Source organism: Equus asinus, chromosome 13 (genome assembly GCF_041296235.1).
Source record: "Equus asinus isolate D_3611 breed Donkey chromosome 13, EquAss-T2T_v2, whole genome shotgun sequence".
In the NCBI taxonomy this organism is placed as follows: domain Eukaryota; kingdom Metazoa; phylum Chordata; class Mammalia; order Perissodactyla; family Equidae; genus Equus; species Equus asinus.
The window spans coordinates 12,157,744-12,268,003 of NC_091802.1; the positions used below are offsets into that span (position 1 = coordinate 12,157,744).

General features: G+C 47.1%; 6 protein-coding genes and 3 long non-coding RNA genes across 29 annotated transcripts; 3 read left to right on the top strand and 6 right to left on the bottom strand.

Moving 5' to 3' along the window:
* Positions 1–25,474: 25,474 nt before the first annotated feature.
* On the bottom strand, positions 25,475–27,723 carry LOC123276036 (uncharacterized). The gene is made up of 3 exons (XR_006512278.2): positions 27,585–27,723; positions 27,112–27,470; positions 25,475–26,286 (listed from the first exon to the last, which is right to left on the bottom strand). It is a non-coding gene; the product is annotated as an uncharacterized lncRNA (long non-coding RNA).
* SLC16A11 (solute carrier family 16 member 11) lies at positions 26,296–28,731 on the top strand. 6 transcript variants are annotated; one of them, XM_014861476.3, is made up of 5 exons: positions 26,297–26,577; positions 26,833–27,040; positions 27,302–27,445; positions 27,605–28,372; positions 28,458–28,731. In XM_014861476.3, exons 1-5 carry the CDS (start codon positions 26,365–26,367, stop codon positions 28,685–28,687), a joined length of 1,563 nt encoding a protein of 520 aa, XP_014716962.3. In that variant the 5' UTR covers positions 26,297–26,364; the 3' UTR covers positions 28,688–28,731. The 6 variants fall into 6 exon arrangements, with proteins under 6 accessions (XP_070338567.1, XP_014716962.3, XP_070338566.1 ...); XM_070482465.1 differs by having other exon boundaries at positions 26,836–27,040; XM_070482467.1 differs by having other exon boundaries at positions 26,401–26,577; positions 26,721–27,040.
* Positions 28,732–29,053: 322 nt separating this feature from the next.
* Positions 29,054–32,958, bottom strand: SLC16A13 (solute carrier family 16 member 13). Of its 2 annotated transcripts, none has more exons than XM_014861477.3 (5): positions 32,574–32,958; positions 32,281–32,479; positions 31,996–32,139; positions 30,605–31,342; positions 29,054–29,908 (listed from the first exon to the last, which is right to left on the bottom strand). In XM_014861477.3, exons 2-5 carry the CDS (start codon positions 32,477–32,479, stop codon positions 29,709–29,711), a joined length of 1,281 nt encoding a protein of 426 aa, XP_014716963.1. In that variant the 5' UTR covers positions 32,574–32,958; the 3' UTR covers positions 29,054–29,708. The 2 variants fall into 2 exon arrangements, with proteins under 2 accessions (XP_014716963.1, XP_044600742.1); XM_044744807.2 differs by having other exon boundaries at positions 29,060–29,908; positions 31,996–32,159.
* Positions 32,959–35,314: 2,356 nt separating this feature from the next.
* On the bottom strand, positions 35,315–41,516 carry BCL6B (BCL6B transcription repressor). Of its 2 annotated transcripts, none has more exons than XM_014861475.3 (9): positions 41,361–41,516; positions 40,614–40,804; positions 40,169–40,390; positions 39,710–40,060; positions 39,291–39,415; positions 38,549–38,713; positions 38,325–38,455; positions 38,070–38,207; positions 35,315–37,668 (listed from the first exon to the last, which is right to left on the bottom strand). In XM_014861475.3, exons 2-9 carry the CDS (start codon positions 40,790–40,792, stop codon positions 37,552–37,554), a joined length of 1,428 nt encoding a protein of 475 aa, XP_014716961.1. In that variant the 5' UTR covers positions 40,793–40,804; positions 41,361–41,516; the 3' UTR covers positions 35,315–37,551. The 2 variants fall into 2 exon arrangements, with proteins under 2 accessions (XP_014716961.1, XP_014716960.1); XM_014861474.3 differs by having other exon boundaries at positions 41,296–41,440.
* Positions 41,517–44,488: 2,972 nt separating this feature from the next.
* On the top strand, positions 44,489–48,758 carry LOC123275926 (uncharacterized). 2 transcript variants are annotated; one of them, XR_011493592.1, is made up of 5 exons: positions 44,489–44,843; positions 45,012–45,163; positions 47,862–48,048; positions 48,213–48,310; positions 48,566–48,758. It is a non-coding gene; the product is annotated as an uncharacterized lncRNA (long non-coding RNA). The 2 variants fall into 2 exon arrangements; XR_011493591.1 differs by lacking the exon at positions 44,489–44,843 and having other exon boundaries at positions 44,864–45,163.
* BACC1 (BPTF associated chromatin complex component 1) lies at positions 47,002–49,939 on the bottom strand. Of its 4 annotated transcripts, none has more exons than XM_014861470.3 (6): positions 49,707–49,936; positions 49,428–49,522; positions 48,704–48,805; positions 47,838–48,028; positions 47,510–47,614; positions 47,002–47,263 (listed from the first exon to the last, which is right to left on the bottom strand). In XM_014861470.3, exons 1-6 carry the CDS (start codon positions 49,725–49,727, stop codon positions 47,259–47,261), a joined length of 519 nt encoding a protein of 172 aa, XP_014716956.1. In that variant the 5' UTR covers positions 49,728–49,936; the 3' UTR covers positions 47,002–47,258. The 4 variants fall into 4 exon arrangements, with proteins under 4 accessions (XP_014716956.1, XP_014716955.1, XP_014716958.1 ...); XM_014861469.3 differs by having other exon boundaries at positions 47,002–47,267; positions 49,707–49,894; XM_014861472.3 differs by lacking the exon at positions 48,704–48,805 and having other exon boundaries at positions 49,707–49,939.
* Positions 49,940–50,053: 114 nt separating this feature from the next.
* On the bottom strand, positions 50,054–52,052 carry RNASEK (ribonuclease K). The gene is made up of 3 exons (XM_014861473.3): positions 51,611–52,052; positions 50,851–50,927; positions 50,054–50,442 (listed from the first exon to the last, which is right to left on the bottom strand). Exons 1-3 carry the CDS (start codon positions 51,686–51,688, stop codon positions 50,301–50,303), a joined length of 297 nt encoding a protein of 98 aa, XP_014716959.1. The 5' UTR covers positions 51,689–52,052; the 3' UTR covers positions 50,054–50,300.
* LOC106844164 (uncharacterized) lies at positions 52,034–88,862 on the top strand. Of its 10 annotated transcripts, XR_011493594.1 has the most exons (6): positions 52,034–52,172; positions 54,087–54,167; positions 58,296–58,366; positions 59,928–60,163; positions 84,896–85,040; positions 86,645–88,862. It is a non-coding gene; the product is annotated as an uncharacterized lncRNA (long non-coding RNA). The 10 variants fall into 10 exon arrangements; XR_011493599.1 differs by lacking the exons at positions 58,296–58,366; positions 59,928–60,163 and adding an exon at positions 54,342–54,439; XR_006512085.2 differs by lacking the exon at positions 59,928–60,163.
* Positions 52,880–65,301, bottom strand: ALOX12 (arachidonate 12-lipoxygenase, 12S type). Its single transcript, XM_014861467.3, has 14 exons — positions 64,982–65,301; positions 64,159–64,360; positions 62,946–63,027; positions 62,716–62,838; positions 62,497–62,600; positions 62,076–62,236; positions 61,055–61,198; positions 60,019–60,228; positions 57,416–57,502; positions 57,026–57,195; positions 56,399–56,520; positions 54,388–54,488; positions 54,100–54,270; positions 52,880–53,977 (listed from the first exon to the last, which is right to left on the bottom strand). The coding sequence occupies exons 1-14, from the start codon at positions 65,114–65,116 to the stop codon at positions 53,798–53,800; spliced, it is 1,992 nt and encodes a 663-aa protein (XP_014716953.3). The 5' UTR covers positions 65,117–65,301; the 3' UTR covers positions 52,880–53,797.
* Positions 88,863–110,260: the final 21,398 nt, after the last annotated feature.

Genomic DNA, 110,260 nt, shown 5'->3' on the forward strand with positions numbered 1-110,260 from the left:
AGGAACCACAAAAGACCCCAAGTAGCCAAAGCAATCTTGAAAAAGAAGAGCAAAGCTGGAAGCATCACACTCTCTGATTTCAAACTATACTACAAAGCTAAAGTAATCAAAACAGTATGGTATTGGCATAAAAGCAGACACATCGATCAATGGGACAGAAGAGAGATCCCAGAAATAAATCCATGCGCATATGGTCAATTAATTTATGACAAAGGAGCTGAGAATATACAGTGGGGAAAGAACAACCTCTTCAGTAAATAGTGTTGGGAGAACTTGACAGCCATATGTAAAAGAACGAAACTGGACCACTATCTAATGCCATACACAAAAATAAACTCAAAATGGGTTAAAGACTTAAATGTAAGACCCGAAACCATAAAACTCCCAGAAGAGAACATAGGGGTAAGCTCCTTAACATCAGTCTTGGTGATGAGTTTTTAGGTTTGACACCAAAAACAAAGGCAACAAAAGCAAAAAATAAGCAAGTGGGACTACACCAAACTAAAGCTTCTGCACAGCAAAGGAGGGCCAGCCCGGGGGCGCAGCGCTTAAGTGTGCACATTCCGCTTTGGTGGCCCGGGGTTTGCTGGTTCAGATCCTGGGTGCGGACCCAGGCATCGCTTATCAAGCCATGCTGTGGCAGGCGTCCCACATATAAAACAGAGGAAGATGGGCACAGACGTTAGCTCAGGGCCAATGTTCGTCAGCTAAAATAGGGGGATTGGCAGCAGATGTTAGCTCAGGGCTAACCTTCCTCAAAAAAAATAAAAAAAGGTGCACAGCAAAGGAAACCATCAACAAAATGAAAAGGCAATCTATGAATGGGAGAAAATATTTGCAAGTCCTGTATTTGATAAGGTGTTACTATCCAAAATATATAAAGAACTCACATAACTCAATAGAAAAAATTCAATTAAAAAATGGGCAGAGGATCTGAATAAGCAGTTTTCCAAAGAGGACATACAAATGGCCAATAAGAACATGAAAAGGTGCTCAGTATCACTAATCATTAGGGAACTGCAAATCAAAACCACAATGAGATATCACCTCACACCTGTTAGAATGGCTATTATCAGACAAGAAATAACAAGTGTTGGTGAGGATGTGGAGAAAAGGGAACACTTATGCACTGTTGGTGGGAATGTAAATTGGTGCAGCCACTCTGGAAAGCAATATAGAGATTCCTCAGAAAATTAAAAATAGAACTACCATATGGCCCAGCAATTCTATTTCTGGGCATATATCTGAAGGAAATAAAATCTCTATCTTGAAGTTATTTCTGCACCCCCATGTTCATAGCAGCATTATGGAATAGCCAAGACATGGAAACAACCTAAGTGTCCATCAATGGATGGACATGATGGATAAAGAAGATGTGGTATATACATATATACAATGGACTATTACTCAGCTGTGAGAAAGAAGGAAATCCTGCCATTGTGACATGGGTGGACCTCAATATCATTATGCTAAGTGAAATAAGTCAGAGAAAGCAAATACTATATGATCTCACTTCCACGTGGAATCTAAAAAACACCTGAACTCATAGATACAGAGAACCCATTGATGGTTGCCAGAGGCAAGGGGTGGTGGGTGGGTGAAGTGGGTGAAGGTGGCCAAAAGGTACACACTTCCAGTTATAAGAGAAATAAGTCCTGGGGATGTGATGTTCAGCATGATGATTATAGTTAACAATACTGTACTCTACATTTGAAAGTTGCTAAAAGAGTAGATCTTAAAAGTTTTCTCATCACAAGGAAAAAATTACAACCATGTAATGATAGATATTAGCTAAACTTATTGTGGTAATAATTTCACAGTACATACGTATGTCAAATCATTATGTTGTACACCTAAAATTAACACAGTGTTAGACGTCAATTACATCTCAATAAAAAATAAAAACCAAAGCTCAAAAAAAAAAAGACTTGGGGAAATGCAGGAATGGTGATTCCTGCCACATCTCCAATTAAGTTGCCTATTTGGCCACTGCAAAATTCAGACAGGTCTTTGAGAATGACTGTGAGCACTATAAAACTTAAGTTGTGACACAATTGTAGATAAGGTCCAAGATGAATTATCATTACTGAAGCAGTTCAGCACATTCACTGGCACCTAATATGCAGTTATACACGGAGGAAATGCTTTCTTTTAAATTTCTATCCACAAAGATAATCAGAAACAATTTGCCTTTATGTGACAAGGACAGCAGTGCACATTCATTGTCTTATCTATGTCAAGACTACTGTTCTGTATTATAACATACGGGCTACGTCAACTCCCCTGTCAACTCTATGCCAACTCTACTGTTCTCCATCACGATACAGTCTGGAGGGCATCTGGGACTTTTGTCAACTTACTGTTGTACAAAATATCATAGTAATATTTTTATGATAATATTATACTAATTTGACCAGATGAGGAGGAAGTAGCAAGCACTTTCGATGTCTTTGCAAGGCACATGCATGCTGGAGGAGTGGGATAACTCTGCTGACACTTCAGTGAGTTGAGGTATGTCAGGCGGCCCTTCAAAAGTTAGAGCCAAGGTGCCACACCTTGCACTGCCTATCAAGAGGAAAGAGGCAAAATGCTTTGAACGTTTCTGAATTTGGGAGAAAATATATAGCACACATGGGTTGTTGCTCTGACCCGTTTACTGAGTAACCTATAAGGCTACCAGTTTTACAATAGGCCCAGGGCAAGAGAAGGCTTTGTGTCAGATCCAGGCTGCAAGGTTAGATTTTCTACTATTTAGGCCTCATAATTGAGCACACCCAATGGTATTGGAAATGTCTAGGGCAAGTAGGGGTACTGTATTGAGCCTCTGACAAATCCCAGCATGAGAATCACAGTGTAGACCCCCAGGAATTTGGAATAAGATTACTCCCTCTTTTGTTGACCACTATTCTCTGTTTGAAAAGCAGTTCCTGGGCTTGTTCCGAGGGCTTGGTAGAGATTCAATATCTAGCTACTAGACTTTAAGTAACTATACAACCCAAAATGCCCATCATGATGTAGATTTTATTTGGTAATCAAAACCATAGAATTTAGACATGGGTTGCAATGAATTGTCAAATAGAAAGGTTTCATACAAGAGGAGTCCAGAGAGCACTATTGCATTGGTAGGTGGCTCATATCCCCGTGGTACCTGTTCCTAGAGCTTTGCTGCTGCTTCTTTAGTTCATACCTAGGATCTCAAGGGAATTCCATATAATCAGTTAACAGAAGAGTAAAACCATAGCCCTGATTTGAAGATGGCTTTTCAAGTTGTGCTAGTAACTATGCACAAGTGTATGCTGCTGTGGTATAGCCTTACTTAGGGGGTGCCCTGAAAGGCAAGGGTGAAGAGAATTCCTGTCAATAGGCAGATCTTTGGGCAGTACATCTGGTTGTCCATTTTAGGTAGAAAGAGATACGGCCTGAGTACGGATCTACACTGATTATAGGTGGTGGTTTAATGAGTTCAATAGCTGGTCAGTGCCTTGAGAAGAATAAGATTGGAAAATTGTTAACAAGTTGTTTCGGGGGAGAGATATGTGGCTGAACATCTCAGAATGGGCATAGAGGGTGAAGATTTTTGTATCCCATGTAAATGCCCACGAAAGGACAGCCACAGAGGAAAAGGCTCTCAGTAATCAGGTGGATAAGATGACCTGTTTTCTGAATGCCAGTCAACTTTATCCAGGCACCCTGGGGCTTACTCAGTTGGCCCATGGAGAAAGTTACCATAGCAGCAGGGACGAAGGCTATGCAGTAGCTCAACAACACAGATGTTCTTTTCCAAGGGTGACATGGCTATTGCTACTGCTGAGTGCCCAACCTGCCCAACACAGAGACCAACACTGAGCCCTGATATGATGTCATTACTCAGGGGGACTACCCATTTACCTTATGGCAGGTTAATTTCATTGGACCCCTTGCAACATGATGGGAGCAGCAATATGGTCCTTGGAGGAATAAGCACATATTCTGAACACGGATGACATCCTTTCCACAATGCTTCTGCCAGCACCTCCATTCATGGACTTAAATTGGACCATATTATCCCTCACGCTATCACCTCCAGCTGAGGAACTCAGTTTATAATGAAGGCAGTGCAGCAGTAGACTGATACTCATGGTATTACCTTGCGTCTAGCACTCAGATGTAGATAACTGGATTGAGTGGGGGGATAGTTTTTCAAAGGTTCAGTTACAGCATCAGTTGGGAGACAATACCTTATGAGGCTTTCCTATAGTATATGGTATATGCCTTACGTGGTATATGACGCCATATCCCTCACAGAGACAGTGTACAAATCTGCGAACCAAGGTACGGAGGGGGGAGTGTGGCCTCACTAACATACCTAATACTCCACTTAATGGAATTTTTCCCTTCCTATCTCACAATCTGGGTCTCAGTGGGTTTGGAGATCTTAGTGCCCAAAGAAAGAATGTTCCCATGAGGAAAGTAGTCATTGTTCCATTAAATTCACACTTAAGAACAACTCCTGTTCGTTTTGGGCTCCTGATGTCACTGAACCAACAGGCAGAGAAAAGAGTTCTTATTCTGATCAAAGGGATTGATCCCAATGAGCAAGGGGAAAATGGGAGGCTGTTACATCATGGGGGCAAGGAGGACTATGTCTGAAACCCAGAGGAGATACTGGAGTGGCTTTAGTATTTCTATGACCTGTAATAATGGTCAGTGGCAACCGAGGCAAGACAGAAACTCTAAGGGCTCACATTGTGCAAGAATGAAAGTTTGGTCAGCCCACCAGGTGAAACACAATCCAATAAACTGAGGTTCTAGCAGAAAATAAACAGATCACGGAAAAGACAATGGAAGAAAGAAGTTCTCTGCACCATTTTATACCTCGTGACCAGCTACTGAAAGACACAGTAGAACTGTATTTCATGTTAATTAATTTCCCCTTTCCCCTGCCAACTTATACGAAATGTGCTCATCAAGGCTAACATTGCATTGACGTTCCAGCTGAAAGTATGACTGAATAATCATCACCCCTTGATGGTACACAAATCATTTGTGTTTAGCCTCTGTCATTAGGGGTGTGAATGTCTTCATCCAAGCGAAGGACAAGAATGAACGCTGAGGGATGAAAGTAGGGGACTGTACTGGTTATTCTTTGAGTCTCCCTCCAGAAACATTCTCCACTCATCTCTGCCCTGTTGTGCTCCAGGAAGCCGATGGCTGTGGACTGCATCATGGTGAATCCTCTGCCATATGACCTCCTTTTTTGATCCTTCCAGCTGGAGGCACTGGTCGGAACTCGGCAGTAAGAGAGAATTGTTGTGGGTTGGTTTTCCTGCTCCCCCCTGGTTGCTATGGCTCTGGTGGAACTGCGCTCCAGTGTTCCTGCCAGGTGGCCCTTGTCCCTGCTCTGAAACTTCTCAGGGCTCTCGTATCATGTTCCTTCCTCTTCTGCTTTCCTCCTAGGGGTGGTAATGGCTCCCCACCACTCCTGAAGGCTTCACTCACCTTTGTTCTCATTCCTGCCCAAACTCTGTAAATGTTCCTTCATTAACCTCTTTTCAGTGAAATCTTTTTGTGTTGCCATCGGCATCTTGCTGGGACTGACAAAGCATTTAGAAGAAATTATGAATGTTTACCAAAAGACACAGAAAAAAAAGAAGAAGTCTCCATTTGGAAGTCAAGAGGCTTCTCAAATTCAACATGTCCAAATCTTATCTCCCACCCCACCCACGGAACCGGCTTCTCTCACAATCTTCCCCATCTTAATTAACTGGAACTCCAGTCTTCTAGTTTCTCAAACGCCAAGCCTGGAATTATCCTTGACTCTCTCGCTCTTTCAAACCCCTCGTCCAACCCATTAGCAAATCCTGAAAGCTCTACCTTTAAAATACATCCAGGATGTGAATGCTTTTCCCCACTCCACTCCTACCACCTTGGTCAAGCCATCATTGCCTATCACCTGGAATACGGCAATGGCCCCACCTGGTCTTCCTGCTGCTGTCCTTGCTGCCCTTCCCCTGACTCAACTCCACAGGCAGAACGATCCTGTTAAAACTTGAGCCTAATCATGTGAGCCTTGATATCCCGGACATCCTGTCAAAACTTCCCAAAGTCTTCCTGTCGGACTGAGAGTAAAGACAAGTCCTTTACAGGAGCCTCTAAGGCCCAGTTACTTCACACTCCTTGGCCCTGCAAACTCATCTGCTGCTCCTTTCCCCGTGCTCACTGCACCCAGCCACACTCACCTCCTCGAGGTCCCTGAACACAACAGTCATCTCTCTGCCTGACGGAGAATAAATAAGGCAATATACAGATGCTAAAATGAGTGGAATAGATCTTTATTTCTGATATAGAGGGAAGTTTATGCTGTATCGTTGATTTTACAGAGGGAAGCTGCAGAAGATGATCCTATTGACACGTAATACATGAGCTACAATGTATTTGCTTTCCTCCACCTCTCCAGACACTAAAGTTCCTTCCCATTGAAAGGCATGTGTGCATGGACCCAGAGCTGCCCTCTTAGGGGGATTTACAGGGCTCATTGGTGGAAGTTAAATCCCTTTTGTGAAGACAGTGTGTGTGCAGAGAGCCCAGGGCAGGGTGTTGGGCAGCACTGGGCATAAGTCCTGGCTCTCCCCCTTATGAGAGTTTGAGCATATCACACAATGAGCCTCAGTCCATCACCCAAACTGCCTCCCAAGGTTCTTGTGGGAATTGAATGGTTAATGTAAGGCAAGTGTCTGACACAATCCCCATCACAGATTTGATGCTCAGTCGAAGTTTGCTCCTGTCCCCATCTCCTCCTGTCCTCTTCCAGGCAGGAAGTCTTATTCTCCAACACCCACTCCCTTCTCCCATTGTCTGAGTCCTTGGTTGACTTTTACTTCTGGATGGAGGAAGGCCAGAGCTGGGAGAGTCTGATGGCTGAGCTGCCTGACGAAGCTGGGTCAGGGGCTCAGATTCTAGGAGGCCAGGTCTGCACTGGGCAAGAGAAGAGAAAAGGATTTCTCTAGAACCAAGTCAAAAATATCTGGAGGCATCAACAGTTCTGGGGAATTCTGAGGCAGGAAGTGAAAAAGGATGTGGCAGAGGAGAAACAACAAACTGCACCCCTGATCCCTCCTGATTGTGCTCCCCCTCCCAAATGGTAAAAACGAGGAAGTCAGGGAGATGGAAAGAAGGGGAAAGGAGAGGAAATATCCTGGAGGAGGGGTGCCAAGTGGTGCTCAGTCCCCACTGCCACCTACGTAGACCCTTTGCCTGTGTTCCAACCCCCTTCTGATTTACTGTCCAAAGTCGGGGGCTAGGAGATCTCAGGGTACAGGATGCTGGGCAGGACAGGAAGAATCACACACACAGACAGGAAGAATCCCACCACCTGTGTGGACTCTCTCAACCTTACGGCTCTCCATGCAGAATGTCCTGACCCTGGTACCTGGGCTGCCTGAGGAGACCAGGAATCACGTTCTCCAACTTCCTGCAGGTAAGTGCATTAGGGAGGCAGAGAGGCTAAGAGGGAAGGTAGAGGAGTGTGACTTTGTGTTTTAGGTGGAAATAAATAGGAGTATAGATCACAGATTGAACCACTAACTGGAGGAGATTGAGTCCATCTCTCCACTGACTTCTAGAATGGGTTAGACCTTCCTGAATCAGCACCATCACTTCTCCAACTCCAGCTTCAGGCTCAGCAGCCTAGCCCCAATTTCAGTCACAACATTGGCTCTAAATTCATCACTAAAGTCAAGCTCAGTCCCAAATGCAGCTCCAGCCTGGCCCCATCTCCAAACTCAGCTCCAAACTCAGTCCCAGACCCAACATGAGCTTTCTGTGCAATTTTAGCCAGACACCCAATTTCACTTTTACCTTTGAACACCAGACCTAATCCTAACCTCATCTTAATTCTAACTTCAACCCCAACCTCATCTCAACCCCAATCCAACCCCCATCCTGATCCCTGTTTCAACCTCAGCTGTGAACCCAGCTCCAGCCCCACTCCTAGTCCCAAGGCCAGGCTCAGTGTCCACCTGACCTCATTTTCTACCTCCACAGTAGCCCTAGACCCACCTGCAGCACTCATCCCAGCCTCTTCCCAAAGGGGCCCCAACGCCTGCCCCAGCCAGCCCCAGCCAGCCCCTTTCTGCTTCCATCTCAGCCCCAACTGCCTCAGAGACCACTGTGGCCCAAGGATGTCAATGAAGTGAAGACCTCAGTGCTCAGACAGTGAGAATGAATAGGGGTTTAGAAAGGTTGGAAGACAAGTGGAGATAGGCCCATCCCCGAAGTTTACAGAGTCTAAGCTACTTCTCCTTGAGGTTACCCCCTTTCGCTCCCCTGCCCTGGCTCAGTCTTGCCCCTCAAGGGGCCTGGTGGCACACGTGAGGACACTCCCAGCGCACAGGCCACCCCCCACTCACCACCTGACTGCTGCCCCACAGGGGCTCAGGGTGCGCATACCAGCAGCGTGGTTGGCCCCAGAGAATGGGCCCAGGAAGCAGATTCACACAGGCCCCTGAAACAAGCTGAAGGCATCTCGGATGAGTGATCAGGCTCCCAGGCATCTGGAGGGTCTTCTAGAAGGGCAGGCTCATCCCCTCGGTCCTTCAGATTTCTTCTTCCATGGGAAGGGATGGAGTTGGAGGAGGGCCGGCAAGGGCCCTCTAACATGTGAAGCCCAAGGGTTCTGACTGCGGGAGTCTGAGGACCATCCTGCTCTCAACACAACGTCTCTCCCTAGGTGCATGAAGGGTTTCTGGTGTTGTGTCTCCACTGGGCTGTATCCCCAGGAGTCCTGGTTTTGCCCATTTCTGTGACTCGGATTGTGCTTGTAGGGGGTCCCCTCTCTGAGGGGGTCAGGGCCTAGCCTCTAGTGGTCCCAGTCTGAAGGGGAGTTGGGGTCTTCTGCAACACAGGGACAGGAAAAGTTGTCCAGGTTCTTTAGGATAGTCTTGGAAGGGAAACCCATTTGATACCCTGCTTTCACTGAAGAGTGTGAACCTGCTGAGGGCCTGGCTGTCCCAAACTCCCTGGGTCCTCCTGCCACTTCCTCCAGCTCTGATGATATGGCCTTACATATTGCCATCACCCCCCACCTGTGTGTCCTTGTGTACATGTGTCCCCAGGGGTATGAGGGGCCTGTGTGGCTGGGGACTTGTGCTGGTCCATGAGAGTTCAGAGGCCTGGGCACCCCTCATCCCACAATCCTCCTTGTGTAGCCTTCCCCCAGCATTACATGCACCAGTCTTGATTCCTGACAGGCCCTGAGGCCCTCTCCTCTTCCCCTGTCTCTCTCATGTCCTGGACCCTCCTTGTCCTGACACCCTCTCTCCTCTTACAGGGCTGCCTCCCCTCTAGCCCTTCCGGCAGCCACTCTGCTCCAGCTCCTGACTCCTCCTGCTCTTCCTGGGCCTCAGCCTCATACTGCTGGTCAGTGTCTGTGTGATCGGATCCCAAAGTGAGGGTCACAGGGTGGGCATGGATGGGGGCAATAGTGAGATACAGTGACAGGGCAGTGATGGTGGAGTCATGAGGTTAATGATGGATGGTTTAGAAGAAAAGTGTTGAGATAAGGAAGAAATCTTGGAAAAGTTTTGGGGCAATGGCAGAGTGCTGGGGACAGTGATGAGGGCAGTTTTGGGTGAGTTGTGTGGTACTTATGGGACAGACATGAGGGCAGTATTTGGCAGTGACAAAGGAGTAGTTGGGCCATCACAAGGGCAGCGATGGGGACAGTGTTCGATCATGATAAAGACCACTGGAGTGTTCTGGACACACTAGGGTCTTGAATCCTGATTCTTTTAGTTACTAGTTGTGTAATGTGGACAAATTATTTCACCTCTCTAAGCCTTCGTTTCATCCTCTGTACCATTAGAACCATAATAGTACCCCCATGTTGGGTCCCTGTGAGGACTAAATGAGACAATGCACGTCAAGTGCCCTCCTCAGCACTGGCACAGAGAGAGGACCTGATTAAGTCTTAGCTCTGATTGTCCCAAACACATTCCCTACCTGCTCAGGTGCCCCACATCAGAGGGACCTGTTGGCCCTGAAGAGTCTTCAGCAATGTCACATCAAGCAACATGGCTGAGGCCCAGGCACTGAATTCCCACGGTGAGCCTGGCTTGGGTGGTGCTGAGCTCTCGGTTTGGGTGAGGTTGGGTTGAGGAGTAGACAGGAACTGACTTTTGGGGACTGAGTTCTCCTGTCTCCCAGGTGGAAGCTTGCAAGGAAAGATAACTGCTCTGAAAACCAAGGTCTGGGGCAATGATCAAGAACTGCAAGAAGGTGAGGGACCTCGCAGGAGTGTGTGTGGCAGTGTCTGGTGGGGACCCCAGGACAAAAGTGGTAGTGGGAGCAGCATGTGAGTTATATGATGAGCCAGATGATGCTGGCAGTAGAGAACGAGCTGGAGAAATAGGATCAGAAACTCAAAGCAGGTCAGAAACCACCCTTGGATACTGTGTGTGGGAGGACATAAGTGCTCCCAGGGCAAGGCAAGGGCGTGGGATGAGGGATATCTGACCTCCCAGGATCCTCACTGACCTCCACTGCCCATCAGTGTGTGTCACAGGATGGATGACTATGTTTCTGCAAGTCCAGCAGCTGTTGAGTGATCTGCACTTCCTACTTGTGGCTGCTCTCAAGAGCCATGGGGAGGGAGGGCTGCTGCTTCCTATCATGTCATCCTCCTCCACAGAGGCACCTCAGCTCTTCCATCCTGCCTCTGTCCATCGGGCTCTGAAAGGACCTGCTGCCCACAAGCTGGGAGGAAACAAAGCCGCTGCTACTGGTTGTCCCACTTTGAGACATCTTGGCTTGAGGCTGAGAATTACTGCCAGCTGAAGAGTGCCCACCTGGTCTCCATAAACTCTGGGGATGAGCAGGTGGGAGCCCCAGTCCAAGAGCACCTGAGTCTAGGGGGATGGGTGGGGTGTAGAGGAGTCAAGACTACCCATAGTGTCCCCAGATATTTGTCCAGAACTTCAAAGGCAGCATATATGCCTGGATGGGCCTCAGTGAACACGAGTGGATGGATCAGACTGTAAGACAAACTTGAAGTGAGTGAGCCCTGTGCTCCTGTGGCTTGCTCTCTCTGCTTAGCTTTGCCCCTCATGGTCTGACATTCAGTTCTTTATCCCAGACCTGAATTCTGCTCCACTGGCCTTTCTAGCCATCTTTGTCATCCTCCTCCTTCCCTTGTTTAAAATCTACTCATCCCCCATCTCAGTTTAAACATCACGTTTTCAGGGTAGGCTGCCCCATCCCCTGTAGAATAAGGAATCCCCCTCTCCCCCAGTTTAAATCCTTCTATGACTCTGTGTTCCTGTAATTACTAGTTCAAATGGCTGTCCCACCTCATGGGCAGAGCCCCAGCAGGGAGGGTGCACACCTGCCCCTCAGTGGTGTAGTCTCAGAAACTGGGACAGGATGGAGGGAAGAGGAAGGAGGTTTCCCAAGGAGTAGACATGATATTTGACAGTCACAGGAATCAGATGTCTAAAATGGAATTTTACTTAGTTCTCTCTAACCAATCCTAGCAATGTGCTGGAGGACACATTCTCGCTAATGACTGAACACCTCCTTGCCAATTCTGAATAACTCAGTCACTCCTGGATTGTCTGTCCGTTTCAGACTTGGTCAATTCTGGATTCTCTCCCTTCCCTCTTCTTCTTCTATTTGTCCCACGGTTGACCTCTCTTGTTGGAGTCGGGCTTTCCATTTCCCTCACAGCCGTCTGCTTCTCCTTCTCCTTCTTCCTCTGTGGAGGCGTACACACTCCTCTCTGTTCTTCAGGCTCCTAACCCACAGGGACTACGCCATATTTTCCCTGCCCTGAATCTCCCTGCTTCTGGGTCTGCTGGCTCACTCTTGGCTTCTGGCACATTCCTCCAAGGAATCTTTGGATAACTCTCTTGATGGAGATTCAGTGTTTGTCTCTGGCTCCCTTTGCCCACACACACCAGCTGCCATTTCTACCTTCTGAGCAGGGCCTGCTGGTGTGAGGGCTTCTCCCTGATGTCTTTGGCCAGCCCTTCATCTGAGAAGCAAAGCTCAGATCCTCTCTGCTCTGTTGAACCCCCAGTACCTGTGACCGTGACCTTATTTGGAAATAGAACGATTACAGACGTTATCAGTTAAGATGAGGTCATATTAGAGTAAGGTGGGCCTTTAATCCAATATGACTGGTGTGTACATTAGGAGAGAAGAGACACAGACACAGAGGAGAAAGCCATGTGACCAGCAAGGCAGAGATTGAAGTGTTGCAACTCCAAGCCAAGAAATGTCAAGGATTGCCTGCAACCACCAGAAGCGAGGAAGACGAAAGGAAGGGCTCTCCCCTGCAGGCTTTAGAGGGAGTGTGGTCCTGCCTACTCCTTGATCTCAGACTTCTAGCCTCCAGAACTGTGAGACAACACATTTCTGTAGTTTTTGTGGTACTCTGTTAAGGCAGTCCTAGGAAATAAAGAAGCAACCCCAAGGGCAGGGAAGTGGCTGAAGCTCTGAGATGGATTGGAAAGGGGAAGTGGAACTCTGAGGGTCTCTGGTCTTCCTTCGCCATCTGCTTTATTCCTCTTTCTCTCTGCAGACCATCATTCTCTGCCTCTTTGGCAAACACTCCCTGTGGGCATTTCCCCTCCTTCCTTTGTTAGATAGCAGGTCCTGGGCAGCAACCGGTCCAGGGTAGATCCTTCCACCCTTCACTACCAAGGGCTGAATTATGATTGGTTTGAGCCTGTTAGGGTACACCCACTCTCTTTTGTAGGTGATTGGTTTAGGGGTAGACATGTGACTCAGTTCTGACCAATGACACTTGAGGATCTGGAAACCTGCTGAAGCTTCTGTAAAAAATTTTCTTCCCTGATGAAAAAATAAAGATGTCTAAGGGAGGAACCCTGCTTGCTACTTCCTGCTTTGGATGTTTCCCTGTTGAGGACATGATGTTTGACGCAGTGGCGGCTGCCTCATGACTGTGAAGGGAAAGCCAAGAGTAACTGGCCTTTTAACCGCCATGGCAGTATAAACCTACTATGACACCTTGGAGGAAGACAGAGAGCTGGGTCCAATACCACCTTCATACTCTGCACATCCCGCTTCTCATCTGGAATGAAAATACACACTCCTCTTAGAGTTAACCTACTTGTAGCTTTGGGAAAAAGAAAGACAAGAACCTGAAGAAAATATATGAATCATTGGCTAGAAAGGAAGATGAATGCCTCTAGCCATGCCCCCAGAATTATTAGGATTTAAAATGTCAGAATGAGTCATAACCGGTCATGTTGTAAAGTGAAAAAGCAACCCCATTGTGTATTATCACGTCGTGCATGATTCCTTCATGGGGGTGGATGGGACAGTCTATTGCCGTTTGATAGAATGGTTTCAGAATGAGAAAAGGAAACCATCAAATAAATCAGGATAAGCAGTGCACAACCCTCCTAACTCCATCAGTTGCCCACAGGTTGATTTGCACTGCCTGAGAATAAGGGCACAGCCACCACCACCTAAAATTAGCCAGTCCAGAAGCTAACACAGAAACTCTCCAGTTTCATAACTTAAGCATGGTGAACTTCAACTAGGAATGGAGTAACTCTGTCTCAGAAGGTCACAAGGAACAGAATGCTTATATAGACTGCCTTTGACATCTGTAAGAAATTGTCTAGATGGCAGTCGCAAAAAACTACAAAAGGTTGTTCCCTTCTGTCAGCAAAACTATTGGTTGAGCTGTACTCTGAATCCTCACTGGGTTCTGTTGATCCAGCAGAAGCACAAGACTGAATGGGAAGTGGACTCGTTTTCATTACACGCCTCTGTCATCTGACCACTCACGTTAATCCTGAGACCTTAGCAGTTCACTGACCACCAATTGGAGCCAATCCTGAGATGGAGGCAGGTTTATGTTTCTCAACATAGGGGATGGAGATTAACCCCCTCTTGCCTTTGCTGTCCTCATTTCACCACTTCTTTTCAGGCTTTTCCTGGATTCTCAGGGTGTGTCGTTTCTTCTTTCTTCTTCTTTTTTTAAGCTTGGCTCGGAGCTAACATCTGTTGCCAATCATCCTCTTTTTTTTTCCCCTCCCCAAAGCCTATATCCTAGTAGGTTATTCTAGTTCCTCTATGTGGGATGCTGCCACAGTAAGGCTTGATGAGTGGTGTGTAGGTCCATGCCCAGGATCCGAACTGGTGATCCAGGGCCACCAAAGCAGAGCCCAGTGAACTTAACCACTCTGCCAAGGGGTTGCCATCGCACTCATTAAAGTCAAAGAGAGGCTTGGTCACACATCCTCTGGCTCGTCCTGCCTGAGAACCATTGCACTTTCCTGCCTGGCCCTGGAAGCTGGTTCTATCAACACTATAGTATCCAAAAGTACATTTCTTAGAACTCCAGTAAAGAGGGCAGTGAATCAACTCCTGATCTTCTGTTTGGAATCTGAGGGGACTCAATCCAGCTGCTCTGCTTCTCTGAGTGGAAGTAGCACCTTGGCCATCTCTGCACCAACGTGCTGAGACGCCACGACCATGCGTAGCCCCACCAGCCACCGTGCAGTGGACCAGCTCAGGTCTCAGCCTCACTATTGTGCCTGAAATGGCAGCAACAGCTGTGACCACCCCCTCACTGGAAATCTCTCTAGTGACTTTGATAGCTTCTTTTTTCTTATTCATATTTTTGAACTCGCTTCTATTTATTTAAACACATTGTATTTATTTTGTATTTTCCCAATAATTCCAACATCTAAACTCCACACAGGTCTAATTCTGCTGTTTTGTTTCTGTGGACTTTCATTCCTGAAGCCCCATTTTCTTTTGTGTTTTGTGATTTTTTTTTGAGATGATGAACTCTTAGTTTTTGGAACTTTGTCTCCCAAAATTCTTTCAGGTCTGGTCGATGGTATATTCCTCCAGAGAAGATTTGTGTTTGCTTCTGCCAGGTGCCTGAGGGCCTTCCCATGTGGGACTGATTTAAAGAAAATGCTCAGCTGGGCATTTCTGGAACCTCAAATGCGGTGTGTATTTGTGCCCTGATCCTGCTTGAGGGCAAGCTTGTGATTATTAAGTTCTATGGGAGTCGTCTTTTCTTCTCAACCCAGAGCCGAGGCCAAGACAGACCAGCTTCCTTCTTGTGTTTTTTGTGGTTCTTCCTGAGGCTGCTGTTATTATCTGACTCCCCACCTCACGTGGGCCAAGGCTTCGTTGCCTGCCACCCACGTGGGCCTTCAGTTTGAAGCTCCCTATTACTCTCCTCAGCTCTTCAGGTTGCTCTCTGCTTTAGCCCTTGCTTACCTCTTCAGCTCTAAGAATCTCCCTTATTTTCCTTCTTGCTAAGCCATTACTTAAAAGGAAATTTTTCTTTTTTAGCCAGCCTGTTTAGGTGTCTTATAGCGAGAGGGTTTCAGGATGTTTAACTGCCCTATTGCTAGAAAAAGAACTTAAAGCTATCATTTTGCATTTATATATTTTGTATCCATCCACCTTGCCAAATTTTCTTATTAATTCTGATAATTTTTATGCTAGAGCCTCTTGAGTCTTTTTAAGTATTCAGTCTTATCAATATGTACTTTGTTTTTTGCACTTGCTAGAACCTCTGGGCATTTTTGAGTAACAGTGACAAGGTATCCCTGCTTACTTTTTTTTATAAATTGAGATATAATTGACACATTAACACTGTATTAGTTTCAGGTGTACATATTGTGAACCGCTTACCACAAGTTTAGTTAACGTCCATCACTACACAGTTACAAATTTTTTTTCTTGTGATGAGAACTATTTTCTTTCATGATGTATTCTCGGGGCCAGTCCTGTGGCCGAGTGGTTGAGTTCGCGCGCTCTGCTGTGTGGCCCAGCGTTTCGCTGGTTCAGATCCTGGGCACGGACATGGCACCACTCATCAGGCTATGCTGAGGTGGCATCCATGCCACAACTAGAAGGACCCACAACTATGTACATACAACTACAACTACGTACACACAACTAAAATGTACAATTATGTACTGGGGGGGATTTGGGGAGAAAAAGCAGGAAAAAAAAGATTGGCAACAGTTGTTAGCTCAGGTGCCAATCTTTAAAAAAAAAAGATGTATTCTCTTAGCAAGTTTCAAATATACAATACAGTATTGTTAATTATAGTCACCATGCTGAACATTACATCCCCAGGACTTATTTATCTTTTACTTGGAAGTTTGTACCTTGTGACCACCTTCACCCATTTTAATCCCCCGCTATCTGCTGCCTCTAATAATCACCATCTTATTTATGAGTTTGGTTTTTTTTAGATTCCACATATAAGTGAAATCATACAGTATTTGTCTTTTTCTGCTTGGTTACTCTTTTTAATGAAATAGATTTAATGATTTTCTGTTTAGAATATTTGGCTTTTTTGAGAAATCACGTTTATTAAGAAGTTTTCTTATATTCCTATTTTACTTAGAATTTTTTAAAATTAGAAAACAGCTGCTGAAGCTCACCCAATGCCTCCTCAGAATTTACTGGTGTGATGCTGTGTCAGTTTTTAACCATGCTAGGCCTATTCATGCTGAAGCTGAGGCTACTGGGGATGTGGTTTTCAGACTGGGTTCAAATGATAAAGGGCCTTCTGCTCCCGTCTAAGGAGTCTGGGCTTTGTCCTGAGGGCAGTGGAGAGCCTTTGTGGGTAGATGAGATTTGAATTTTGAAAAAAAATCACTGTGCTGCAGTGCAGTAAATTAATTGCTGGGGCCAACTGGAGGGAGGGAGACCAATTAGGACATGGGTGCTGTCATCTAGCCTGGGGGAGGAGAGACATGCATTTATTTATTGCTGCTATATTGGTGTCCATTTCACACCAAACAACACGTCAGGTTCTTTACAAATAGTGTAGGTGTTTCGTCCTGCTCCTTGTGTGCATATGTGGTGAAGGAGAGAAGAGTTTGTGGTAAAAATCAGAGGGAACAAATCACATTAATGGTAACTAACAAATGAAAAGACACCAGAGTCCCAGAAATGGACCCTTCCAGAGTAATCTTTGGTTTTCTAACCTCCTCAAATCCCTTCGGGCACGAAGGGGAAGTTTGTAGATGGTTTAGCCAACACTCTTGGTTTCGTACCCAACATTGATTCTAACTTTTTCCTCCTTCCTAATTGACCCTGAGTGGTGTTTAGGAATCCACCCTACGCCATATGGTCATGTGTTTCAGGCGTGTCTGGCTCCAGCCCATTCCCAAAGGTAGTCAATCATGGTGGTCCCATCCCCCTTGTCAGTGGCTGGTTTAATCATGGACATAGGATACAATTCCGGCCACGGATGAAGGGCTGTCTTCTGGGGGTTGTAGGAAAAGATTTCCTTACTGCTAAGGGGGACACACTGAAAGAGATGTGCTCGTTGTCCTCTGCACATTGTATGCCCGGATGCCATATCTGAATCTGCTGCAGCAATGTTGCAACCTAAAGAGGAAAAAGCTAAAACACTGAAGGCAACAGACTGAAAATATGGGGAGAGCCTGATTCCTTGATGATATTGTTGAGCCATGATTAGCTGGCCTTGGGTACTCCTAACTCTAGTTTTATTGATAGATGAAATAATATATGTTCTTACTGTTTAAGCCAAGTTGAGTTGGGTTCTTTTGTTTCTTATGGCCAGAAACATCATAACTAATAGAGATGGTTTGTACTGCCAATGAACACATTGCTTATGCTCTCCTGAAGGGCTCACGACTCACAGCCAACACGATCTTCCCTTGCTTCTGGGACTGATATTACTGGGAACTGCCATTCACTGAGGTTTCTGGGCACTCCCACTTCTCATCACCATCCCCAATACAGGATGGCATTATAGGAAGTTGGACCCGTAATTGGAGATAAAGACAAAAGTGAAAGTGAGAGAGACCATCAGAGACTGGAGGGGTAACCTGTAGAGTCAAGGAAGTGTACATGTTGCGTAGGGTAGGGGTGGTCAGCAGAGACAAAGGCTGCCCAAGAGTCCGGCAGGTCAGTGCCAAAATGGATGATTAGATTGAGGAGGAGTTAGGAAGACAGCTTCCTTAATAAAACCAAACTGGAAATTCCAGGGGTTAGCCCAGGTAGGAGAAGCACGAAAACTGGGCAGCAACTCTCTGTCTGAGCTTTTGCTTCTCCTCGGGGTCCTTTTTGCTCTGTCTCCATCCTGAAGGCCCAAGTGTATATGGTTTCTCTCACGGCTGTGGCCTAAGGCTGCACACAACCCTCACCTTAGGTTCATGAGCCCAGGTGAACTGGGGATGGAACTTCCTTAAAGATGTAAGCCAACACTCAGTGATCAAAATCTCTCCTACATTTATTTATCTATTTAGGCGAACGAACACTTAAATAGTGCTTACTTCTTTCTAGGAATTGTTCTAAACACTTTACAAATATTAACTTATTCCTCGCGACACCACCTAAGAAGTTGTGCTAATAGTAACAAGGTGCTATTATCATCATCTTTTTTTCCTCAGAAGTAGGTGCTATTTTATCACCATCTGTTTTATGGATGAGGGAACCATTGCACAGGTAGGCTAAATGATTTGTTCTAGGTCACATAGCTGCTAAGTGGCAAAGCCAGAATTCAAATCCAGGCGGTCTGGTTCCACAGTCTGTGTTCCTATCATCATGCTGTATTATCTCTCAATATTGAATGTATTAAAATACGCTCATATTCCACACTAAATATAATGTTTGCTGTTCAGATTTTTGAGAAGATATTTTTTTAGAATTATTTGTCTATGAGGAACTAATTGAATCTACGATTAGCTCTGATTTCTCAGCAATCATCGTGAATATTTAGGAAATTCTCAGAAGTGAGGAAAATTAATGTACAAATTGTTTTCCAATGTAATGAAATTTTAGGAATATGAAATTTAACCAAGAAGTTGATTGACTAATATTATGTTTTGCAGATATTTATTTACACATTCATTATTTTAGATTTTTAGTTTTCTTTTTGTATTTTGGAGGCAATAAACTTTTTCAGGTCTGTAACATTTCTGTAAGCACTTGGAAAGCTTTTAGCCCTACGCCCTGCATACTCAGGGGATAAATCAACTCTCCTCAAGGACAACTGAGAAATAACCGAGAAACCACAAGCAACCTAAGAACAGCCTGGCTTTGTGTATCACGGAGCTCGGGCTCCAATTTGACCTGACCCTGCTGCTTACTGCTCTCAGCTCTCATTGGCCACTGTCATGAAACACCTGCACTTGAGCCTTTGGCACCAACTCCACCTCCCAGATCCCTGGGTCCAGGATGGGTAAGCTCACAACCCATAAATCAGGATGTGCCTCCTAGGCAGCTGATCGACTAGATGCCCAAGGCCTTGCCCTCACCTCTCTGTAGGCCTACCCAGATGTGACCTCCCTCCAGGCCAGGCCCTACCACCACACCCTTCAAGTTGGGCAGGAGGTATCAGACTCACACATGTGCTCTAAACTGGATCAGTCCCACTGCAAGAGACTTCTGGTTGTGAATCGAGAAAGAGAGAGATGAGGGCTGGCTCCGTGGCTGAGTGGTTAAGTTCCTGTGCTCTGCTTCAGTGGCCCAGGGTTTCACAGGTTTGGATCCTGGGTGCAGACCTAGCACTGCACATCAAGCCATGCTGAGGAGGTGTCCCACATGCCACAACTGGAAGGATCCACAGCTAAAATATACAGCTATGTACTGGGCGGGGAGGCCTTTGGGGAGAAGAAGAAGGGAAAAAAAAAAAAAAAAAAAAAGAAAGAGAGAGATGACCAGAGCTTGAGACAGAGGTAGATAAAGCTGGGTGAAGCTATTTGTCTGAATGGGATGGAGAAGGAACCTTAGGAAGAGAGCTGCCCAGGACATGAAACGCTTTGAAAGTAGGGGAGAGGCAGGAGAAGGCTTCGCCGAGGAAATGACATTGAAGTACTGGTACGGGCAAAGGAGATCTGTGGCAGACAAGAGGAGCTCTGTTCAGAAGTGAGGGCAATGAAAGGGAAAAGACCCACCCTGTGCGCGGATAACAAGAGGTTTGCGTGGTGTCGGGGCAGCCAGTGGCAGCCAATCACAGCCTCTTCAGTTCACAGACCCCCCTGGGCTTTGAGACTTTCCCCGGGCTGGGTCAGTCCCCACTCCACTCCTCCCAGTATCCACACAGGGATTTCTTCCTTGGGGAAATAGAACAGGCCCTGAAAACTCTGCCTGACACACGTTAGATCTCCAGAACGTCTAATTTACATCCCTATGGCTGTGGGAACACTGTTATCTGACTCTCTGTTCCTCCCACCACGGCTTCTGGTCCTGGTTGACATTTTTCAGCTGGGAAGCAGATTCCAGCCAGGTAGGGCTACTGCAGCCCTAGGGCAGGTCTGGGGGTTGTCAACCGAGTCCTCTAAGAGGCTAGGTCCTGTAAGTCAGATGTGATGTCCCAGCTTGGGGCTGGGAAGGCAGACAATGGGCCCAGAAAATTCAGAGGGAGCTAAAAGGTTGGTTACTGCAGAAGGGAAATGATCACCCTTGGCCCCTTCTGGTGTGTGTGACTCCCCCTATCAAATCAAGACACGAGGAGCACAGGGAACTGGACTAGAGATTGGACGGGAGTAAAGATGAAGGGGTGACTACCTCTGGCCAGAAAACGGGAAGAAATGAAATGGAAGGGAACCTACATTTGTAGAGTGCCTACCGTGTGCCTGGAGTTGTGCTGGTCCTTTCTAAGCCTCATTTCACTGAAGTCTCACCAACAATCCTTTGAAGTATTACCACCTTTTAATAGATGCCTAGCAAGCTTTGGAGTTGGGACTCAAGAACTATGCTTTTAGCAATTTGCCAGGCCTGAGTTGCTATTGCAGGATGCATGCACATGGCTGCCTCAATTAGAATCCCATTCTCATCCTGATAACCTGTTTTCAGTGGAAGTTTTGGGGTGCCTTGTGTCTGAACCTCCTCCTTTATTTGAGAAATTTCCATCATCATCATCATCTCACTTTATTGAGATATGATCGACACGTCCCTCATTATTTTTGATGGGAAGCAGAACCCATTTACCCGTAGACACTGAAAATACCAAGTGCTCACTTTCCTTGTGTCCCTTCTGCTAGCGTGAGAGCACATGACCAAGGTTTATGTGGTCAGGTGCACCGACCCTGGGCTGGAATTTGGAGTGAGTGGTGAATGAAGCAGAGAAGGTTTCTGAGCAGCAGCTGTGGGTTTGAGGCCCCGTGGCCACAGAGGGGCAGCAGCGACATCTAGTGTCCAATGGTGACAGCACTGGCCTTGGGAACCCATTTAGGCCTGTGGTAGTTTGTCTTCCTGCCAAACCTAGTTCTGTAGCCTTCCTGGTAATTCTAAGAGCTACCCTGTGTCCTGTAATCAATATTTTTCTACTTAAGTAAGTCAGAGTGAGCGCATGTGGCTTACAACTAAGAACTTTGACAAAGATGTTGGCCAAAGTCCCAGAACCAGACAATGCCAGAAAATACACCTTTGGATAATTAGACACACAGACCAGGCTGAAAGACTCTAGCTGGGTGCATCCCCCACCATCCTGGAGCCTGGGCTGTCAAGGGAGATCCAAGAGCCAGAGGCTTCAGACCTTTAGCATGTAAGCGGGTAGGGACGTGGTGGGTGGTGACAGAGAGAAGGGATGAGGACTGGATTGGAAGAGGCACCGGAGACAGACCTGGTAGAGGGAGTAAGCAAGGAGTAATGTTGGGTAGGACTCCCATCCCACTCCCCCCATCCCAGGTCTTGGCTCCAAGCTAGCTCCAGCCTCAGCTCTGTTTCATGTGTGTGTCAACATTTACTGTAGTGGAGCCATTTTAAAATGGAGTCAGGGCTGCCTTTCCAGAGAGACTGCCTTGCTGGCTTGAACCTTGGACTGGGCCACACCTTTGGACTGGACCACAATGGCAATTTTTTTGCCAGCAATTGTTTGAGAAGTCAGCAAGAGAATGTACATCCTGATCACAAAGACTGAGGATTGTGGACTTTCTGAAGACAGAATCAATAGTCCATCAATATTTAGCCAAAACTAACTCTCTGCCTCCAACTGCAATTAAAATTCTCTGTAATACAACCTCCCTTCTTTGCCTTTACAGACCCCTGACTTTTACACCCTAGCAGAACACTATTTGCAATTCTTGAGACCCCAAATAAACTTTTTGCTTGTTTTGTAGTTTATGCCTCTGATTCATTGACATGTGCCAATTTCGGCCCCACCACCAGCCTCCCCCAGCCCCAGACTCAGCAAACTCCTTACCCAGTTCCAGTCCTAACGCAAGGTTCAGGGAACCCAGTGCAGTTCTCTATTCATGTGTGGTCATCCAGGCAGACTTGTTCCCTGCACACAATGAGCCCCACTGTCCTGAGTGGGTGCCTTTACCCTCCTGCTTCATTACCTACCCCATTTCAGAGCATCTCAACAATGTGCTTCCCTGGCCCTGGGCTGGGGCTTTGAGGTCTATGCTGACTTTCCACGGCCTGGTCTCTGGGTGAGCTGGGGAAGGAGAGGATTCTAGGAGGTGACGGTGAGAGGCAACTCTTTTAGGTACTTAGAAGCCCAAGATCATCTGGGCCAAATAGCAGAAAGCCTCCTATTTTTGTGTACCTCAAATAGAGCTCAATATACCACTCAATATACCACCCAATATACCTTAAATACCCACTCCTATGGGTAACACCATCCACCCTGGCCTGTCCTCTTCCATCCTATCCACCTTCTGCAGAGGGAGCCCCTGAGGGGTGTACCCACGGAATGACTCAGCTCAGGGCTTCCTCGAGGTTGCGGACGCCTGAAGCCCCAAGCGCCTCCTGCAGGGGCTCCCATGAGAAAGTGCCAGAGCACCTTTAAAGTTCACAAACACACACACACACTCCCAGATCCCGTGGTTTCCAAAGAAAATTATGTAAAGACTATGACCCTCTCTTTTGATCTCCCTAAAGACCTGACCTGGCTCAGCATCTGCTTCTGGGGCTTTCTCCAGGTGGGCAGGCATTACCAGTTTGGTCAATGGTCACTAATGAGTGACCCCTTCTTGTGGTAGTGCCACATCCCATGGAGCACCGGCCCCGAGTCCACTCATGCAATGAGTCCCTTGTTCAGTGTTTCTCTCACTCAGTCACTCATCATTTACCTCTGGGGCCTTTGGGTGTCAAAGATCCAGAGATCAATAATGCAAAGTCCCACCTCCAGGGCAACGTGGGGGTGAGGGGCAGGAGAAAAACGGATGATTTCACTGCAGGCTGAGAAGTACTCTGATGGGGGTTAAGTAGGCCGAATGGGGGCGTCTAATGCAGATTAGGAGTGGGTGTGGCCGAGACCACTTCCCAGAGGAGACCTTGCTGCCTCATCAGTGGAGACTTAAGGAGAAAAACTTCAATAATTTACCTGGTCATTTAAAGCATTACTTTCCTATGAAAATATGCATCAAAGATTATGAAGTAGAATGAAGTAGGATGGATGAAAATTCCACATGAATTTTCAACGTAAAACAAGCTATTTCAAAGAAATTTCCCACATGCAAAAGGTCTACAACCCCAGACTCTCCTGACCCCTCCAACTGTGGTATGAACCTTCTCTCCTCTGTGATCAGCTTCCAATATTAGTGAATAGTAGTGAATGCTATGTTAGTGGAAATTTTTGAGAAGCGTCAGTCTCTGAGAAAACATCTAAATTCCTTAGCCTGGCCTTCAAGACCTTTCATGATGGAACCATCCGCCCTAGAAGCTTTGTCCTACATTCTCGTACACACTCTCTGTTCTCCACCCAGCTATTTACAGCTCCCCCAAACAATAAACAATGTGCTAAGCTGGTTCTTGTCTTTGTGATTTTTCACCAACTGCTCTCTTTGCCTGGAATGCCCCTACCCATGCGTCCACCTGGCAAACTCCTACTCATCCTTCATGACCCAGCTCAAAGGGTTCTTCTTCTGTGAAGCCTTCCTAGCAGGCCCAAGCAAACAAGTCAGTTCCTCCCATGTACCAGTCTATGATATGTGTGTCCCTCTCTTTGTGTTGAGATATCTTTATTTCACTTTTTCTCTAATTTGATGGTGGGGCTTGGAGGGGAAAGATTGTATCATTTATATTTGCATCTCTAGCCCTAAGCACAGCATCTGGCATGGTAGGTGTCTACAAATATTGTGTCTAAAGCAAATGAACAAAACTTATTTTGACTGCTTTCTTCTTTTTTGTTTTTAGAGTCAAGATAGGGAGACCAGCATTTTCTCATAGACTTTGGAAAACGCTAAGAAAACCACTCACCACACACACACACAAATCCCATTTAACCTCTTTTTGTAGCCATTCACATCTTATAACTTGTGAGGTTCTACTGAGAACTCACCAGACCATTGTGGTTCTTTGACCTTGAGGCATTAGTAGACAGAGCCATGGGGGCAGGGGCAGCAGTGCTGTGGGGTCTAGCCAGGTCCCTCTGAGTCACAGCAATAGCAGCAATGGCAGCTGATACATATCATGGTCCAGGCACTGTTGTAAATCCCTTACTCACATACGTATACACAATGACTCTTAATCCTCATAATAACCCTATGGGGTAGCTACTACTATTACCCCCATTTTAGAGATGAGGAAACTGAGGCACAAACAGGTTGAATAACTTTCTCACAATAATACAGCTAAGAAATGGCAGAGATGGGATTCAAACCCAGGAAGTCTGGCTTGAGAATTTATTCTCCCAACCTCAATACTATATTAGCTCCATGAGCAAAAGATGTATAGTGATGGTAATTTGGGCTAAGAATATAGGGAACATGAGGTAGAAAAGGAATGTGCCCTTTCACAGCCAATCACCCCAGTCTCAGGCTCTGGGATGCCCTCTGCGTTCATAAGTATCCTGTAAAGGTATTCACTCTGTACAGCTCCCAGACCCAGAAGGCACAGTCTCCTCATTGCCCTGCATTTTTACTTCACCACAGAGGGGGAGTGATTTGTTTCAGTTGGCTTCGTTGAGCAGAGTCCTCACCAGCCATCTCAGGAAGTGGGCTCCCTGCCATCCTGGGTGGCTGAGGATCTGCTGGCTCCACCTCCCAGGAGCCTTTCACAACAGCACCACAGGCTAGGAAACCGGTGAGACCACTTTCCTAGCGTGTGTGCAGGACCATAAACCTTCATGGATTCCTATACCCCGTCCAGGACATTTCAAGCGGAGGGCATGACATATGCGAAAGTTCAGGAGTGAGAAAAAGCAGGTGGGATGCTAATGGCTGATGGAAGGATGCACAAGAGAGGGGAAGGAGATGGAATGGAAAGGTAGTCTGGCTCTACTTTTGCTTGTGAAAGGCCTTAAACCCAAAATAGAGAAATTTGATTTTTTTCCCTATAGGCTGTGGAGAGCCATTGAAGGTCATGCTCTGTGTGTTAGGTTTACAGTTTCACTACTCAAGAAGCTGTTTCTCTTTATTTGCAGCTACTTTCTCAACAATTAGGAAACACTGCCATCACGTGGCTGTCGTGTGATGCATAGCCCAAACTGTAAATTGACCAATTTTCTCTAATACCGTTTAATATGTAGTTAAACCAAAGAACACACCTCTTGGTTCAAACAGCTGAAGTGAAGCAATGGTAACTTTAATCCTAATTAAAAAGGATACTTTTTATAAAGTTTTTCAGGAAATAACTGCCTGGGTTCAATTCTTGGATTTCTTACTTTGTTTTCAAAATTCTAATCTAAATCTTTAGTGAATTCTGATCAGAAGGATCCTTTCTATTCCCAGTAACCCCTATCTTAGAATCATAAACTCTCTGGCCCTGCACAGATTCCACCATCTCCAGGTCAGTTTGGCACCAAACTGTCTCCAGACCATTTCCCACAACCGTGGCAAATTCTGTTTCAGTCCTAGGTCTGCTGTCCTTGTATAGTCGAGCAGTTGGACAGACTCAAATTCAAACATTTTCACCATTTTTAACCTGGGGGATTTTGGGCAAGTCACTAAACCTCTCTAAGCTTCAGTCACTTCATCTGTAAAATGGGGATGACACTTCCACAGGGTTACTGTGAGGATGAAAAGATGACACGTGTAGCCTACCTGGCATATTGCAGATTCTCATATAATAACGGAGTCCTCTTCCTTCCCCTCCGTGCTTGAGGGCCCACTGCTGAGCACCGAACAAGCACTCAGTGGAGGTCTGTGATTTGATATCTGAGATTTACCTGGTCCTCCAGCATCGTTCCCTGAGAACAAAACTACTCATCCCTTCAGGCTTTGGGGGGACCACTATTTCCGTGCGTTGCTTACAGACCTTGGGCTTCCTGGGGATTGCAAACCACTCGTCTCTTCCGTGCGCAGCAGGCGGCAGGTGCGTGGACTTGAGCAGGGTGGGCGGGGCGGCATTCATTCCTCTCCACTCCCTTCCCGGGGACTGTGGGCGTGGGTGTGGATAATTCAATCCCCGTGGGATCTGGCGTCTGGCCTCACCCGCAGCTCGGCGGATTGGTTGATGGTTTCAGCTCGCCCCCGCCCTCCTTCCCTCCGCGTCCCAGGTGGCTCAGGCCCCCTGTGGTGCTCTCTGTTTACGGAGAGAGCCCGTCCAAGTTGGGCTCCATCTCTGCAATCGCTCCCCTCTGAGAACCCGCCCGCCCGGGGAGTGGGGAGAAAACCAGGCCGTGCCTTTCCTCGTCATTCCCCTTCCCCCACCGCTCGGAGAGGTCGGGTAAGGGGGAAGAGGTGTGTGTGGGAGGGGGAGTCCAGACCTGCGGGATTCGGCTGTCACTCCCTCCCGGTACCTTGCGCGAACCCAGGAGTCCTCTCCCTAGGCCTAGCTCCCGCTCCCTCCTCCCTTCCTATCTTGCTCAGGGTGACGTGCCCATCCTGGGCAAGCAGCCAGAAGCTGGATCTCAGGGATGCCAGATCCCTAGAGGAGGCACAGACGTGGAGACTTCACTCATAGGTGTTCCTCCTCCCCCAGAAGGCGATGACCCCCAAGCCGGCCGGACCCCCGGACGGGGGCTGGGGCTGGGTGGTGGCGGCCGCAGCCTTCGCGGTGAATGGGCTCTCCTACGGGCTGTTACGCTCCCTGGGTCTTGCCCTCCCTGACCTCGCGGAGCACTTTGACCGAAGCGCTCAGGACACAGCGTGGGTCAGCGCCCTGGCCCTGGCCGTCCAGCAGGCAGCCAGTGAGGGGGGCCCCGAGGTGGGAGGCGGGAACTGGGGTGGAGGGGCCGTGGTGTAGTGGTGGAGGACCTACCTGATTACCAGACAACCTGAGAAACGGAGACCGGTGGAACCACGTTGTAGTGAAGGGTGGGATTTGAGGTCAAAGGGTGGAGAGCTATTGGGCTGGGGGGAGCTTAGGCCAGACAAACAGCCAATGAGAAGTGTTGGAGCGAGTTTGGGGGTCCAGGGGCGTGTCTTCCGTTGATTCCGCCCCCTTCTAGGCCCAGTGGGCAGCGCCCTGAGTACCCGCTGGGGGGCGCGCCCGGTGGTCATGGTTGGGGGCGTCCTCACCTCGCTTGGCTTCGTCTTCTCGGCTTTCGCCCGCAGTCTGCTGCACCTCTACCTCGGCCTGGGCGTCCTCGCTGGTGAGGGGAGAGGGGTACTGGGGTCCTTAAGATGGTAGAGATAGGAGCTTGTCGGGGGCTGGAGACCAACGGGATGGGGCCCTCCTGCGAAGCGCAGGGCTGGGATTGCCGGGGTAGGCATCCTGGTGCCTGTCCTCACCGCGTGCTCTCCATTCGCAGGTTTCGGCTGGGCCCTGGTGTTCGCCCCTGCCCTCGGCACTCTCTCGCGTTACTTCTCCCGCCGTCGAGTCTTGGCCGTGGGGCTGGCACTCACGGGCAACGGGGCCTCCTCGCTGCTCCTGGCGCCCACCTTGCAGTTCCTCCTTGATACTTTCGGCTGGCGGGGCGCCCTGCTCCTCCTTGGCGCCATTACCCTTCACCTTACCCCCTGTGGCGCCCTGCTGCGCCCCCTCACGCTCCCTGGCGACGCCCCGGCCCCACCGCGCGGGCCCCTAGCTGCCCTCGGCCTGGGTCTCTTCACACGCCGGGCCTTCTCAGTTTTCGCTCTGGGCACGGCCCTGGTGGGGGGCGGCTATTTCGTCCCCTACGTGCACTTGGCCCCTCACGCTTTAGACCGGGGCCTGGGGGGGTATGGGGCAGCGCTGGTGGTGGCGGTGGCCGCGGTGGGGGACGCGGGCGCCCGGCTGGTCTGCGGGTGGCTGGCGGACCAGGGCTGGGTGCCCCTCTCGCGGCTGCTGGCGGTGTTCGGGGCTCTAACCGGGCTGGGGCTGCTGGCCGTGGGACTGGTGCCCGCGGTGCGGAGCGAGGAGGGCTGGGGGGGCCCCCTGCTGGCCGCGGCTGGGGCCTACGGGCTGAGCGCCGGAAGTTACGCCCCGCTGGTTTTCGGCGTGCTCCCAGGGCTGGTGGGCGTCGGCGGTGTCGTACAAGCCACCGGGCTGATGATGATGCTGATGAGCCTCGGGGGGCTTCTGGGCCCTCCGCTGTCAGGTAAGGGCTTGAGTCAGCCGGTGCGTTCGCAACCATCCTCTGCCCCGGGAGTCCAAGCCTTCTGAATTCCTTTCCCCTTCCTCAGGCTTCCTAAGGGATGAGACCGGAGACTTCACCGCCTCCTTCCTCGTGTGCGGCTCTTTCATCCTCTCTGGCAGCTTTATTTACATGGGGCTGCCCGCAGCGCTGCCCTCCTGCCGTTCAGCCTCACATCCAGCCACCTTTCCCCCTGAGAGGGGGGAGCTGCTCCCTGCTCCTCAGGTTGCTCTGCTTTCGCCAGGAGGCCCTCACTCCTCCCTGGATACCGCTTGTTGACCATGTTGTTTGAGCCCCTCCCCCAATAAAGAATTTCTATCCGGTTTTCCTGCAAGCTCCAATTGTGAGCCAATTTAGGACGCTGAAAACACTCTACTTAAGATACCCAAAAGGGCTAGTTGAAAGGAACAGGATCCCACTAAGCCCCGGGGGAGGGGAAAGGTATCTGTCTGTCCAGCCAGTCCATTTCTCTTTGCCCAAGTTGTTATTATACAGGGAATCTTTGAGAAGTTGTCTGCCTGTCAGCTTCAGTTTGTCGGGGAGGGAGACTCATGGGTGCTTTCGCCCCGTCCCCATCCCAGATAACTCTTTTCTGCATTGCAGTATCCTTCTACTGGCCTGAGGGGAATAAAAGAATCCTAGACCCAGACTTCAGCTCTCTCAGCTTTAGTGCTCCTCCCAAATCCCCCCCACTCCCGTGTCCCCACCATTCTTTTAATTTCTTTTCTAAGTCACAGGGGATAGTGGGAAAGAGGGAGGTCAGAAGGCAGGTGGGAGGAACTGTGGTCCAGAGAGCAGAGTCCAAGGTCAAAATGCTCTGGGTCACGAGAACCCCTGGACCACCCCCCTCCCCAGCCGTGACCCCATTCAGCCAACCCAAGCATATGGCCCCCAGCTCTTTTTGAGGTTTTGATTACTATCTAGTTTTCTTAGTCAGTTTTATCTCAAACGGGCATCTCTCTTTCCCAAACATCTGTCTTCAGAGAAGAAACTTGGTAGGCAACATTAGAGATCACATGTAAAACACGATAAGTCTCTTGGCCTTTGATTTTCACAGTTGTTTCACAGCTCAGTGGAGCAGGCTAAAATCCTGGATCCCTCAGAAAAGGTTCTGGGAGCAAAGAAGAGATGAGAGTCCTCAACATAATACAAAGAGTTGGCACACACATTGCAGGAGCCCCAGGCGTGCTCTGGGGGGAGGCAGATCAAGATGTTTAAGGCACTGTGGTTCTGTGCATGCCAAGGAGACCTGGAGCTGCCAACCTCTGGCTTTCTGGGTCTGACAGTGCCCTTTTGGAGTTCAGTCCTCTCCCAGCCCCTCCTTGGGCAGGGTGACTTTGGTATCCAGTGCCTCTGTTACAAGGTCCTGGGGTTTTAAGGTAGGAGCTGAGAAGCAGAAGAAGTGGGGCAGAGTGATGAGAACTCCACTCCCTGCCAGAAGGAAGACCCCGGCCACCACAAAAGAAGCTGTGTAGTTGCCTGTCACATCCCGGAGGTAGCCTAGGTCCAAGAGAGAAAAGGAATACACATGGGTGATCTGCTTCCTGGGACTGATGGCTCAGACATATTTTTGGGTAGAGGGAAGAAAATAATCCTTAACTCATCATCTTGGGAGAGTTAGAACTCCCAAGGTAGGACTGGATGAGCTTGAGAACTCCAGTTTCCCAAGGGGTTTCAAGAGGTAATCTTGACCACTGTCCTGCCTTCAGAAAGGACCTCCAAACCAGCCAGTGGGGAGTTGGGGATCCAGATCGAGTCAGGCACATTTGTGCCTTTCTTTCTGGCAACTGTGGCCCTCCCTTCTACACCTCCAGTTAATAGTTAAGAGGACAGTGTTAAGGATCTGAAAGTTCTGTCATCTGGAGCCTAGGGAACTTTGACCAGACGGCTCAGATACCTGGGCTAGGGCCCAGTGGGCCAAGGGAACAGGCAGACACTAGCGTGCTATGTCTGGCCAGGTCCAGCCAGGTCCTCTGAAAACCCAAGCTGTAGGTACTCTGTCAAGGGCTCCTCCTAGTCTTTGCACAGCCCCAATTTCTTTGCCCCATGGACCCACTTCAGGGCTGCTATGATTGGCCATGTAGGCCATGTACTGTACCAGTTGGCAATATTCACATACACTATAATGTGGATAGTCCCCTCCCCAAATGTATGACATGGCAGCCCTGGCCCACCCGGAAACCCCATTCCGCTTACCTGACAGAGGAGCCCCCAACAGCCCTCCAATGCTCTCTACCATCTGCAACAGTCCCAGGCCACAGTATATCCTTCCAGTCCCCACCAGTTCAGGCAGCACGGAGAAGGCCACTGGAGTCAGGGCCCCTGATGTGAAGCCATAGGCCACGGTCAGAGCCACTAAGGCTGTGGGAGCCTGAGCCACGGGGAACAGGGCCAGTGACACCCCAGTCAGGGTGGTCCAGAGCATCAGGAGTCGTGCCACAGGCCCTGGGACTGCATCCCCTAGCCACCCAGAGGCCACACGCCCCACGAGGTCAGAAATAGCAGCCACTGAGAGTAGGAAGGCAGCAGGCAATGGGTCCCAATTTAGATCCTGGAGATGGGCCACCAGGTGCACATAGGGAATGAAGAAGCCAGTGTTGATCAGGGTGAGGGCAACAGTGTAACGGAGGAAGGGGCCATGATGGAGAAGGGAGGCAAGCTGGGCCCCAGGGCCACCCACGGCAGGGTCTTCAGTCAGGAAGAGTGGGCGGAGGAGAGCACCACAGGCCACCAAGTGGAGGGAGAGGGCAGACACCAGCAGTAGGGCTCCCCGCCATGCATAGTGGCTGAGCAGCCATTGGAAGAGTGGGGCAAAGGCAAAGGAGGACAGGCCCACACCCGTCAGTGCCAGCCCTGTGGCCAGGGATCGCCGGCGAGAGAAGTAACGGGACAGGCAGGCCAGGGTCGGAGTGAAGGTCAAGGCCCAGCCAGAGCCTGTCAAAAAGGGAGAAATGGGGGTTGGGGGACTCTTACGGAGCTCAGGGCACCCAGTAATCCCAAGACTGCCCAACAGCGGAATACAGCACAGGCCTGGGTTATAATCTTCTTGGATACTTTCTAGCTATGTGACCTTGTGTATTTTACTTAATCTCCCAGCCTCAATCTCCTCATCTGCAAAACGGGGGTAGTATACCTTATGGGACTGTGGAGGCTTAGAGATAGTGTTTGTAAAGTAAACAGCACAGATCTTTGGAGTTGGCCCTGGGCTCTACCATTTCTGATTGTGTGAGCTTCATTTACCAAGTTGCATAAGCTTCTAAAGCCTTCTTCACCTGTAAATAGGATAATGCCATGTATTTCATTGCCACAGTAATGGCACAACTTTACAGGAATTCTTCCTTTTAGATTCCAGTCACACGGGGCCTGGGCTTGTATATTCTGGATTCATCATCTTTGAATTTCCTAACATCCCCACCATGTTTATCACTTAGTCACCCTTCTTAAGACCTCCCCTCTGGGCACAGGTGCCACCCAAAACTCTCTCTCAGCTTCTCCATAAGCCTTTTGGAAGGAGCAGGAAGAAGGAGGAAGTCTAGAGGCCAAAGACTCACGCATTTGACTCTTCCTGCCTGTGCCCAGGGTCTCACCTGAGAGCAGCCCAATACTCAGGTAGAGGTGGGTCAAGGAGGTAGCAAAGGAGGCGAGCAGCATGCCCAACGCAGCCAAGATGCCCCCAGCCATCACCACCGGCCTGGGCCCGAACTTCGTGCTCAGGGCACTGCCCACGGGGCCTGGGGAAGAGGATGGGGTTCTGCAAGATCTCAGGTGTCCCTCTCCAGCATCCCCCCAACCCCAGCTTCCCCTTTGCTGTCCCCACATCCCCTCTCCCCTTCTGAGGGTCGCAGGACGCCGGACCAAGGGGCAGGACTCACTCCCAAACTGCTGCACCGCGATTCCTATGGAGGCGATCCAGGAGACGCGTGCTGCCTGCTCCTCAAACGCCGCCACAAACTCCACGAAGAAGACACCGAAGGAGCGGAGCACCCCGAACACCAGCGCCGACTGGAAGAACGCTGAGAGCACCACCATCCATCCCCAGCCTCCGTCGGGGGGCTCGGACCTACGCGCCATCTGGGAGGTAACAGAGCTGCCGCCACTAAGAGCCCCTGCGAGAGCGGGGCTCAGGACGCTCCACCTCTGCCCACCCCTGCCACCCCCTGCCTACCCAGCCGGATGGCTCCGGGCTGCGCGGAGGCAAGGGTGGTAGCGAGGAAGGTACCGACGAGGCTTGAAAGCTGCAGAGAGGCTGCGTGAGGCGCCCGCGCCTTTCCCCTAGTTGGGGGATATGGGTCGGGAGAGCAGGCCGGCGCTGGCCCAGGCGATCAGCACCCGGGGGCGTGCCTCCGCTGGCTGCGAGTCGAGAGTCCAAGCCTGGGCCGCACGGATCCGGACAGGGGCCTACGTTCGGTTTAGGAGGCGGGGGGCGGCACTGCCTTTGGCCCCCCCGCCCCTCCAGGGGCGCGCCAGTCTCTGCGTGGATTATCTATTTTATCATTGAAGAGTCAGCACCTGGCTAGCCTGGCCAACATCCCTGACGGCAGTTCTCCAATGAGGAGCGGGACTCCTGAGCAGGGGGAGGAGCCAGAAGGGCAGGGCGGGGCTTAGAGCGTCGTTCAGGATAGGGGCGCATGCGTAAGGAGGGGATATTAGGAGGCCGACTACAGGGGACCCACGTGATGCAGGGACCTGCTGGGGCGGCTTCCGTCTTCTGTCCACCTAGCGAGTCCAGATTTCAGCACCCAACCTTCACGTAAGGAGCCTATGGGGGTTGGTGGTAGGTAAACTGCTTCAGGAAAACACTTGCTTAATGAGGGGCCCAGGAGTTGCGGGGCCAGGTGGGGGCGAGCCGAGGGGTTATGAGATGAGACTCAAACAAAATACCTGGCCAAGCGCCTGAGGCCACTGGAATGTAGATTCCTGGATGCCTGAGGAGTTCAGAGGCCAAGGAAAGAGACAAGGGGAATGGGTTGTTGGACTTCTGGCATTCATTTCTGTAATGGATACTCGTTCCTATCGCTTCTGTTCCCACTAACAGGAAACCTACAGGTCACAAAGACCAAAAATAACTGGAGAGAGGAAGGGCGGCTCTGAACTCACTTGGCGCCAGCACCACCACCTACCGCTTCTTCAGTGGGGATGGAAACTTTTCCTTTGCCCTCCAGTAACAACCACTTCCAAACCGCATTTTTTGATCTAATGATGGGATAGACTAAAGAGATAAGCCATGACCACCGGAGCAATCAGCCTCTCCTACCCAACCAGTACCCAGTCCCTCCACCTATATAGCGCTAATGGCTTGTTTATTATATAATGGCCTGTTTCTTCATTATAATTCAAGCTTTCCAGAACCCTGACCTTGAAACTTGGGCTCGAGGGTTTATACCCAGACAAGTGGGGGGTTGGGGGCGGGGTAGCAGGGGAGGGAGCTGTGTTGTTTTATTTTATTTTATTTATTTTATTTTTTTAAAGACTCTTGACTTTTTTATTTATTTTTAAATTTTTTTTTGAGGAAGACTGGCCCTGAGCTAACATCCATGCCCATCTTCCTCTACTTTATATGTAGGACGCCTACCACAGCATGGCTTTTACCAAGCGGTGCCATGTCTGCACCCAGGCTCCAAACCGGCGAACCCCAGGCCACTGAGAAGCAGAACGTGCGAACTTAACCGCTGTGCCACCCAGCCGGCCCCATGTGTAATTTTAAAAAGACTTTTGAGTCTCATAATTTTATATGTGGGAAATAAAAATAATCATCCCCCCAATATTTTTTTTTTTGTAAGTGGAGTCAAAACTTTGGCAGGTGGGGAATATGCCAAAGATGTGGAAATTGGTGTGGCTATATAACCTAGTAATTAAGAGCGCAGTCTTTAGAATCAAATCATAGTTCCAATCTTGGCTTCATCACTTATTCACTTGGCCAAGATCCTGAACCTCTCAGCTGGCTTCCCCATCTATAAGTTGGGGATAATAATGGTACCCACTCTTTAGGGTCCTCAGGGGGTTGAATTTGAAAATCTGTAGACTAAAACGATTAGGGCCTGACATGTAGCAGGAGATGAGTAATCTTAGCTGGACTCTTTTTTCAGCGAGGGGTAAGCTGTAATACGAGGGGAAGGAAGGTTTTAATTTAGTTTTTGGTTTCATGTTTTTCCTTTTAAAAATCTAATCCGGGTCATGGGTTTTAAAAGATTGAGAAACACAACCACAAACTGTAAATGTTGGAAGGACCTGCAGAGGTCACGTTAATGGACTTATTTCACAAATGGGGAATTTAAGTCCAAAAGGGAAGTAACTTACAAGAATTAGTGACCTTCTACCCTCTGCCCATGGGGCAGAACAGAACTGTGCACCCAAGACACACACAGGACAGGGGAAAGGGAGGGAGAGAAGCATGCACTGGGCACCGGATAGATTCCAAGACACCATTGCTGGGGGAGGGGTGGAGTTGGCATGTTGGCATTAACTACATGGCCTTCTCACTGCCACCTCCAGCCTCTCTTGTCCTTATGGGACCCAAGTCCTATCTATTTTCCTTGGTAGTGGTGGTGGTGGTGGTAGGAGGTGTATCAACATTAAGATCCCCAGCACAGATGCATCCCCCAGCCTCATGGTATTATTAGTGGTTTCCTGGTTTCTCCCTGCCACCTCCACACCTCAGGCAGGAAGTGACTTCAGAGCAGCAGGATGCAGGTGGCTCCGGAGAAACTTTATGAAGTCACTGGTTCCTACACAATGAGCCGGAAGGCAAAGGCAGGGAAAGGGAGAACAAGGGCCATCTAAAATGTCTGGTGAGACGGGACAGTGGAATGGGCACAGAATCCAAGATAGTATCCAGGAGGGAGGACCCTCTTTCCCCAGCGTCACCCAGCCCCCAGATCTCCCCAAGCAAGAGCCCAGGACACAGCAGACAGCACAAAGAGGCTTCTTTATTCCAAGAATCTGGTCTTGCAGGATCTGACATCTCCACCCCTAGGCACTCTCCACCTGCCCATCCAATCTGCTAAATAAAAATCATGGTTCCTTCTCATATCTCTCCTCTGCTTTTCCTCCTTCAATTCTGCAGTGGGGAATAAGAGGGAAAGAGGGAGAAGAGTAGCCTTCTCACCAGTCCCCAGGTGATAGCCACTAGCACTGACCTCTGTTGAGGAAGCTCCACCCCACATATTCAAAGTGCTTCTTACCTTCCACCCCATGCACCACAATCAAACCGGCCCCAGGACAGTGGGGGCAGCACTGTAAATCAAGGCTTCAGAATACTGCGTAACATTCCAAACATTCCACCCAGTTAAGAGGCAACCTTATTCCTAACTTTCTACCTACTTGGCCTACACTGGAGACTGTGCCCTTCAACCAACCTCTTAATCCTACCTGGATACCTGGTCAACTAGAAGGTCCCTCAGTCAATCAATCTTGTAAATCTTCTAAATCTCTAATCCCAACAGTAATCCCAATCATAATCTCAAACTACAGCAAATCCAGAATGGAACTCAGCCCCCTTTTTTCTCCCTGGGGAAGGTTCTAGTGCATTCACTGGTTCCAGAGAGGAATGCAGAGATGGGAAGACCAGGTCACAGACCCAGCTTTTCTAAGGTAAGAAAGTTACAAAGCACCTGTGACTTCTAGAGGCAAAGAAGTTTCTGGAATCTGGACACTTGCCAGAAGATGTCCAAAAACCCGCTAAAGGAAGAGGGGGTTCATCTCAGGTAAAGAGAACCTCAAGGAACATTTAAACCCAGATACCTCTGCAGTAAAGGACAGGTCAGGGCCGGCCTCGTGGCACAGCGGTTAAGTGCGCACATTCTGCTCTCAGCAGCGCAGGGTTCGCCGGTTTGGATCCCGGGTGTGGACATGGCACCGCTTGGCATGCCAAGCTGTGGTAGGCGTCCCACATATAAAGTAGAGGAAGATGGGCATGAATGTTAGCTCAGGGCCAGTCTTCCTCAGCAAAAAGAGGAGGACTAGCAGTAGTTAGCTCAGGGCTAATCTTCCTCAAAAAAAAAAAAAAAGATCATGACTCTTTACCGTTTAGTCAAGATGAAGCGTTTCGTAATTCTCCCCTAGATCATAACATTCTTAGAGACTGAGCAGAATCAGAAAAGGTTGCATCATCTTAGCATTCCTGTTAAGGAATTTCAGATCTCTCCCCCATAGAGGGATCAACTCAGTGCTAAGAACAGGCCCTAGTGGGAGGATTATGGGTGGGCTCTATCACGACAGACACAGTGGAGCCAAACTGAGGTGACCAGACTAATGGGGTAGTTAGGGGCATAAGAGAGCCACTTCATTCATCCTCCCAGTTCCAACACTGACAAAGCCCCCACACCCACAGCCTCCAGGAGGCATTTGTTACCTCCCTTTCAGGCTTACTATAAAGGTTCCTATAATCCTGGAAGAACAAAGAAAAGTCTATATTCCAGTTCTAGCCTGCTAGAGAACCTACAACATCCAGAATACCAGAGAGGGTTCCTGACCCAATTCCACAAGCCCACATGTTCCCAGAGCTGCCCTAGAACAAATAAAAGTTCCAGACCTAGAATTGGAGGGGCAGGACACAGAGAACCCCTTTGTCCATTTTAAACAAACCAACAAGCAAATAGGAGAAAGAACAATTCTAAAGATAAAAGTTATGACAATAATAATATAAAACACTCAAGCCAAAGGAGACAGCCAAGTGCTAATCTCTGCCAGCAGAGTTGTGACCTTACATTCTGTGTTTCAGGTCACTTTCGATCACACTTATGGAAGAGGGAAGTGGGAAATGCAATAGAATGAAGGCCCTGGTGCCACTCAAAGGCCTCAATAAATTATATTTACAGATAAACTAAACGGGATGGGGGCTGCGGGTGGAGGACTGGTTCCCTTAAGGAAACCAGGCTTCCAGTCCTTCCCCTCCCCCAGCTCCTAGCTTGCTGTCTCCTCAGAAACAATTTCGATTGTGGGGAAGAGGTTTTGACCAGCAAAACAGAGGCAGATCAAGCTAGGATCTGCCACCCCTGCTCTCCCCAGTGAGAAATTAAGGCGGTGGCAGTTTCTGATACAGGAGGGGCCTTGCCCACCCCAAACCCAAGGCTGACAGGGAAGCCAGGCGCGAGCCTGCAGCTTCTGGGCTTCTAGGAAGCAGTGGGGTCTGGGCCAGGGCTCGGCTAGGGACCCCCCAGAATGTGGTAGTGCACTTTGGTGTTGGTAGCAGCTCCGTGTTTCTGGCGCAGGTGTAGCCGTAGTTGACTCTTGTGCCGGAAATGCAGGCCGCAGGGGTCGCACTGTGGGAGAACAGCTGCGTCAGGTTCCTCCCCATCCACAACCACCTTTTAGGTGTTGAGCGAGGGAGAATTGTCCAGCTCTCCGCCGAACAGAAGCTCTTTAGTCCTCAGATCCTCCCAAATCCTCAAGGGTCGACCAAGGAGATAGGCTCCGCCCTCTTCGGCAAAGGTTTTTCCGTCTGTTAGCCCCTCTCCAGGAGGACAGTGCCCAGAGCAGGAGCCTAACTTCTATACCTGCCCATCCTAGTACCGGCCCCGCCCCTTATTCACACGGGCTCTTCCGGGCCACCGCCCACTTCGAAGAGATCTAGGGACCACCAGGCCAGCTCCTCTCAGAGCCCCGCCCCTAATGAACGCGAGGTAATTCTAAAGATTTGGGCCAGGCCAGGTCGGGTACTCACGTGGTAAGGCTTCTCTCCCGTGTGGATGCGAACGTGGCTCTTGAGGGTCTGTAAGTGGCGGAAGCGAGTCCCGCAGGTGGGGCAAGGATAGGGCTTCTCCCCGGTGTGGATCAGCACGTGCGCGCGCAGATGCGCTACCTGGGAGGCGAGGGGACCTCAGACCGCGCCTCTGGGAGAGACACAACCCTCTCCACACGGCCCGCCCCGCCCTCTCGCAAGTTCGCCCTTGAGCCGGCTCTGAGACTGGCTCCGTACCTGTACAAAGCGCGAGCCGCACGTCTCACACTTATAGGGCTTCTCTCCCGAATGGATGCGACTGTGCGTTTTCAGGTTAGCCGGCCGGTTAAAGCGGGCTCCGCAGATGGAGCAGTGGTAGGGCTTTTCCCCTGGAGGTAGGGAGGAAGGGAGATCAGGGACTCTATCCTAGGACACCTGTGGGCATGAAGTCCAGGGCCCTCTCCTCCCTGCTCCTCCCCTACCTGTGTGCACCGTGCGGTGACTGGCCAGGTTGCCCTTGTAGCGGAAGGCAGACCGGCACAGCTGACACTTGTAGGGCTTGTCCTGATCCCCAGGAGCCAAGGGGTCCAGCCCAGATGAGCACCCAGCCACAGCCTCGCAGTTCTGGCAGCTGAAAAATTCACTTCCTGGGAAGCAGAGTAGGTAATGACAACAATACCAGTGAATCCTCAGACCACACAGTAGTAGGTTTTCTTTTTCCCAGTTCACTATTAAGGCTTCTGGGGCTAATTTAACTTGCTCAAGTTCACATGGTTAATAAGAAGACAAGCCAAGCTCTGACTCCATGTCTGTCTGACTCCAGAGAATTCTGCTAATCTCTTCAGTAGTGGTAGCGGTAGGTGGAGGCCCCTACTACTGGGGGGAAGTTTCTGCTTCTCTCTCCTCTCTTGCACCACTCTGGATGACAGCTTGCCAGAGAGGCCCTGCCAAGCCCTGGGCCTACCACTCAGCCCTGGATGGGAATAGGCCAGAAGTTCCCAAACTTTGTTGCTCACTGGAAGCTTTTTTTTAAAAAAAATACTGATGCCTGGCTTTCACTTCCAGACATTCTGATCTATGGGGTGTGACCTGGGCAACAGGATTTTTAAAAGCTCCCTTGGTGATTTCTAATTTGTAGTAATTGGAATAGGCCTTTCGGCCTAAACTGGCCTTGAGCAGCCACAGGAGAAAAGCCAAGAAGGAGGTAGAAGGAGAGGCTCCTACCTGGTGGTGGACGAGCCTGCCCAGAGGGTGATCCAGTGGTCTCTGGGGCCCGGGGTGCAAGGAGATGGGAGGTATTGATTGGAGCCCCACATTTGAACTGTAGAGTGGCAGCAGTTGGAGAGAGCCTAGGCAGGTGGCAAAGCCCAGAGAGAAGGGTTAGGACAGATTATATGGAGGGGTTCTTGGATCCAAAGGCCCACCCTCTGGAGATGAGCCAGTATTGACCAATGAGCCATAGCCAATTGTGTTGCCAAAGCCCCACCCCACTGAGTAAGCCTGGCCTCTAGCCAACTCCCTAAGGTGGGCTAGTGTCTCAAAACCCACCCCCTCACTCCCTGCTCCTGACCACCCAGGCCCAATGGCTCTGCCTCCCAGGTGAAGTTAGTCTCTACAAATTCTTGGGGTTCCAGTTTCTGTACCTGCTCTGGGGACCAGGAATGGGTCCTTCTTCACTGCTGCTGCTGCTGCTGGAAGCCTCATCTCCACTGGGGAGCCCAGCCTGGGGGCAAAGTTGACCAGAACTCTTCTCCCCTGCCAGGCTCCCTGCTTGGGAGGTCTGAGAGTTTAGCACGATGAACTTGTACTTTTTCCAATTGCAGGCCTTGGGGTCTGGGCTGCCTGGACTCGGGGGGCCTTGACTGCAGCTGCGAGACTCAGTAGGTGGGTCTGGGTGCCCTTCAGAGCGCCTGGGACTGCCTGGTGGAGGGACCGTTGGGGGCGTAGGAGGTTCTGCCTCCATGGGCCGCAGGGAGATGCCCAGAGGTTCATAGCTGGGAAAAGTGTGATGGACATTAGTGCTATTCCTAATCTTGGCTTCTGCCCTTGACACCTGGGATGCCACCTCACCCACAGAGAACACCAAGCTGGGGCTCCCTCACCTGGCCTGGATGAAGCGGTGGCATGCCTGGACCACGTGTTCCATCTGCAAGTAGGTGGCGGCCGCAAGGACGGCTGGTGCCGTGGCTGGAGAGAGGCGTAGGCGCGAAGTGTACATGAAGTCCAGAAGAGGAGCGAAGCCTCCGGCTTCGGGGCCCCCCGGCAGGGAGAGCACGTCCACTCCCACTCCTGCACGGCCTCGGAAAATTGAATAGAAGAAGCCACTGGAGAGAGGGCAGACACGTCACGTTAGGGGCTAGGGAATCAAGGGAGACAGGCACCACAGTAGGAAGCCCCGCCTCCTCCCCACTATCACCCCGCCCCCAATTCGGGGACGCTCCGCCTCCTGCTTCTGTAAGGCTTGGCTTCGGATTCCCTCCCAAAGACCTTATGGCTCCGCCCCTGTCCCATTCGGTCCCACCCCACCCCACGAACCACCCCTCGAACCTGCAGGCGATGAGAACAGCCTTGTGAGCTCGAAGGGGTTGCCCGCCAACCAGCAGCGTGACGTCAGTGAGGATCCCGCGCAGGCGCAGCTCATTCAGGTTGCCCAGCACGTCGGAGGAGTGGCGAGTGAACTCGCGGACGTAGCCCAGCGCTCCCTCCGCGGTAGCGGTGGAACCCATAGCGACGCAGGCCTGCGGGTGCCAAGGCAAGGGCTCGGGGATCTAGGCAGTCCTCAGACGCCTTCCCTCCCGCAGTTTGCCTCTTCCTCCTAAGGTGCAGCTAGAGCCAAGCCCCCGGCCGCGACTCACGCAGCCTCACTTAATTCATCTCATTCCTTCTGCCCTCAGCCGCACCAGCGCTCGCTTTCCTCCTCTAGATTGCACAGCTCTCGGAGCGCACTGAAGGTTCCCAGACCGCAGCGTCGATGGCTAGCGTGGGGAATCCGGCCCGCAACGCCCCTTAGTTCGACTCCTAGTGCCCTTTCAGCACCCCTACTCCCTTCTGATTCACAGCGCGCCTGAGTCTCAGGTGTCCGACTCTGCCTAGAGACCCCAAACGACCTGCAGTCCATACCCCTCCAAATCCCAATCAAAGCTCCCTTCCTCGAACCACAGAATTCTACTGGTACCATCTAGTCCCCGACCCCTGGTTTAGCCCAGTTTCTGGGCCTCAATCTTCCTACCATCAACAAGCCCCAAACCTCTTCGGGGACCCAGGAGTCCGGCTCCCTCAGTCTCTCGTTCTTACCCCCGTCCTGCAGGGGCTGCGGCTTGTCTTCTCAAGGGGGGCGGGGTCTCTCTTCCCTCTTGGCTTCAGCCCCTTTATCTGGCCGGGATGTCGGGGGCGGGGGATGGAGGTGGGGTGAACGCCTGGGTCTGTATCCTTCCTTCCTCCCTCGCTCTCCAGATGGCAAGCCCAGGGCGGGGTCTCCGGCTCGAGGGCGGGACCTCAGAAACGCTGGGTGGTCGTAACGTAAGGGGTTTGGAGACACTGAAAATGGAACCGAGGATGGGACATTGGAATTGGGGACGAGGTTGGGGATATCGAGATCGGAAATGTGGGTAACCTGGGTCGTCGGAGGGCCTGGGACAGCGAAAATGGGTGTGTTGGCTTTTGGAAGGGGGTGTCAAGAGCCTGTTATAGGAGAGTGAATACAGCAAAACTCCTCTTTCCAATGTACGGTATTAAGAGAGATAAAGGGGAGCCCAACGAGGAACCAGGTTTGGGGAGGCAATAGTGGGTTCCCATGGGGTCTCAGATAGCGGGAGGGTGTGGTGTGAATGACAGGCTCCTCTAGTAGGGCCTACAAAAAGGGGGGCTCTGACCGGGCGGGGTAGAGAGGAGGCGGATATGATTTCTAGTTCGTTTCCTTCCATTGTCCTGCGACCGGACGGCTCCGCCAGCTGCTTCCCCTCGAGGAGGTGGGGAAAGCCCCTGGTGGGGGCCGAGAGACGCTCAGGAGACCTAGGCGTCCAGACTCCGGCTCCCAACTCTCTTCTGAATCCTTTTAGGGATCCAGAGAGACAGACTCCCGCCCAAAGCCCTCTTGCCCTCCCCCAATCCCAGCTCACTAGGCTTCGGGCACCCGCCCGTCGGCTACGCTTGGAGGCTGGCGGGACGCCGGGGTCCAGCGCGGCAAGTAGGCAAAGCTCGGCAATGTTTGGCTCCTTCCACGAGGGGGCGGACGAGCACTAGCCTCGCCTCGCCCCGTCGTCTCCACCCGGCTGGGGGGTCCTCTTAGACGGGGGCGCAGGATCGATTCGGTGTGGGCGGCTGAAACTTTCGTCCTCCCCTTTGCGCTGGTTTATTTTATCCCTCTGTCTCCTAAGAGGGGACTAGGGTTGGTCGGAGGGAGGGAGAGTTAGGCGACAGAGGGGACTTTCCTCCGAGGCTGGGGTTCCTACCTGGGGTGAGAAATCCGCGGGCTTTGGGAGCAAGGGAAATGGGTGGAACAAGGAGTGGGGTCTGAGCCCTGGGAGCACAGAGCTTTCTTTTCTAATTAAGATAGACATTACTATCTGTCTTTAGAGTGAATTTGTAGTGAACATTAATACGAAAGGTGGGTGGGGTGCATAGAGAGAAGGGAAAACGGGGAGGGTCTCAGGGTAAAAGAAGGGAGAGAGCGCAGGAGGGGCGTGATAACCCTAATTTTAAGTCCCTGATCTGGAAGAGAGGCACGGGTCACACCCTCATATTTCGTTTGCGGAGACGTTGGGGGTCGGGAGGGACAAGGTTCATTTGGAGAAGGGGGGCCAGAGCTGAGTCCAGCTGCAAAGCAGGACTTGCATTTGGGCTCAGGAGAATTTATAGTTGCCAGTAATGACTGACCATTGTCCATGGACCTGCATATGCAGGCCTGGGGCCCTCCCTTTCAGATTTGAGGGTGTCTTTATTTGAGGGGCACTAAAGAACTGCTGAGAAAGTGGGATTTTGGGACCACTGAAGATTCAGGATGGTGAGATGGCTTTTGCATGTGAAGGTTACTTTGGCCTCTGCCCCGTTGGGAGGTGGGAGTAAGACTAGGGGCTCCCTTTGGTATCAGGATGGAGTTGATTTTCTGTTATCTGGTCAACTGTGGGGGTGCATGTTTATTATGGGGTCTTGAGTTAGTTTGATTGTTCTGAGTACTGGGGGCTGCATTCAGGCATGAGGGGCAATAGTAAGTTTGAGGCATGGAGCTGATTTTGAAGCTACATTAGTTCAGGGGATTCTGATACCTACAATTTGAAGACTGTCATCTTGGAATATCAGGAGAACCTGCTAGGTGTTCTTCGGGAGGTGGGCGAGGGTTGTGTTTGGGGGATTCATAGTCATTGGTGTATACGGACAATCTGATTTCAAGTAAAGTAGTCATGCTGATTTTGGGGTGCAGTCTGTTTTGGGGTGTCATATAAGTTTCAAGGCTCAAATTAGACTTGTGGGACATGAAATTCAATTTGGAGTTTTTTATTAGCTTGAGGTGAACCCATAATAGGAACCTGGGAGCAAATTTGAAGGCCTTCTGTGATTGTGGGTCCTTGAGGGGGAGCAAAGCTTTATATTTGAATGTTGTGGAAACTTACTTTGAGGGGGGATATGCTTGTGTATGTGTAGATAGGCAAGAAGCTTTTTCCAGGGGGAGAAACGAGGTAGGGCCCAGGAGACTAAAGTTTTGGGGTATCTTTATTTTGGGGTGTTTTGTCACTCTTTGGGTGCATTTGGTGAAGCTGAGGGATGGATCATAATATGAGATTGATTTGGGGGTTCACTTCATTTGGAGCACGAAGCTGGTTTGGGAGTCCTTTGCTTATAGTTCCCTTTCACCCTGGATTCTAGAAATCTCTTTCTTTAGTGAACCCCCAAATATGCCCAGGATTTGAAGGCAGCGATTTGGAAAGGGAGTGTATCTCCTCTGATTTTTGTGTGGCCTGGATAGATCTGAGGGAGAAGAGGTGGTTTCAGACTCTGAACCCCAGTTCCTTAAGGGAACACACCTCGATTTGGGGAAGGTCGGGGAAAATGGGGTGTCTTGTGGTAAAGTGGACACCCCTGACTAGGGCAGTATTGTTGGAACTGTGGCAAGGAGAGGCGGCAGTGGGGTACAAGGAGGTGATTCTTATACCCTGATTTCCTAGGATAAGAGCCCCAAACAGAAAGCAGACAGAGGACTGGGAGTGTGGGTGAGATGGGGGGGAGGGGTTCCCCACGGCAGCAGGGGCTAGGGGGTAAGCCAGGCCAGCTGTGCACGCCTGGGTCCCTGCTCTCTTCGGCTCTCCTCCCCTCTCTCCCTCCCACCGCCCACCCCCCCAACCCAAGGAAAAAAAACTGCCTGTGCAACAGCAATGGCAGATTCCAATCCTCCAGGCTTTCCTAAACCACCACCGAGACCAGCCAGGGGGGAGGGGAAGGGAGGATCGGGCTTTCCTGCTTCCCTAAGACTGGGGCTATGAGCTTGACCTCCTGGCCCCTAGCCCTTCAAGGAGTGCCCCCCGGTCTGGAAGCCAGGTGTCCTGGACCCTAGCCCCCGAGCGGGGGGGCCTGGAGAGACGGGGAGGAGGAAGGAGGGAGTGACTTCCAAAATTGGCATCGGGACAGAGCAGGGCTGGCGGGAGGCAGGTGAAAGACGGAATTTTCCTGAAAAAACGGGGGTATCTGAGGACCCCAAATTTGGGGAGCTAGTCCAGGACCGTCCTGCCAACATCCCAGATTTTTTTGGGATTTTTTGGAGCCCCCGGGACCCCTCTAGATGGGGTGAGGAATGTAGTGTTGGGGGAATCTGACTGGGGCATTGCAGCTGCCTCTCCCGCCGAGTTGGAGACGGATGGGCTGGGACGGGTTTGGGGGGGGGGTGTCCCCAATTCTGACTGGGAGTGGAGGAGCCCCCTCCTGAGCTCTCTTGTGGGGGTCCCCCCTCCCTAGAGCACTCCCCACTCCCTGAGCCAGCGAGAGGAAGGAGGCCAGCGATGCGACTGGGGCGGCTCCTTTCTCCTGCACCCCAAATGTGAGGGATGCACCCCAAATTTTGCTCCCTTCAAAATAGGGGACCAGGATCTCAGGGGAGAGTAGCTGAGGTAAGTGGGGAGGAAAGTGTCCCCTGTTTTCAGGAGAGACGTGGCGGTTGGGGGGGAGGTTTGGAGGTGCGTGCTGGGGTGGGGTTGGGCTTTGTCAGTCTTGAAACTGGGGGGATGATTGGAGAGTCTCTCTCTTATGCCCCTAAACTGCAGTCCCCCAGATGGAAACCAAAGACTGAGACCAGAGGGCCCCCAACATCCCCAGCCGTTAGTATAGTGTTTGATTTCTGTTTCACCCCCACAAAGGCTTTGCCGAGGATGCGAGCTGGGGGCAGCTGTTCAGTTTGGGGGCTATGGAGGGTGGAGTGAGGATCAGGAGGCCTTGGCAGAATTTGATGTAGGACAGATAGGGGTCTCGAGGAAGGGGGTCTGACATTCCCTGGGGCCTAAAAAGACTGCTTACACCACCATCTTAGATCTTTTTGATTGCTAAGAGTTTTGGGGGGTGTGTCGGAAGGGGGGGTGGTATGGGAGGTAGGAGGATAACTTTTTGGTTTTAGAGGATATTATTTTGATTTGCGGAAGGGATTTTGGCCCTTAGATTTTGATTTCTGGGGGGCGCTTTTAAAAAATCAAGTCCTGGACAGGAGCTGAGGGAAGGCCTAGGGTGGGGGTGGGGAGAGGCATGTTTGTCTCAGCTTAAACGTGGCTTTCTGGGGTGGGCCCGCCTTCCTGGGCCTGGTGGATGGGCTGATGGGGGTTGTTGCGGTGGGTGGGACTTGGGTGCTGGGGGGCCGCGGGAAGTGGGAACAGCGCTGGGGGTTGAATACCTGGCCCCCAGGTCCAGATGGCCCTCTTTCTGGGCCCTGCTGCTCCACTTTCCCCCTGGCCTCCATTTCCTGCCTTTGGCCTCCATTTTGTGGCAGGCCCAGGGCCCAGGGCGACTTCCGGCCCCCCTCTCCCAACCATGTTCCGGCCCCACCACCTCTGGACTGCCAACTCCCAACCCTGCTGTCCTTGGCCTTCTGTCTCTCCTTGCTTTCTCTTGGGTTCTGACCCAGGGAGGGGAGGAACAGACACAGGAAGCCTTGGGTCCCTGCCCTTGCTGAGTCGGGAGGCAGTTCCTTGGTCCCCCACAGTCATTCCCTATTTCTCCGCCTCTGACCCCACCCTAGGGATCCCCTGAGCTGAGTTCCTACAGAGGGAAGATGGTTCCAGTCTTATTACACTTCGAGCTCAGCCCTTAGGCCTCTCTCTCTCCAGCTGCCTCCTCAGCTCCTAGCCCTGGTTTCCTATTTTCCCCAACCCTTCTTGGGGCCATGTTTGTCTTTTAAGCCTTCTCTCTCCCCGCTCTTGGTGATGGGGGTCTTCACAGCACGGTCTTGTGCTCCCTTCCTCTCAACCCACCCCAGTCCTGCTCCCGCCCCAGCAGCACACTGTGGTTTGTACGGCACTGTGGCCACGTCCAAACCACACTGTGGTGTTAGAGCGAGGGTGGGGGAGGCACCGCTGAGGCTTGGCCCGGGGAGGCCACCCTGGAGAAGCGACACAAAAAACATCTGGGGCCTTCTTGTGAAGTGGGGGGGATGAGGGAGGTATGAAAGCACTGGAAACAGCCCCTCTAAAATCCCCAGGGTAGTCTCAGGAATACTGACTGCCAGAGACCTTGGGAGTAAGTTCTGCCTCCAGAGAGCAAAGTGGAGTCTTTGTTGCCCACACCCAGCTCCCCTGGCTCTAGCAGCACAGAAATATTGGCACTGGGAAGAGAGTCTGCCAATATTGGCTGTGCTGCTGCAGGCAGGGTGGTGAGAGCTGCCAGGAGGGGCTGAGCCCCTTGGGGCTAATGAGAGAGGGAACCGCCCCGTGCACTCCAATAAGTTAAGCGGAAGGCACCAAGCTGAGAGGGAAATCTTTATTGTTTTCTGTATAAAAGTGTCCATCGGATGGAGGTCAAAGGGGTTAGGACAGATGCTTATACAGGAACAGTAAGGTGGGCAGCCACAGCAGCCTTTCGACCCTCTCTCATGCAGGCCTTGCTCAGAGTCCCAGGTGATCCACAGGTCCAGGGTGAACAGTGAGAGGGGTGAGAGGTGGAAGTCTCAGCGAGAGAGCAGAGGAGGATCAGCAGAGGTCATGAGAAGGCCAGAATCCAGGGTCAGACTGTCTGGAACAGGAAGTAAAATGGGCCGAGATGGAGCGACCCCCAGTACGCGTCCAAGACAACTCCCACCTCCCCAAAGCACCCGGCTCCTTATTGACCCAATCCCCTGCACTGCGTATGGGAACCTTCTCTTCCAAAGCCCCCATACAAGGAGGGGAGCTCCGGCTGAGACCCTCCCCTAGCGGCCAAGTGAGCACTTCCTCCCCCCCACCCTTCAGCTGGTGTGGGAGGAGGACAACTCCTACCCTGGTCGAAGTTGAGTTTCTTGGCTGGAGGAGTTTCTCCTAGCCCTTCAATATCCACCAGGTCACTGTTGGCGTCGGAGTCATTCAGAGCACTGAGTGTCACATCTGGAAGGAGGGCATACGCTAGGTTCTAGGTACCCTGACTGCCTGCCCCTACTCCGGCTTTCCAAAGCTTGGAGCTCTCCCTCCCTCCCCCATTCGAGACAGTCTCTGGGAACATTCACTGGAAGAGGAAGAGAGATTTGTCCTCCTTTGACACAAGCCCAATTCTCTCACTGCACCTCAGATGGAAGCTTTAACCCCTAGGCAGCAACTTCACAGCCCTCACCAGCCTTCTGTTTCTTTATGGGAGGACCCCCGGCCTCAGGGACACTGGAGCTGCTTGGTGGAGGGGCAGCTGGAGGAGGCGACAAGACACCAGATGCCACCTTCTTGGGCCCTTTCTTGGGTGACTCAGCTGGAAGGGGGATGCCAGAGTCTTCATATACCTTGCGCTTCACGGTGGCCTTTATCTGAGCCCTGAAGAGAAGAGAGAGCAGGTTAGGAAGGGAGTCATCAGAGAGGCTTCGGGAAGAAGGGAGGGGAGGGCAGGGGTAATGGGCTACCCTGAAGGAATACTGAGGAACCCTTTCATAAGAATCCAGGTTAGGGCCCCAACTCTTTGGCAGGGTTCTCATTTTCCTGAAGCTTTGCACTCACTTAGGGCAGATGGAGTGTGAAGAGTCCCTGAACTGAGGAGTAGAAAAGGCCCATCTCCTAATTCTCTTCTGGGAGAGATGTATGGATGTGCAATGCTACCAGGTAAGCCTTGGTGATCTACAGGTAGATTAAGACTTATTAGTAGATCCTGATCGATCAACTAATTCAGAATCACAATATCCCTGGAAACACTGCAGTAGAGTCTCAAAAGATCTGTATAAATAACCAGGGAACTCCCATTACCAAATTCAATTATTGGGTATCTCAGGCACCCTAAAATCAAATTCTTGGAAGGTCCTATTACCATAGCATTTTAGTAACTTCTGGCGAATTGTGACAATTCTTTTATTCTTTCAGTGCTGAAGGGGATGCTAACAAAACTTGCAACAAAGTAGGAAAGATGTTGAGCTGGGAGTTCTGACGAAGATGGAACAACGGGTACGCAGGAAGGAAGCTGCCCACCCTCCCTTTCTCTGCCAGCGAACCCTCCCTCACACTGTCCGTTCCTTGATGATACAGCTGATGTGATTAAGATCGTCCCCAAATCGCTTCACAGCAGCCCTCAGCATCTCTATCTCCGTCTCGGTCCATTTGGCACTGTCAGAATGGGAGAGGGGAATAGCGAAAGTGGGAGGAAGAGGGGTGTGGAGCCAGCCCACAGGCATGCATTCCACAGCAGCCAGCCTCCTCCCCCAATCCCTGGGACCCCTTCCATGGATCGATAAAGAGGTCCTCCTTAAAAAAAAAAAAAAAGCTCTTAAGGCCCTGTAGGAACCCCAAGGACCCCCAACCACATGATATCGCAACAATATTCCCACCTTAGGGAATAACCTCTCCCCCATCAACGTGAAACAGCTGCTGTAAACAGCCCACTGAAAGCAATTCAACAAGCCAGGGGTCTTAACAAACAGAACCACTGAGTACATTCGGCAGCAGTCTGAGGAAATTTCACATAATTTGGGCTGGGTGTGTCGTGGCGGTGGTCTATAGTCTGCTGGTTCGCAGCAGAGTAGAGCTGTGAAACGAGTCCGGGTTATGAGCCTCAGTCTGTGGTTTTATCTGCCATTCATTCATTCATTCAACAATCATTTATTAACACCTACTCTGCGCTGTGCCAGGCACAAAGGGAAACTAATGTCTGTCCCTGCCCTAGAGAGTGTCTGTGGTCGAGTCCAAGCGTCCGCTTTCCGCGTCCACGTCCCAGCCCGGGCTCACGTACCCTGCGGGGGAAGAGTCGGCCACGGGATGCAGCTGCATCGTCAGCTCCCCGAGCTTCGTGAAAGCGGCGCCCGCCGCGGAGAAGATCTCCCCGACCTGGGGGCGGGGCAGCATTACGGGGGGCCGGCGCACACCCCCGCGCCGGCCCGCCCGGAGCCCCTAGCCCCACCCCAGCTCGGCTCCCGCCCGCCCCCCGCCCCAGGCGGAAGAGCCGGGAGCCAACTGGGGGGCCCGCCCCGCCGTGGCCGCCAGGGAGCGCTGTCCGCGAGGGAGGTCGAACCTTTGTGGACGCTGACGTCATGGCTCCGCGCGCCTCCTCACGGAGACGCTGCCGCTGCCGCCACCACGGAGCTGGGACCACGGAGAGCCGGGCGACCGCACCGCTCCGGCCCCCGCGCAGGAAGTCCCGCCCATTCCTGCAGCTGATTGGCTCCAGCGCGGCCGCTCACCGCCTCTCCAGCTGCAGCTACTCCGGCCGCCTGGCGCGCCGAAGGAAGGAGAGTGGAAGAGGCCGCCTCACTTCCGGCCCTGCTTCACTCCACTTCCGTCGAGGGGTCGGGGCTCCCCATCTGGAGGCCCATTTGCAGCCCAGCTGCCCGCCCCCCAACCCAAACACAGACACAAGGCTTAAGAGTGCAGTTTCTCTTTATTGTGGTACGGGACAAGGCGACGGGGCCGGAGGGACAGGCAACGGCCAGCCCCAGCCTCCCTCCAGTGGGGCCGGGCGTCAGAGATTGGAGAAAAAGGAATTCAGCCTCTCGCCAGGGAAGCCCCGTCCCGCAGACGGCGCCAGAATGGGGTGGGGGGTGGGAACGGCTGCGGGGGGGAGTCTTTAAATAGAGGGGGGACTGGAGCGGGGAAACGCGACAGTGCTCTAGCGCACCATGTATTCCTTGCGCTTATTGAGCCGAACTTGGCAGAAAGAGAAGCCTCCGAGGAGGAGGTAAAGGCCCGCGGCGATGAAACAGTTGTAGCTGACTTGCTCGTACAGGCTGTATATGTTCTGGGGGCCATGCCTAGGGGTGGGGATTAGGCAGAGAAGTGTCAGAAACAGTAACAGCCAACACTTACTATGTGCCAGGTACCGATCTCAGCACTTTTATGTGTACTGTCTTTATTCAATCTTCTTCATAACAATATGGGGTGAGTTCTCTTATAGCATCTACTTTGTAGAGGTGGACGAGGCGCAGAGAAGTCAAGTAAAATACCTAAAGAAGCCACATCTAAAGTGGTGGGTTTAGGATGGCCGCTGAGGTCTGACTCCCGAGACCGCTCCTAACTGTACGCTAGAGAGCAGCTCTCCGCACCCTAGCCTCCGTGTCCCAAGCATCCAGCCTCCTGCAATTCCCCGCCCCAAATTCTGACCACAGGCTCAGCCACCTCCCACCTGCACCCAGCCCCGCCTCTCCGACCACACTACTTACTCAAAATCTTTCTCGGTGAAGGGAACGTCCTCTATTAGTACAGCGGAATGGACTTTGAAAAAGATTCCGAGCATTATCTGAAAAAAGGAAATTGGGTGGGTTGTTGAACTCAGGCACCTAACCTGGTCACTCCCTAAAGTCCTCCCACTTTTAATGTTGCCACAACACCTGGGTTTGGGTATCACCAGAATGAGCTGGGATTAGGGGTGGTTGTGCTAGATTCGGACTCGGTCACCCGGAATAGAGCGTGAGGTGGTGACAGAGAGACCACTTGGCTGGGGCAAGGGCAGAAATAGTGAGCAACCCAGATTATCCTCCTCTCCAGAGGCGTCATTATCACGGGACAGGGCGGAAGGGGTCAGGGGCAATCGGCACTTCATATTTCTTCCTGGAGTGGGGAAGGTAGAATCCTGGGGAAACACGGCCCCAGCTACCCATTTTTGGGAACAAGCGCTCCCTTTCCCCACTGCCCTCCATTCAGCTCAAGCATCTATCAAGAGCCCAGCTTTTCATCTTCCCTTGAGGGATCTCCAAATTTACCAGCCCCGGCTCCCATTCCAAGCTCCAGCTATCCCCGCCCCCTACCCCACTCCAGTTCCCCATTTCTCAATCTCAGTTCTCTCTTGTTCTTTAGCGGCTAATCAACCACCCTCTCCAGCCTGCCTGCAGCTTTCTAAGGCCTGGAGTCTTCTAGCTTTCCAGCCCTCCAACACCGGGGTCCCTCAGGCCCTCTCCGGTCCTTGTCGGGCAGTCCCCTCACCAACATGATCACTCCCCAGGCGCTGAGGACGATGCCGCAAGCAGCCAGCTTGGGCCCACAGCACAGAAGCGACGCCATGAAGAAGGGAGTCGGGGATCGCCTAGATGTGTGCCGAGGGGAAAGGCGATGAGAGGAAGCCCAGAGGCGCCCGGCGAAAGCGAGCTGGGCTGGGGGGCTCGCACCGCGGAGAACTGAGGGTCAGGAGGGCGGCCGAGGGGGCGTGGCCTCTGGGCGCCACTATCGCGCCGGGGGCCGCCAGGCGGAGAAGGCTGAGCGCCTCTGGCTCCTCTTGGGACTTCGGCGAGAAGTGGCAGTGTCTGCAGTCCGAAGCAGCCCCTCCGGAATTCCTTATTGACCTATGTAGCTGAGGTGCGAGTATTGCAGGAGCAAAGGCCTCCGGTTTCTTGGCTCCCCTCTCTCCAGGTTGGAATGGAAGGAGCCTGCATACCACGTGACCAAGTTTGGCAAGTCACGTGATGAGGCACCGGCCGTAACTACGCCTCGGAAGTCTAGCTGTGGCGGAGCTCCTGCTCACCTGGGCGGCGGGCTCTTAGGAGCAGAGGTTTGGAACTGTCTGATTTTTCTCTTAGATACCTTAGTTTCGGGTGCTATCCTGTGGTGAGAAAATGGTGAATGAGGCCTAGAGGCACACACCGAGAGAGAAAGGTGCTATCTCCTTGCTACTCATCCCTACCTTATAAAGTAGATGTTCCGACGCAGTACAAGGAGACAGGAGCCCCTTCCCGAGGCCAAGCGTGCTGTTGTGGCTGGAACGCTTTAAAATTGCTGAGGGTTCTTGGCATTGGAAATACGTAAGTAAAGTTTTGTTACAAAGCATGGAATACTGGATGCCAGATCCAGGTAAAATATGGGCATTAGGAAAAGTACAGGGAAAGCAGACTTAATAATGAGCGAGTCGTGAAGGTGAGTGATCCTGCTACATGTACTGGAGAAAGAAATAAGTACACAAAAATGTCACTTTGCTTCCCTACGGTAAACTAAGGAAACTGACGATAGGTTATTTGAATAAGAAAGGGTACAAGACTTTAACAATATGAATAGATCATCCTTTCCAAAGTAAAGGTTGTATACTTCAGCGGCGAGAGACAGATTTGTAATAATTATCCAGGGAAATAGGGGTGTTTGAAGAACACAATTTTGCACTGGGCTTGTTGTACCCATTCTAGTGAGGACAGAGATCACAGCATAATTGAGAGGGGTCATTTCTATCCCAAGGCCCCAAAACCAAACACTGTCAGCAGTTAGCGTAAATTTGTGGTATTCTTCCATTTATTTTGTGCATGTTGTTCTTAAAAGGGTTGTGGAAGAGACCTTGGAACCTGGGAAAGAGACCCCAGGGTACTAAAGGGGCTGGGAAAGTGGCTTTGAGACATCAGTTTCATGTCTCTCTTGTTTGAGACTGTCTGGGGAAAGAAGACATTTTGGGGTGAAGGTTTTTATTCTGCCCTAGGAGCGCCATTCTTATTCAACGACTTTTGGGGTAGGTGTTTAAATAGGAGGAATAGAGGTGGAGGGAAAGTTGCCAAAGGACAGAGTCAGGAATGTTTAAGTTGGCCACCAAGTATGAAGTCTAGCTCCCGGGAAAGGAGAATTAGTTGAGGAAGTTGATTTTTCCAAGAAATCTTCCCTGCCCTCCCTCAGAGCTTTCTTTGGATGTTTTGCAAGTAGAGTCAGTGAGTCGGGCTAGTAGAGGGGACCCATGTGCAGGTACTGCCTCAGATGGCCAAATCCAGCCCACGGCCTGTGCATGTCCCTCTAGCAAAGCGCTGGTGTTTTTGCATTTTTAAATGGTTGACTAAACCAAAAGAAGAAGATTTGGTGACGCATGAAGTCCCTGTTTCACTGTCTGTAAGGAGTTTTATTCGAACATAGTCACTTTCTTCTACATATTGTTTGTGGCTGCTTTTGTGCTACGGTGGGAGCGCTGAGTACCCGTAGTTGTGATAGAGACTGTGTGGCCTACAAAGCCTAAAATATTTTTTATCTGGTCCTTTACAGAAAAGGTTTGCTGTACCCCTTGGGCTAGTGGGATACGGATGTAGGGGATTTAGTTGGGGGAGGAGATAGAGCCTTAGCAGCAGAGACTTAGGAAACCATGAAATTCAAGATGGAAATGTCAGTCCTGGAGCTGAGCTGAAAGCCTTCCAGGTGGGGGTAGCTTAGAGCTCAGATAGTGACACTGTTCTCTATGTGGCTGGGCTTCAGATATTCATAGGGCAGGTCAAGTTGCTCATTCCGGACTGTAATCTCCTTTTCCAAGTTTTCCAGATCTGTTTGGAATTGGTTTAGTACAGCCTTGGCCTTGGGACTTGAGAAATACTTTTCTTTGTGATGCCCCAGAGGCACCTAAGAAAGAACAAAGGATCGGTCAGTTTCTAGTCCAAAGGCAGAAGCCCCAAGAGCCTAACCCCTCACTCTGATGTCTCCCTTCCAACTGTCACTTCCCTTTCCCCAGAGCCCTCTCTTACCATGTCTGGCTGTCGGCGACCCAGATGCCAGGTGATGGTCATCTGAAGACAGGCCTGTCGGACGTCAGGTAGTGAGCCCATCACTGTGGCCATTGTCACATCTTCCTTGGTGGTGGGTGGGGGCATCCGCATTGTGCATGGGGCGTTAGGGACCCAGGCATACCAGTCCAGCTGGGGGAAGAAACTAGCCCTAGGATCCTGCTACTTAGCGTTTGAACCGCCTCTCTCTCGGGCATCCCAAGGTCCAGACACTTGCCTTCAGGGACCTGGGCTTTCAGCTATTCATACCTGGCCCTGGTTGATGGCCGCGTGCTGGCCAGTGCACGTGAAGACACACATGGTAAGGAAATGGCAGAGTTGATTCTGGGACTGGAAGGAGACAGGGAAACCTGGGCAGGAAAGGAACAAGATTTAGAGGTTACAGCATGAGAGGAGAGAGATAAAGGCTGATGTCTTGGGATATCTATATTTTGGAATTGAGGGGTGTTCGTTCATTTACTCATATATTTAAATATGTTTGTATCAGACATGGGTTTCAACTCAGGCTCAAGCAATATAGTTTGGTCACTTTAGGCCAATCACTTAATCTCTCTGAACCTCAATTTCTTCACCTGTAAAATGTAGATGATACCTGCCTTATAAATGAGATAATCTATTGAAATCACCTGGTATGTAACAAGAGCTCAATAAATAATAATTATTGTTATTATGGAAGTGTCAGGGACTGAAGAGGTCTGAGTGATCAAATATCCTCTGCCTCAATAAGTGGTTAAGGATTTAGGCATGCTTCCTCCTATGCCTAGATGGGGAATTAGAAGTGTCTGAGTAATAAGGTGAGGAATAAGAGAAGTCATGGATTTATAGTGTAACAGCCAAGAGAGGCTTTCCATGAAGCTTGTCTCGGGCCACTCTACAGTGGAGGTGGGGGCCCAGAGACCCCATAATCCTATAGTGAAGTAGAACAAATATATTCACCTCCTTTTTATAGATTAAAAGAAAAATCAAAGACCAGAGAGATTAAACTGTGTGTCAGGATTGAGTAGTTGGGAAAATGCAGAGGCTGACCTTGAACTCAGATTCCTGACTGCTAATCTGAGGCTGTTTTTAATTTTAGCACATTTCCTCTTAAAAAGTCTGTTGGGGAAATTAGGCAAAGGTGAGCTTTGAGAACTGAGGGAGAGTGAAGAGAATGAGAGGTGGTTAGTGGAGGTTAATATTAACATGTGAATGTTAATTTTTATTTTCCAAATGTAGATAGTTGTTGGGAAAAAGATGGCTAGGGAGAGGAAGAAGGGTCTTTTGGGGGCATATGGAGCATAAGGAGCAGTCCTGAGAAGTACTAGAGAAAGTTTGATTCTGGAAGGGTAGGGATGGTGCGGCCACAGATTCCCTGGGGAGGGGCTCCCTCCAGAGTGCAGGAGTTGGTTTACTGCTCACTGCATCCCCAGGGCCTGACCATAAGGGCTCTCTATCCTCCCCAGGCTTCCTCTACAAATGTTTGTAGTTGCCCCACAGAGGCAGAGATGGTGTGAAGTGTGAGGGGCAGGCACTGAAGGTTGATATGAAGCAGTCCAGGCTGGCCCATGTGTGTTAGAGAGGGGAGGATGAACCTGGGAAGAGCTCAAGGAAAGCTGTTTCTTCCCCAGAGGTTAAAATGCAGTGGGGGGAGCTAGAGGTAGTGGCTAGATCCTAGCAGGGGTGGGGGGAGGCTGGATTGGCTAAAGAAACATGTACCCCAACGGGCAGGGCACTGAGTCTGGGTTTGAGCCAAAGCATGGAGAGTATTGGATTTGTACCTAGAATGACCTTGCGCTGTGGATGTGTGCAGTATGCCTGGACTATCTGTGTGTGCTGGATGGTAGCAGGCAGGAGGAGAAGGAAGGGAAAGCAGAGTGGGTCATCATGGGCTTTGATGGAAAAATCTTCCCATTTATATCCTCAGGTAGGAAAATAGACAACCATAAAGAGAATGTGAACCCCAACAGGGCCTGGGCAGATCTCTCACTGTCTGTGGTTCTGGCCTGACTGGGTTCCGTGCTGTAGCAGGTGTGGGGCATCTGTGACTTGGGATAGGGGGTAGTAGTAGAGGTTGATGGTCAGGGTCTCTGAGGAAGACAATTCTTGGGTATGTAGAATTGTCCTGGGTCTTAGGAGGTGGGAAGGGGATTCAGATGCTTCATGTATGGCTGGAGAGGGGGTTGTGATGAGGGGTCGGGGTCCTGAACCCAGAAGGGCAGGGCTGAGAAGGGGCTCTGGGCAGAGTCTCTGAGGAGCTCCTGTCTCTGGGGAGGGGTTTTACCTCGGTCCTGGGCCTGGCAGAGCCCCACCTCAGTGATCTCCCGACACCAGGCCTGCAGCTCAGGGTCCCCTCTCACGGTGTCATCCCTGTGGTAGAAGAGGTGGACGATCCCCTCCACGTACCTGCCCAGAGGAGAAGGGAGGGGAGCTCCTTGAGGGGGGAAGGCTCCAGCCTCCTTCCTCTAACTTTCCTGTGGTCTCTGTCCAACTGACTCTCACTGTGTCTGAGGATAGATTCTTCAAGACATGCCTTTTGGGACTTTCCCTGGCTCTTTCTACACACTAGTGTGGAAAGGAATGAAATGTGGGTCCTTAGTTCTGGGAATTCCCTATATGTGGTTGCTGGCCATTCTTCCAGACAAGAACCCTGATTTGTCCAGATCCCTCAGTCTCCCCCTCCACAGCTTTCCCGACCGAGGCTCTCTACTCCTATTCCACATTCCTCCTGTTCAGACCTCCCCACTGACTCCTCACACTCCCTCATCTCCCCAGGATTGCGTCCTCTCCTCCTCCTGTCTGGACCTTCCTGTTTTCATGTGTTTCTTTTGCCTCATGCTGACCTCAGGTCAGAGCCCCACTCTCCCTCTCCCCGACGCCCCTCCATTTCTCAGCTCCCACTCTCACCCACCGGGCAATGATCTCCCAGAGCCGCAAAGCATCGTGGGCATAGAGAGCACTTGGGATTCCCAGCAGACCTCGGTCAGCCAGATCGTCAGGAGGACAGAGGGAACAGTAGGTCAGCTGGGCCATGGCCTGACGGACCAGCTGCACATGGCCCCCTCCACCTGTGCTCACTGCCTGGGACAAGAGAGATGAGAGGCTTTGAGGGAGAAGAGAGAGCAGAGTATATGAGGGGTCAGATGTGGGGTTTTCACATTTAAAGACATGGGTCTAAAGGGACAGGCTTATGGTTTGAAGGGTCAGGACATTCGCACAGGTTGGTCTGGGATCTTGAAAGTGACAGGAAGTCATAGAGAGTTGGATGATTAGGCAGCCCCACGCCCCAGTCTCTCCTTACCTTATCAAATATACCACCTTCTGAGATGAGCTGGGTCCTTGCCCGGGTGTTGATTTCCATGGTGTAGCGGATGTGTGGGATCAGGAGCTGTGATGGAGATTGGAAGGGGGCAGTTTATGGAGGACATGCTTAGGTCCTTCCTTGTATGGAGTGGCACCCAGCATGGTGGTCTTCTCTCCTCTTTATGCTTTCCTCTCTGCTCCCGCCTTGACAGGCTGGTCTCCTCCTGCTTCTATGGTCACTCCCTCTCATGCTCTTTAATCTGTGCTTCAGGCCTGGAGCTAGACTGAGCTCGGTTTCAATCTATACTTCACTACTCACTTTGATACTCATCCAAGGTAATGGACCCTCTATATGTTAATCTGTCACATCTCCCATCCAGCACCTCATCTGTCAATAGAGAGTGATAATAGGGTCTCTTATCTCAGAAGGCTGTGGTGATGCTTATGTGAGTGATGTATGAAGAGTGTTTAGTACACACAGAAGCTGTTATCATTTATCTTTATTATTTCCACCTTGAGTGTAGGTGTCCTTTAAGAATCAGCCCCTTTTGATTTTCTTTTATGCTTCTGTCATTTACATCCTCATAGCTTAAATTAGCCCCTGTATTCATTATCAAAGCCATACCTCCATCCTCTGGTTGCTTCACTGTTGGGTTTTTGTCAGAGTTAGTCACAATTAGAGGAGCCATACTGAGCTACCTGCTTAAGCAGCAGAGGGGCTCTTGTCAAATCTGCGTCTTCCCCCAATTGGGCTTAGGCCCTCTCTATTTTTAATAGCTTTTTTAAAAATAGCTGTTCCTTAGCTATTAAAAAAGGCCATCTGATCCTCACATGCATTTCTTTTTATCTCAGACTATTTTGTCTTCATTTTTACCCAGTTTATATGCAGGTCTCATGCAGTGTTGCTCTTTATCTGAACTGGTGATGCTGGACACAGGGAACAACCCAGGTAATACCTCTGGTGTCAAGATGTCAAAGCAGCTCAAATTGGTCTGACATTTCTCAGAAAGTTCATGAAAGATGCTGAGTGTCATAGAAAGCCCCAAGTCCGCACGAGGAGAGAAGATACCTGAGGACAAACAACTCCTAGTAATAGTTATAATAATTGCAAGAACTAATTTTTTCGTAGCTTTTAGCCTGTGTCACACTGTTGTGTTATGTTGTTTTATCCTCATCAACCCCACGATGGAGCTCCTGTCATCCCCATTTAGAGATGAGGACACTGAGCATGCATCTGGTAAGTACTGAGGCCAGGATTGAGGATTCTGACCCCGGCAATCTGAATCTGGAGCCTGAACACGTAGCCTCGGTGCCATTTGTAGGCTCAGCCTTCCTGTGTGTCCTGATAACAACTCAGCTGTTTGCCAGGGGATGAAGTTGTTATGGTGAGTGGAGATAGAGGGCTGAACTAGTAAAGTGTGAGTAGAGGCTTAACCTGTTCAAGGTGAGCAGAAGATGGTGATGCAGGAGCACCGTGAGATCAGTAAAATCCAAGATTCTGTTAATCACACTGGTCTCCATCTTACCTGTGTTACCCTGGACTCAAAAGCCCACAGCTACTATTGGCCAGGCTTGGGGGGTTGGAGTAGAGATCCCCAGTGGAAACACAGTTCAGCTGTTCTCCTTACCAGCTACTCACTTGCGTATCTTGTCAGCATTTCAAACTCCACGTACTTAAACCTAAGTACCTTATCTTTGCTTCCAAACTGGCTTCTTCTGACTTTGCTGTTTCTGACAATTGCTCTGGTTCATTAGCTTGTATCAGTTTTGTCCCTTTTCTCCCATGTTCCCTATATCTAAGGTTTCATCAGGATTCTGAGAACATTTTTAAGCAAGCACAAGCCATGTTGCTGCATTCTGCCTAGCAATAGATTCTGAACTCACTTTTTAATAAAATTACAGTATTTCTAGGTTGGTACAACCCACCCACCCCGTAGGGCTCTTAGGTGTTGCAGAACCTTAGACCTCTGACCTTCCTCTTCCAGTCTTATACTCAGGCATGCTGCAGCTACTGTTTCCTCCCCTCACCAAGTCTGTGATTGTTTTCCTTTTCATTCCCGTCACCACCTTGCCAATCCATGTCCTTCTCCACCTCTCTCCTGGGCAGGTATAGGTAGCCTGCTGGGGTGCTCTCCTTGCCTACTTAGCAGACTCCTCAGTTAGGGTAGAACATTCTCCATCAATACTGTAGGGTTTATGGGCTGTCTCTTGTAATTTCAAATTCTAGTTCCAGACATTGTTCTCTGGTTGGTTCTTATGCACATCACTTGTCTGCCTGGCTCAATAGTAAGTCCCCTAAGGCAAGCATGGGGCTTTTGTTTTACTAACCATATTCCACCTATATACTCCAGGCCCATTGCTAGATTGTCAGATCTCTGAGAATTTCAGAGGGCTACCTTAATAATATGTCCTGAAGAAATGTTAAGTGACTCAACTTAATTAAAATGTCTCAAGATATTGATACAGTCTTCCTTCTTTTCTCCTCACTTTCTTTCACAAATTGCAATAAGTATTTTTTGCTGCCGCAGCATCATTTGATAGTGGGCAGTTTCCTCTCTCTGGCATCTGAGTGGGATGCGACAGGGAGGGTAGAGGATGTACCTTGAAGACAGGGTGTAGCCCTGGGAGGCACCTCATGGTGGCGACAGCGATGACCTCAGCCACCAGATGAGTGTTCAGCAAATGATATTGGAGCTGGTGCAGTTGGAAATCTGAATTTCGGACCCAGGACTTTGCCAGGAGCCAGGCAAGTGGAGGATCTGAGGGCAGGAACAGTGGTGGGGTTGGGGAGCTGGGGTTGGGTGGCTGGATCTGGGAAAAATAAATTAAGCATTTATTGAACTTCCAATTTATGTATGACATTATGGTCAGCATCCTTGGGGAAACAGAGATGAGTAAGATGATTTCCAGGAAGTTATAACCTAGGAGGAGGAATGAGGACCCTTCCACCCTGCCTCTCACTAGCTGTGGTGCCATGCGAGTGCCATGATGGTCGGGTTGAATGCAGGAGAGTCAGAAGCAGGGAGTCCAATAAGAGGATCCTAACAGTGGTTTGGGAGAAAAGTGATGGGGTCGAGTTAGGGTAGGTAGGGAAGGGAAAGGGGAAGCCAGATGTGTGAGATAATTGACAGTACTTGTTAACTGACTGTTGAGAACTGCGAGAGAAAAGATATTCAAGAGACGGTGGGTATTTAGAGTCAGAGACTACTGGGAGATTAAATAGTGATTCTCAAAGTGTGTTCCCAAAGTAGCAGCATCAGCATCACTTTAGAACTTGTTAGAAATGCAAATTCTCAGTCCCACCCCAGACCTACTGAATCAGAAAGTCTGATGGTGGGACCCAGCAACCTGTGTTTTAATAAGCCCTTCGGGTGATTCTGATGCACACTAAAGTTTGAGAACCACTGGGTACAGGATGAGAACTCCAAAAGGTCATTATGACTCTTGAACAAGTACTTCCAGTTGGGTGAGTCAGAGGAGACCAGACTGCAAGCAAGCAAAGAGTGACATGAGGACAGGTCTCACTGCATTGAGGATGGAGTTTGGGAGCCAGGATCCAGGGGGCTAGGTCCCTGGGGAGCAGAGGTTGGGGTGAACAGACAGCACCGTTGGTAGGGGAATGCCCAGGGTGCCTCACCTGGATGACCATGGGTAGCAGCTTCCCATTGGGTTCCATCTTTAGCATGATAAGGGGTGCAGCCAGGTACTGCTTCTCTCCTCGGATCACGTTGGCTGGAATCCCATCCAGAAGGATGAAGTCGGCCTCAAACAGGGAACTGTTCTGGGGAAAGGAGGAACATATCCATCATTAGAGTTCAGAGTCTACCTGCAGAGGGCCAGGGCAAAGAGGGAAGACATTTAAAGACATTTATGTAGTTTCTTGCCATCATCTCGTATCAGTACCAGAATCCTTCTGGCATCTGGTCCCATTTCTGTCATTTTAAACAAGTGAAGTAACAGCCTAGTGAGGGTACATATCTTGTACAGGGATGTGGTAGCAGATCTGGATTTAGAACCAGGCCTGCTCAGGCCAGTTTGCATTACAGGCATTGTAAACTGTCGTGTCAAGACATCCAGGCCCCTTCCCCATCATCCCTCAGTGGTCTGCTCCCTGTGTTTGGCTCCTACCAGCTCATCGAATGCTCTTTCACTCCCTGTCCAAATCTCACCTCTGCCAAGTACTCCACAGAGGCTCTCCTAACTACCACTGCCACTGAATCCAGCACACATATGCACGTGGACATGCTCATATCCCACCTTGCTTGTCCTCCTCATATCCAGCTCATCTCTTCCAAACCCAGATTTCCTCCTCCAGGAAACCTCCCTAATTCTCCCCACCTCGCAGCACATTGTCCACTTTTCTCCCTGCCCGTAAACACTGGTGTCAGGAGCACTGACAGGGACTATCATTATCCCTACTAACATCTCTGGCCCCATCTGTGCCCTGGGAATCCATCCTTTTTCCCTCTCCGTGCTGGGAGCTCCTTGTAGTTTTCCCTACATACTTCATCATCTCTAGATTTTTCTACACAGGACTCTGCACAAGGGACAGTGGGTTACCGCAGCCTCCCTTCCCTGACTCATCTTTGGTAATCCCCTTTCACCACTTCTTCTCCCCACACTGCCAAGAGAGAAGGATGGAGGGTGGGAGGATGTACCTCAAGTTCTTTCTCCAACTGGGCCCGAAGCTCCTCCATCCCCGTGGGCAGCACTAGCCGGGAGGGCAGAGAGGTGGAGCGTCTCAACAGCATGGGATTGGCACCGTTGAGGAACTGGTAACCAAAAAACTCATCATCCTGCCAGCGCTGGTGAACCTTCTCTGTGGGGTTGGGGTGGAGTGTAGGAGGAGAATATTTAGCACAGCCCAGATGTCCCTCTCCTTCAGGCCCTACCCCAGTGATTCAGGCATATGACCACCCTGTATCTAGTCCCTGGCTTTTCATTCTTGAGGCCTCTGTGAGATGATCAGGCACTATAAGGTCTCATCTGGCAAGGAGGAATGGGGAACTGTGGAGTGTGAAGTTCAGGGCATCGAAAGGGGTCATCAAGGGGTTATAGAGACCTTGGGGAACCACTGACCAGCCAGGGCGCTCTTCTGGCCCCAGAAGATCTGATCAAAATCTTCTAGGTGGTCCCAGGAGCTGAGGAAGGTATAAACGCGTTTGAGGACCATCTCCAGAGCCCTAGGACAGGAATTGAGGCATGAACCTGTTTGCTCATCCCTCAGGCCCTCACCATTTACCACCATTCTTGGATCTCCCAGGCCTGTTCCACTCTGAGCTCCAGGCATTTTCTCACCCTGCCTTCATTGTCCATTCAAAGTCCCGTCTCTTCTCCTCGTGGAATCTCATATTTGGAGGTAGATCATCCTTAGTCCCTGCAGCTATTGTCAGGGGCAACCCTTCCTTCCAGGTGGCCCAGCTAGGAGATGGGGACAAGGCTTCAGGGAAGGTGTCCAGGTCAATGATTGGGAGGCAGGGCCAGGGAAGGGGAGGGACCTTTGGGGGGGCCCACGAGTTGGTGGTCACCGGTATATCTGTTGTCTTTCCTTCAGTTCCTTCTCTCGATGTTTCTGGAACATGTCCAATGCATTGTCTCCTGCCAGGCGGGCTGGGGAGACATTAAGACAATTGGCCACACAGTTTTGTGTGGTCCTGTGCTCTCCCTGCTTGTCCCCATCTTCCTTTTTGTAGTCATAGTCCATGTGTTCACTCATGCTCTGTTGCTTTTATCTCTGGCTGTCCCTCACTTGATCCCCCAGACACATTTATCCCATCTTTGCCAACTTTCCACTCCTGGTTTCACTTATCTCAGCCCTCATCCCTTACTTTGAGACAAAAATCTCAGGTTTGCCACCCTTTCTTGTCCTTTAACTCATCTTTCCCTACCTGATCCTATTTCATCAATATTTACGGTTGGATAAATCACTCTAATTAAGGTGATAAAATCTTAGTCACCCATATGCCCACACCTGTTTTCTATTATATATTGCTTTGGTTAATTTCACGTCTTGAACCTCACTGGCCACACCTTCAGCTGTCCTCAAAAACCATTGAGGAACAACTGTTTGCTTTCTTTGCCTGACTTCATCTTTCCTAGACTTACCATCACAGTCTGTATTTTTGTTCCTGCTCTTATCTGTATTTTTACTTACCTGTCTCGAAGTCATATATTTTATATTTCCATCCTTATTGTCCTTGCCCTCGTTTGTCTTTGTATTCATCTCTCATTTCCCACAGTAACAAATTCTGTATTGCCGTCCTCATTCATTGCCACCCCCTGCCAGGAGCTCCCTGTCTCTCACAGTGATCTTCCTTGTTCTTCTAACTTTTCAGCTCTCCAAGGTTATATCATTTGCTTCCCTTAGCTGTCTCCTCTCAGGGGTCACTGGCCATCTCATGTGCCATGTGCTACCCTGCCCTGCCCTAACTTGTTCCCCATCACATAGCGGTCTCCTTCCCACTTTTACTTTGCTCTTCAGTTTTCCATCATTGCTGCAACTCCCATTCCCTGTCCTCCCCTTCTTGGAAGAGGAAACCTTCAGATCGCTTCTCTGTGTCCGCCTATTCTACGTCCAACTTCAGGACTTTATACATTTTTTGTTCCGTTTCAAGCATCTTGTGTTTTCCACCCTTAACCTGCTGAGCACCCACTTTTTCTAGTCTCTTCCGACCTTCATCAGTGCCCCCTCTCCCAGTGGTTCCCGAGGCCCTGCCCCAGTTCCCCGCCGCTGCCCCTCACCGGTGCCCTCGGGCAGGCTCAGCACGCCCTCGCCCTGCACCCAGCGGTAACACGGGAAGGCGGCCTCCGCGCAGGCTCCAGGGCCCTGCACCGTGATGCGGTCGCAGAACCACGCGTCGTCCACCAGGGAGTGGTGTTTGCGCAGCTTCACGAAGTGCAGTGGCCCCAAGTCCTCGGAAACGTCTCGATCAAACTCTTCCTCCTGCGGAGGCCAGAACCCGGCGAGACTTAGTAGCAGGGACCCGGGAGAGGCCGTTTCGTCCGGGTTGGGAGTTGGGGGTCAGAGGTGGGGCGGGGACGAGAAGAGGCGAGGATCTTTGTGAAGCCTGGGTTGACAAGGCCTCCAAAGATAGCATTCCCTCGTTCCCTCCTCGCGACACCTGCGGGCTGAGTCTCAGACGCCCGGTCGCAGGGAGGACGAGGGAGCGCGGGGCGTGGCCCGCAGTGTCTGAATTGATGACTGAGCATCAGCACCCGCATCGGTCCCTTCGCTGAGCTCTCACCCCGCCCACGCTCTCCCCAGGAGCTTCAGGTTTGACCCCTCATCCTATATTGAGCCTATGGTGCCACTGGCTCTGGGGTCTTTTGGGGAAGGAGTTGGAGGCTGCGAGGACCTGAGTCGGGAAGAGAGAAGGGGGTTGAGCCCAGCCTGGCCCTGGCTCTTGACCCTTTTCGCACTCCTGGCGCGGGAGTCCCCACTCCCTGGGCGTCTCAGCCGGCGCGGTGGCGCTGTCGCTCGCCCCCAGCCTCCCGATTCCGAGCCGCCCTCCCGCCGCGAGCCGAGCCCGGGCCAGGGTTAGGGTCCCCGCTCCCGCCCGCTGACCTGGCCCCGCGCCGGCTGCAGCTGCAGCTCCAGCTCCGCCTCCCCGCGCGCCCCGACCAGCCACAGCTGCACGCGGTTGTGCGACCCGGAGAAGAGCGAGGCCCCGGTGGCCACGCGGATGCGGTAGCGGCCCATGGCGGCCCCCAGTAGCTTAGTTGAAGGGGAGCCGCGTCTTGCGCGCTTCTCGGGACCGCCCAGGGCCGCCGGCGGGTGTCGAGGTGCCTTAGGGCCAGTTCCCGGCCTTTAAAGATGGGTCTGCGTCCCCGCCCTCTTCACAGCTTTCAGGCGCTCCCTCCCAAGTCCCCGCCCCAGACTAGTCCGAACCTGCGAGCCGCAGAGCAGGCTGTGGGCAAGGGCCGTGCCTCCCCGTCGGAGCGTAGCTGCGGGAAGATTAAAGGGGCCCTGGCCTGGGCGAGGAGGAAAGGATGGATGCGCTGGACTTCTCTGGATCTCCGGGGTAGGCGGGGGCCCAGGTGCCTCGGGGTTGGAGGAAGCAAGGGTGAGGGCATTTCCTGAGGTCTTCAGGCCTTTGGGAGAGCTAGGAGGAAGAAGAGGTGAGTCGGTCTTCCCAGCCGAGGAAGAGTGTCCGCTTTGCTGGGCTGGGACCTGGGGAAGGCGGGCCTGGGAGGCTGCGCTGGGCTCCCGTGGATGTCCTGCTGCTAGATCCGCTATGGCCCTTAAGTCCTTCAGTTCCTGATTTCTACGAATTTGAGCCCAGTTCTTCAGTAAATGACCAGGAGTTCCCCAGACTGCAGAGAACCTGGAAGGGTAACAACTCAAAGACTCTCTCTGAACCTGGTTTCACACATCCAGGCATTAGGACCCTAGGTACCTCAGAAACCCAGAGAGGCCTAAATGAGGCAGGGCAGTGAAACCTCCTTTTTCCAACCTTCATAGTGGGTGCAGAAAATGTCAGAGGCCCAGGTGTTAGTGTGCAGTGTGGAGTCACATAGGGACCCAGCATACATGGGCAATTCCCATGAACTTTGTCCTTTCCAGGTGAATGCAGCTCCTGCCTTTTCACTATGTTCCAGATTAATTTTTATTTGGTCTCATCTCACTGACCCTGGTACCTACTTCCCCTACCAGAATTCTGTTTTCTCCTAAAAAATTATATGTAAACATCTTTTATTAGGCATGAAGTTCTGCTTCTTTCATCTCTCTTGTCCTTATCCCACTCTCCCTCCCCCTCACCCCAAGCTATTTCCTTCAAGGCCCTCAGGGCAGGAAACCAGGGAACATCTGTCTGGCCAGTGCTGGTGAGGGACTTTGTAAACTTTACAAGGATGATTCAGGGCCCAGGCTTTGTCACCCACCCAGGAATCAGATGAAGCCTCCTGCAGGTCCCTGTCTGGATCTCCGTGGTCCAGATCATTATAAGCCTTTGGTTCACACTGCCTGTGTCTGGTGGCCTGGGTTGGGGCAGGGCAAGGTAAATCTGCTTTGTTGAGCCAGACCCTCAAAAATGGCCTGGCGTGTTGGTTATTGGTGGGGATAAAAGGGATTCTAGACCTGCCTTCCAGCTTCCAAACCTCGCAAAAGTGTCTGATCCTTACTGGGTGCCGTTCCCCTTCTTATTTCATAGACCCACTCCTACCCACATCCTCTGTGCTCAGGACTGGTGTCTGCCGTTTGCCAGCCCCCTGTTCCTCCAGTTTAGGGGGTCACCCTATTCTGTAATATCCAAATAAAATGGCTCACAGTGCCCTCCTGTGTCGTAGCTGAATCTGGCCTTTTCCATGCATGCCCTTCAAGGATCACTTTTTTTTTTTTCTTCCAAAGGTCACTTTTGCGTAGAAAAGAAAGTTTGTTTCATACCTACTTCCAAAATCAGTCCATCCTTGAGCCTGCTTCTCTGCTGTTTTGTGACACCTTCTCTGTCCACTCTAGGTACTTCAAGGTCACACGGCAGAGGGGGGGAATGAATAATTAAGAACAACAATCCAAGTTACTGCACATGCTAAATGAATTAATATGTTTAAAACACTTAGAACAATGCCAGTATGCATTAGCTGCTATTATTCTGTTATTTACAGACTGGAAACAATTTCCAATTGAATATCAGCATCCCTCCTCCTGGAGATTCCTCTGCCTTTCTCCAGCACATACTGTTTTTCCATGTCCCTCCAAAGCCCCCAGCCTCTCACTAGGGGTCTTACTCCTTAAGACCCTTCCTTCCACATTTTTTTTTCTTTCTCCTTTTTAAACACGTGCATTATGTTGGGGGAATGTAATTAAAAACAAAATTTCCCAACCCAGAAAACCCTCTCTACAAAGGTAGTAGAGAAAGAAAACAGTTTTGTTATTGAGTAAGCATTAAACCAGAATGTGACATACCTCACAGGCAGTCCACTGAGAGACCATGAAGACAAAGACAGAAAGAAATCTTACTCTCTTATATAGCCAAGCAGATACAACCCATGACACACATGTTCTCAAGGTACACAATAACTAGGCCTCAAGTAAGAGGCTTGACGGCACCATTCGTCACCCATAGTGCATCCTAACTTTACCTGGTAATTGGTGACCGTCTCTGTTATTAATAAGCTTAATCATAGGAAAAACAAAGTTCTCGAATCTTTATGATGGGAGGTAGTTTTGCAACTTGGAGCAGGGAGCCCCCCTAAGGCTCCTACCCTCCCACAGAAACAGGGAGAGAGGGGTGCTATCTCCCTTGATGTTGGCATTTCAAAGAGGTGGCTCCCAGGTCATTGGGAAAGACATTCCTGGATCATAAAGCTGGCAAGATGCTTGTTGAGCTGCTAAAAAGATTTACACACATTTCAAAGAGACAGAGAAAGAACAATGATAAGTTTTCTAGAATAAATGCTCTAAGGAAAGTGAGGGAGAGAGAAATCTCTTATTTTCAACATAAAGAATTAAGGCTCTTATTTTAACGTTTTTATTTGTCCTGACAATTACCATTTTGTTCTTATGTATGCCACAGGAGGGACCGAGGGCTTCGTTTTGCCTGGGCCCTTTGCAGTAGGAAGCCCACATTTGCCACATGTGCATGCCAAAGCTAAACTCTCCTCTTCTTCCAGACTCCCAGGGCCCTGTTCTCTGTGCCGGGAGCTGACTCCCACATTCCCATTACCTCTCTTTGCAGAACAATTTAACTTCTTGATCAAAGCTTCTCTCACCAGATTATTCTCCCCCTGGGGGTGTTGGTGAGGGGGATGGACCTTAAATTTCATAGCCAAAAAGGCTTGTTAAAGTGTTCTTCTAAACATAAGAATAACCTTTTCTCCTATGCCAAGGTGGCTCAAAGCGCAGTTGGTGTAGGGAATAACTCTGGTCCTTGCTGCACAAGTGTTTGGAGCCCATAGTTGGCACGGGGCTATATAAATTTGTGTTTGTTCTTTGAAGACAAATTGGACATACAAATGTGGCATTATAAACTATGTAAATATAGGGTCTGATTTCAGGGTAGATGTTGTATCATCTGTTTTTCCAATTAGTAATTTCAGTACCCACCCACCCCTATTTGCAGGAAGTCCAGCACTTCCCTCTCTGAGTGCTCTCATTTGCTTCTGTCCTTGTTCAGTGGTGTAACCCAGGGAAACATTGTCCTGCAGAGTCTAATGGGTCATTTCTAGGGCTGCAGGGATCCCTGCATAGGCCGCAACAATGACAAACACTTGGGCTTCCCAACTCTTAGTGCACACAAGCTCGGGCAAGGTCCTCAAGTGTGACTGTGGTGCTAGGGGCCTGTGCCAGGGCTGTGTCCAGCCTCAGCCTCTTAAACCTTTAGGCCTTGGTGTTGACCAGAACACTTTCCTCAGAGAGGGTTCTGTTTTGGGCCCCTTAGTGTTCTTTCCTGCCGGTGGATCTCTAGTAGAACCTTCTCAATCTTTCAGAGAGGACTTAATTAACATTGAACAGTGTCAAAAAAAATTCGTGTCTGAATCTTTTTTCTTCCAGGTGGTGTCTTGGGCCCTTTAGACAAATTTACCTCCTCGTCGTCCACCAACTCTGCATACCAAACGAGTATTGGGCTGGCAGTGGGAAAGGGGAGGGTGTGACAGGGAAGAGAGAGCCTTTGTGGGACCTCAAAAGGATGCTGGAGAGGTGACATTCAAGGCTCAGGGAAGAGTCAGACTTTGCTCCCAGGGAGCTATGTGTCCATTCAGAGAGAAAAAAACTGGCAGATGCTTGTCCCTTTGCTGCCCGTGCTCCTCTTCCTCCCATCTCTGCTGTTCCCATCCTAGCAGGTATGCCCAAGTCAAGCCCGAAGAGACTGCTCAGCTTTCTGTAGAATCATGGAAGCATCTACAATCATGAATACACTCCTAGGAGTGGTTGGTTTTGGTTGTTTAAAAAATCTGTGCTGCACTATATACATTTGCAGCTTGCTTTTCTCACTTAAGAAATGTATCTCATGGACATCTCTGTAATTCAATGGTTATACAGTAGTGCCCCCTTATCCGCGGTTTCGCTTTCGTGGTTTCAGTTACCTGCGGTCAACCATGGTCCGAAAATATTAAATGGAAAATTCCAAAAATAAACAATTTATAATTTTTAAATTGCGTGCCAGTGTGAGTAGTGTGATGAAATCCTGCTTTGTCCTGCCCAGGACGTGAATCATGCTTCTGTCTGGTGTATCCACGCTGTACACACTACCGGCCTGTTAATCACTTAGTAGCGTCTCAGTATCAGATGGACTGTCGCGGTATCACCTCAGTTATCAGATGGACTGTCGACGTATTGCAGTGCTTGTGTTCAAGTCACCCTTATTTTACTGAATAATGGCCCCAAAGTGCAAGAGTGTTGCTGCTGGCAATTCGGATATACCAAAGAGAAGCGATAAAGTGCTGCTTTAAGTGAAAAGGTGAAAGTTCTTGACTTAGTAAGGAAAGAAAAAAAATCGTATGCTACAGTAACTTTTGTTACAGTCTATTGTTATAAATGTTCTATTTTATTGTTAGATGTTGTTAATCACTGACTATGCCTAATTTATAAATTAAATTTTATCATAGGTCTGTATGTACAGGAAAAAATAGTACATGTAGGTTTTAGTACTATCCGTGGTTTCTGACATCCACTGGGGGCATTGGAAAGTATCTCCCGCAGGTAAAGGGGGACTGCTGTACCTCTGGTTCATTCTGTTCAGCAGCTGCATGCTGCCCCACAGTGCATTCAGCCTTTCCTCTGTTGATGAGCATTCAGCAGTTTCCAGTTTTTGGACATATGATGAGTGCTACAAAGGCATGTTTGTACTTATATCCTTATGCGCTTGGTGGTTTTATTTCTATGGGTTAGAGTCCAAGAAAAGGGTGGAAGGATAAAAGACCCTCCGAATAAAAAAAAAAACCCAAACAAGCAAATAAAACACCAGCAATCAACAAAGCTGAGTGTCTTTACTTGTCAGACAGAGGACTACACCAGACACGCCATTGACTGAGTTGTTCAGAGCGGGGGATAAGTCAGGGATTTTTAACTCCTAGAAAGGGGGTGTTCACGATGTTTATGCTAATTAAAGGTTGAAAGCTTGTTCCCTGGAGAGGTTGGATTGAGTCCACACAGTTGGTTGAAACAAGACCCATTGTTCTTTAGTTAGAGTCGTCTTAGGTCCACTAAGGATTGGGCATACCAGTGTTACTCGGTATTCATGGTCATTTAGAATCTTCAGCTGGTTAGAAACATAGCATTCAGGTCTTATCTCCTGAGCAAGTGCTGCCAGAAGCTCTTTTACATGGGATTGCTGTGTGAAGGGGAATGTGTGTGAGGGGACATGCAGATCGTTTGTGATATTATGGAGAACAGGTTCAGAGAGATGGAGGCAGCATGCAGATCAGAGTGTAGCATGCCTTTCAAGAATTAAGGCCTTGAAGGGAACAGAGAGAGAGGCATAGCTGGAGATGGGTGACCGGTAGAGCCAGTGAGAGTGAGAGGTTAAGATGCAAGAGAACAAGGGTAAGTGATGAGGGGAAGACCCTAAGGGAGGAGATAAAATCCAAAAACCAGTGGCGGAACTGGCCTTGGATCACGCATTCTCAAAGGGGGCAGGGCAACAACATCTTAGATATTACAATGGTTTGTGGCCCTCCAAAGGGCCACGTACATAAACAGATATATAAGGTATTAACGTTTCATGAGATAAAGGCAGAAAGCAATTAGGACAAAAAAATGTCTTAAAGCCTTTGTTAAGGGAACAATAGTGGAAAAAGGAATAGAAACATGGCTCAGGGGTGAGATTTCCCTGGCTGTACTCCCTGCTTGTTTGCTGACATAAGGCAAATAAAATGTTGGATTCATCCAAAACATTAAGGGGTAGAACAGGGATCCTGAGGCTCTGTCTGGCTGAGGATGATGTGAGCCCCTTCCTTTTTCTTATCTCTCCAGCATCAGTGGTGGAGCAGGTATGGACACTAGGCCCCATTTGTACATGTTATCGGTTTGCGTTTTAAGCCAGCATGGTGTCAAGACAAGCCTCCTAGACCCCATTTCCATGAGATTGGCATCTCTAAACTGCTTGGATTTACTTGTTCTGAAACTGGCTCTTCTTGACCTTTCTGCAAAGAGGTTTAGAGGTTAATCCTGGTCCCTCTGTCCAGCCCCCACTGCTAGTCTCTATCCCTCAGGGACCCAGCATCTAACTCCTGGCCTCCTCTCTCTTCAGGACTGAACTGTGAGGCCAGACTCACGGCATCTTGGGATTCTTTTTTCTTTTCGAGAAGCAAAGGTTAAAGGACAATGAGGGTCTACCAGAGGGTACGGGGGATGTGAAAATTCCACTCCTTCTCTGGGATCCCTGCCAGCACCTCCTAACCATCCCAGACTCTGTTCATCTTTCTCTTTGTTCTAATGTTTACCTTGTAAACCTACATTATTCAAATTTCTTGATCACACAGGTTTCTTTTTTTTTTCTCCCCAAACCCCAGTACATAGTTGTATATCCTGGTTGTAGGTTGTTCTAGTTCTCCTATGTGAGACGCTGCCACAGCATGGCTTGATGAGTGGTGCGTAGGTCTGTGCCCAGGATCCAAACCAACGAACCCAAGGCCACTGAAGCCGAGCACGCGAACTTAACCACTACACCACTGAGCTGGCTCCCTCACACAGGTTTCTAGATAATTTTCATCTTGCCTACTGCTGATGATCTCTTTGCTCTACTCTGTGCTGAACCATCTTTAAAAACTATCATTGAGCCAAAGCTGTACCATGTAACAGATTTGTACTGATGGTTTGAAAGGGTAATAGCCAGGGCAGGGGCTAGGGTGAAAGTGAGGCACTTACCTTGGGTACAATATTAAGGCCCCCCCCCCCAAAAACCCAGTAATCAAGATAAGTACTTTTAAAATAATATTTTAATGCCATATCTTAAAAAATCAACATTAAGGCAAAAAATCCATGATGAACAGAATATCTAAATTTTGAATAAATACAGGATCAATGGTAGGACTTAATATTAGCCATCTATGTTCTTAACATTTTTTGCAATTGTTCCTGCCACCAGAAATTCCTCTCTGGCTGACCTGACCCTCAGTACCCCCATATCCAACCCATGGGTGCCTTGTTGTGGAATTGTCTTACTTATCTTCTTTCTCTTATTCTCAGGCCCTTTCACCTCCTCTCTCCACTTCCACCCTCTCTCCAGCAATGGCATACTTGAGGAAAGTCAGTATTCTTATCTTACTATGTAAAACAACTTATCTCTCATAGTCTCATCTCCTTTCCAAACACTGCTCTTCCTCCTGGCTTTCCAAGACCAAAATGGCTCTTCAAGGGCCAACCCTGGTGGCTTAGTGGTTAAGTTCCGTGTGCTCTGCTTTGGTAGCCAGGTTCAGTTCCTAGGCATGGACCTACACCACTCACCTGTCAGCAGCAATGCTGTGGTGGTGGCTCACATACAAAAAGAGGAAGATTGGCAACAGATGTTAGCTCAGGGTAAATCTTCCTGAGCAAAACAAAACAAAACAAAAACAAAATGGCTCTTCTAGGTGTTTTGTAAATAATAGGCCATCCACTACTTAGCAACATAAAGAAATGATTTTCCAAGATCAGATTCTCAGGCATCACTGTCTTTTCGAGTATCTGTAAATTGAAGAAAGCAGAGCTTGACTGTCTTAAGATTCATACACTGCCATCCCCATCCCCAAAGAACACTTGGCTACAATCAGGTGTGTGTGTGTGTGTGTGTGTGTTTGATGAAAGTAAGAAAATGAATGTATCTAATTTAATCCTATGGGCATTAAGCACAAAGAGGGGAAGAGATTTCTTCAAAGTCACACAACTAACAAGTAGGTGGAATAGCCCAGAAAGTGTCATGGAATTGATTCATATTCTTATCACCCATTCTCTCTTTGACACTTCAGTGTCACCTTCTGCCCTGATCACTATAATGAATCCACTCTCAGAGCTTATTTATGATCTCTTCATTCTTAAATCCCTAGGTGATCATTGTTGTAAAAGTCTCTGCTGCTTTGACTAGGACCGTCCCTAGGATGTACAGGGTCTCAAGCAAATAATTTTTTCCAGGCCCCGTAACTCTAGAAGCAGTTTGATTAACAATGTATTACAGAATTCATGGGCCATATGAGGGATGGTGATTTATCAATGAATATGTAGAATAATGGTTAGTGGTGCGGTACTTACATATTTATTGTGCATCCAGTGCACAGGGAGCCTGGCATGGGCTTTTGCTCCATTAGTTTTCTGAGAAGGAATGCTTAAAAGGTACGTTTTGAGATCTTGCATATTTGAAAATGTCTTTATTCAACTCACACTTGCTTTATAATTTGCCTAGGAATAAATCCTAGGAATAAATTCCCTCAGAATTTTGAAGGTACCTTTGTTAGTGAAAGTATAGGCTAAGTTCCGTATCAAAGAAACCCCAACATACAGTGATTAAACATCTGATTAATTTAGTTCCTATATTGCCTCTTCTAATTTTCAGCTCTTTTTCACTGCTTTCTTGGAGATTTCCTCAACTTCATCGCCACCTCTTTTATTGAATTTAATTTTTTCTGCTATTGAATCTTCTCTGTCTTGTTCTTTGTTTCTTTTAGAAAGCTTGCTCTTGTTTCAAGGATGCAAAATCTTCTCTAATATTTCTGAACATGATAATTACAGTTAAAAAAACACTTCTATTCTTACACTGTTCTGTTTTCTTGAATCATTTTCTCTTTTTAAATGTCTGGTTATCTTGGCTTTCTCTTCATATTTAAGAGTGAGTCACTAAAAAAGGTGATTGTGCCCGTTGGTGAGGCTTTTCAAAGGAAGGGGCAGAAGTCTAGCCCTTGGGTATGGGACCCTCAGTTCCTTTACCTCAGTTCAGTACGTTTAGGTGTGTCCTGTTGTGATGCTTGGTTTCTCCAGAGACAAGAGTCCAGTTTCCTGTTCAGAATGTGTAAGCCTCAGCATTCTTGGTGGCATTTGGAGAAAGAGGACTAGGCGCTCACTGTTTAGCATATTGGCTTTCACTTAGAGTTTTTTGTTTTCAGTAGGACACATCCACCTGATATCCCAAATCCAGAGTCCCCTTGCTCTATCAGAGGATAAAATTTTAGTCTTCTACTGGGGAGGAGAGAGAATTGCCTGAGTGGGTTGATAAAGGAATATGGGGGCCTTATGCTTGCTTCTCATACAGATTTTCAATCAGTTCTACTGTGTTCAGTCTCATCTGCACCCTTGTTTTCAGGAATCATTCGTACTCCAGTTCCTGAGCCTTTCTGGGCATCTGTGCTGATTGGCCCACCCACACCCTGTAGGCAATTGACTTTTAACTTTCTCTGGTCTGCTGAATTAATTACCACTTGTCCATCTGCTTTCAGCTTCCAAAATATAGATGTCGTCTCTTATCTACTCTTGTATCATCTCCAATTCTCTTTATAATTATGCTTTTAAAAAAATCCCTTAATGCTCATACACTGCTAGTGGGAATGCAAACTGGTGCAGCCACTATGGAGAACAGTATGGAGATTTCTCAAAAAATTAAAAATAGAAATACCATATGATCCAGCCATCCCGTTACTGGATATTTATCCAAAGAACTTGAAATCAATGATCCAAAGAGATTTATGCACCTCTATGTTCATTGCAGCACAATTCACAATAGCTAGGATGTGGAAACAACCCAAGTGCCCTTCTACAGATGAATGGATAAAGAAGATGTGGTGTATATATATACAATGGAATGCTACTCAGCCATAAAAAAGGGCAAAATTGTCCCATTTGCAACAACATGGATGGACCTGGAGGGTGTGATGTTAAGCGAAATAAGCCAGAGAGAGAAAGACAAATACTGCATGATTTCACTCCTATGTGGAGGATAACAAATGCATGCATAAAGAGAACAGGTTAGTGGTTACCAGAGGGGGAGGGGGTTGTGGGTGGGTGAAAGGGATAAAGGCGCACATATGTATGGTGATGGATAAAAATTAGACTACTGGGGGTGAGCACAATGAAGTATATTCAGGAATTGATAAACAATAATGTACACCTGAAATTACACAATGTTATAGACCATTACAATCCCAATAAAATTACTTAAAAAAAATCCCTTAACTGGCATTTAAGTGGAGAGGAATGAAAGCAAAGAAGGGCAGAGGTTCAGTTCTTCATGATTAATTGCAAGAACAGTTTTTCTTTAAATAGTAGCCACTCGTCCATTTTTTTCTAGTCTCTCCTTCTTGAACTTTTAGATGGATGTTAGAACTTCTGCATTTATTCTTGATGATCCTCAGCGTTTCTTCCTCACTTTACAAAGCCTTGTTTCTGTGTTTTGTACTTTGAGAGAATTTCTTGCCTGAGTCTTCCAACTCACAAATTCACTCTTTCGCTGTGTCCACCCTGCCATTGAGTTTTAATCTCAACAATTATAGTTTTTTATTTCCTAGTTCTTTAATTGCTTCATTTAATAACTTCCAGTTCCTGTTTTATAATTGCATTACCCATCCTTATCTCTTTGAAGATATTAATTGTACTTATTGTAAAGTCCTGTTTCTGATGTCTTATTAATTCTGTTTCATTGTATTTAAGTTCTTGCAGTTTTTTGAGTTTGTCTCTCTCCTTTGATGTCAGAGACTTTGCAACTGTCTGGGAATTCTTTTTTTGTACTCTTCTCTTCATAGTTAAAGTGTTTACTAGACTGTCTACCATCTTGGCTTTCACAGCCCAACTGGGGAGGGAGCTGGCGTTACTGTCAGGGTCGCCCTCTGTATTTGTCGTCATTGAAAGTTGGAAGTGGATGGGATGTGCTGCTGACACGTGAGGTACATGGGAAGTTGGAGTACAGAATGTGACTGCTCCTTATTCCCTGTGGATGGCTTCCACGTGGCTACCACACCTCAGGGCGTTGGTCTTGGTTCCTCCTGAGAAATGTTCTAGGCTATCTTCCTGCTGATGTTCTAGGCTATAGTTTTCCCTGTCAGTCTAATCTAGTATGATTTCTTTTAGCAAGTTCTCTCCTTCTATTCCCCCAAGCATTCACTTTCTAATTTTGGAGCATAGTTATTAATTTATTTATAATATATTTCTTATGGTTTCTGTAGAGTCTGGTAGAGGAGGGCAGACTCCAGTATCTATCTGTCCACCATCTTGTAATCAGTAATGGGGATTTATTCTATACCAAATCTCCTTGTAATGGTGACTGAAAAGCTATTTTAAAACAGTCTTGTGATTCTCAAACTATGAGTCAAAGAAGCAAAAGTAGTTTAACCAAGATGTCCTGCCTCACCAGTTTGTTACAGAATTAGGCTACGCTCCTTTCAACATTCAGATTAAACTATTCTTTACCTCCACCCCGCCCGATAGGATGTGTTCTTTTTCCTTCTCCAGGATCCTTCTTCCGTGATGATAGTTAACAGTTCTATAGTACTTACTTTGGGCCAGACATTCTTCTATTAACTTGTAATAACTCCAGACTTCTCAGGGAAGCTTATTAAGTTTAACGGTTTAGTACTTGTTATTATTATCTTGAGCAGAACAAAATCTTCTCAGTGTGCCAGAGATTCTTAGTTTTTTGGTTTGCTTTTTTTTCCACTGTTGTTGCTTTCATTTGAATATAGATTGCTGGTGAATCTCAGGTTGCCTAATGATTTTGCTCCTTGTCAACTGATAATGATCCATTGTATGCTGGTCAGTGAGAGTAGCACATCCTCTTGGACAGTGATTGGTTAAGAAGTGGACACGTGGCCTAGGATGGGCTAATCAGAGCCAAAAACACTTATTTCTGGGGCTTCGATGGAAATACAGAGAATGAAGTCTGTGTTTTCACTGTGGCTGCCAAGCTTGTAGACTGTAGGCCTGTTGACTCCAGTGGCGTCCACTTGGAGAAAACCTATCAGAGAATAAAGCCAACATAGAAGAAAGCAAAGCTGGGTCATGGAGTGGGGGAGAGAGACTGAGTCCTGATGATGTTGTTTGAACCCCTAGAACCAGCCACATCTGAGGTCAGACTACTCCTGACTTTTTTAAATTACAGGAACCAATAAATGTCTTTTCTTTTTTAAAAGCTGCTTTGAATTGACTTTCTATTACATATGAACAAAGAATCCTGAATAATGCAAGGGGCAAGGCAGTGGCACAGTCTCTAGGCTGGAGCCCCTGGACACCTGTGGTCTGGGCCCAAGAGATAGTGACTTAAAACAATGTGTCAACCTGTGAGCGGCCTTCGCCCCTGGCAGCCCAGGATCTATGGAGGTGAGTTTGGATGTGGAATGAATTTCTCGCTGTCTTCCTAGGGTCCTTTTCCAGATGGTACTCTTCTCTTAATTGCTGGGACCTTCTCCTCTCAGAGGTTGGAGCGTGGCATCTCCTGGCTTTTTTCATATTTCAGCAACCTCTCTGAGTGACTCAGCCGGTTTAAAGGACAACTGATATGGGTGTGGGGGGACTGTTGGCCCAGTGATTGGCCTTATATGTTCACTTGGACGTACTATTTAATATTTCTTTTTTTTTCCTTATATGGTTGGAAGTAGAAATCCTGTTTTTTGTGGGAGAATTGTTTTTTGGGGGTTGAGTTTTGTCTTGGTGTCTGCCTACTAAGCTTAGGAGGGCTGGCAAGACAGTTCCGTCTACCGGTTCTCCTGGGGGAGGTACTTTAAAGTAAGTCACCTTGAATTGGCCTCTCCTATTCAATTTGTGTTTCTTCACAAATAATATTCCAAATCTTTCCATCGCTAGATGGAGAGTACCTGTCCACTGGCCAACTGGTTTATGTTAATTTTATAGTAAGATTTGTTATCTTTCCCTTAGTTCTTGGCATCTGGAAGTGTTTTTGTGAGCAGTGGCAATAGTTAACCAAATACGTGTTGGGGGGTATATTTTGGGTGCAGTTTTCTAAATCTCCCTTCCACAAATCTACTGTAAAGCATTAATCTGTGAGAAATTGTGGTCTCCACCTAACGTCGAAAAGTGGCATGTAAAGCCAGTGACATCATCAAGGTATCACTAATCATGTTGCAGAAAGGTCACCACTCTTGCTCAGGCCTCAGTGTCACCAACATTAAAAAAAAAATTCAGTGATTTATTTTACAAAGGAGTGTTTCTTTTTCTTTAAATAAACTTTTAATTTTAGAATAGTTGTGGATTTACAGGAAAATTGCAGAGATAGTACAGAGCATTTGTCACCAAAATTTTGAAATTTGTTTGGGAATTTTGGGGTTGGAGGTTCCCTCTGAGGTTATTTGGTGGTGACCCTGTACTTTTGTCTACTGGCTAAGTAAATATCTCAGGCAGTAGCTGGATCTCAGTCTCTCCCGTGAATCTGAGTGAATCATCTCAAGAAACCCTTATATTGAAGAATCAGTTCCTTCTCGTTATATCTGTGCAACCATTGTCACTTTCTAGTTTCTGGTGGGATATGCTTCTGCACGGTCAGTGAAGTAATTGATCAAATAGGCCTTTAAGTTTCCACCTGTCAGTCTTTGAGGATAATAAGAGGATATACAATTTATGAATATTATTTCGGAGGGCATATACAGGCAAAATGTCAACGTTAGCAAGGCTTTTGTGTACATATTGTGTATTATAATTGGATTTGACTTTCTCAGCCACCTTATACTCATATGGCTAACTATCCCATATATATAAATAAATAAATAAATAAATAAATAAATAAATATATATTTTTTTTTGGTGAGGAAGATTGGCCCTGAGCTAACATCTGTTGCCAGTCTTCCTCTTTTTGCTTGAGGAAGATTGTCGCCAAGCTAACATCTATGCCAAGCTCCCTCTATTTTGTAGGTGAGATGCTGCCACAGCATGGCTTGATGAGCAGTGTGTAGGTCTGCACCCAGGATCCAAACCTGTGAACCCCAGGCTGCCAAAGCAGAGCATGTGAACTTAACCACTACACCACTGGGCCAGCCCCTATGCCATATTTTATACCAAAAATGTACAATTAAGTATTTTGCTGCGTATTAAAATATTTTTTATTTTCTTATTCATAAAATTATATGTTTGATTATCTTTTTTGTTGTGAAGTGATTTTAAATCAACCTTAGTGAGGTATAGTTTATATACAATAAAATGCATTCATTTTAAATGTGCATCCCCATGAGTTTTGATAGATTTATACATCTTTATATCTATAACCACATAAATATATGGAACATTTTCATACCTAAAAAATGTTCCTTTGTGCCCCATATGAGTCAGCTTCCCTAGCCCTAGGCAACCACTGGTTTGCTTTCTGTCACCACAGATTAGAGTCATCTTTTCTAGAGTTATATGTAAATAGAATCATACATGATATACTCTCTTGTATCTGGCCTCATCCACTCTGCATAATGTCTTTGTGATTTGTCTACTTTATTATGGGTATCAGTAGTTATTCCTTTTCATTTTGAAATATGTATAGATTCACAGGAAATTGCAAAAGATAGGACAAAAAGCTCCCATGTACATCTTTTTTTTTTTTTTTTTTTTAAAGATTTTATTTTTTCCTTTTTCTCCCCAAAACCCCCCAGTACATAGTTGTGTATTCTTCGTTGTGGGTTCCTCTAGTTGTGGCATGTGGGACGCTGCCTCAGCGTGGTCTGACGAGCAGTGCCATGTCCGCGCCCAGGATTCGAACCGACGAAACACTGGGCCGCCTGCAGCGGAGCGCGCGAACTTAACCACTCGGCCACGGGGCCAGCCCCTCCCATGTACATCTTAATGTTAACTACAGTGCAATAGCAAAACCAGGGAATTGACGCTGGTACGATGGGTGTGTATAGTTCTATGCCATTTTATTACGTGTAGATTTGTGTAACCACCATTGCAAGTGAGATGGGAAACTGTTCCCTTCCCACAAGATCTCCCTGGCTTCACACTCTCCCTGCCCCCCCCACTATCCCTAACTCGTGACAACCACTAATCTGTCCTCCATCTCTATAATTTTGTCTTTTCTAGAGTGTTAGAGAAATGAAATCGTACGGTATGTGACCTTTTGAGATTGGCTTTGTTTCCCTCAGCATAGTGCTCTTGCATGTAGTTGGGGCATGTTTTTTAATCCACTCTGCCGATCCACTTGGCCTCCTCTGACTCTGGTGAGGACGGAGAGTACTGCTGGGTGGGGATAGGATCTAGGACCCCCTGGTAGTCTCCCCTGACATTTTGGAAGGGAGGCCTCATCAACCGCAAGTGGGGATGAGAGTCCCAGATCTCCATGCAGTCTTCTCTGATACTACCCCGGCAAGAGCATGTTAGAGGTGCCTTGTTACAGCCAGGCAAGAGAGGAGTCTGGGTTCCCCCTTCAGCATTTGCTGATGGGGGTGGTGATAGGCTGTGGGTCTTTCTGTGCTGTTTGGCTGGGACAAAGTGATGATGTCTAAAAGTTTTCTGTCTTGCTAGTTTGCCCCTTTCCTCTTCCTTTGGCCAGAGAAATTTCTTGGGGATTCTTTTGATTGCGCCCATTGGTGTTCCCAGATTGGCAGCTTCTCCAGCATCCAGACCTGGAGATAGATGAGGCAAAAAGAAAACCCAGGGAACTCACTGCCGTGTCATTCCTGAGGTCCCAAGGTTCCTAGCTGGTCTCTCTTCTTATCTCTACGTTTTAGAGTCTTCTTATGTTTGTTTTATAGATAATGTCCACAGTTTTTAGCTGTACTTAGTGGGAAGTATAGGGGAAAGTGTATCTAGTTCATCTTCAGTTCATTCCTTTTTTTTTGATTAGTAATACTCTGCTTAGTAATATTCCACTGCACAAACCACAAATTGTTTATCGAGTTACCTGTGGAGGCACAATTGGATTGTTTCCAGTTTTTGGCTTTGTGAATAATGCTGCTTTGAACACGATTTACTACTTCTATGAACATCAGGTCTTTGTGTCGACATATGTTTTCATTTCTCTTGGATAAACACCTGGGAGTAGAACTGCTGAGTCATATGCTAATTATACGTTTGACTTTATAAGAAACTGTCAGACTTTTCCAAAGTAGTTGTCCCATTTTACTTTCCCACTAGCAATGTTCCAGTTCCTCTCCGTCCTCACCAATATTTGGTATTGGCAATCTTTTAAGTTTTATTCATTCCAGTTTTAATTTGCATTTCCCTGGTGACCGATGATGTTGAACGTCTTTTCATGTGCTTGTGTGCCATTAATTTATCGTCTTTGGTAATGTGTCTGTCAAAATATTTGCCTATTTTGTTTTATTGGGTTGTTTGTCTTCTTATTATGGAGTTGTAAAAGTCTTTTTATATTCTGGATACAATTCTTTTATTAGATATATGTTCTCCCAGTCTGTGGCTTGACTTTTCATTTTCTTAACAGTGTCTTTTGAAGAGAACAAGTTTTTAATTTTGATGAAGTCTCGTTTACCAATTTTTCTCTTTTGTAGTTGATATTTTTTTGTCCTAAGAAAACTTTACACAAACCAAAGTAAAAAAAATTTTCCTATGTTTTTGTCTAAAAGTATTATAGTTTCAACTCTTGTATTGGGGCTTATAATTTATTTTGAGTTATTTTTGTATATGATATGAGGTAAGGGTTGAGACCCATTCTTTTCCATATGGATATCCAATTATTCCAGCACCTTTTGTTGAAAAGGCTGGTTTTTGTTGAAAAGACTATCCTATATTACCTTGGAACCTTTGTTGATGATCAGTTGACTATGTATGTGTGGCTCTATTTCTGGACTGTAGTCCATTTATTTATATGTCTATCCTTATGCCAGTATCACACTGCTAATAATATATATTACTATTTCATATATTAATATGTAATAATAGAGTAGGCTAGCATTATGTTTAGCTAGTTCTGCAGTAAGTCTTGAAAGTGAGTTAGTATGAGGCCTCCAACTTTGTTCTTATTTATCCAGACTGTTTGGATGTTCTAGATCCTTTGCTTTTCTCTTTAAATTTGGGACTCAGCCTGTCCATTTCTACAAAATAGCTGTCTGGTATTTTTGTTGGTATTGAATTAATCTATAGATCGATTTAGGGAGAATTGACATTTTAACTATACTGAATCTTCTGATCTATGAACATGGTATAGTTCTTCATTTATTTAGGTGTTCTTTGATGTTTCTCACAGTTTTGTAGATTTAAATTTTCAGTTTTGGTCATTTCTTGTAATTTTGAGACCAGTTTTCCCACCTTCCCTCCTGACTCCCTCTATTCCTCTTTATCTCGCCCTTCCTTCCTCCCGACTCTTTCTTCCCTTTGTTTATTTATTCATCCATTTCTTCCTTTTAGTCCGTCATTCTCTTTTCCTTTTTAAAGTCAGTCATATAGTACATATCTTGAATCCTGTGGTCATTCCATGAATTTATTAAAATTTAAAATGTGTTCTGTAGATAAATACATTTGGGAACCTTTGAATAGAGTTAGCCAGAGGTTGCAGCCAAGCACACAGCGCTCCTCTGTGAAGAGGTGGTCTAAAATAGACATTAAGAGCACAGGCTGTGGAGCTAGACCACTGTGTTTGCAATCCTGGCTCCACCATTACTAGATGTGTGACCTTGGGAAAAATTCTTTCATCTCCTTGGTGCTGCAGTTTCTTCATTTGTAAAAATTGCAAAAATAATAGTATCTGCACTATGATTTTTTTGAGGATTAAAGATCAATATGTGTGAAGTGATTAGAACAGCGACTAGTAAGCACTGGATTCGTGTCTGATGCTACTATTATTTTGACCCATTGTCTACTGAGAGAAGCAGCCCTGTAGTGACAATAATAATAAAATGCATAAGAATTCTAACTGAGCCCTAGGAACACAGAGATTGGAAGGGTCAGGGAAGTCTTCAATGGGGAATTGATATTTGGACTTACTCTTGAATAATGAACATAACTCAATAAATATATAAGGAGAAAGGAGCATCCTGGGCAGAGGGAAGTCCAAGTACAAAGGCAGAGAAGTCTGATACATCAAAGTGCTTGTGGTGAACAGTAAGTAGTTTGTGGGGCTGGAGTGTAGAATTCATGGAAGAAGACAGTGGGAGGGTGCAGTTGGAAAGGGAGGCAGGGGCCAGATTACCATGGGCTCATATGTATAGTGAAAGCCATAGAAGAAAATGCAAAAGTTGTGTTGAGCCTGCTCATTGAACTTTGGGAGGAGATGGTCCCAGTGAAGACAATGAGTTGGTTCTTTTCTGTCTGAGTGGAACTTTAGACATGGGTTCATCAATAAGCAGTAGCAGAACTATATACCAGAGAATTTAGGAGTGATAGAAGAGCTGAGAGGTAGAGGCATCAGTAAAGATATGTATGGTAGCACTTTGTGGGACAGACAATAACAGGAGTAACTTAATGTGGAATGAGCCTTGTCTTCATTCATTCAACTAATATTTGCTAAGTATCTACTTGTGTCACATACTCCATTGCTTGTAGATGTTGAGGACACAGCAGTGAGCAAAGAGACAAAATTTCACTCTTATTCTGTTATCTACTATATATTTACTATATTATATGTATTTTTTATGGAATATTTTAAAGCAAATCTCAGACATATCATTTTACCTTTAAATATTTTAGTATGTATCTCTTACTGATAAGGACTTCAAAAAACATAACCACCATATTTTTATCACCATGTCATTTATCATACCATGCTGTATAATAGCATCATATCATTTAATAGTCAGTACACATTCATATTTTCCCCAGTGTCTTAAAAATGTGCTTTTTAAAGTTGATTTCTTTGAACCCAGATTCACGCAAGGGCTGCACATTGTATTTGGTTGACTTGTCTCTTCCGTTAATCTCTAACAGCTCTCCATACTCCCTTTTGCAACCTTTCATGCCACTTAAAATTTTCTTATTTTTAAGTTATCATACAGTAAAATTGACTCTTTTGAGTACAATTCTATAAATTTTAACACATGTATAGGTCCATGTAACTACGACCATAATCAGGATATAGAACAATTCCTTCACCCCCCGAAATTCCCTGGTGCTATCCCTTTTAAGTCACACCTTTTATGCTATGAAAATTGAGTCATTTATTCTGTAGAATTTCCCACAGTCTGGATGTGGCTGATGGCATTCTTACAATGTGGTTTAGCGTGTTTCTCTTTCCTCTATTTTCTGTACACTGGCAGGCAGATCTAGAGGTTTGATTAGATTCAGGTCTAATTTTCTTTTGGCAAGAATACTTACAGGTGGTGCTGTGATTTTCCTATTGCATCATATTTGGAGGAACATAATATCTGGTTGAATTGCTTTTAGTGATTCTGAGATTCATCATTGGGTTTACTTGTTATCAGCTTGACCCATCCATTACAGAGCACCCCATTGACCATTCACCTAATGGCTGTTACCTGATCTGTTATTTCATTAGGGATTACAAAATGGTGATTTTCTGAATCTGTTATATCTTTTACATTTATTAACTGTAATTCTTCTATTCCAGTCTACATTTAACAGAAGAAAGGGATTCATCAGGAAGAAAGTGTGCAGTAATTTCTTTGAGGAATTGGTGACCCAAGATAGCCAGGTTAGGTAGTACTGAGAGAACCATTTATAAAGATTTACGGTGCTTTCCAGAAGGAGAGACCAGCCTCTTCTTCCCAGCTGGATGCTGGTTGAGCAGCAGAAGCAAACCTGCCCTGAGCTGTTGACTGAGTATGAAGAAAGTATGGTGAAAGACTTCTTGGGACAACTGGAGCTACACCATCTGGAGATCGGGGAGGTACACAGAGAGGGGCCTGCTCTTTCACCTCTCATCCTTTCTCTCATCTTGGGGGAAAAACAAGGAAGAAAATATTTAAAGACACTGACCACTCCCTCCATTTTCCCATTTGTAGGGTTTTTGAGTCTCAGTCAGGCCTGAGCTGGGGGAAAAGGAATAAGCTTTGAATTGGATGAGAAATGCAGATTTGATAATAGATTAGACTAGACCTTTTACTATCCGAAATTATCATTATTCTAACAGGCAAAATGACACAAAAAGCTAAAGGATCTTAAATGCTAATTGTGCAAATCTGTTGAGTTTGTGAAAATTCATTGAACTGTATACACAGGATACTTTTCTATATGTATCTTATATTTCAATAAAAATTAAAAGAAAGCTACAGATTGTAATACAATGCAGAGTACAGAAGGGAGATCACACAGCAGGTTTGAGGATGGTGGAGAGTTAAAAACAAAGAGATTTTCTATTGTGCCCCACTGAGTCCTGCCAGTTTATACCAGTGACCCTCTACTGTATCCACAGTCTGATGTAGCCAGGGAAGCACCAGGTATGTGTGCCTTGCTGGGACATTTTATCGTGCAGTTAATGGAAAGGGTTTCAAGCTGGGGAATGACATTTTGGAATATTCACTGTAGTCGATGTGTCAGTAGATGGGAGACCAGTGGAGTTAGGCAGGGTGGTCAAGAGGCTGTAGTGGAAGTTCAGGCTGGAATAAAAGTGCTCCATGGGGATGGGATTAGGATCACATTTACACCTCCAGCCTGTACCTCTCCTCTGAGGATCTCTGTACACAACCGCCTCTCTGTATCAACTTTTAGATATTAAAAGACACCTCAGTCTCAACACGTTCAACTTGAACTCGTGATCTTCCTCCCAAGACCTGCTTCTATTCCAGTGTTCCCAATCTCTGTGAATCAATGCCACCATATATCTAGTTATGCAAGCCAGAATCTAGAAGTCACTCTTACCTCCTCCTCCACTTTGCCAAGCCCTGCTGATCTTATCTCTTAAACGTCTCTTAAATCCTTTAGTTTCTCTACATCTCCGTGATCTTTACCCCTGTCGACGCTGTCTTGGCAATTGCACTAGGATCCTAACTGGTCCACCTTTGCCCTCTCTGACCTGGATCCAATTCATTTATCATGCTAAAGCTGATTGATCTGAATTATTCACGATTCTCCTGGCTGGATCCATTCTCAAGAAGGTTTTTCCCATATGGTAGCCTCCAGTGCCTCCAGGCTTACACGCTGCTAGATGAGTGACCCCACTGTCAACATAGAGATGGTATTTGAAGGCATTGGAATAGATGAGCTTCGCCAGGGCTGGTTATGTGAAGAGAAGACGACAACAGATAGAATTCTAGGGGCATTGGGCTGCACCTGGTTGCTAGGTTACAGAAACAGCCAGGATGCTTGTTGCTCCTAGGACCCAATCCAGCTTCATCTGCCCAAAAGGGAATGTCTAGAATATTTGGCCAAATCATGAAGTCTGCCCCTTCCCACTTTTTTTTTTTTCCTTCTCTAAGTTTTATTTCTGTGAGGCTTAGGGGTTCTGAGTCACCCAAAGGAATCACTTATCTATTGCTTTCTTCTCATCCCCAGGTTTCTCAAAATTTCCTCTCCTTCCTGGGTGTGGTTGATTGCTCTGGAGATAAGCACCTGACTGAGGCTGGACCAGTCATTGCCAGGAATTTGGAAGTAAAGCTAAGAGACTTCAGCTCAGACTGATAAGATAGATAAAGAGGACTTCCTGTGTTCCCCAAAGTGCTCTAGTCCCGAGTTCTAGCCTTTTCCGAGCCTGTTTCTGAGGCCCAGCCATATCTCTGTCCTTGGGTTCTGTGAGAAACCCCAGGTTTCTTACAATAGGATTTCCCCTACAAATTTGAAATGGCTTATGTGGGTTTCTGTTACTGGGACTCAAAATAATCCTACCCGATGACTCTCAGAGAGCACTGTTTAAATTCTTTTTTATGAGCCTAAAGACTGCCTGACATTAGTCATGACATTGGGTTTTTTCCCTCCTGGAGAAAAAGATGGAGATAACACTGTATATATTAAACAAATTACCACAAAATTCTTTCTTGCAAGATAAATGCTGTAAAAGATAAATGTTGCCATACAGGAAGAACTTCAGGGTGTGCAGAATTCTTACTTGAACGCTTTCTTTGACTATAAATCCTATTCAGCTCTACCTACTTACACTTTATTGTTGCTATTCAAGAATAAGAGGGAGTGCCCTTGAACCTGCCCTCAGTTTCTCTAATGAGAGAACAGAGTTGTGAACAGAAGATGTTCACACATGCAGTGAGGTGGCCTTCACCGCTGTCTGTCATTTCTGTCCCTTTGAAGGATTTGCATGCTTGTTCCTCCTGAGCCCAAGGGCAGTCTTCAAGAAAGTGGAGCATCAAAAATTCTTGAAGAGTTGAAAAAAGAAATTTATCTTAGCAGTGGGGGGTTAAGATGTGTGAGAATAACTTCACCTCACCTTTAAAGGGGTCATTTTTACTGTATGTAACAAAAGTCTTAATATCCCACACAACTTTTGACTCAGAAGTTCCAATTCTAGGAATTTATTTTCAGGAAACATTTGTGGTTATGCACAAAAATTTAGCTATGGGGCTGTTTATTTCAGTGTTATTTATCATATTGGAAAATTAATAGCAATTTGTCCACTAATATGAGCTTGATAAAATAAACTATAATATTTGACATAAAATAATGTTGAAGAACAATTTTAATAAAATGAAAATATGATAATGATATATTAAGTGTAAAACAGGTCAAAACAGTATGTTATCAATCTTTTGTATTATAAGGGATTCTTTCTGTTGCAAGTGACAAAAACTCAAAGTGGCTTAAGAGAAAGAAAAGGGATGTATTGATTCATAATACTGGAAAGTCAGGGAGCATAATGCTGTTGGGCAAGTTGGATCCAGGTGCTCAAGGATCATCATTAGTAATCTGTTTCCTTCTCTTAGCTCAGCTTTATTTTATGTTGATTTTGCTTTCACATATAGACTCTCCACCAGTGTTGTTAAGCAGGGTGTGGATATTGTTCGAATATCTCTTAGTTCTGATTTAGCTTGATGATAAAGGGGAGAGAATATTAGAGAGAAAAAGACTTTGATTTGTACCTGTCCTTTTTTGTTCTGAAATTTAGCTCCCACTCAGGGAGAGAGATTTTCTTGTTTTAGGAAAAGTCCTAAAAGAAATTGGGGTTGGGATTGGTTGTGGAACTCCTTCTGCTGGGGGCTTGCTGGGGCCGAGAAGATAGTATCAGAAGGGTGGGGGGAGCGCTGAGAGATTTTACCCCGCCACGGTCCCCGCTCTGTGTTTTTGCTGTGGGAGACAGTTGAGTTCCCTTTCGTTGGAGCCCACAGTTGCTGGGAAGTACAGTCAGGAGAAGCCCGATTCCTCTTCAGTTTTACTCCTCATTTATTTCTTAACATTCTTGTCCTGTGTATCAGATGTTGGGGTCTTATGATTATGCTCTGGGGTGGTTTTAGAATGTGTCCCCAGGTGCTGGCCCTGTGGCAGAGTGGTTAAGTTCACGTTGTCCACTTCACCGGCCCAGGGTTTTGCGGGTTCGGATCCTGGATGTGGACATGGCACCCGCTCATCAGGCCATGCTGAGGCGGCGTCCCACATAGCACAACCAGAAGGACTTACAACTAGAATATACAGCTATGTACTGGGGGGCTTTGGGGAGAAGAAAAAAAAAAGAAGATTGGCAACAGATGTTAGCTCAGGTGTCTATCTTTAAAAAAAAATAAATAAAGGCAAAAGTCTTGTGTTTGTGAGGGGATGGGGAGGTAGAATTAAAAAAAAATAAAAAGAATGTGTCCACAAATTCTTTGACCCCCTGTCCATTGAAAGGTGGGGTCTGTGTCCTCCCCTTGCCCCGAACCTGGGCCGGTTTTTAACTCACTTGTAACCAATAGAGTGTGATGCAAGTGGTGTGTGAATTCTGAGGCCAGGTCAGGAAAGATGCTGCAGTTTCCACCTTGTTTCCTGAACACCCTTTTTGGAGCCCTGAGCTACAAGGTAAGAAGTCTGAGCCCAGGCCGTGGGGAGAGGCCGTATGGCCAATGGCTCCAGCAGAGGTCTCAGCAGACAGCCAGTGGCAAAGTCAGACATGGAAGTGAAGGCACCTCCATGTGAGTCCAGCCTCTAGCAGTTGGGTCTTCCAGCCGAGGAGCCTTCCCGGCTGAGGCCCCAGAGGTCATGGAGCAGAGACAGGTCTTTTCTGCTGTGCTCCCATCTGAATTCCTGACCCCCAGAATCTGTGAGCAAGGTAAAATGATTGTTTTAAGCCTTTACGTTTGGGTTAACTTGTTATGCAGCAATAGTATTCAGAACACACTCCCAACTTAGCCTCCTGACCCCTCTGTACAACTAAACAGGAGGGCAGTACTTGAGAACTCACGGTCTCTGTAGGCCAGCTGGCTCCCAAGAAGAAAATAATGGAGGAGCTGAGTCAAGCATTCCCATTTTATTCTTCCCATAATTACCCATGAGATATGTCATTCCATTGCCCCTGAGACTGAAACCTTACATGAGTTAAGGTTCCTCTTTATCAAAGAAACATCAGGAAGGGGGAACAAGTGTTCATCTCTGTCAACAAGGTATTTTAAAGAGTTTCTTCTGCATCTCCCCTCTCCAAATTAGTTGAGTTTATTCTTTTAATTCTTTTTGTTATAGTGTAATAATATAAATTATAGTAAAGTTAAATAAAAGAATAGTTATGATAAATTTTAATAAATTTATATGTTATATAATTATGTAATAAAAAGTTGTAATAAAGTTATAATACAATATAATAAAAGAATAAAAATGCTTTTATTTGTGTTATTTTGTTCTGTCTCTTTTCTTTTTTTGGTGAGGAAGATTGTCCCTGAGCTTACATCTGTGCTGATCTTCCTCTATTTTGTATGTGGGATGCCACCACAGCATGGCTCAATGAGCAGTGTGTAGCTCCATGCCCAGGATTCAAATCAGTGAACCCTGGACCACTGAAGCGGAGCATGTGAACTTAACTGCTACGCCACTGGGTAGCCCCTGTTCTCTCTCATTTTAGAGGTTCTCTTCAAATGTTTTGTGTCCCTTGGCTATCTCTTCGCACAAACGTGAGGCATTACAAAGCTGACTGGAAGCTCCAAGTACGAGTATGTGGGCAGGGTTTGTGGCTGTGCAGGCCTCACACAGGGAAACTGGGAGGTGAATGTGCTCTGTCATTAGGTGTACCTCCAAATGTTAGTTAGAACAAGGAGGCCTTTTCTCTGGAGTGGTTTAACTCTGCAGAAAAGAATTGCCTGGGCTCCTGCTTTGGTAGTATGAGCTGCTCGCAAATCTAAGAGCAGGTTGAAGAAGGACTGAGGTCCTCATCATTCAGTGTTAAGTTTCACTTAATCTCCCTGTTTTCAGTACCATACCTCACCCCACTCCCTCTACCCTACCTGTTCTCCCCAGGTCCAAAGCACCTCATTGCTTCAAAGGATAAACCTCCTGTGTCTCGCTGTGTGGAAGGGTGCTAGCCTGCATATGTGGGTACGAGAGGATGTAGTGGTCTGATCCCTCAGTGACACACTTTTAAGCACCCCCTCCTTTTAGCCTCATGTCTCACCCACAGCTTCTGTGGTGCCTTGACTCTCAGGGCTGAGCCTTTCCAGGTTCTGTGGGGTTTAATTCCTCACTTCCCATTTGGTACCCCTCTTCAGGGTTAGGAAGATTAAATTGCCCAAAGTTACACATCTAATCGTGGAACTCAGGTCTGCCCATCTTGAAACCTCTGTATTTCCTTCTTTCCTTTTTTTCTTTTTTAAAGATCGGCACCTGACCTAACAACTGTTGCCAATCTTTTTTTTTCCTGCTTTTTCTCGCCAACACCCCCCCACTCCCTACATAGTTGTGTATTTTAGTTGTGGGTCCTTCTAGCTGTGGCATGTGGGACGCCGCCTCAGCGTGGCCTGATGAGCGGTGCCATGTCTGTGCTCAGGATCCAAACCGGTGAAACACTGGGCCGCCCAAGTGGAGCGCACGAACTTAACCACTCAGCCACAGGGCTGGCCCCCCCAACCTCTGTATTTCTTAATTTATTTTATAAAGCTAGACTAAAGCCTGATAAACCTGAGAAAATAGAGTAGCAGAAGAATCAATTTCAGAATATAGATGCAGGATTCCTAAATATGTTAACAAACTGAATCCAGCACAATATTGAAAAATCTATACGTGAGAGACAACTTGATGTAGAGTTGCAAAATGAAATAAGATACCACTTTTGTTCGTATGTGATTAACTTGGCAGAGATTGTTTTTTGCTGAGGAAGATTAGCCCTGAGCTAACATCTGTTGCCAATCTATCTCTTTTTTTTGCTTGAGGAAGATTAGCCCTGAGCTAACATCTGTGCCAGTCTTCCTCTATTTTGTACATGGGACATCACTGCAGCACGGCTGATGAGTGGTGTAGGTCCGCACCTGGGATCCAAACCCACAAACCCAGGAGGCTGAAGCAGAGCGCACCGAACTTAATGACTATGCCACAGAGCTGATCCCTGGCAGAGATTTTAAGAAAGATACCACCCATTTCAGGCAATGGATGGAGGAAATAGGCATTCTCATGTTTTTGGTGTGAGAATAACTTCACCTCACCTTTAAAGGGGTCATTTTTACTGTATGTAACAAAAGTCTTAATATCCCACACAACTTTTGACTCAGAAGTTCCAATTCTAGGAATTTATTTTCAGGAAACATTTGTGGTTATGCACAAAAATTTAGCTATGGGGCTGTTTATTTCAGTGTTATTTATCATATTGGAAAATTAATAGCAATTTGTCCACTAATATGAGCTTGATAAAATAAACTATAATATTTGACATAAAATAATGTTGAAGAACAATTTTAATAAAATGAAAATATGATAATGATATATTAAGTGTAAAACAGGTCAAAACAGTATGTTATCAATCTTTTGTATTATAAGGGATTCTTTCTGTTGCAAGTGACAAAAACTCAAAGTGGCTTAAGAGAAAGAAAAGGGATGTATTGATTCATAATACTGGAAAGTCAGGGAGCATAATGCTGTTGGGCAAGTTGGATCCAGGTGCTCAAGGATCATCATTAGTAATCTGTTTCCTTCTCTTAGCTCAGCTTTATTTTATGTTGATTTTGCTTTCACATATAGACTCTCCACCAGTGTTGTTAAGCAGGGTATATTAGTCAGGGTTCTCTAGAGAAACAGAGTCAAGGAGACCCAGGAACGCAGGTGGTGTAGTTCAAAGGCCTGAGAGCCAGAGAGCCAATGGTGTAGATTCTAGTCCTAATCTGAAGGCCTGAGAATCAGGAGCTCCAAGGGCAGAAGATTGGTGTCCCAACTCATTCAGCCCAAGAACAAATTCAACTGTCCTCCACCTTTTTTTTTTTTTTTTTAAGATTGGCACCTGAGCTAACATTTGTTGCCTATCTTCTTTTTTCTCTTGTTCTTCTTCTCCCCAAAGCCTCCTAGTACATAGTTGTATATCCTAGTTGTGAGTGCCTCTGGTTGTGCTATGTGGGACACCACCTCAGCATGGCCTGATGATCAGTGCTAGGTCTGTGCCCAGGGTCTGAACCAGTGAAACTCTGGGCCGCCGAAGCGGAGCGCACAAACTGAATCACTCGGCCATGGGGCCGGCCCCTGTCCTCCACCTTTTTGTTCTGTTCGGGGGCCCTCAATGGATTGGATGATGCCCACCGACATTGGGGAGGACCATCTGCTTTTCTCAGTCCCTTAATTCAAATGCTAATCTCTGTTGGAAACACCATCACAGACATACCCACAAATAATGCTTAACCAGCTATTTGGGCATCCTGTGGCCAAGTCAAGTTGACACAAAAAATTTGCCATCATAAGTCCACCCCTTGTCAACTTGGCACCCATACACATCTCCTTAGACCATTACTGATCTCCAAGTAAAGACAATAACAAGGTCAAAATTCCACCTAACGCGATACAGTTGTCCTGCATACAACTGAAAACATACAAACTCATTCCCCAGAAGAGTTCCCCAGAAGGATGTTTACTCTTCTCCTTGATATCCTGTAACTTAAATACTATGATGTAAAATTAACAATACTTAAATACTATGATATGAAGTCAATATATCTTATGTTACATGATAAGGGAATAAGGGAGGAAAGAAAACAAAAATAGATAGTACACACATACTCAAATATATTCATAACAAAATGAGGAAAGAATTATACTTAGGACAGTCACAGTCCTCATTTCTCTAACTGGTTATGTGGCTGGTGTTTTTAATTAACTTTCACTACCCATTCTTTATTCCCTTTGCCTTCAGCAAGTGCCTCAATTGGTCGTTGTTCTTTACCTGGTGGGGTGACCAAACCTTCATTCCTGAAGGGTCTAGGCCATTAGTAGTCCTGTGCGGATTAGATTGTTGTAATTTTCCATTGACCTTAATCACAGGGCTTGGTAATACTAAGAGATACACTAAGGGATCTCCTCTATTGCAGCCATACTCTTCCCTACCTCCATTGTGGAGTAATAGTCCAGTTTCTCCTCTAGTCAGGATCAGTCACCCCAGCCAGCACAGTAACTCTCTTCTTTGCCTGTTGATTCAGAGGCATGAGGAGCCCAAAGTGGCTGGGTGGTAGTCTTCACCTCCAGTTCAATGGAATCATTGTATCTCCTGGTGGCAAGCATTCTTCCCTCTAGAGCTAAGACCTCTGGGTCAGCCAAAAGTAAGCAGTAAGCAAAAATTTTGCTAGTAGGTCACTAGGGGTAATAGTGATGGTGCCACTCCCATTTCCACCCCTGATTCCTGGAGCTGTGAATCCTGGCTATTGGAGAAACAGCTGATTGGATGCTGATAAATATTGGATGCTGATTCAGAGCATTCAAAGCCTTCTGGAGAATCTTGTCTAGCCCTGCAAGTTATTGCCATCTAGCTGGTGCTGCCCCTTCCATGATGGAAGTTGTCCAATGTGATCAGCATGTCACCAGGTAGCTGGCAGATCACCTTGGAGGATGGTGCTATATCCAGGGCTCAGTGTTGGTCTCTGCTACTGGAAGATTGGGCACTCAGCAGTGGCCATAGTCAGGTTGGCCTTGGTGAGTGGAAGTCCATGTTGCTATGCCCGTGCTTAACCTCCATCCCTGCCACCATGGTCACTTTGTTCATGAGCCTGTTGGGCTGTGGAAAGAGGCTGACTGGTATCCACAGAATGGGTCATCCTAGTCACTTGATTATTAAAATACCCCTCTGCTGAGGTCCCCCTTTGGTGAACATTCATATGGGACACACATATCTTCATGTTTTTTGCCCATTCAGGGAGGTCTATCCATGTAGCTCTTTGCCAAGTTTCCTTATCCCCAATTTTCCAGTCATGTTTCTTCCAAGTCCCTAACCATCCAGCCAAATCATTGGACACATAAATCGGTATATAATTACATGTCTGGCCATTTCTCCTTCTAAGCAAAGTGAACAACCAGGTACACATTTGAAGTTCTGCCCACTGTGAGGATTTCTCTTCACTACTGCCCTTCAGGGATGTCCCAGAAAGGGCCTGTAGTGCTGCAGCTGTCCACTATTGAGTAGTGCCTGCATGTTGTACAGAACCATCTATAAATCAGACCTGAGTCTTCTCTTCCTCTGTCAACTGATCATAGGGGACTCCCCAGGAGGCCATAGGAACAGGCTGGGAGAGAGAAGGCCGTGTAGCAAGAGTGGGATCATATTTGGGCCACTTGTTCATGTAATTTACTTGTGCTTTCAGGGTGTGCTCAGGCCTGATCATATACATTACTACTTCCATTTGATGATGGAGTGGTGCTGTGCATGCCCAACTTTATGGCGTGGTGGGTCACACAATACCCAGCTCATGATGGGCAGCTCAGCTCACACGGTAACTTGAGGGTCCATGGTCAAGCATTAAGTTTCTACTAAGGTCCAGCAGCAGGCCAAGAGCTGTTTCACAAAAGGAGAGTAGTTATCTGCAAGGGATGGCAGGGCTTTGCTCCAAAACCCTGTGGGCCTACACCACGGTTCACCTATAGGGGCCAAACAAATGCTACAAACAGCATCCCTATCTGCCACTGACACTTTGAGCACCACTGGAGCACTAGGTCATATGGCCCAACTGGCAGAACAGCTTACACAGCAGTCTGGACCTGTTGCAGAGTTCTCCTATTCTGGCCCCAGTTGAAACTAGCAACTTTTTGAGTCACTTGTTAAATGGGTCAGAGTAACACACCTAAATGAGGAATTAGTTGACTCCAAAATCCAAAGAGGCCCACTAGGCATTGTGCTTCGTTTTTGGTTGTCAGGAGGGGCCAGATGCAACAGCTTATGAAGGAGATATTCCTTACCTTAGAAGGAATATCTTGACATGCCCTATATCACTGGACCCCTAGAAATTTCATTGAGTTGGAAGGTCCCCGAATTTTTGTTGGATTTATTTCCCACCTTTTGGCATGAAAACGTCTTACCAATAAGTTTAGAGAAGTTGCTACTTCAGCATAATGTCATCTGTGTAATGGACCAGTGTGTTACCTTGTGGAAGGGAAAGGCAATCAAGATTCCTGTGCTCAATAGCTGCATACCAGGTGCCAGGAGGATGTGTTACTTTGCTCAGGGAATGAAACTGCATCTGGTACAGCAGCTACAATTGGAATCACCACTTGGTTAAGCTGATGGTAATTCACTGTCATTCTCTGAGACCCATCTGTCTTCTGCACAGGCCAGATAAGCAAGCTGAATGGGGATGTGGTAGGAATCAACACTCCTTGCATTCTTGATGTCCTTGATCGTGGCACTAATCTCTAATCCCTCCAGGAATGCAGTATTGCTTTTGGTTTACTATTTCCCAGGTAGAGGCAGCTCTAGTGGCTTCCACTTGGCCTTTCCCACCACAATAGCCCTCACGCCACAGGTCAGGAAACCAGTGTGGAGACCCTGCCAGCTGCTGAGTATATCTATCCCAATTATGCATTCTGGAACTGGGGAAATAACCACAAGATGGGTTTGGGGACCCACTGGGCCCTTTAAGACAGAGCTGAGCTCAAACTCCATTGATCTCCTGACTTTATATTAGCCTCTACTCTGACTGGTGGGCCACAGTGACATTTTGGGTCTCCTGGAATTAGTGTCAGTTCAGAGCCAGTGTCCAGTATTCCCTGAGAGGTATGATTATTTCCTTTTCCCCAGTGCATAGTTACTCTGCTAGAAGGCTATAGGTCCCTTTGGGGAAGGCTAGGAGAAAGATTAACAGTATAAATTTTTGCTAGTGTATCAGGGCCCCTCCCCAAGGGGACCTGGCCTCCTCTTCATTCAAGGAGTCCTGGGTCTGTAAACTGGCTCAAATATGGGAATTGACTGAGGGACAATGACTCTCTGTGTTTATTATTCCAGTTAGACTTTTGTGCACTTGACCTAGAACTTTAATGCTTATATAAATCAAGTAAGAATTTAATAGGCTTCCTATCTATTTCACTTCTAGAACATCATGATCAACTAGCCAAAACCATAGGTCTGTGAGAGTCAGACTATACTGATTACTGCGTTGACTCTGCTTTCCATTACAACCTCCATGTCCACCTTGCCTTTGGCAGTTGAATGCTGCTACTTGGCCTCTTCCACCCTGGGATCCAATTACTCCCATTGCATTTAGGTTTCCTGATTCAGTGGCTGCAGTTCCTATTGTAAAGGAACTGGCCTACAGAGCAGGGCAATCACAGAGCTCTTCCAGGATGCCATACTCTCCTCACAAATTTATTTCTCACAGTAGTGGTGAAAGGTATGTCTTCTGGATGTTACCAAGGTGGGTGACAAATCCACTCTAACATTCCAATCTCCCTAAGCCTTTGAATCCTTTTCTCTACATCAAACCAAGTCATGTCTGGCATTTCCAGTTTGCTCACTATGGACCACCTTTTGGTCCATGTTTCAGCCAGCCAACCAACCAAATTGTTAGAGCCCTTCCTAACTCCCCGAGCTGCAATATTAAATGTAGGTCTCCACTTAGTGAGCCCATTATCAATAAATGTGGCCTGATCCAACTTTATATTTCTTCCACTATTATCTCACACCCTTAGTGTCCATTCCTACACATGTGCCCTGGATTTCTGTCTACATAAACCGGAAAACTCAAGCAGTTCTTTTGGAGTTTAGCACACCCCCTTAGGGGCCACACTTTACCTCACCTTTAGGGGTCTGCTGGGACTTGAGTCTAGTTATAGATCTAGAAGCAAAGAAGGGTCCTGAGGAGAATCAGCATTATCTTGCATGGCAACCGCATAACAGTTTCCTCGGGCAATGAAGGGTTAATCCCCTTAAATGGAGGTGGAAAGGCTGGTAGTGCTGGGGTGGAGGACTGCTACCACTGCACGTGGGGAGACCTCTTCCCCTGGCAAAGAAGACTCATCAGAATTTAGAGTCTCAGTGTCTCCACCTTCATCAGGGTCTTCCCACATGTCTCCATCCCAACAGGATCCTAATTAATGTCCTCACTTTAATGGTAGACACTTTGCAAGGTTGGGAGTTCAACTTGGATTGTAATTCAGCCACCTGCAGGACAAGATTCTGTGTTTGCTTTTAAGGACTCTCAGCCCTGTGGCTACAGGAGATAAGGGTCTCCTTCAGGGCACACATAGAAGCCTTCAGGTCATTTATACAGCATTTGAGTTGGGAATTCAAACAAAACTGGGGCCAACTCACTGTAACTATACTTAGTTGTTTGGTTGCAAAAGTAGTTAGATAATGCATGCCTAAAACCCACCCTATAGATTACATCTCTAAGCCTTGGGTCACCATGGTAATGAGTGGAGTGCTTGCATTTTTCAGGAACTGAGAGGCGACCCCTTGTCCAGTTCAGGCCAGTTGAGACCACCAACCCATCAACTGCGCCTGCGCAAATGCTCAAGTGAGACAAGCAACCTTTTTGACGTCAAGGAGCTCAAAACTCCACCCTTGGATCATGGTAACATTTTGTGAACATGTGTCCTATGAAGAGTCTTGAAACTTGACTACACTTGCGCAGATCATCAATTACCTCACTTCTCCTTACCTCCAGTCATCTATTCCCACACTTCAGCCCCGCCCCCTTATCCCATAAATATCTCTGAGTCTGCATTTTCTTTCAAGGTGGCAGATCTGAGATTGATTCTCCCACCTCCTTGCTTGGCTGCCTTGTGATTAAATCCTTTCTCTTTGCAAATGTGTGGTCTTAGTGATTGGCGTAATCTTGCAGCAGGCAAAACGAACCTATTCGGTAACAAAATCCCTGAGCTTATCATTTTCTTTTACCAGTTTGTCCAGTGACATTAGAAACAATCAGCCAACCTTATTATATTTGTTAGTTTTCCAAAAAGTATCACATGCATAGTCACCCAGCTCCTTGTTTTTATAAGTGATTGATTAGGAGTATCCAGTGCAGATGTTTTGTATGTCTCTATTGCCAGATCATGCCATGGACTATTAGTGCTCTCTTTACTACTGGAAATAGAATCACTAACATCTTTAAATCTAATCAGGTTAGAAAGCCAATTCCAAAAACCCGGAAAAAACTCAGAAAACTCATCCTTATATTCTGTTCCTCTAGAACCATTCCTGGTACCAAAATATGTATTAGTCAGTGTTCTCCATAGAAACAGATCCAATAGGTATTGGCGCATGTGACTGCGGAGGCTAGGTAGTGCCACAATCTGCCATCTGCAAGCTGGAGACCCAAGAAAGCTGATGATGTAGTTCAAGGGCCTGAGAGCCAGAGAGCTGACGGTATAGATTTCAGTTTGAGTCTGAAGGCTTGAGAACCAGGAGTGCTGAGGGCAGAAGATTGATGTCCCAGCTTAAGTAGCCAGGCAGAGAGTGAATTCAACTGTCCTCCACCTTTTTGTTCTATCTGGGCCCTCAACGGATTGGGTGAGACCCACTCAAATTGGGGAGAGCCATCTCCTTTACTCATTCCACTAATTCAAATGTTAATCTCTTCTGGAAACACCTTCTCACACACACCAAGAAATAATATTTAACCAGCTATCTGGGCATCCTATGGCCCAGTCAAGTTGACACATAAAATTAACCATCACAGAGGTTTACTAGCAGCTCTGGGATTATGTTTTACCAATTTAATAACCTAACAGAAAAAGTCTTTCCTTCCAAACCATTCTAGCAAAAATCATAGTGGCAAATATCTTTGGCCAAGCCTAAGTCATGTATTCTTCTCTCCAGCTGAGAGGAAGACTGTAATAATGAACTATGTAATAGTGATGATAGCTGAAATTTATTGAGCACTAATTAAGTTTGAGATTATGAATCTGAGTTTGAGTTCTATGATTAGATGTGTAAGCTTGGGCAATTTAATCTCCCCAAGCCTGAAAAGGACACGTAATCAGTGTCCTCTCTATTATTTAATTTAATCCTCTTGACAACCCCAATAAAATAGATTCTATCATCATCTTCATTTTCAATAGATGAAGAAAGCAAGGCTGAGGCAGGTTAGGTATATTATACATGACAAAAGAATTAGCAAATGGTGAGTCTATTCATATGGATTGAGAATGTGTGAAGAGCCAGTTCCCCAAAGAAGAATCAGATGCTGCTGCTTCTGACATTGAAGATAGACCCCCAAACAGAAACAAAACAAACAATCCCACAGAATACAAAGGATATAAAAACTTTAAAAATCTATCATTAATATACTCATAAAAGCAAGAGAATATATTGCACTCATATTATAAGAACAGGATGATAAAAGTATTAAGAGAATAAAAAAGAGCCCTTGAAAGTAAAAGCAGGATAGTAGACCTGAAAAACATAATAGAAGGGTTGGAAGATAAACTTGAGGAAATCCTTGAAGAAGATGAACAGTTGGAAACTGGAGGAGAAAAAATAAGATTAGAGAATAACCCTGGGAGGTTCAATATCTGAGTAATAGGAGTTCTGGAAAGAGAGGACAGAGAACATTTAGAGAGGCAGTCATAAATAAACAACACAGAAAAACTTACTAGAAGTGAAGGACATGAGTCTCCAGATTGAAAGGGTCCTTCAAGTGCCCAGAAAAACAGAATGAAAAGAAACCCACCAAGACACATCATCGGGAAATTTCAGAACACCAGGGCAAGGTGATCCTAAAATCTTTGAGAGAGAAAAACAGAGTGAGAGCGAGTGAGTGAGTGAGAGAGATTGAGCATACGCACACACAAAGATCACATACAAAAGATCAGGAGTCAGATCTGGCTTGGCATTTTTCAACAAACAACACTGGAAGCCAGAAGACAACAGAGCAATGCCTTCAAAATTCTGAAGAAGCATGATTTCTGACCTAGAATCCTGCACCCAGCTAAATTATCAATCAAATATAAGAGGAAATAAAGACATTCTCATACAGGCAAGATTTCAAAGCATTTACCTCCCATGCATCCTTTCTCAAGAAGCTACTGGAGGCTGTGTTTCTTGAACAAGAAAATAAACCAAGAGGGAGGAAGGCAGGTCTGGCCCAGTAGTGCAGCGGTTAAGTTTGCACGTTCTGCTTCAGCGGCCCGGGGTTTGCTGGTTCAGATCCTGGGCGTGGACCTATGCACCGCTTGTCAAGCCAGGCTGTGGTAGGCGTCCCACATATAAAGTAGAGGAAGATGGGCATGGATGTTAGCTCAAGACCAGTCTTCCTCAGCGAAAAAGAGGAGGATTGGTGGCAGATGTTACCTCAGGGCTAAACTTCCTCAAAAAAAAAGGAAAGAGGAAGGCATGGTATATAACAAATAGAAATCTGACAAAGGAGAGAAATGAAGGGAATCGTCAGGGTGAGGGTGATGGGAGATTCCAGGATGACAACCGTGCACTAGATGCAGAAGGAAACAAGTTCAGATTGAAGCAGTGTGACTCCAGAGAGACACTGAGGGCTGCCACCACCACTACCCCCACTACCAAGCTAAGTTTTAAATCAAGGACAAAATACCCAAGAGTCGGGCCCAAGTTTTCTCTGTACTTATCTTATTTTGACTACGTCCTGACAAAGTTCCTGCTCACTCCTGCGTGCCCTGCTGCCTGATCTGCTGTGGATATCATCTAGAGATGTTCTGCTTTGGTCTCTCCTGGGAGTTGGAGGGGAAGTCATGGTAAACAGAAAATACAGAACAGCCTCTGACCATTTCCTGGACAAACATCTGAAACCTGGCCCATGCTACGGAGCTGCCTCATGTCTCAACTGTGCTTAGCCCAATGCCCAGTGTTACTCATCATCTTACTCAATGATTTTCCCATAAAAGCCTCTTGTAAATGCTCAGGGAAGCTGAAGCCAGACAACGACCCAGAGACTGTTCAGCTTATCCTCTCCCCTTGAGCCTTCCTCCAACAGTGGCAGCATCACCCTCTCCTTACCCTCCTTGATTGGCACTTGCTGCTCACATTTTCAAAGATGAGTAATGTTTAGGGATGCGTAGGTGGGAAACTAAAAAGGAAAAATGGGAATGATCAACATGAAAGTCGTCACAGTTACCACTGGAGGTAGAAAAGAGACTACGATTAAGGAGGAGTGAACAGAGGCTTTGAAAGGACTGGCTCTGTTTTACATCTCAAACTGGGTGGATGATTGTTTACCATATTATATTTAAACTGTGCAAACAATTTTATTCCCCCTTCTATTTGTATGATGCATTTCACAACAAACCATTTAAAAAATCGATGCTGTTACTCAATAAAAAGGGAAATGAATGGGGACAAGCAGAAATAAGAGATGTTCGTCCAGAATTTTTGGAAAATGAAAACACCTACAAAGAGAAAAGACAGGAAGGGACATTTGCGTGTGGCTCTTTTTGTTGCAAGGGATGGAGACCTGCTAAATTTAACTGAAGAAAGGAGTAGGGGTTGTTTTGAGCCTACATATGGAATGAACCGGAACAAGAAAACGCAGGTAGTTTTTCACTCTCCCTACAGGCATCTCTGGGTGTCTGTCTGGTCTGTTCCCTATTGGCTATATGATAAACCTCAACAAAATTCATTGCCTTAAAACAACAATCACCATTTATTTATTGGCTCATGATGCTGTAATTTGCGAAAGGATTGGTATGAATAGCTCATCTCTGCTCCATGAAGTGTTGCCTGGGCCAGCTTGACTGGGGCTGAAGGATGCGGATGTGAGCCACTCACATGTGTGGCTCCCCAGCTAAAGTGTCTAGAACAGCTGGGGGCTGGCTGGGCCAATCTCTCCAGCAGGCCTTCTTTACATGGTGGCTCAGGGTTCCAAGAGAAGTCGAGAAGAAGCTGTCAGGCCCCTCAAGCATTAGGTCCAGAATTGGCAGCGTGTCACTTCTGCTGCATTTTGTTGGTCAAAGCAAGTCCACATCATGGGGAGGAGAAATAGACTTCCCTTCTTGTTGGGAGTGGTGGCATTTGCTTACAGAGATGGGAAGAATACTTAGTGGCTATTTTTGCAAACAATTTGCCATAACTTTTCTCCTACCACACAATTTTGGTTTGCATATAATTTTAGCTTGCTATTGCCTTAACTCCCTCATGTTTTTCTGTCACCTCCAAATTTACTGCCAACTAGCAAATTCTTCTTGTTTTTGGGTTCAAATTCCTGAGAACTGGTTGGTTCAGTTCATATTTTTACCTCATGCCAGTGATCAAAGGTCAGAGCCCAGCCTATTTTTTTTCTCAAGTTTTTAGTTTGAAAAACATTAAGTCATCGGAATAGTTGCAAGAATAATACACTCAGAGCCTATAGACCCTTCACTTAGATTCACCAATTTTAACATTTGCCACATTTGTTTGGTCACACCTTCTCTCTCCATTTATATATGTATGGAGCTGGTTGGAGACATCATGACATTTTACCTTTAATGCTTTAGCATCCATCTCCTGAGAACAAGCACATTCTCTTTCATAACCACAATCAAATGATCACACTCAAGAAACTTAACAATTATATACAGCTATATGTACTACCCATATTCATATTTCCACAATTGCCCAGTAGTGTCCTTCACATGTGATTTTTTTGATCCAGTGTTCAAACTATGATCACACATAGAAATTAGTTGCCATGTTTCCCTAATGTACTTTAATTTAGATAAGTTCCCTGGCTGTTTTTTATCTTCTATGACACTGACTTTTTGAGAGTCTAGCCCAGTTGTTTTGCACAATATCTTTCAATTTGGATTTGCCTGATTATTTCCTCATGATTAGATTCAGCTGAGACCTTTTCGGTAGGAATACTACATAGGTGATGTGTGCCTAGCCAGTTGGTTCGCTGCTCTTACTCCTCCCTTTTCCCTATCCCCTCCCCCATCATTTCCCAGGCTCCTTAGCCCAGAGGCTCCGGGTGGGTTTGGCCAAGGGAAGGTAACGGTGAATGACTGGAGAGCAGAAGCGAAAAGGCGAGGATATTTCTCTCTTCCTGTTAGGTCCTTGACTGTGGCTGCTTCTCTTGTGTGAAGTCTCCTGTCGCCCCCAAGCAGACCCTCTGCCTATGGTCCCAGCTCTCTGGAATCCCCCTTCTGGGTTCTGGCTCCTTCTGGCAGGCCCCAACTTCTGTGCTCGGATCAAACCTCCCTCTCCTGTTGTCGCTTCAGCTGGCGGGTAGCAGTTGCTTCTGGCTGTCGCTGACTTCTCAGTTACCTCACCATCCTGTGTTTGGCCTCTCAGCTTTTCCATTTCCTGTGTAACCATTTCCTTTATTTGGTTTGAAAAACCCAGGGTGGTGTCTGTTTTCCTGACTAAACCCTGACTAATATAGTTGCAGTGCTCATCCTTGGTCTAATCCGAGTGACTTGTGGAATGGGGTTACATGGTATAAACTAAGGCCAGATTAGCAGCAGGGGCTGGAACAGGGGAAATTCCCCTGGAAGGAGGCGTGACCACTGTAGCCCTCCTCCCTGTTACACAGAAAGGAAGTGTACAAAAGTTTACATTTCTGGGTCATAGAATTTTGGGTGATATTTATATTATTTTTTATTCTTTTTTGTTTGTCAAAATTACCTATATTTTCTACAGTGGGCATGGATTGTTTGGGCATGAAGAAAAAATTGCCAGTATGCCATGTTTAGTAAACAAATGAAAGAGAATGGTGAACATGTTGTACACAATAAGATATATTAGAGAACATGGAAGTGGCTAACCCCTAGAAAAGTGCTCTGGCCCCCAAATCTTGTTTTCAGCTTTATTGAGGTATGATTGACAAATAAAATTGTGATATATTTAAAGTGTACACCTTGATGATTTGATGTACATATACACTGTGAAAGGATTCCCACAATTGAGTTAATTAACACACTCATCACCTCACATATTTACCTTTTTTTTTTTTTGGTGTAAACACTTGAGTTTTACTCTCTTAGCAAATTTCCATTGCACGATGCAGTATTGTCAACTATGGTCACCATGTTATACATTAGATCTTCAGACTGTTTCCGTCTATGACTGAAAGCGTGTGCCCTTTACCAGCCTCTCCCCATGTGTCCCAACCCCCAACCCCGGCTACCACCACATTCTAGTCTCTGTTTCTATGAATTCAACTTTTAAAAAAATTTTTTAGATTCCACATACAAGTGCTACCATGCAGTATTTGTCTTTGTCTGGTTCCCCAAATGTTTTAAAATAAAAAAAAAAGAGTCATTCAATGTAATATAAGAAGATATTAGAGAGTAACAAGAGATTTCTCTTGTAAGATTTATATAAAATGCTTATACTTTTTTGTATGTCTGATATAGTTTATAATATAATTTAATAATTTAATAAATCTGGTGCTGTAACCATAAAAAGGGGAAATGGCTTAGTTGTTGAGGTTTTCACGTCATCACTCAAGCCCACAAATGGGCCAGTCTCCAGTGATCAGAAGAAAACCACGCTGGTTCATATGGATGTGTTTACATTTAACAAGTGACTTGTGTGATTGTTTATAAAAATCGGAAGCATTTTTCAGTGTTTAATTACTTAAATAATCTTGGAATTCTTGGGAAATTTATTAACTGAGAGAACGAAGGATTTAAACAGGTTTTAAAATAGCTGGGGCTTAGGTTAGAATTCTGAGAAAATGAGTTAAAAAAGGCTAAAGAAATAGTAGTGGAAAGATTAAATAGGATGCAAGGTTAAAATAAGACTGCAACAAGGAGGACAGACAGGAATCACTGGAGATAAAAGGAACTATTGGCAACGAGAAGACCAAAAAAAAAATTATAGGGTTAACCATATTGTGCTGGATTTGAATAATTAACAAGCTGTTTTCCTGGAAGAGCTTAATGCAGCAATGTGCATCACAAGTGAGAACACAGCAAAACCTGCTTCCACTCTACATGTAATCCAATGCAGTCTCGGGCGAAGAATTTTAAGCGTCAAAGAAGACATTTTCCTAGATGTTTAACTGTTTGAATGGCTATCAGTGAGTCATAGCAACACACTTTTGACTTCAACCTGCTCCTACCTGCCAAAACCTGTATGCAGTCAGGGTCTAATCACAGCTCTCTCAAGAGTTTATTCACTGGACAAAGTGCTGTAGGTGAGAAGAATAAGATTGTTAATTCTGTCTGAAATGAAGCATAGGAATAAATAAATGAGTTGACATTTTATATGAATTATTGTGACCTCTTGGTATTGCATATTTTAATGTTGCTATCTTTTATGAACATAGAAGAAAGTGTCAAGTCAGAGTTAGACCTGTTTGTCTTTACCACCCACGCTGAGAAAAGAATTTACGTTGAAGAAGCAACTCTGCCTCTGAGAATCTTTTCCTTTAGGATTTTCCACGGACAACCCGCACAGGCTGCGAAACTTCGAAAGGTGCTGATATGGATCTAGGGAGAGTTCTCTTGATTAATTATTCCATTAATTATTCTTTCATCTTGAGTGAATGTTTCATTAGGGCCATATTTACTAATTGAAAGAGCCTTCTGGAAGTTGCTCAGCTGCCATGACATTCTCCTGAAACATCAGGAAATTTGAGCAAACAGGTCTAGGAGGAGAAAACTCAGGCCTGTGATGCCTTCTTGGTGTGCCTAACACTCCCTGAATAATAAAAAGAACCTAGATTGCATGTTTAACAACTCATCTTTATTAACTATGTGACTCAGGCTTTTTCTTTTAAGTAATTCCCCTCTCTGTTTGCAGAAATTCTAGGTCATGATTATCTTTCACATTTCCAGAGACACTGTAAAGTAACCGTCATTAGATTTTTAGTTGTAAGTAATACATAAAATAGTTTTTGCAACATTCAGAGCATGGTAACTGGTGTTCCTGGAAATATCTAGGACAACTGTCATTTCTGGAAATATCTAAGGGCTTAAGGTATCGAACAGGCATCAGAACAGAAAATATATCTGAACTAAGGTCAGTGGATGGTTGGCATTCTTTTGAAAGCTATTGACTTGCAGTTGTGTCAAAAATACAACAGCCATTCATGCCCATGACCTGCTTGAAAGTAATCACACACATGGTCAATACCCTAAACTACTTTTACATTTAGTGCATTTTGATTATGTTAATTACATAAAAGTCAAAATTATTTTTAGAGCAAGGCTGCTCCCCCAGCAGTGAAACATCACCAGGTCCCCTCATTGCTGTGCGTTTCAGTCACTTTCAATTGTCCCCAGAAGGTGCATCTCTTAAAGAACCTATTTTTTTTCACGCTCACTCAGTTGAACTTCCTCTCCTGATTTATCCAAACCGGGAACATAATTCATCTTCATTTTAAGAAGTACATGGTTCACAACTTAGGTTTCCTTCCGTTCTTTCTGAAGACAAAACAAATATTGTTTAGTTGTGTTTCTAAGAATTAAGATCACAAATGCTATCACTGATATTACGTAACTGTTTAACAAAGAACACCCTGATTCCAAGGGGTTTTTTTGTTTTTTGTTTTTTTTAATTTTTAAAGATTGGCACCTGAGCTAACATCTGCTGCAAATCATTTTTTTCTTCTTCTTCTTCTCCCCAAAGCCCCCAGAAGCTGAATATTCCAGTTGTAGGTGGTTCTGGTTGTGGTGTGTAGGATGCCGCCTCAGCACGGCCTGATGAGCGCTGCCATGTCCGCGCCCAGGATCCAAACCAGCGAAACCCTGCGGCACTGAAGTGGAGCGCGCACACTCAACCACTGGGCCACAGCCGGCTCCTCCAAGTTTTTTTAAAAAAAGAAAATTGTTCATATTCAGAGTATACATTTTTTAAATTAACATATTTTATTTTTTTTAGAGCAGTTTTACGTTTACAGAAAAATTGAGCAGAAATTCTTAAGAACTCACGAAGTTCCAGGGCTTATCACAGTCCTTGGGCTCCTGTTCCAGTGAGCTTGTGGTAATATAACCAGTAAGCCAATAGCCTATAACCAAGTGCAGATTAGCACCCCTCAAAAGTCCGTAAGTGATATATTTTGCTTTAAACCACAAGGCTGTAAATTACAGGTTTTATATACCTGTATCTTTTACCTTGCCATTTCCATACCATAGTTGCTGTTATCCTCAATCCACTATCTCTAAAAATGTCCACATTACCTTTGGTATTGTTAAAGCAAGATCTAGGAACTGCCGCACGCCAAGCTCACCACCATTTCTCCTAAGAACAGCGGGTTATGCAAACTGCAGTGACGTGATCGGTGCCCTTTGAAATCAGCAGGATCATAGCCCCTTTGGTTTCATTGATGAGCTGCTGAGTGGCTTGGCAGCCATCCCCAGGGTCTGACTAGAGGATTTTACCCTTTTCAAATTCAGAGCAGAATTTCCTTTACTACTGTTTCCCTGAAATGGTTTGTGAGCATCTCTCAGTTCGTCACTTTCAGGAAGGTTTCTGAGGTAGTCCCCAGTCTTTTCTGTGCTATTTCTGGTTTCAGAAGCCTGGTCTTGGGGTGACTCACGGAGGTGTGCTGACCCAAGAGACTTACTTTGCGGCCCAGGAGGCTGTGGTGTAAGCACGTTGGGCCTGACAGAAAAAATGTTGGACTGTTGGTTTTCAAGCCCGTGTTCTTGTGAAATTTTCCCTTAGAATGGGGACGTGAAACTCAGATTCTACAGCAAAGATTCTTAACCTTGGGTCCACACACCCTCTGGTTCATGGTTGAGCTTTAGTGGGTCTGTGAATCCCTTGAAATGGCATACAAATTTCCCTCAAATATGATTTTCTGGAGAACGAGTGCTTAACTTTCATCAGGTTCTTCAGGAACTGGTGGTCCCCAAAAGCCTAAGAGCTACTGGTCTGTCCTGTTACCTTAATCTGACTTGCTAGTCACAGTTCCTTGTTTGTGTTTCTAAGCAGTAGAGCGTGAACTGGTGTCACCAAGCCCTCGAGGTCCCTGGCTCTGTGTGTCCCTCTTGTTCTTTTTGGTTGTATTCTTCTGGTTGGACATCCAGTTTCTGGGTACTCTTAAATATTTCTTGGGAGTTTTAAGTTATTCGATGATTTAACTTATGCTGGCGGTTATCTTTAAATATGTCATGATTTTTTCTTTTCTTAAACTTTTTTAGTGTGGACTGTATAAAACATAGAAAAGAGCACATATGCTGTCTGCAGCCTCAAAGGGCAAGGAATGACAGGTAGCGCCAAGGCTACTTGGTTGTTTAAGCAATCCAAGCTTATTAATAAAGGGAAACAGAACCAGGAACGACAAATCGGTACTTACAACATCCACACCACAATCAGCCAGGGAAGTCCCAATGGTTTGTACAGCGGGCGGGAGTGCCGATTGTCTGGGTCTGAGGCAAAGCGTCCTTTCCTCAGTGAGACTTCCAGTTGTTCTATGCCTGTGACTGCCTTTTATCCTAAGGTTTCTAACTCGGGGTTTCAGACATTTGGATACTTTGAGTTATTTCTTCTTGTTCCCATGGATGGGATGTCTCTATAGTCTGGTCAGGTGCCCATCGGGGTGGCCACCCCAGACAAGGAACACAAGGTAGGACATTGCCTTAGTAACTTGTGCCTTGGGGTCAGGGTCGAAGTGGCCATCTTTGGCCCCAACCCCAGACACATTCTTTCAGGTAGGCCGCAGATCCCAGTGTCCCTGGAAGGTGGGGAGGTCAATGAACTCTGTATAACATATACATGTGGAATTTAAAGAAAAGATTAAAGCAATTAAAAAACACCCAGGTAACCACAACCCAGTTCAAGAATTAGAATATTGCCAACATCCCATTATCCACACCCTCCAAAACCTCTCCTAGAAATAACCACTCTTCTAACTTTGTGGCAGCCATTTCCTGGGCTCTTTTTATGTTTTTTTGGTGTATGTATGCATTATTTAGTTTTGCCTATTTTTAAACTTTATATAAATGGAATCATACTAAATTATTTTTAGCTTGCTTCTTTAGCCCAATTTATATTTGTAATATTAATTCACATTGCTGTATGTAGCTGTAGTTCATTCATTTTCATTGCTTTGCAGGGCAGTTTTATATGAATATACCACAATTAGTTTCTCCATTTCACTATTGATGAACAGTGGCTGGTTTCCTATTAATAGCTGTTAAGAATAATGTAATGGTCTTCATGTATGTGGTGCATATGGACAAGAGTTTCTCAAGGGTACGTACCTAGAATTGGAATTGCTGGTTTGTAGGGTATGAGCAAATTCAACTTTATGAGAAAATGCCAGTGATCTTCTGAAGTGGCTCCAGGAACTTAAGGTCTCACACGCAGGGCCTGAGAATTGTTCCATATCCTTGATAATCTTTGGTATTAGGAGTGTTTACATTTTAGCTATTCTGGAAGGATGTAGTTGTATCTCATTGAAGTTTTAATTTGCCTTTTTCTGATTACTAATAAGATTGAGAATTTTAAAATATGCTTATTGACCATTTGGCTCTCTTCTTTTGTGAAGTGCCTGTCCAAGTGTTTTGCCTGGTCCTTACTAGGTTGTCTCTTACTTACTGATTTATTGGAGTTCTTTTTGTATTCTAGATACTAGCACTTGTTTGGGGGATATATGTGCAGAACCATTGGTTCTCTTATAATTTTCTTTATGAGCCTTTTATAAAAAATCTTTTTAATTGTCATTTTAAGCATACACAAAAATAGAAAATATAACTCACCATATTCCAATCACGCATCTTCAACAATTGTGTAAATTTTGGTGAACAGAAGCTCTTAATTTTAGTGTAGTTCACTTTATCAATCTCCTTCTTTAAGGTTAGTATTATTCGTGTCTTATTTAAGAGATCTTTCCCCAGGGTCTTGAAGATATTCTCCTATATTTTCTTTTGAAAAATTTGTAGTTTTACCTTTTACATTTAGACCTTTAGTGTACT

Excerpts from the sequence above, each read along its gene's own strand:
- RNASEK (XM_014861473.3), bottom strand. The coding sequence starts at position 51,688 with ATGGCGTCGCTTCTGTGCTGTGGGCCCAAGCTGGCTGCTTGCGGCATC. Across the intron at positions 50,928-51,610 it reads CCTGGGGAGTGATCATGTTG|ATAATGCTCGGAATCTTTTT; the intron begins GTGAGGGGACTG and ends TCCTTTTTTCAG. Across the intron at positions 50,443-50,850 it reads TTCACCGAGAAAGATTTTGA|GCATGGCCCCCAGAACATAT; the intron begins GTAAGTAGTGTG and ends CCCCACCCCTAG.
- SLC16A13 (XM_014861477.3), bottom strand. The coding sequence starts at position 32,479 with ATGGCGCGTAGGTCCGAGCCCCCCGACGGAGGCTGGGGATGGATGGTG. Across the intron at positions 32,140-32,280 it reads CGCGGTGCAGCAGTTTGGGA|GCCCCGTGGGCAGTGCCCTG; the intron begins GTGAGTCCTGCC and ends CCTCTTCCCCAG. Across the intron at positions 31,343-31,995 it reads GAGTATTGGGCTGCTCTCAG|GCTCTGGCTGGGCCTTGACC; the intron begins GTGAGACCCTGG and ends CCTTTTTGACAG.
- SLC16A11 (XM_014861476.3), top strand. The coding sequence starts at position 26,365 with ATGGTTTCAGCTCGCCCCCGCCCTCCTTCCCTCCGCGTCCCAGGTGGC. Across the intron at positions 27,041-27,301 it reads GGCCGTCCAGCAGGCAGCCA|GCCCAGTGGGCAGCGCCCTG; the intron begins GTGAGGGGGGCC and ends GCCCCCTTCTAG. Across the intron at positions 28,373-28,457 it reads TCTGGGCCCTCCGCTGTCAG|GCTTCCTAAGGGATGAGACC; the intron begins GTAAGGGCTTGA and ends CCCCTTCCTCAG.
- BACC1 (XM_014861469.3), bottom strand. The coding sequence starts at position 49,727 with ATGACGTCAGCGTCCACAAAG. Across the intron at positions 48,806-49,427 it reads GCCGACTCTTCCCCCGCAGG|TGCCAAATGGACCGAGACGG; the intron begins GTACGTGAGCCC and ends CCATTCTGACAG. Across the intron at positions 47,268-47,509 it reads GAAACTCAACTTCGACCAGG|ACAGTCTGACCCTGGATTCT; the intron begins GTAGGAGTTGTC and ends TTCCTGTTCCAG.
- BCL6B (XM_014861474.3), bottom strand. Across the intron at positions 40,061-40,168 it reads CACCGCTTCATCCAGGCCAG|CTATGAACCTCTGGGCATCT; the intron begins GTGAGGGAGCCC and ends CACTTTTCCCAG. Across the intron at positions 38,208-38,324 it reads GCGGCTCGCGCTTTGTACAG|GTAGCGCATCTGCGCGCGCA; the intron begins GTACGGAGCCAG and ends CTCGCCTCCCAG.
- ALOX12 (XM_014861467.3), bottom strand. The coding sequence starts at position 65,116 with ATGGGCCGCTACCGCATCCGCGTGGCCACCGGGGCCTCGCTCTTCTCC. Across the intron at positions 62,839-62,945 it reads GAAAGACAACAGATATACCG|CTGGGCCACCTGGAAGGAAG; the intron begins GTGACCACCAAC and ends CCCATCTCCTAG. Across the intron at positions 62,601-62,715 it reads GAATGGACAATGAAGGCAGG|GGCTCTGGAGATGGTCCTCA; the intron begins GTGAGAAAATGC and ends TTCCTGTCCTAG.